We start from the raw sequence: 122,103 nt of genomic DNA, 5'->3' as shown, positions 1-122,103 counted from the left end.
CAGTAATTTAGGAAAATCTCAGAATTTTTTTTTCTCGTAGATGGCTGTTATTGCATATTTGAATATGGTTTTTAATTACAAATAACTTTTCATAATAAATTTTTTTGATATTTTGAAATATAAAGGTAGTTTGCTCTTGAGCGAAATTAATATTTTTTGACATACCTCGTATACTGTTGACAAAATTTGATATCTGATGATTGCACCTTAGGTTTTAGACTATGCAGAGCACTTTATAAAGAATGACTTTTTTTTCGTAAAATTGATATTAAAAAAGTTTCCCATATGGTGCAAAGTTACGCAGACACCCTGTAATATAATTTCAACGAAATAAATATACCTACTTAACAGTTACAATACAAAAAATTAACAATAATTACCAAAAATGAACCAAAACTTAACAATGCCAAATATTAAAAAATAAAAAAGAAAACAATATGAATCGTCCGGGATTTGAACCCGCAATCTCGCGATTTTTTTATCTCTGGTCCAATGCTCTACCAACAAGGCCATCAAGCCGCATGCAACTTACCTTTCAGATATACATAATTATACATCACGGTGACAAGTGAAATATAAAAATAGATGTTTTATTATTTTACGCCCAAGGAAGACAAATCCAAAGACACAAAATTATAATAAAAAACCTTTTAAACCACCTTTTTCAAATTGCGCAAGTTGTATTATTAATATTAATGTTAATAAATGAAATATAAATATTTTGACGTTTCACAATTTGACAATTCACTTTTAACTGCAGTGCCTTAAAAATTTTAAAGCACTAGTGCCTTAAAGTAGCATTTTTAACGCTCCTATGGAGTCCTAAAAATTGCATTTTTAACAAGTTTGTAGGAAAATATAATTAAAAACACTAATATATTCTTTCCACACCTTTTCTGGACTGATACATACATAAATTAAAACATTTTGAAGTATAACTTCAAAAATATAATATGAAAACTATTTAAAAAGGCAGTATAACTATTAACTAACCTTTGTTGTTTCTCTTCCCACAAATTTTCAAACGCAACAACCATACATAACCAAACCGTCCAAACCATAGCTGCGCTACAGCTGCCATATTGGATAATTTTTGACATGTCATTTGAACATCCAATCAGAACAAAGTTATAATGCGCATGCGCCGGGATCGTAGGTTTTAACATATAAAAATTCACCCTCATATCGCGCGTAAAGAAGTATAACTTCAATAATTCGAATTATATATTTCATAATTTGCGCCATAAATTAAAATGACTTACTGTTATTGTTCGAGATAAGTTTCAACGATTTTCATTATGAATTTCTATAAAACACCAGGAGACGCCGTGCATACCGGGATATCGGGCACCAGGTACCTCTTACAGCTTCTCCGACTCGATTTTCCTGTTCAGCGACCTCAAAAACCCCCTCTCCAAATCCTCCGAGTTGTGAAATTTTATTTTTTGAACACCTGAGAAGTACTTTGGAAAATGCATTTTTCTAAAGTTCTCCCGAACCGAATGCAAAAGGTTTCTTAACGATCCGTCTTTCTTTAAAAAAAGTTAAAGGTGTTAATGCTTAATTTTCTCGCCTAGGAGAATCAACAAGAAAAACTACAACAAGAAATTCGCGATGAGCGTGAGAAAATAAATAAAAATATTTCATTTGTAATACAATAGGGAACTTGCACATTTTTTTTATTAGATAATAATGTTCAGTTTTGTTTAAAAATGAGATTTCCAAAATTTCACGCTTCAAAAACTCGTAATAACTTAGAAATACATATTTAAAGTCTTCAGCGGTATAAAATAGTTCAAACGGCACGTGACGTCACATAGTTTTGCATTAGTTTTTATTATGGTTATATTTCGCTGTGTCTAGGTACACGCTAACGTGTACGCAAATAAAAAAGTTAGGTAGACGCGAATTAAACTTCATCAAGCCAGTGACGTCATTATTTAGCTTGCGCAGTTACTATTTTGGTACATGCTATTTTGATATGTTTAGTGTTTGTTTGATGGAAACATATTTGTTAAGGGAAGGGAAGCAGAACTATTCAGATGTTTCAAACTTAATTGTAATAAATCAATGTGTATATATAAAAGTATATATTTAGGTTAGCAAAATAATTATATGTATTTAGTTGACATGACATGTAGGTACAAAATATTGTTAAAATAATTTTTATACATAAGTGAATTATTATAATCAACTATTCTAAATGCAAAATAAGCCACAATTTAACTAAAAAAATTATTTTATTAACGTTTAGACGTCCAAATCGGATGTCATTGTCAAAATACAAAAATTAGTCAGATTAAATAAATTATTGGAAAAAATTTTTTACTAAGCAACAACATTTTTGTTTAATTTAATAATATTTTGTATTTTGACGACATCCGGTTTAGAAGTCGAAACGTTAATAAAATCAATTTTTTAGTTAAATTGTGGCTTAGTTCCCATTTAGAATAGTTGATTACAAAAATGCCACAAGGATAATAGCTTCAAAACAAGTTAATTATTATTGTGAAAGCTTTAGGTCTTCCTTTTATTTTAATCTTTTACGGTAATACTATTTCATTTATAACTAAAAAAATATGTAATAATTTATAGTCTCTTATATTTTGCGTACTGTTTTAAAATGTTTACGCACTCCGTAGTTAATTTAAAAACAAACACTAAACAAATAAAAAATAAGAAATCACTGACACTCTAACTTTTTTATTTGCGTACACGTTAGCGTATACCTAGACACAACCTTATATTTAGGTATATTCTTCTTCTCATTCTTTAGTTTATTGGCCTCCACCTACTTGGGTATTTGGCAAGCTCATCGTCGTGGAATAAGTCAAAAATATTTATATTCTAATGACATTTATCGTATGTCATTGTAATAATATATACCAGTTTGTTAAAATTGTAGTTTTATACTATTTTGAAGGAAAGAAACGAAGGTTTACTATTGAAAATAAAACCATTTTGTAAAAGTACAAATTTTCTATGAATAGGTCTAACGATCAAAAACACTTGTAACGTCACATAAATGTATTTTCTACTGACGTTTATAACGTCTAATTTAAAATTCTGTTTACTTTATTGGAAAAATGTAAATGTAAAACCAAGTGACGTCACGATGCGTTTTGGACCACCTGTTTGAATTTGAATTTTTAATCGTCTTTAGGGGCCAAACAAAACTTTTTTATCTTTGATACATGTTTTAAATTATGTTCTGTTGTGATTTATAACATTTTTTTCGAATTTAAAAATTTATGCAAGTTCCCTATTAATATAATAGCATTAAACAAAACAATTTAAAAAAACAAATTAAAAATATAATAAAAAAATACAAAAAAAATAAATATTTACAACCAAAACAGTGTATTATTTAGATATAATTGTAGTATGTTAGTTTGTTAGTAATTGTGAGTTAGAAGAACAAAAAATTCCTCTGATTGAAAAAAAAAATTGTTTGTTTTTAAAATATCAAAATGTCTGGTAATTGGCTCGTCCAAGGCCATCAAATTCACACAAAAAAAATAATACAAATGTTTACTCTATTGACACGAGGAATTGTGTCACTTTTATTGTATTCTAATATTACTTTTTGTTATACCTAATGAATATTTTAGTTATTGCTTATTCATGACTTTTATCTAAACATGTTTCTGTAATTTTGTCTCAACCACCATATCCACGAGAGTTGGTTTGGTTTCCTACAACATTTTCCTCTCCCTAAAACATGCAAAGGTGGAAATTTGCCACGATGGAGAAGATCAAAACAGCATCGCTAATTAGTGAGTAACATACGAAAGACAGTACTCACATATGCACACACGATACATTTGATTAATTAGACTTACACCAATTAGCTATAAAGGTTAAAATAAAACGAAAGTACACTAAGTGTAGAAATATAGTGAAGCCTCGATGCTAGCCAGGCATCTCGCAGCGATCGATATAATGTAAGGGTCATTAACCTAACAACGCGACGTTAGGAAATAATGATTCCAATTTGAGATGTTTAATTTTATCAAGTAGGAATGACCGGAATAAGATAGCCAGACAAGCTGGTTATGGTATATCGGGGCAGGGCCCACTTGTAAGTCCTTCAGACACTTAAACCTCCTACGGCGGGTCCATTGTATCACCCCTATCTTAACCCGGGAGTAGTCGCGCTCACTTCTGTAACGTGAATAGTCGCATGTTAGTTAGATTCTATCTCACAATACGAATTTACAACAAATTTTTATTTTATAGTATTTTTATTTACTTGTTATGTTAGATTTCTAACAATTATTAAAGCTAATTGGCTCTCCCCAAAGCCATAAATTCCACAAAAAGAAGAAGAAAAAAAATCCTACGCATTACTACACCCTTCCTCGAGGCACTTACTAAATTTTTTCAAAATTTTTTATCAAGTTATCGTGAAAAAGGATAAAATGTGAGATTCTATCTAACGGCGCGACTACTCGCGGGTTTAGGACCAGGTTCATAAGAACCTTCACAGAAAGCCACAAGTCTCTTAAAAGACAACTTCCTCACCTGGCTCGGCTGCATAGATGCCGATCCCAGGATCTACTATCTCCGATAGGCCAATGCCGGGCATTCTCAGAGGACATGGGTTTCCTCCTCCTCATTACATAGACGGCACCGTGAGCCATCCGCCAGTCCAAGCAGATGAAGGTGCCGTCGGAGTCTACAGTGGCCGGTGAGCATACTGACCACCAGGGAGCATCTTCTACGATCCAGAAGAAGCAGTTGGGCTGTAAGACTTTTGGATGGCCCCACTATGTGGAGCCTGGTCTGCCTCGTACCTCCACAACTGGCCCAGGAATCCTTGAATCTCCGCAGAAGAAGCTCCTTGAGACTACCCCGACCAGTACTGAAGGGCACTTCAATCACAGGTTCGGGTCCCACAGGCAGAGAGAATGAGCCTCGTCTTGCCAGGGCGCTAGTCCGTTCGTTACCTTCCACACCTGAGTGTCCCGGTACCCATACCAACCTAACCCTGTTGGTTAAACATAATCCAGAACCAGCTTAGAGCTGATCTTGGGTGCTTCTAACGACCATGGCGCTGCATGGCTGTCAGAGCAGATAGAGATGGTCCTGCCTGAGCAAGCCCTATCTGTAATCTCTTGAGCACATGCCAGGATCGCAAAGATCTCGGCCTAAAAGACTGATGCATGAGAGCCGAGAGCCTGGCTAGACTCGAATCCAACTTCACCACCATACACTCCAGTACCTGCCCGCTCGTCTGTTCTAGACCCATCTGCGAACCAGGTAAGCCCACTCCGACAGATTAGTGTAGGTTCTCGTTCTACCCACTCATCCCGGTCAGGAAATTGAACCAAGAAGGAGGATGAGAACTCAAATTGAGGGGACATCCATAGAAAGCACAGGGCAACACTAAATAGCCTGTCTCCAAATGCCACAATGGCTCATCCGCCTATTCGTTCCCAACCAGTATCCAGAGCAGTTGAGACGATAGGCTGCCATCATGGCTTCGTGCTCTACAATGAGATGTAAAGGAGGTAAATCCAGCAAAACCTCAAGAGCTGATGTGGGAGTGGTCCTCATGGCTCCTGAGATGCCAACCGCTGTAGATGAGCCAACTGGACCTTGACTGAAGACAGTCTAGCCCGGGGCCACCACACGATTGCCGCATACGTCAGTATAGGCTTTATCATTTATTGGTATAATCCAATGTAGAATTTTCGGCTGCAGACCCCATTTGGCTCCGAAAGCTCTTCTGCACGCCCAGTAAGCTGCAGCGACCTTCTTCAACTTAGAATCCAAATGTTCCTTCCATGTCAGTTTTAGAATCCAAATGTTCCTTCCATGTCAGTTTAGAATCCAGGATCACTCCTAGGTACTTCACTGACCTGGAAATCGATAATGTTTTGCCACAGAAGCTAAGATTTCTAATAGATCCGATGACCCTTCTCCGAGTAAACGGAACCACAGCAGTCTCAGGATTAACCCTGAGTGACTGCCCCCGACACCATTCTTCAACGAGCCCGAGAGCCATCTGAGCAACCTCGTGCACTGTTCCCGGAAAGTGCCTTTAATAAATAAAACCACGTCATTGGCGTAGGCTTGTGCATACATACCTTGTTCGGAAAGTCGCTAAAGAAGGCCGTCAACCACCAGGCACCACAGCAGGGAGGATAGAACTCCTCACGGAGGGCAACCACGAGATGCCGACACCCGAACGCAACAACCGTTCCGATACGCAGTTATCTGCCTCTGAGAAAGCAGGGCCCGGATCCCCCTGATAAAGTTTTGGCCAACACCATGCTTTTCTGCAGCATCACACATGGAGTCAAAAGTAGCGCAGCTAAAGGCGCCCTCAATATCCATAAAGATACCCAAGCTGTATTGCTTCCGATCTAGCACCCGTTCCACTCTGCAGACAAGGTGATGCAGGGCCGTCTCACAAGACTTCCCAGCCTGGTAGGCGTATTGACGTGTATGCAAAGGGTTGCCCCTAAGTGCTCCATCACGCATGAATCAATCCACTAGTCTCTCTAGAGCCTTTAGAAGAAAGGATGAAAGACTGATTGGCCGGAATGATTTAGCAAGCGTAAAATCAGTTTTACCCAGTTTAGGAATAAATACGACTCTATAGTCCTCCTCCAGGGCAAAGGAATATAGCCTATCGCAAGACAGGCCCTATATCCAGACCAGTGTAGGAGCAATAAGGTCCAAACCCTGCTGAAGCAAAACCGGTATAATTCTGTCCTCACCTGGTGAATTGAAGGGAGCGAAACCCATAACAGCCCAGCACACCTTCGTGTACGATACTACTTATATTCGGCATCTGGAAGTCCCCCTTTCGCAGGAGCCGCCGCGGCTAAGGGAGTATCATCGTCCAAATCCACGGAAAGTGAGCATCTAAGAGAGTCCTGAGGGCCTCCTCGTCAGTTGAAGATAGGCTTCCACTAGGCATAAGGACCTGATCGACCCCCGGGGTTGGATGTATGTTTGGAGAGGGCATGATGGACACCAGACAAGCACTCGAATACCAACTAGACGGAAGAAGAAGAGGAAGACCCGATAATAGCTGGAGAAGACCTAACAAGAGATTATGAAAGAATTGGCCTGAGATGAAGAGAAGTCAAACAGAGAGCGAGAAATAGAGAGGAATGGAAAAGGCTTTTAGAAGAAATCTCGAAAGAATAAAACAGAAGGAAGAGGATGTGCTGATCCAGCCATCTTTGATTTTTGGCTAAGAAACGCAAGAGCGCCCATTACTCCATAAGGAGGAAAGGCAATAGAGAGGGAGAGCATTTTATTAAGTAAATCTATTGGAGAAAGTTGAGATACACTAATATTCTCCTTGTATATCGCTCTCAAATAAAAAATTTCATCTATCAATTCTTCACTGGTGCCTTCTTTATAAAACTTACGAAATATATCAATTTTTTAGGTCATATTAAATCTAGCCAAGTATTAATTAAACGCTTTCTGCACATAAAGTGAAGAGCAAAAAAGAAAACGGGAAAATAACGTCTTTGGTCGCCCCGGGCTCTTTACATCTGGCCTTGATTGTAGATCTGTCGATCTGTTAACTCCGACGTTGAACTATTTCTTCAGAGGTAGACTGCCAGCTATCTCTCCATCTTTTTGGTGGTCGCCCCAGATGACGCTTGCCAGCTAGTTTTCCTTCTAGCGCAATTCTTGGTAGTCTATGCTCCTCCATTCTTTTTACATCGCTGAATCATTCTCTTCGTCTTTGCCTACCCCATCTTAATACATCTTGCACACCACATTGTTCCCCGATGGTGTTGTTTCGTATTTTATCCCTTCGTGTCTTCCCTGCAATTGCTCTTTGTGTCGTTCATTTCGGCTGTTCGTAGCATGCTTTGGTTTTATTGGTGTCTTCTATATCGATTCAATACCATTGGTCATAACAGATCTGATGCAAATTTTATAAATTCCAACTTTGCTGTCCATTCTCATATATGGGTTATTCCAGACACATCTCTCAAACATCCAGAAATGGCTGCAGCCTTGTTTATTTGTCCTCTTAGGTCTCTGGCTGGGTCATGATGACTTGATAAATCTACACCTAGATATTTGAACTGGTTTAGCTGTTCTATGGCTTTCCCCTCTACCACGAGCTTGCATCTACATAATTGTATCTTTCTCAATGGTAATGCATTTTGTTTTCTGCGTGGATATGTTCATGTTCAGACGTCGACATGCTTGGTAGAATCGATAAAGTTGTCTTTGTAGGTCATTCTCATCTCTGTAATCAGGGCTGCATCATCCGCATAGCACACTATTATACTGATTCTACTGTGACCGAGTCTGTATCCTAGTTGTAGCGATTTTACATCTTCTATTATTTCATTCATCAGCATATTGAATAGAAATGGGCTAAGGCTGTCTCCTTGCCTGATTCCCCCTGTTGTTGGCATGTTGGCCGTAGTGGTGTGGTTTGTTTTAATTTTTTGTCGTGTTATTATTGTTCATCTGTTTTATGACTCCTACAATGTTTGCCGTTATCCTTTTTTGCTTCATTTTCTGTTATTTATGTTTTCTTTTCTGCTTTATATGTCATTTACAAAAATAAGAGCTTATTTAAAGTTTTGTTATGAATTTTCTGCTAATGTATCAATTAGTCTAGAAGACAGCTAGATCATCTGGTCTTTTCAATTCTGATGCGTCCACCCAAGTTTTTTTTTATGTATTTTTGGCTGCTGATTACGAATTGCGAGGTTGGATTTCGATCCAGGTGTTCAAAAAATTGCAATAAACAATTTAATTGTTTATAAGGCTCTAGCTCGTAAACTAAAAGGTGAAAATGCGTTTACTTAACTTCTCGTTCACTGCCAGAGTCTTTTGTATGGTTTATTACGTTTAGGCAGGTCGATTTCAGGATATCTATTCAGGAATTTTTGAAACCTATCAGGTGTTGTAAAGAACGATGCCAGGAATAACTTATACTAAAATGTAACCAACAATTTTGTGAACTTTTCTATTTATGACGTTTTTCATTTGTTAAATTTGATATTTTTAAAGATTTTTAATTTTGCAGCTTAGGATATTCATTTCGAGTTCACCATTCTGACTTTACAACTTTTTTTATGTTTGAAATTGAAAGATCTTCTTTTTAAAGCCTTAAAAAATAAAAAGGTTATTTTTACAATAAATGATGCAATTGCAAAAAACCATTTTGGACCTTTCGCAGGTTGTTTTGCAATAACCAATTAAGGCCATCGTTACATAATTCGCAAATATTTTACGGCTATCCCTACTTTTTCTGTCTTTACACGGCAAATTACGTGTAGTAAAATTCACATGGTATGGATATGTAAACACTACTAGAATTTCATTCTATAGTCGGTTCGCTAAACTCAGACACAACTGGCTAGTGATTTTAGTAAGTAATTTTGCCAATTTGATAAAATTGGCAAAAAAATTACTAAATAGTTAATAATCACTAAATAGTTAGTAATTTTGCCAATTTTGGTAAAATTCGCCAAAAACAAAAAAATGACCTACTAAAATCACTAGCCAGTTGTGCCTGAGTTTAGCGAACCGACTATACTTGAAAATGTCATCATTAACTTAAAGAGATGCCAAGAGATGATTGTTAACAAAACACATTGATATAAAAATGAAAATTACGTACTTCCCACATAAAGAACAACATAAATACACGTTTTGCAACACCAGAGGCCAAAAATCAATCATAGACTATTACTAACAGAGCTTTCGCCCCATCACAGATACTAGATGTTAGAGCCCTAACCTCAGCTAACACTGGAACAGATCATAACTTGGTTTTATGTAAAATACAGATATAACGACCAATTAAAATAAAAAAATCCCCCACATACATCGAGAGATACAATATAGAATCAATGACCTCAGAGAGCACAAAAAGATTATATGAAAGCAGGCTGACAAGCAAATTGGAAAACATTAACATGCACAACTGTGAAGTAGAAGAATGCTGGAATGAAATCAAAAACTGCATCCAGCACACTGCTGAAGAGTCTATCGGCATAAGAAAAACAAACACCAGCGCAATAAGAAAAAACAAACCATAGTTTTGTCAAGAAGTCAAAGAACTCACAGAACAAAAGATAAAATGCTGTGTTACAAAAGCACTGGAACGCAGGAACAACGCGCCATCTATATAGAAACAAGAAACAGAATAAATTCGCGAATAAGAGCAATAAAAAGAGAGCATTGGATCAAGCTAACAAGTGACATGGATCACGACATCTATGGCGCACAGAGGAAAGTTTGGATAATGCTAAAAAATAGAAAAAAACCAGTAACTGAATTTGAACAGACAAAGGGGATACCAACTGAGACATGGGAAAATATTTCAGAGAACTCTACAAAAGTGAAGACGCCAATGACGAACACGATTACAATACAGAAGACAGGTATATCACTAAAGAAACTGAAGTAGAAGCGAGAATGAAGATCTTAAAGAATAGACTATCGCCAGCTACTGATGGAATACCGAACGAACTGCTGAAATACGGCGGTCAGAAACTCACTAATTGTCTCACAACATTGATTAACAAAATCTTAGACAGAACAGAGATACCACAAGATTGGCACACCAGTATCACAATACCGATTTTTAAGAAAGGACAAAGATCATGCCCGGACAACTACAGAGGAATAACTCTCTTAAATACGACAATGAAGTTATTCACAGGCATACTCAAGGATAAATTGGAATCACAGATAAAGAACAGAGAAGAACAGCAAGGATTCAGAAAAGACAGGTCGACGACGGATGCAATATTTGTCATGAAACAAGTGAAAGAGAAGTCGATAGAATATAACAAACCTTCATATATTTGCTTCGTAGACCTAAAGAAATCATTTGACAGAGTCAGACTTAGCGATATAATAAAGAAAATTAAGCAAAAAAGGATACCGACAAACATTGTTGAAGTCATAAAACAAATAAACAATAATAACACGACAAAAATTAAAACAAACGACACCACTACGGCCAACATACCAACACCAGGAGGAACCAGGCAGGGAAACAGCGTCAGTCCATTTCTATTCAATATGCTAATGGATGAAATAATAGAAGATGTGGAATCGCTACAACTAGGATACAGACGCGGCCACAGTAGAATCAGTACAGTATTTCTCATGATCATCTTTCAGTGCGTCACAGTTTTTCGATGTCTTTCTAACGCATTAAATTGTATGTGACAGAAAAAAGGCACGTCGGTGATTACATTTCGTCGGTGACATTTTTATAACATTTATTCTAGTTATTCTAGTTGTCGATAGATGGCGCCATAATAAAAAAATAATTTTTTTTAATTAGATAATAATATTACAAATATAATCTGTATAATTTATAAGACTATACAAATCAAAGAAAATACCATTTTATAAATGCAAGAATCACATTTGATTTGTTTTTATTCCAAATTGAAAATAAAATGTGACAACTGTCAGATTTAACTAAAATGTCATAAATGTGTATTATCACGGACTTACCCTTTTTCCTATCATTTGTTACGCACTGAAAAATGATCATGAAAAGGACAATATGTCAACATATCCACGCAGAAAACAAAATGCATTACCATGGCGAAAGACCCAATTAGATGCAAGCTAGTGGTAGAGGGGAAACCCATAGAACAGCTAAACCAGTTCAAATATCTAATAGGTGTAGAGTTATCAAGTTATCATGACCCAGCCAGAGACCTAAGAGGACAAATTAACAAGGCCACTGTCTTGTCCGGATGTTTGAGAGATGTGGTCTGGAATAACCCGTATATGAGAATGGACAGCAAAGTTAGAATTTATAAAACTTGCATCAGACCTGTTATGACCTATGGCATTGAATCAAGAGAAGACACCAATAAAACCAAAAGCATGCTACGAACAGCCGAAATGAAGACAGTAAGAGCAATAGCACGGAAGACAAGAAGATATAGAATACGAAACAACAGCATCAGGGAACAATGTGGCGTGCAAGATGTAGTCAGATGGGGCAGGTAAAGACGAAGAGAATGGTTCAGTTATGTAAAAAGAATGGAGGAGCACAGACTACCAAGAATTGCTCTAGAAGGAAAGTCAGCAGGCAAGCGTCCACCGGGGAGACCACCAAAAAGATGGAGAGATAGCTGGCAGTCTACCTCTCAAGAACTACTTCAACGTCGGAATTAACAGATTGACAGATCTACAACAAGTATAAGAAGAAGATATAAAAATGAAGTGCCTAGTTAACCAAATTGTACAAACGATTAATACCAGTTAGGTACGCTTTTTCATCATTCTTTTCAATCTTCTTAAGTGAAATTAAACTTATGCGTTATGGTCTACCAAAATGGATATGTTATACCAAAGTTCTCTAATTAGTATTTTTTGCCGATGCCCTACTGTTAACCATATTATATTAATACCAGAATTTGAACAAAGAAAAAAATGAAGGTAACAACATGCGGTGTTCCCAAGCGGTCACCTATCCAAGTACTAACTGCACCCGACACTGCTTGACTTCCTTGATCGGATGAGAACCGGTATATTCAGTGTGGTATCGCCGTTGCCGAAAATAAAAAACAGATTGATATCAAAATGAAGTAGGCAACCAAATTGTACAAACGATTAATGCCATAGTTATGCTTTTGCCTTCTCTTACATCTTCTTAAGTGAAATTAAACTAATGCGTTATGGTCTACTAAAATGGATATAAGATATATCAAAGTTCTCTAATTAGGATTTTTTGCCGATGTCCTACTGTTAATCTTATTATAATCATATCAGAAGTTAAACAAAGAAAAAATGAAGGCAACAACATGCGGTGTTCCCAAGCGGTCACTCTTCCAAATAATAACCGCACCCGACACTGCTTGACTTCGGTGATCGGATGAGAACTGTATAGTATATTCAGTATGGTATGGCCGTTGCCGATACTAATTGAAACAAATTTATATCAAAATAAAGTAGGTAACCAAATTGTACAAACGATTAATACCAGTTATGGTTTTTAAGCCTTCTTTTCCATCTTCTTAAGTGAAATTAAAATTATGCGTTATGGTCTACTAAAATGTATAAAAAATATACCAAAGTTCTTTAATTACGCTTTTTTTTTGCCGATTACCTAGTGTTAACCTTATTAATAGTCTAAGAGCTAGTGAACCCTCCGACTAACGGTCGTCCTGTAAGGCTAGAAATTTGTCTAGTGATAATTCATAGCACACCAAGGCTAAAATCCATGACCTGGCAGGCATCAGCCGTGCACGTGTATTTACCAAGTGAATCGAAAAGTGCAAATTTAGGGGGTAAAATAAACTTTCTCCTGTAAAGTTTAAATTTAAGTATGTGTTTGAGTAAGTCATTTAGAAGAAATGTGTACAATGACAGGCGATTTTGAAGAGCATAAGACCTTGCCAGGCGAGGGGAAAGATTAGGGATTTTTCCTAAAATTATCTTTTTTGCACCGAACAAAGTTTTTTTAGATTTTTTGAATCATTCTAAACAGAAAAGGTCTTTAGTGACTTTTCTCTTAGGTTAATAGTTTTTGTTATATAAGCGATTAAAAATTTTGAAAATTGCGAAATCGGCTATTTTTAACCCTAAATCGGACATTTAACTAAAAATTTCAATGTTGCCAAGGTAGGTAGATATCCTTTAATCATTGATTGATGAAATCCCGAAGAGTTTTTTGCAATACAATATAGAAAACCCCTTTGTTTTTTAATTGCTAATCAAGCGGGCGCGACACTGTAGTATAAGTGAGGACGTTTGAGTTTGCATAAATTCATTATCTCGAGAAAGGGCAAATTTCTCGAAAAGGGAAAGGGACAGACAGGTCGATTCTTATTATTAAATTAGGACTTTTTGGCATATATATAATATATATATATATATATATATATATATATATATATATATATATATATATATATATATATATATATATATAATACTCCCATATAGCACACAACGTCCGATGTACGTCCATATAACGTACATTTAAAGTCCAAACGTCCATGGACCAAAACTGGACTTACTATGTACGTACATTACGGGACGTCCATTGGACGTTTGATTTCAACGTACATTGGACATCCATTTGTGGTCCATGGATATTTTACACAAAACGCGACTATTATATTAAGTCCCAATACAAACTAAATGAGAATCTTCTTGACAACGTTGTCGCTCTTCGCGCTATCGGTCGTGAAAGGTAGTATTAGGCCGGTACTTTTATGTTAATTGTTGTGGAATACTGAAGGATGGTTTATTTATGATAATTCACAGAATGGCAAACGCGCTTGTAATATACAACAACGGTACTGACTCTAAAAATAGTTTGGAACAGAAACAGAACAGAGATTAAACCTCTTTTAATGTGCATGCTTCCTAGGGCGTCATTATCTGAATCTCGTCTTTATGAAAATACATCCTGTGATATATTTGTGATTTCTGTTTATCGTGCAAGTGCAGTCGTGCATTAATGAAGTTCCTAGTTCCTATAATAAAGTATATATTATAATGAAGTTATAGTAAAGAGTAATAAAAAAGGTCTTTTGTGTAATATTTTTAATAAGTATAAGTTTAGTATTATAAGGAACTATTTCCTATAAAGGCTTTTTGCTATGTATTCACAAAATTATGGATACTAGATTGCTTTCTGAAAAGTGCCCTACAAATGTCCATAAGACGTACATTGAATGTACATAAGATGTACACTGAAAGCTCCGATACAACGTACAATGTACGTTTGTAGCGGACGTTCTATGGACGTCCAATTTTGTGAACTCTGGACATTCGTTGGACGTCCATCGGATGTCCATTGTACCTTAGCGGGACGTCCATTGGACGTTCCAATGTACACAGATGTACGTCCATTGGATGTCCATAAAACGTACTTGTGCTATCTGGTCTAGTGACGTCATCCATCTGGGCGTGATGACGTAATCGATGATTTTTTTAAATGAGAGTAGGGGTTGTGCGATTGCTCATTTGAAAGGTTATTTAGTTCTCTATTCAGTAATATCAACTTTAACATAATTATTTATACAGGGTCTACAAAAAATTTTTTTTTTATTTTTGTCTAAATTAATTTAATAAATTTTTTTGTACACCCTGTATAAATAATTATGTTAATGTCTATATTACTGAATAGATAGTTAAATAACCTTTTAAATGAGCTACCACACAACCCCTACTCTCATTTAAAAAACCATCGATTACGTCATCACGCCCAGACGGATGACGTCACTAGTATTATATATATGCCAAAAAGTCCTAATTTAAGAATAAAAATCGACCTATCTGAGGATTCCTCTTTAAATTTGCCCATTCTCGAGATAATGAATTTATGCAAACTCAAACGTCCTCACTTATACTAGTGTCGCGCCCGCTTGATTAGCAATTAGAAAACAAAGGGGTTTTCGATATTGTATTGCAAAAAACTCTTCGGGATTTCATCAATCAATGTTTAAAGAATATTTACCTACCTTGGCAACATTGAAATTTTTAGTTAAATGTCCGATTTAGGGTTAAAAAAGGCCGATTTCGCAATTTTCAAAATTTTTAATCGCTTATATAACAAAAACTATTAACTTAAGAGAAAAATCACCAAAGTCCTTTTATGTTTGGAATGATTCAAAAAACCTAAAAAAAACTTTGTTCGATACAAAAAAAAATAATTTTAGGAAAAGCCCATATAATCTTTCCCCTCGCCTGGCAAGGTCTTATGCTCTTCAGAATCGCCTGTCATTGTACATATTTCTTCTAAATGACTTACTCAAACACATACTTAAATTTAAACTTTACAGGAGAAAGTTTATTTTACCCCCTAAATTTGCACTTTTAGATTCACCTGGTAGATACACGTGCACGGCTGATGCCTGCCAGGTCATGGTTTTTAGCCTTGGTGTGCTATGAATTATCACTAGACAAATTTCTAGCCTTACAGGACGACCGTTAGTCGGAGGGTTCACTAGCTCTTAGACTATAAAATAATATCTGAAGTTAATAAGTGAAATTAAGCTTATGCGTCATGGTCAAATAAAATGTATATACCAAAGTTCTTTAATTAGGATTTTTGCCGATGGCTCATTAACCTTATTAAAATAATATCAGAAGTTAAACAAAGAAAAAAAATGAAGGCAACAACATGCGGTGTTCCCAAGCGGTCACCTATCCAAGTACTAACTGCACTTGACACTGCTTGACTTCGGTGATCGGACGAGAACCGGTATATTCAGTGTGGTATGGCCGTTGCCGATTGTAAATGAAACAAATTGCTATAAAAATGAATTAGGTAACCAAATTGTACAAACGATTAATACCAGTTTTATGCTTTTTAAAAGAGGAAAGATAATATATTCTGCAATTAAGAGAAATAAAATTCAATATTAAATTAACATTTTATTTACAGTTTGTTTAAATAAACAGTAAAACACCCAAATTGAAGAGTACACTGACGGATGTAAAAAAATGAAACAAAGATAATATTTCATTATCTCAAACTAAAATATTCAAACGAGTAAAATACTGGTATATGACTTATTTACAGAAGTATTTCACTATTATAAATAAACGTATTTAACAAAACGACTCAACAACTTTTAAAATTGCTTGAATGAAAAAAAAAACAACGTAAATTTTGATAAAATGTTAAATTTAAATAGTTTCTATCTTTATAATAATATGCTTTATTGAACAGTTTAGCTGAGATATATAAAATTGATGACGTATCGAAGATTTTCTAAATAAAGTTCTTTAAATTTAATTATTCTACTTTATCACACTATTTATTTGACTGTTTTTGTTTCAATACAGCCTGCACACACTTCGCCATTGTTGGGGAGGCTCTACTGATTGCATCAGTCATGTAGTAATCTTTAAGCTCTTTAATCTTCACATCTACAGGTGAATTATGATCTACGTCTTTGTCTGTACTCTGTAAAAAATACAATCGATTAAAACATTCACAATATACAAAAAAGAACATTTCTAATAATTTTCACAAGGAAAATTAAATTAAAACAAAAGTTTACTAGAATTGAAGTACATTACTCCAAGAAATTAACGACCCCCTTAAAAATGGGTAATTTTTGATGTCTCGAATTTCCTAAACCTGTCGTCCAATTCAAGTGATTTTTTTTATTACCAGAGAACGGCAGTTCTCGCCAGTGGCGCACACCTAGACTCCCTACACGCGACACTATATATACACGAAATTTTCTATTGTCTAAATCTGACTGAATTGAAAATTAGGCCAACTCCCATCTTAAAGTTCAGGAAAAGACTCGCCCAATCATATGTCAACCATCCATTTTGGTCCAAGGATGTGGATTTTACGGCCCTTCCTATTTAGGGTCTGTTTTTCGTTCTCGTCACCAAAACTCCCAAAAACTTAATTTAACTCCGACTTTTACGGCTTCTAATAGAAGCGATCATTACCTTTCCAACGCATGTCTAATTTTGAAAATCGGTTATACCGTTCAAAAGTTACCGAGCTCAGAAATATGAGTCAATTTTTATTTAAAAAAGGGAAAATGTTTGTGGATATATATGTATGTATGTGTGTGGAAAAGTTAAACCGATCTGAATTTTTTTTTCTGTGTCTGAAGAGGGGGTTAGGGCCGATTCAGAACCGGTGTAGTTTGTGAGTTTTGACTACCCATAAGCCAGCTATAGGACTTGGTAGGTACAAAACGGCATATTTTTGGCGGTATATATCTTCGGTTCAAGAAGAGACAGGAGAACAGTAAATACACCAAATCAATAGCGTTGAGTTAAGATTTCAAATGGTGTCTAAGCTATCAGGATCAGACATACACACGGCTCAGTATAGCCGAAAAACAAAAACTAAACTTTGAAAATTTTGGTTTTTCGACAATTACTCAAAATTTCAACCTACGAATTACGCCAATAACTGAGGGTTTGTAGAAGGACTCTAGACGAATCTAACGGTGTATACCTTATATCCGGGAAAATTCGAATTTTTAAGTTATAGGCTTCATAAGTATGATCAAATCTATTTCTTATGGGAAAAACGGTTTTTCAAGCTCAATAATTCCTGTAATAGCTTCTGTTATCATACTTGACCTTAGATGCATAAGATACTACTTGATATTTGCGCCTACGCTCAACGTAAATTTAAAGAAACATACCCTAACTTGTTTCATTTAATTTGTATAAGTGGAATATAAAGCGTTTTTATAAAGCACACTTGTTCGGATTACATTCTAACTGCGATCGAACTTACAATACTCCATTTTGGCATCAATTTTTAACACTACTTATTTGACAGTTGCGGTGTTGACACTTAGATTTGTTTTTATTATTTACTAAAAATATTCGTTTTATTATATTTATTGTTTTTATTATTTAATTTAACGTAAGATTATAACTTAATTCTTCTTTCTGTTTTTATTTATATATTTTATTTATTTTATTATTATTTATTAATGTTTTTATTTATTTACATTTGTTTTGTTGTATAATTCACTTCCGCAACAATTATGCGATATATTTGATTTAAAATTAAATCAGGAATTTTTTGTAATTGGGCAACAATGACAACTTACATTTCTGACTTAGATAATGACGTGCAACGGTATTTATAATGTACGGACTATAAGACTTATTTCTTTCTAATTACGTGTGACACCTTGTTTAGGTAGTCTCAATAAAAAAATTACACTCAGCAACAAATGTAATATGAACAAATATTAAATCTATAGACTTACGTGAAGAATTCATAAACTACAAATTTTAAACAACTTTGAAATAAAAATTTAATTTCTCTGAAACCTTTCATAATATCTGGTTTTTATGGGCCAGTGGACGCTTAACACGCTAGTTGCCACCTATACTGCCGACTGGCAAATGTCATATCTCTATAGCCGAACGGAATATTAGGCGTATTATGTAAATAATCTTGGTTGTTTTTTTAAGTTTCAACCATCATACATATGACGTCAGTCTGCCCTGCGTTGTGTATTGTATTAGACCAGCACGGAAGTTATTAATTACAAGTAGTACCAGTACAAAAAGCTTTTTGGTAAAATTCACAAAAAATTGGAAAAGCCATGAAATAACTATCGATACAAACATGAGACTGGTAAGAAGTTAAGAAGAGAGAAGAGAAGAAAAGAGAAAGTCGAGGTAGATCTTCCACACGGTACACGGACCATATAGTCCAAGTAATGAAGCTTGAAATAGGACAAAATTTGCTTGAAAATTTGAGAATAAGTAGTGGATAGTCTAAGGATCAAAATCTATATCATGACAAAAGACGCTTTTACCATGAGGGTGGTTGCCACCCCATCTCGGGGGTGGAAAATTTTATTATATTTTGACCGCAAGAGTTGGTAAAAACATTCGTTATAAGCAAAAAACGTTCTATACAATTTTTTGATAAAATGAATAGTTTTCGATTTATTCTCTATTGAAAGTGTTAGTTTTATATCGAAAAAATCAATGTTTTTAATAAGTTTTCTGCTAATAACTCCAAAAGTTTTCGTTTTATCAAAAGAACATTACCTAACAAAAATGTACCTTTTGAAAAAATAAACAAAACCGTTTTTTAAAATTTACTTTAAGACCAATAGTAATCGAGATATACTTTATTATATGTGGGCTCTTCTTCGTCAAATGCTAAATATTGTAGTTTCAAAGTCAAAAGACAGGAAAACTATGTATTTTTCTAGGACAACTTGTTTAAACTAAGTTTAAGTACTTAAAAATATCTATCTCCAGAAATAAAAAAAATCTCTATCTAAAAAAATTAAGTGACTTATAATGAAAAGAATGTCAGTCCCTATTTTTTTCAGCAAAAAGTGATCGTAAACAACTCCCTAATCACCACCCTAATTAAAATTTGTCATTGACCTGATTTGGTTTTCTTGATTTATGTATTGTTAATAGGTTCTAGAAGTTTGATCGGCTTAGAATGATTAGTTTTAAAAAATGGAGTTAAAAGCAAATAACGAGTTTTTGTAGTTTGGTAAAAAATGCCCTTTTCTTCAGAATAGAAAGATTAACATCAGAGATACGAAAAAATATTTAAATATGAAATTGTAGCTTATTTAATTCCCAAGAACTTGGTTTGCAAAAAATTTTTTTTAAGGCAACAATTGAGTGAGCTATAGATAATAATATCATGCAAAAACCACCTTTACCAACCCTTTCAATGCCACTTCTTTTTGTGACTGAGAATTTTAAAAGGATTTAATATTAATAGCCTTATACATCTTCTAAAAACCTACAAAATTCTTTTTTAACGAACTCTCGAAGATAAAAAATAAAAAAGTTACGGTTAAAAAATCAATTTATTTTTTTGAAAAAAAAAAAGGAGAAATCCAATTGGAAGCATAATAATGTAAGTCAGCGGTGTTTTTAGTCATTGGCCTTATTTATTCTTCTTTATTTATGTATTATTAATAGATTCTAGAAGTTTGACTGGCTTAGAATGATTAGTTTTTAAAAAACTGAAGTTTAAAGCGAATAACGAATGTTTGCAATTTGGTAAAAAATGTCATATTTTTCAGAATAGAAAGATTAGCATCAGAGATACGTAAAAATTTTTAAATATGAAATTGTAGGTAACTTAATTCCCAAGAACTTGGTTTGATAAAATTTGTTCTACGGAAAAAATTGAGTGAATCGTAAATCGAGTATACCATCGAAAAACATTGATTTTTTAGATATAAAACAAACACTTTCGATAGCGAATAAATCAAAAACTATTAATTTTATCAAAAAAATGTATAGAACATTTTTTGCTTAGAATGAATGTTTTTATTAACTTTTGCGGTCAAAATATAATAAAAAATTTCTACTCCCGAGATGGGGTGGCAACCACCCCCGTGGTAAAAGCGCCTGTCGGCATCATATAGATTTTGATTCATGGACTATCCACTACTTGATTCTCAAATTTTCAAGCAAATTGATCCATTCTGTAAAAATTGCGAGGTGAAAAGCTTTGGTTCCTCGACTAATATTGTTGCTACTATTGGCGCCCCATTGTCAGAATGTGCTAGAATGACAGAATATAGAGAGACATGGAGGAACATTGAAAATCAGCTAATATCTACATATCACGATACCTGCATCAAGTTAAGGATTAAGAAGAAGAGTATCAGTTCCCAACTGCAAGAAGTACATGAATCAGCATTCAACAACTTATGGGAAAGTCTTCTCGTCCCCAAATATCACACTGTGTGTTAAATAACTTAAGATGCGAAGTTAACAAAATAGTATTTTTTCTACAGAACTAAAATATTAATAAGAGAAGAACTTCGTCAACTGTAATCAAAATTATGTTTTCAGAACGTATTCATCTTCGTTTATAATAAACACAGTAAATCAGGAAACTAAGAAGTCACAAAATTAATAAAACTTAACTACCTTACCTTAGCTAATTCTGCAGCTTGTTTAAAGTAATTAGCTTCTTCTGCATGCCCGTAACGGGTAAGGTGTGGTGCAACCTCATCTAGTCTATCCCTAATTTCACTTAAGTTATCGTATGGCAACTTAACTCCCAAAATTTCTGACAAAGCTCTTATTATCTTCCAGTCTTCTCTTGCCCTACCAGGTGGGGTAACAGCTACCAAAGTTTGTTGAGCTCTACCTTCCGTGTTTACGTAAGTGGCTTGTTTTTCGGTATAAGCAGCACCAGGCAAGATAGCGTCAGCTATGCCGGCTCCTTGATCACCGTGGTGGCCTAAAAAAATTAATTTTATTAAAATTAACTCTTGAAGAAACAAGTTTAAATTATAGAGATTATTTCATTCATAGAGATTCTGACCAATAGAAACCTACAAGAATAAAAATTACAGCGACTATTTTTTAATGATTTTAACTTCCAATCATATAGTAAGATTTTTCATCACGTGTTTAATTCTGTCCAATCAGATTATTATTTCATCGGTAATTTTCTACTGTAGAAAATTACAGTGAGCATTTTTTTAAGTAGATTATTTTTGTTTAATTTTAACCAGTTTCCTAGTTTTGACAACTGTCACATTTAAGAAAATATCCATAATATACTTTAAGTTCTGCATCTAATGTCAAATTGTCACGAGGAGAACACAAATAGGCACATTTAAGCGCTGATTTACTTCGGTAAGATTATTTCATGAATAAAACTGTGTTTATAAATAAATTATCTAATATCTTATTAATATCTTCATCTAAATATTTGCTAAACTGTGCTTCACTTCGACTAGTTGAAAAATGTGTGTCACATTAATTGGGAACAATGTCACTGGACTGTTTTTATTCACGAACTGTCAACCAACACTGATGGAATTGCCTGCAACATACAAGAGAGAGGTCCTAGAGAGACAGAGAATTTTTCAGGTAAAATTTGCTACAACTACCACCAGAGTTGCCATATGTGATTTTATAAATCCCCCTCTTAGAAACTGAAATTCCCTCAAGTTGAAGCTCAAATGACCCAAATTTAAATTTTTGCCGCATTTTAATAAATTCGTAGTCAAATGTAGAGAAAAGTAAACAAAAATTATACTACTTATCAACAGAGGGCCCTGGAAATAATTCATAAGTCCTATCTTCTTCGATTATATGAGATTATAATATACAGTTCTATGTGTACATTCGCAAATTTAATTTCCCATGACCCCTTAAAATTTTCCATAATTTTCACCCCAAAAAATCCCCCAACCATTTCTGCTTAGAGAAGTTCCCCTATACGCTTTCAAATTACCCCAAAATTGTGGGAAAATACCCCAATCTGGCAACCCTGACGTATCTGACTAGCACTGTCAATATGTTTGTTTACGAAAGATGGCGATTATCTTCCCTCCTTTACCTGTTTATCTTCTATCTCATCCTAAAGTCATTAAATTCGCTTCATGACGATTACATCAGTGTTGGCAGTTCGTTGGTTTTTATACAAAGACTTGAATTTTATTTGTAAGTATTAAAAAATAATCTTACGAACAGCACACGACAGTAAGAATAAATAAGACAATAATGCTTCATTTTTTCTCAAATTTGTTGTCATTGGGCAATAGCCACTCGATCCCTGCGGGCTCTCCTGTCTATTGCCAGACAACAAATTTTCGAAAAACTGTCGCATTATTGTCAATTTATTCTCACTCTCTTGTGATATTATTCCCGATAATTTTTGATAATTTCCCGTCGTCATGTATTTTACGCCAGATGCCCTTCGTTGCTACGCAAAAATACATTCAGTGATATTAATGGCAATTAATGTTTTACAACTTGTCACACAGAACAACAAGAAACAGGTTTAACCAATATTCAGGCGAAAATATCAAAAATATATTAGTTAAAATTATTTAAAAAGAAAGTTTTAGGAAAGGACGCCCGTCCTTTCCGAAAATGAATCGGCGAAATACAACAATAAATTTTGATATTAATAAACAACAAGAATCTCAAATTGAGTCTTCAAGAAAAACCTTTCTCTTTCCGCTATGTGCCAAATGCAAAGAACATAGTTAATTAGTATAATCATAATAGTGCGCATGCACCCACGTGATTCCCCACCAGTAAAATATGAGTGTGTGAATTGTACAAATATACAGGGTGAGTCATAAGAACTGTACATACTCCTACCACGTATGGAGGCCCCTATGGGGAATAACAAATGACCATTAAAAAGTGTCTGCTCCCATTGTTTAGTAATATACAGGGCGGGTTTACAACCCATATTTACAGAAATTTGTATTCGTCATAATTTTTGAACGGTAAGATCGATGTCTCTCTTATTTTGGTCGATTGTTACACTATTACCACCAAATCAACTGATTTATTAAAACTAGAAAAAAATCAGGTCCGGCTTAAAAAAATAGTTCCTTTTGGTCTTAGAAAAATTTACACCCTGTATATGGTTTTTGAAAACTCTAATAAGAATTTTACAAATTACACAAATAGGCAACTAAAATGGCATAGGTATTTATTTTTCTCCCCACAAGATTACTTAATTTTTTATAAAAAGATCAAATTTAACTATGAAATAAAAAGTTTGGTGAAATGAACCATAGATTTAAAAAAAATATTTTTTTTGCAAAATCTATTTTTGTAACAAATTTTTAATTCATACATATGTATTAATACTTCCACAGCTTGTGCTATACATTGTAAATAATAAAACCCCTTTAGCTAATTTCCAGAACTTCAAAAGGAAGAGGTTGTTTTGAATAATACTAAAACATCGCCCTGTATAATATTTGTTTAGTGATTCTTAGGTAGCGTCGCTTTATTGAATTCTCAGAGTTTTATTTCAAAAGGCAAAATACAGTAAATTTATTTTTTAAATTAACGAAAAGAAAATACATATTATTATGTAGAACATAAATAGAACAATTGTATACATAATACATAGACACATAAAAGAACTTAAGAAACAAATAAAACAATACAACAAATTTTTTTTGAGATTCTTAACAGATTTTCGAAATGAAATCCATCTTTGTCGGACCATCAACAGTCTAATAGACCTCCTGAGAGTTAAGGGATCATTTCTAATAATGTTACAAGAATCAATACTTTTATCAATTACTTAGTTCTTGTCGCGTATTGATATATTCCCTGTCGACTATACCCCACAGGGAATAGTCGACAGGGTTAAAATCAGGTGATTTAGGTGGTCATGCATGAGGCCCTCCGCGTCCTATCCACCTATTTCCATAAGTTACATGAAGATGTTGACGAACAGCAACTGAGAAATGTGGTGATGTCCCATCGTGCATAAAGTACATACCTCGGGCGGCTGCATTGGCAAGTAGATTCGGCAAACTATTTTGTAAAATATGATAATGCAAAAAAGTACAAACAGTGTAAGAAACACAAATAAATAATAACGATGGCGAACGAAAAGTCAAATTAGGTACACAAACAACGAAAATGCCAAATTATCATTTTTATACACATCCATAGTATTAATACATGGTGAGAAGGTAGTGATGCAAAAAACGATGGGAAAAATATTTCTTTTTGTTTTTGTTTAATTTAGGTTTATTTGTTTATGTCCTTCTTGACAAACAAATATTACACAGGATGTTGTTTTAGTATTATTCAAAACAACCTGTTCCTTTGAAAATTCTGGAAATTGGCTAAAAAGGTTGTATTATTTAAAACGTATAGCACAAGCAGTGGTAGTATTATTACTTATAAATTAAATATTTGTTCTAAAAAAATAATTTTTGTAATAAAAGTTAATTTTTTTAAATCTCTGGTTCACACCAAACTTTTAATTCATAGTCAAATTTGATTTTTTTATAAAAAAATTAAGTAATCGTGTGGGGAAAAAATAAATATGCCATGTTAATTACCTATTTGTCCAATTTGTAAAATTCTTATTAAAGTTTTCAAAAACCGTATACAGGGTGAAATTTTTTTCTAAGACTAAAACGAACTAATTTTTTAAAGCCGGACCTGATTTTTTTTAGTTCGAATAAATCAGTTGATTGGGCGGTAATTTATAAATTAAATATTTGTTCAAAAAAAATTAATTTTTGTAAAAAAAGTTAATTTTTTTAAATCTATGGTTCTTTGACCAAGCTTTTAATTCATAGTCAAATTTGATTTTTTTATAAAAAAATAAATAATTGTGTGGGGAAAAAATAAATACGCCGTTTTAATTGCCTATTTGTCTAATTTGTAAAATTCCTATTAGAGTTTTCAAAAACCGTATACAGGGTGAAATTTTTTCTAAGACCAAAAATAACTAATTTTTTAAAGCCGGACCTGATTTTTTTTCTAGTTTAAATTTTTAAATAAATCAGTTGATTGGATGGTAATATTGTAACGATTGACCAAAATAAGAGACACATCGATCTTACTGTTCAAAAATGATGACGAATACAAATTTATGTAAAAATTAACAACTCGCCCTGTATATTATTAAACAATGGGAGCAGACACTTTTTAATGATCATATGTTATTCCCCATAGATGCCTGCATACGAGGTAGGAGTATGTACAGTTCCTCATGACACCCTGTATATTAAAGAACAGCTGTAGTAATAAATTTTGAAATCAAATAAAGCAGCAGATTGTTCAAACTAGAAAATATGAAACAATAAAATACCTTACATAAGACACAAACGCTGGATCTACAAAACAACATTTAAAACGATCTGAATAGAAGGACTTGATCGCACAAAAACTTACTGTTGGGAAGTACTAAGATGAGAATTTTTCGAACAATATAGTACAATTAACAGGAATTTTAGTTTCGAAAAACGTACTTGTGATCGAAAATAACCAATTTTAAACGTTTTAAATCGTTTGTAATGTGAAAGTTGCCCCATCTTTATGGCCAAAACTCAAAATCGAAATTTCATGTTATAAGTTTTGAAGATTAGGCTCTAAAAATTGAAATTCCATAGCGACCAGTCTATGGAAGTGATAAATTTAATCGATCTCACGAGAAATGTAAAAATGGCAAAAATTGTATATTTACTTATTGAATTTTATTGTCGACTTGATACAAATTTTATTTAAAAAATTGATTTCGCTTGCGTAACTGACACCCAAAATCGTCGGTCGCTTCAAGCAGTGTTTCTGAGAGAACGGTTCATTTTACACAAACAGTGCTATTCTAATAACCATTTTTATACGGCGTACAGATTCTTGGGAAATCGATGATTCCTCCCGAGGTGGGTTTTTAGGTGGAAGCCTGGTGTATAGTCCAGAGAAATAAGATTTTTCTCGTGACACATCCCCCTCCAGGCCGAAAACAATTTTTTTTGAGTAGTATGGACATCTGTATTAATAACCTATATGTTTCCTGCAGCCGATTTTGATGATACACATAGTTATAAACAAATGAAGATCAAAAAACGGTAAATTTTCGCTTTTTTCGTCTATTACTAAAATGTGAAGCACGCTAAAAAATGTAAGAATAAGAACCTCATAAATCATATATCAAAAAACTTCAATATAGCGTTCGCTGAATATGTCTATCCTTATTTGTTACTTAGAAAATTGCAAAATAAGTCATAAATTTTGAGATTTTATAAATGTTCATAACTTATGTAAAAAATTAAGTTAGAACCTTCTTATTACACGTAATGCTGAGACATTTTATGCTTAAATTATATTTTAAATTTCAAAGCAATTGGTCAAATAGTTTAATAGTTATTTATGAAACAGTTCGTGAAGTATGCTTTTTGCGAACGCACGCGATTTTTAGAGCACGAGCGACAACGGAGCGAATGCTCTACATCGCGTAAGTTCGCAAAAAGTACTTCACGCACAGTTTCATACAATATTTTATCTACGATAAACAAATAAAAAAACTGTAACTCTTCGTCACTGGAATTCATTTCTATCCTACAATTTTTAGAACTTTGACATTAAAAAATCCTAACTACTTTCAAACCACAAAACTGTCAAAAATTTTGTTGTAAATCATTGGTCATATTGTCATCACCATGACAACGCGAAAGTTAAGGATATTTGATTATAAAAGTGTGCCAAAAAACCCATTGAAAGTGTGCGAAAAAGTAAATCCCATTTAAAATACATTGTTTCTTCACGCACACTTTAAACCCTTCACGCATTCCTATCTATAATGACAGTTTTCACAAACTAAAAACTTTGTTTATCTCATATTCATTTTTTTGCAACACTATAATCAAAAAATTAGGTGGTTACAGTAATACTTCGGACAGTTGAAAGAACATTTCGTCCTATTAGAGGTAAAACTCACTAACTACACTTTCCAGAAAGTGAAGAAAAATCGATTTAAAGGTACAAATAATTGCTTTTTAAATTCACCTGACTTGAACATTGGAATTTTTTTAATGGAACCTTAAAGAATAAATAAAAACAGATATTTTAAGCCATATTTCGTCACAGGAACTATGATACAATCAATATTAGATCAATTTTTGTATTTAATGAGTTTTTCCATGAACACAAATATTGGATATTGATATCCTATTAGAGGTAAAACTCACTAACTACACTTTTTACTTGATTAGTTTTTCCTTGAACACAATTATTGGATATTAAGAAGTTAATGAATTTGTCTTCATAAAATTTGGCTGACTTACAACCAACGAACTATCAAAAAGAACAGTCTATTATTTAAAAAATGAACAAAAGTTTCGTTCTTTGAAAATAAATGCAATTCTTTCGTCATTTATGACAGCCACAAAAGTCGCCTGCTTAATTGCAAAATAGATTATGTTACCTTTTATGTAAGCTATCACGGTTACAAAGAACCGAACAGATAATGCACACAAATATAATGTACAGTTTGTACAGTTTCAACAATACAATGTAACACACAAGTCGCCTGCTTAATCGCAAAATATATTGTTATCTAATGTATTGTTTGAAAGATCACTAAGTACAGATTCGGCATTCCAGATTGTAAGGAAAAATTCACTAAGTGCAATAATAAGTTTTATTGAGTTTTACCCTGAAACCAAAATTCACAATATTGCACTCCACATTGGAAGGAAAAATTCACTAAGTGCAATAATACGTTTTAATGAGTTTTGCCCTGAAACCGAAATTCACAATAATGCACTTAGTGAATTGTACCATAAATTATCTCAGCAATTAGAAGGGTTAGAGTCCCAGGTGACTTCTCCAGAGCTGGGCAGTACCGCATTGAGTTCAAATTGATGAAAATGTGAAAATCCCAAAAAAAAAAATGCACTTAGTGAGTTTTACCTCTAATAGGACGATTTATACTATTCACTTAATTAAAAAAAAATGACAAAAGTAATTTGAAACAATTAGAATAACTTTTTAACCGTTACCAGTAGAAAAAATATTTTTTCATACTTAGAAAGACTGAATTTTTATACAAATTTAGAAAGAAAAACAAATAATTGTCCTAGGACAATTAGGGACGAAGTTAGCCCCCCCTTTTTAATTCACATGTTGTTGCTAAATAATTTTGCAATACTTAGAATTATTTTTTGTCATTTTTTAAATTAAATTAATAGTATAAATATTCTTGTTTCATAAACTATCCAAAGTATTACTGTAACTTCGTCATTTTCTGACTTATAGTGTTGTAAAAAAATTAATTTGGGATAAACAAATTAAATAACTTTTAAACTATTTGACCAATTGCTTTGAAATTTAGGGTATGATTTAAGCACCAGAAATCTCAGCACTCTGTGTAATAAGCACAGCGAATAGCTGTGTAATAGACGAAAAAAGCGAAAATTTATCGTTTTTTGATCTTCATTTGTTTATAACTATGTATATCATCAAAATCGGCTGCAGGAAACATATAGGTTATAAATAGGTTATAATAGGTTATTTTACAGATTTAGCCATACGGCTCAACTAGGTTATTAATATTATTATTATTATTATTAACATTCAATAAGAGTAGAGGATTAGAACCCTATTATACTCTAAAAGCTAAACAAATTTTGGTACTTAGCTGTTTTACACTTAAGCTGAATTACATATAATTAAATAAAAAATTCAATTAATTATTATCGAGTCTATTCTTAAAACTATTTGTACTAGGAGCCAGAGCGACATAAGCTGGTAATGAATTCCAAGCATGAACAACCCTATTTGATAAAAAGTTTAACCTGATGTTGGTTCTGCAGAGTTCTCTTCTTAGCTTTCTGGGATGGCCTCTTAACCGCTCATCTGTATTTATTGTAAAGAAATTTCTGAGTGAAGAAGTTTCGTAATGAAATGAATTGAATGTTGTAATTAAGTCGCCTCTAAGTCTGCGGGCGGATAATGGAACTAAATCCATGATCTTTAAACGATCTTCATATGAGGGACGCACCAATGAATACGGGATCCGCGTTACTCGTCGCTGTACATTTTCCAGCATATTTACGTCACGCTGAAGAACCGGGCACCACACTGAATTAGCAAATTCTAATATAGGTCTCACATAAGTTTTATACAATTTTGCTAAGGTTCGACTGTCACAGGACGAAAAAACTTTACTAATAAGGTATACCATGCGATTGGCTTTATTACACTGTTGCAACGTTTGAGGAGTCCAGGACAATTGTGAGTTTATTAACACACCGAGATCAGAGTGACAATCGGTCTTTTTTAAAACGGTGCCGTTAATAAAATAATTAAACCGAGGGTTATTTTTGCCGACATGAAGAACGACACATTTTTCTATATTAAGCGGTAGCAACCAGTCCGTACACCATCGAGAAATGCTGTCCAAGTCTAAAATAGAGGTCTATTCTACTCAAAAAATTTGGTTTCGGCCTGGAGGGGTTGTGTCACCAACAGGATATTTTGTTTCCTTATTTCTCTGAACTAGTAAGAGTGACAATACTTTTTTCTTTGGCAAACTTTTTGAAGTCCCCAAAATTGACATTCTCAGCAAAATTCAGCTTGTTTGTGTAATTTTAGAGGTTCAGTGGCATTTTTGTCGCTGAGACTGGACTAATAGAAGACTACCACAAAATAAAAAAAATGTATAGAATAATAAATAAAGAAAGGTAATTATTATATGATGCAACGGAATTCGACTAAACTGGGTTTATTCTTCCTCCTCAACTTTTTTCATGCACCTCTTCAGCAAAGTATAAGTAATAGATTAATTAGTGTAAGGAAACTCAGTAGATCTTTTAGAGTAAATGTACAGAAAAAGTTTAAACTTCATATTTTAAACTTAGTTACAATCTTACAGGGTGAATTTTAACGGCGTACCAGATCAAAGCTATAATTTTCTAAAAGGAACATCCTGTATTTCATTCTAAATTTGAAATCTGCTTAACTTCCCATCACAACGATATAAAGTTGTAACCTGTTATAATGGGTATTTAAATAATATATTTATTAATATATTATATTTAAAATATAACAAATATTACATGCAGATAGTATTTTGATATTGTTACTGTTATAAATTAAAATATTTCACACTTCAGCTGTTTGTTGCAGCTGTTTGTTTTTACTTTCTCCTTACCTTGATAAATTACGAAGCAATCGTTTGGTAAGTCTGACTTATCAATGGCGCCGTTATCTGCTCCTAAAAGAAACAGTACTTTGACGTCTGCTTCTCGAATCTTATCAACACCGGGGGTGTAACCAATATCTAAAGCAGCAACCTATAAGGAAAAGAAAAATATACTAATGTTTATGATATATCACTAATAATTAAAAAAGAATTGTAAAGGCTATAGCGGGATAAGATGGCAAAATCTGCACTCGGCTGTATTCTTACTTGGTATTGGGCAATCGAAAGTACATATTTAAAATCGCCCCTTACCAAATTTTTAGCACCCTATGTGACCCCAGATGTCCCCTATCGTAAAAAGGTGTTTTTTGAAAAAAAATTTTTTGAGCGATCTGTTGCTTTAAAAAATGTGAAAAATTTTGTGAATGTATATTGTTATGCTCTAAAACATACTGATTTTTTTCAGATTTTTTGGATCAAAATTGAGCTTTGAAATTTTTTTTGAATTTTTCAGAAATTTTTAAGGTTATGTAGGTAATTTTTGGTTAGCTGAGAAATAATTATTTTTAGTGTATTTTTTTTCCATTCTTTTAAATGGCGAAGGTAGATTTGCCAATTTCTCGCCGGAAATTCCTCAAAATTCGAAATAATCCATTTTTTTGGTGTTCTCCCTCATATTTTTAGCGTTTACTGAGCGATCCTTTGCTTTAAAAATCTGCAAAAATTATGAACATACAATGATATGCCAAAAGCATACTGATTTTTTATTAAATTATCTTAAATTTTATTAAATTATACATAAAGATTTTTCAAATTAAAATTGAGGCCAGGAAAAATTTTTGAATTTTTCAAAAAAAATTTTGTTAGTTATGTAAGTCATTTTTGGCAAACTTCGAAATAATTATATTTTCGTGTATTTTTTTTTCGTTCTTTTGAATGGCTGGGTTAGATTTGCCATTTTTTCTCCCGAACTTCCTCACAATTCGAAAAAAAAAAAACACTTTTTTGATGTTTCCCCCTCCCCCAAAAAATGGGGTTTTTCGAATTTTGAGGAATTTCCGGCGAGAAAATGGCAAATCTGTTCCAGCCATTCAAAAGAATGGAAAATATACACAAAAAATTATTATTTCGCAGCTAGCCAAAAATTACCTATATAACCTAAAAATTTTTTGAAAAATTCAAAAATTTTTTGAAAAATTCAAAAATTTTTCCTGAAATAAATTTTGATCCAAAAAATCTGAAAAAAATCAGTATATTTTTGGGCATAACAGTATACATTCACAATTTTTTTTTTATTTTTTAAAACAACGGATCGCTCAAAAATTTTTTTTTTTCGAAAAAACACTTATTTTCCGATAGGGGACATATAGGGAGCTAAAAATTTGGTTAGAGGGGTTCTTAAATATGTACTTTCGATTGCCAAATCCCAAGTAAGAATCCAGCCGAGTACAGATTTTACAAAGCCTTTAACAAGCTAAAAGAAAAATACAAAGCCTTTCTAGGAAATAAGAAGATTTAATGAGTATATTTCGGACAAATCTGGGTACTACAACAGACACCATAAGACTTACTTAGACGTCTTTCTCTTTGCTTTTCAAAATTGTCTGAATCGATCGTGTTTTCATTTTGTGTCATATAATATCTTGTAGCTATAATGGCTTAAAAACCTGAGAGAATGATTTAACAGATCCTCTACATCCCTTTTCCGAGCTGCCATCAACAAAACTACTATGGCCAATTTGATAGCCAACGCTCGATAATCGAGCACAGCACATGAAGAAGAAGAAGTCATATATCTGTGGCGACACGCTTCAATTACTATTTTTTACTTACTAATTTTTCTTTCAAACTAAATAATACGTCCCATTTAAAATTCACATTCTTTCGGCTCATAATATCTATACGAATCCAGATGTTAATGGCCTGTTCAGTTTATGTATGGGAAACAAAAATTCCACATGTCAATAAATCACTTTTTAAATGCATTCGAACCGTTAACTTCTTAAAACCACATAATGACAAATTTATGTTTGTAGTTCAGTTTAGTCACAGCTGGCACCCCGGTCGGTCACAACCCCACACTCGCAAAGAATAACAAACCCTCTTTCGAGACATATTCACGCTCTTTTTACCGAAATAAATAAATATACATTAAGCGTCAAAATTAACGCACCACCTTAAAAATGGGACATTTTTGAAGCCCCGTATTTTCTAAACCTGTTGTCCGATTTTAGTGATTGTTTTAGTATGTTATATCTTTATTCTTTAAGAATATCTATGTAATAATATTGTTGCTAAACAGGTAAGTGTCATTGTATACCGGGTGTAACAATGATAGTTGTTTTTTCCTCAAAGTTCGGAACACCCTGTGGAACAGTGGCGGCTCGTGATTTTTACAATAGGGGAGGCTATACCTAACTGTAAAATATCTAGACAAATTTGCATTAGCAAAAAAATGCGCCAAAAAATGTAATTTAAGGCCCCGTTTTTTGACCATTTTTATTTACATTTCATAATATCATCCTAATTCATAATTTCATGATATCATATCATTTTAAAAACAGTTAGCCTAATTGTAAAAGTTTAATACCAAAGTTTGTGTCGTTTAGTTGTTAACAATTCCATCTATTTGTAAATAGATACCTATGCATATCAAAATAAATACAGATTTGAAGTTTTGCAGTCCATACATAATGAAGCTTCAAATTTTTTAAGATACTCAACTGAATTTTTTTAATTCTAAACGCGGCCTACTGCGAATTCAAAAACACGATAAATTACCGATATTTTGCTTTGAGTTAGAGATATCGGAAAAAGTTATTTGAGCAAGTTGTTCCAAATATTATTGTAACCTCACATACCAAATTTCATAACAAAATTCGCACTTTTAGATTTTTCATTATTTTTAGTCAGGACCCTAAAATTCGTTGTCCCGAGACGCACGCAACCACGCAACGGAGCCGAGAAGCTACTCTGCCTCCCTTGGTATATCTCCGGGCAGCGTGTGACGGCACCGTAGATGCCACTGTTAGGAGACCGGGTCTCCTTAAACCCCTGCTGCGCTGCACGGAGCATTAGCAACGGAGACTGCTGAGCTTCTCGGCTCCGTGCTTGCATCGCGGGTAACCCAGGGTCCTGCCTACAATAATATGTAATAAAACTGAGACGCGATCATGCGTTCTAATGCTAATGCTCCGTACGTATGGATAATTAGTGATAATATGGAATTTACACGTTGTATAATAGTGAGAGTGATTGTTGTTTTCGCGATTCATGATGTACACTGACAAAACAGTGTAGAGTGTGTAAAAAATTTATGGGGAGGCTGAGCCTCCCTTGCCTCCTCTGACGAGCCGCCACTGCTGTGGAATATTCTAGCGTATATAAAATATTGAAATTAAAATTCAACTATAGGCTTAGGCTTTCTTAACATTTTGCTTTTTAATTCATTCGCTTATGTTGCATAACAAAAATGTTAGGTACTTTAACAACTAGCAACGTGCTTCATCAATACAGGGCGTTTCTTAATAAGTGCGACAAACTTTAAGGGGTAATTCTTTATGAAAAATAATGACCGTTTGACTTATAAACATATGTCCGCAAATGCTTCGTTTTCGAGATACGGGATGTTGAATTTTTTCTTACAAACTGACAATTTATTTACTGCTTTAAAACCGGTTGAGATATGCAAATGAAATTTGGTAGGTTTAAGAGGTAGTCAGGGGAAATAAAAAGACGAATAATAATTGCAAACATGTGTTATCATAGTCTATCAAAGTACTTAGCTAACAAACGTCTGTCTCAAAAAACTCATATAAGGCTGTATAGAACATTGATAGTCCCCGTTCTCACATATGGATCAGAGGCATGGACGCTAACTAAAACAGATGAATCCGCTCTATCGATTTTTGAAAGAAAGGTGCTACGTAAGATATTCGGAGCGGTCTGTGAGAACGGAATATGGAGGCGTAGATATAACTTCGAACTGCAGAATATCTACAAGCATACGTTTGGTGGAAAATATATTATCACTATAATTAAGCGAAACCGCCTGCAGTGGGCAGGACATGTAGCCGGGGCCCCTGAATCGAACATGACAAAAAAGATTCTAACAGCGCAACTCGTGGGAATGAGAAGACGGGGTAGACCAAAGCTGAGGTGGATGGACGGGGTAACACAAGATACCGAGAAGATCAGAGTCGGCAACTGGAAAATGCAAGCAAGAGGCAGAACAGAATGGCGTAGAAAGCTTGAGAAGGTCGAGGCCCTCTAAGGGCTGTAGCACCAAGATGATGATGATGCTTGCGCATTTTTTGGCTGCAATTAAGAATTTTATATCCACCATTGGCGTGCATACGGGTCATACTACCCGGTCTTAATCCCCGTATGTACGTCAATGGTGAATACAAAATTCTTAATTGTATTCCAAAAAGTGCGTAATAACCACCTCTTAAAACTTACCAAATTTCATTTGCATATCTCAACCGGTTTTAGAGCAGTAAATAAATCGTCAGTTGTAAGAAAAAATTCAACATCCCGTATCTCGAAAAGGAAGCATTTGCATCCATATGTTTATAAATCAAACGGTCATTATTTTTCATGCAGAATTATCCCTTAAAGTTTGTCACACTTATTTAGAAACACCCTGTATTGATGAAGAACGTTACTAGTTGTTAAAGTACCTAACTTTTTTTATCACGCAACCTAAGCGAATCAATCAAAAAGCAAAATATTAAGAAACCCCAAGGCTACAGTTAAGTTTTAATTTCAATATTTTATATACGCTAGCTAGAATATTCCACAGGGTGTTCCGAACTTTGAGGAAAAAACACACTATCATTGTTACACCCGGTATACAATGACACTTACCTGTTTAGCAACAATATTATTACAGCGATATTCTTGAAGAATAAAGCTATAACATACTAAAAAAAAATCACTAAAATCGGACAACAGGTTTAGAAAATACGAGACTTCAAAATGTCCCATTTTTAAGGTGGTGCGTTAATTTTGACGCTTAGTGTATTATTGACAGACAGATTGTTCCTTTTACATTTATTTTAATTTCATTTATTTGTTTCCGTGGACAATAAGGTTATTACACGCAACTCAACCACACCACGGAACATATCCATCCAATCTTTGATAAGTTACATATACAACAGCTTAACACGTCGTACATATCGAGGACTTCAAAGGGACCATTTAAATTATTTCTATAGTGTGTTAGGTTTTCCAATCTTTGACTTTTAGAAACTGCTTGTTCCTTTGTACCGACTTCATTCATTTTCCAATGGTTAGGTAAAGAAAATGGTCAATACTCACAATCTTTTGTATGTTTATTGTTGTTAAATAATGGCTACCGGTTTCGGGACTTACATCCCGAAACTGTAATACGATCCGTATGCGCGACAATGGTGAATATAAAATTCTTAATTGTATGTCAAAAATGCGCTATAACTACGTCTTAAAACCCACCAAATTTAATTTGCATATCTCAACCGGTTTTAGAGTAATAAATAAATCGTTAGATTGTAAGAAAAATTTCAAAACCCCCTATCTCCGAAACGAAGCATTTACGGACATACATTTATAAAGCAAACTGTCATTATTTTTTCATGTACTAACTGTCCACTTGTGATAAAATCTCGAGATTAGTCTCAAAATGTTGTCCATTTGAGATCACTTTAGGTCTCGGGATCGGCATGGGAGAATTACTGGTGACTTTACAGAGGTGTCATCTTTTCAAACATATGATTGGGGGGGGGGGGGGGTAAGCAGTAGAAGAAGTTCTAATGGTGATGAAATTACTGTACGGTACTGTACTGTTTTACTTACAAATTGATACTGTAGTTATTTTGTTCTATGAGTAAGGAATCATTAGTATATATTATAAAGTTTATGATCCTAATAATTATTACAAATAAATCATTATAGTGAAAACCCCAACCCTATGAAATGACGCCCCTGTGACTTTAGTCACCAGTGATTCTCACCAGAGACCAAGACAATTCCGTGTCGACAAGAGAGTACACACAGCCGACACACAGCCCGCTGTATGTTGATGTCATCGCGCGTATCTATCTATCTATTGACCTTCATTTGCCCAAAGTTGAACTTAGCCCCCCCCCTTGTTTTTCTACTCTTCTCGGTTCAGTACTAATCCTGCCCATCTGGTCCCTGCGTATCTGTTTAGGTCATCCGACCATCTCATGTGTGGTCTGCCCCTTCCTTTCTTATGGTCCCTAGGTCTCCAGTGGGTTAAGCCAGTTAAGCTTTCGTAAATGAGTTGCAGTTGGAGGATACACATCAATTCAAAAATTTGATTGGAACACCTGCTGTGCAGTTTAGACTGCTTTTAGATTTAGCAAAATACCAGATTTACGAGAATATAAATTTAAATTGTGTAACTTCCTTGTACTTCGCTTGCATCATAATTATTAAATTTGATTGAAAACTGATCATACAAACTAATTTTTTCACGGGTCCTGTATAACTTGTGGTTAACATATTTCATAATAATTCTTTTTATTAGTAAAGAGAAATTAATTACAAAATTTTATCATCGCATCGGTCGAATGTCGCACGCTCATTTTTTATCAAGTCCAATATTTACTTTTTCACCAACCTGAGACTAGTCTCAGCTCTTCTGGTATAATATACAGAAGACTGGAGATTAGATCACGAGATCATAAATAAGCATTTCCACTTGTGACAAGCCCAGTCTCGGAGTGTGCTCTCAGACCCTTATGTACATTTGTGGCTCTCGAGACTATTTTGTCTCATATAGACACTTACCTTTAAAGTGTGCCATACTTATCTAAAAACTCCCTGTATTGATGAAAAACATGGCTAGTTGTTAAAGTACCCTACTTTTTAGGATATAAAAAATGATGGGACATTGCAATTATTGTTGTTCTGAAGCTATTTTCTTGTGGCATTTTTATAATCAAGTATATTCAAATGGGAAATAAGCCACAATTTTACCTAAAAATTGCAATTATTTTTAATGAAATTCACCAAAACAGTCGGCATGCAAGTTTACTTTACATTTGACTCTCAGATATACCGAGTTGGTTTTACATATTCTGCATCTACGTCCTAGACTCTAGACTATCATGCTCAACATCAATATTATGACCGATCTGGTCACTGGTCATATCTTACATGACTGTAAATTTTCTTTATAAGCACGACTCCATGGAGAATTTGATTGTGTTGAATCTGTGATTTCTTCTACTTCAGAATTTTGTACTGCCAATCTATTTTCATTCTGCAGTAGTGACGAGACCAGCGAGGAACGGAACTGTTTTGAGACATTTGGCTTTCATTAGCGATGCTGTAAATTCTCTATGATTTTACAATAGTAGTCAATTAGATTTAAAGAAAGGGGTCACCACCACTTCTTACTTGTTATGCGATTGTGGCATAATTATTTGCTACAGGTACAACAGAATTGTCGTTCCCGTCTCATTGTCGAAAGCGTGAACCAACTTGTCCCTGCTTTTTTTCCAATTACCTTACTGCTTTCTAATGGACATTCTGATATACGATTTTCTTGTACAGTGCAGGTAAAGGAAACGCCGTTTTCTTTAAGAATGTGAAAGAGAGCGTAAGTGCAGAAGAAATGATAAAAAAACACCCGATGTTCTGAAAGACTAGGCACCATAGAGAACAGGTCTATAATTGTGTATATAGGCTAAATTAATTTTTCTGTCCCTCAGGTTTGGCGTCACCATACGGTATAAATTGAAAAGGTATCCTTTAGCTTAGAACTGCACAAATACCATAATCTAAAACCTTACCGGACTGGTTTTCCGTTCATGAACATCTTTGCAGTGTCTCTCAAAATCAAGAACAATTTTTTGTTAGTCTACTGATAAATTGTGAGTAAAAATTTCAAATATTGTTCATTCATTCATTCATTCATTGTGAAAACAAAAAATTTATCATTTTTGTCCATTTAATTATTGTCGGAGAAATGGAAATTTCTTTCTTTGTTCCGGAATGTTTTGCAACTCATAGCATTTCTCACTAGTTCCACACTTTTATCTAGTTTCTTAGACCAATACATATCACAAGCTGGAAATGTATACGATACCCTTCTTCAAGTGCCATCTCAGCGACGGAGGTCGGCAATCATCATAGCTATTCGGACTAAAGAGAGAGCTGCTCTGGAAAGTTCATTTGATGTATTTGACGATATGATACCCAATAACTATTAAAATGCCGATAAACTTTTGCAGTTGAGAAACAGAAAATCGGAAATCTTATCGATTCTTATCTTGAGCATAATTCAGACTGTAATTTACTAGTTTATGCATTATAGTGTTATCAAAATATAAACAAAATACTTCAAAAGGTACTGTTCAAAATACTGTTTTAAATTTTATGTAGAACATTTTTGTGTAGAACATTGTTTACGCTAACGCATATTTTTAGAAATATTGACGAAAAACGTAAAAAAACTACTAATTTACCGAATGATCCCCCATCTCCCCGCAAACCGGACGCTCAAAATGGTGTAACTTTTTACTGAAAAATATGTGGACCATATAGAACAATTTGGTGTTGGAGGAAAACTTTTAGTTTGGATGTCTGGGTTAGGCCTTTTTTGGACCAATTATACTATACTACCTCCGCAACTTTTAGACAAGACGAAAACGGCGGGTTCGTTGGGAAAAATATTCCCATAAGATTTTTTTGCATAATCACATTCGTGAGACATCCTAGAATAAGGTTCAAGAAGTCGCCCACGTGAAAAGTGGTCCAAATTTTTTTTAACAATTTTTTTAATCAAATTGCAAAAATCAATAATTTTGCCACGGACAATTTTTTTGTAGATTTTTTGCACCATTCTGGATAAAAAAAGGTCTCTTATAATTTTTCTCTAAAGTTGATCGTTTTCGAGTTATAAGCAATTTAAAATAAAAAAAAAAAAAACGAAAAATGGTGATTTTCAAGGTTTAATAACTCGGTTAAGTTATTATTATGAAAGTCAGAAAGTGACTAAATCAAAGTTTAATGCCCCCCTACAAGATCCTGAAGAAATTTTTGTCAATATTTTATTACTAAGCTGTTATTTTTAAGTAATAATAATGAGCGCCATGCACGTGTTAGGCGGCCGAAAATGCTGAGTGCGAGAGAGATGCCATTCCGGCAGTCCACTTGTGCATCTTACTTGCACTCACATTTACAGCCGCGTCAATAAGATCTAACCGCCCATCATGTAGTGGAGGCTTTAAATTTTGATTTAGTCACTTTCTAACTTTCATAATAAAAAAGAATGTGTGTGTACTTTGTACGCACGTAAGACGTTATTCTTCTATTATATAATTTCAACGAAGTAAATATACTTAACAGGTTATTTGTATTTCATTTAAATATTAAACCAACTTTCTTATCTACCACTTTCAAAATTTTTTTATTAAAACAACCAAAAATCAAAAAAAAATATATGAATCGTCCAGGACTGAAACCCGCGACCTTCCGTGTGCTTCCGTTCTCTAACCCACCGCTCTACCAACTACGCCACGAACCTACTTTTAAGTGACACGTAAGTTTCGGATATAATTACACAACACGGTGACAAATAGACATATAAAAATGTTATACCTACATGATATTTTATTATCTTACTACAGAGAAAGACAAATCCAAAAATTATAATAAATAATACATTTACTAAAAACACTAATATATTCTTTTAATGACTTATTTGCGCTGATACATAATATACATACATACCTATCTTGAAAGATTAGCAACTAAACGCCATACTGTCTGTGTGCGCATGCGCGCAGATTTATAAAATTTTACTCTCAATCGCGCCAAAAGAAGAATAATTTCAATAATAATTTTTAACCGAGTTATTAAGTCTTAAAAAGGGTCATTTTCGCGTTTTTTAAATTTTAAATTGCTTATAACTCGAAAAAGATCAACTTTAGAGAAAAATTATAAGAGACCTTTTTTGTCCAGAATGGTCCAAAAAACCTAAAAAAATTTGTTCCGAGCCAAAAATATTGATTTTTGCAATTGGATTAAAAAAAATTGTTAAAAAAAATTGAACCACTTTTCACATGGGCGACTTCTTGAACCTTATTCTGGGACTTCACGAATGTGATTATGCAAAAAAATCTCATGGGAATATTTTTCCTAACGGCCCCGCCGTTTTCACCTTGTCTATTTGGAACCGTTCATTTTAGAAGGATTATGAATAGGACCTTTTTTATTTAAAATTTAAGGTAGAGCATTTTTGTATAGAAGGTTGTTCATGCTAAACCGCACAGTTTCAGAAATATTGACGAAAAACGTAAAAAACTACGAATTTACCGATTTCTCCCCCCCTCTCCCCCCACCCCCGATGCTCAAAATGGTGTGACTTTTTTCTGGACATTATGTGGACCATATAGAACAATTTGGTGTTGGAGGATAACTTTCACTTTGGATGTCTGGGTTATGCCATTATTTGGATCAATTGTATCATACTATAATATTAATTTTTATAAATACATGTTTAATTAAAGAATATTAATACAGAGAGGTTGATAAGAACATAAAGCAAATAATAAAGAAGGCCAAAGAATCATGGATTAAAGAACAATGTGTAGAAATGGAAGACTATGAAAGAAAGTATGACACATTCAATATACATAAAAAAGTAAAAGAACTTACAGGAACCCAAAGAAGACATCAAATAAGTTTGCTTAAGGACAAAGACGGAAATATTATTGTAGACTTAACAGAAAAAATTAATAGATGGAGTGAATACATAAGAGAATTGTTTGAGGACAACAGAAATAACATTGACAAGGTAAATGGTGAAACGGGACCTGAAATCCTAAAATGTGAAGTAGAAATGGCACTTAGAAATTCCAAAACTGGAAAGGCAAATGGACCCGATGAGGTTCCTACTGAATTACTAAAGCTCTTGAATGATGAATCAATAGGTATAATATTGCACTTATTTAACACAGTATACAATACTGGTATTATACCTCAAGAGTGGCTGCTGTCTACATTCGTTACACTGCCAAAGAAATCCAATGCAAAAGAATGTTCAGAACATCGAACAATATCTTTAATGAGCCATCTACTAAAGATATTTCTAAAAATCATCCACAACCGAGTTTATCAAAAGTTGGAGTCAGATATTAGTAATACACAGATGGGGTTCAGAAAAGGACTAGGTACTCGAGAAGCTCTCTTCGGTTTGAATGTTCTTACACAAAGATGCCTAGACGTTAATCAAGAAGTACATGCATGTTTTATCGATTTTGAAAAAGCGTTTGACAGAGTACGCCACGATAGGCTAAGAGACATTCTTGAAAGAAAAGACATAGATAATAAAGATCTGCGAATAATTCTCAACTTATATTGGAATCAGAAAGCTAACATCAAAATAGAAAACGAGATATCAAAAGCAATAGAAATACGTAGAGGAGTAAGACAGGGATGCATTTTGTAACCACTGCTATTTAATGTATATAGTGAAAGCATCTGTCAGGAAGCCCTTTTGCAAGCAAATGAAGGAATCGTAATCAATGGAGAGGTTGTAAATAATATTCGATACGCAGACGACACTGTACTAGTTGCAAGAACAGTAGAAGAATTACAACGATTACTTACAAACATAAATATTGCTTGCAACAATTATGGCATAAACATTAATATCAAAAAAACCAAGTATATGATCTTCAGTAAAATCATGACACAACCAGCACATATTAGTATAAACGGCATTCAAATTGAAAAAGTATCAAGTTATAAATACTTGGGAACTTTAATAAACGAAACTGGAGACCAAAACAATGAAATAAAAAGACGTATCGAAATTGCCAGGGCCACCTTCATAAAGATGAGAAAATTCTTCTGCAACAGAGATATAAGCATCCCTCTACGATTAAGAATGCTAAGTGGCTACGTATTTAACACGCTATTATACGGTGTAGAGGCCTGGACTCTCAAACAGAACAACATAAAAAATATTGAAAGTTTCGAGATGTGGTGCTACCGTCGAATGCTGAAGATAAGTTGGGTTGAAAGAATCACAAATCTTGAAGTAATACGAAGGATAGGAAGAGACCCAGAAATTTTATTAACGATAAAACGAAGAAAACTCGAGTATTTGGGTCACCTGATGAGAGGTCATAAATACACATTACTTCAAAATATAATGCAAGGAAAAATAGAAGGAAAACGGAATCCAGGCCGTAGAAGAATGTCGTGGATGCGGAATTTGAGAGAGTGGTTTGGCTGCACCACTAATGAACTTTTTAGGTCAGCTGTAAACAAAGTCAGGGTAGCCTTGATGATTTCCAATCTCCGATAGGAGTGGCACAAGAAGAAGAGAAGAAAGAATATTTTACCTGACTTGCAACTTTATGCAAAACATTCAAAACTTTCCAATCTTTGTTTCCACTGGCTGTACCAGCAGCCAATATTTGTGCTGCAGAAAGAATAGCAGCGCCATCTTTTCTTTCCAAAGTTTCTGATCCAATAATGATTAGGGGTCTTTTGGCAGCTTGCAACTTTTTGCTGAAAGGATGTTGTCCAGAAACAATTAGTTGTAGGATTTTAGGATCGTCGCCAAGATCTTCGTGTTCATAGGTTAGGTCGATTTTCGGTCCGATCGAAGCTACCTAAAAATAAAAAAAAAATATCAATGTGTAAGTTCACAATAAAATCTTGCTGTTTCAACCTTTTTTATCGGATATATTGGATATATTAGAAATATCTCTATTTAAACTGCAATTCATTGTTCGGGAATGGGAATTGAGTATATAGACTTGTTTGTTTTTTTTTTGTAAAATTCGTTTTCATGAGGAGTGAAATTGGGAGATTATTAGAAAAGTTTGACAGAATTTCGTTACAACTACAGAAAACTCCAGTGTTCGATGATTTATGCTTTTGTATATTTCTTTATTCACTCAAGAATATATATCGGATGTGAAGAAAACATGGGTAAAAAAAGAGAAGTTAACTGCTATTTTGAATGACATAGGTCTGGATGGATAATAGCCGGACTGTACTGGAACAGTCAGCTGACACTATACTTCGTTAGGTTTCCGAAAAAAGTTCCTACTATGAGACAAGTTCGACAAGGATGTATGCTCGGATGGAAGCTGTGGAAGATAGAACAGAAGGTATAAATGTCAACGGAGTATGTAGTCATCAACTTTGCTGATGAAAGTTAAAGTTTTGCTAGCAATGGATAAAGATGATTTACAGATACAGTAATACCCCGAACTTACGCGATAGGTGGGACCGAGCGATAATCGCGTAAGTCGAATTCACGTAAGTCGGGGTATAATTTCGTATATATGCATGTTTGGATGATATTATTACTCTTTCAAGTCTTCTTAGATATAGAACAAAAAATCCCTTCATAAAAGTAACAAACACCCACTCCATTAGACAAAACTATTCGCGGTGTGCAAGTACTTGGAAGGGAATTGAGAAACGATCGTGCGCGAATAGCGGAGAAATATTGCAACTTTCTTCAATAATTCATATTGTCAATTGAAATTGTCAAATTGATGTACATTTCATATCTACTGCCATTGAAAAGGAAAAATTATATGTTGTTCCATAATATTGATATGATATGCAATTATTATATAAAGGTAAATTTAATTAATTGTATTTTGCTTGCAGTACTGCATTTTAATAATTACTTTTATTTACTACATACAATTGTTTACGTTTTAATAACATAACCTGAATCTTATTTTTTCTTCTTATTATTTTTTTTTGGACTATGGCCTTGACAATTATCCAGTAACCAGGACTAATATAATTGGCCAATATAATTAAAAGTGCGAATAAAGTTGCAGAGCGTAGAAATAGGTGTTGCTTTGCCGAACTTGCACGGTCCCAATAGATAATAGATAAGAAATACCTAATACAAAATAAAATAGTTGATTCCGTGTGAAAAGTCCAAGCATGTATAATACATTGGATGAGCAATAGTGTGTGGGTGGTAATTATATCTCGTCGATAACTAAACGGTTTTAAAATCGCATATCAAATAACAAATCGACAAGATTTGAAAATCGCTTAACTCTGGGTTCGTGTAAGTCGGAGTAGTGTAAGTCGGGGTATTACTGTACTTATATCAGCGGTAAAAAACCATAGTAAACAAATGGGTTTGAACGTTAATACCAAATGCTGTTATTACGTTATTATGCCTTCAGCATTTTGCTACAGGGAATGGAAGAATTAACTCCCACTGAAACAGAAGAGTAAAAAACTAGAAGCTTTCTAGACATGGGCGGATTGCCCACAAATGGACGAATGAAGCAATTCTACAGTGTCTACACAAAGTAAGAGAGGTTCTGAATACTGAAAAATAAGAACATTGGAGTACTTTGTTCACGTTATGAGAAATCCTAAATATTATGCATTACCAGATGTAATTATTCAGGGAAAATAGAAATTAAACGTTGTTCAGGACCACGGTTCTTAGACATACTACGGTTGCCCAGATCGACGGTGGTGGGGAGACTTCAATTTTTGACTTTACGTCACAAGAATACAGAATCCCATATTTTTAAATGATTTTCGATCATTGAATGTGTGTTATTGTGTATATATGTGTAGTAGTTGTGTTATTATTAAATAATAAGACAAATAATACACATTTTATCTTATACCGGGTGGTGAATCGTAAAACCATAGGAAACTCAATGTAAAATTCTAAACTGTTGAATTCCTGCTTCCCTAATTATTTACATCAAAAGTCATGAGAAACTATTTGTAGAGGATTAAAATCTGTATTAAAAAAAAAGTTAAAATTGTTCTACGATTTAAACAGAGTCCAAAATTTTGAAAAAGATAATACATTTGCCACAGTAGGTATGTGTGTAAAAGTTAGGCCACACGTTACCATGATACTATAAATAACACGTTACTATTTAACTGACAGTGCTCACACCATTGACTGAATAAAAAGTCTTTATTATTAATACTTTCTCCGCAGCTGGGGGTATCTTGTGTAAAAATGTGAAAATAATAACTTCATTGTGACACATTATTGCACTGTATGTGGCCTAATTTTGATGATATCGCTATAAAATTGTATGTCCGAAAATGCCTCGTTTCTGAGAATCGAGATGTTGAAATATTTCTTACAAACTGACGATTTATTTATTGTCGTTGCACGATGTACACTGTTCGATATCTGCCTTTTATTTCTAAAAAAAAATGGTTTGACGAGTTTCAACTTGGTCGCACGTCGGTATTTTATAAGTCACGTCCAGGTACCCCGAAAACGGTTACCATAGAGGATAACGTGAAAAAAATCCACGATCTTGTATTGGCAGACCACCGATTGAACGTTCGCGAGATAGCGGGGAGAGTAGGCATCTCAAAAGTCATATTTTGCATAATATTTTGGTTTTAAGAAAGCTGTCGGCGCGAGGTGTGCCGCGTTTTCTAACTCCGGACAATAAGCGCAACCATAAGACCCTTTCAGAGCAGTGTCTGAAGCTGTTTAAGCATAATCTAAATGAATTTCTACGTTGTTTCATAACTTTCAACGAAATATGGTTCCACTTGTACACACCAGAGACTAAGGAACAGCCGATACTGTAGAAATTACCCAGCGCACGTGCTCCAAAGAGGGCGAAGACTGTCCGATCGACCGAAAAGGTGATGTCACCATTTTCTGGGATTCACAAGGTGTGATCTATATCAATTTCCTGGAAAAGGGCAAAACGATCACAGGGCTTTACTACCCGCATTATTGGGCCCATTTGACGTTAAATTGCAGAAAAATCAGACCCAAATCGGAAAGAAAAAAATACCTACTCTTCCACCATGACAATGCACTAGTTTACACCACCGCCGTCGCCATGGCCAAATTGGTCAAATTGGACTACGAACTGCTGTCCCATCCACGGTATTCTCCAGATTTGCCCTTGTACGACGTCTTTTGCTTCCAAACTTGAAAAAGTCACTTGCCCGGCAGAAATCCAAGTCGAATGAGGAGCTCACCACGGTTTTTTTAGACATACTACGGTTGCCCAGATCGACGGTGGTGGGGAGACTTCAATTTTTGACTTTACGTCACAAGAATACAGAATCCCATATTTTTAAATGATTTTCGATCATTGAATGTGTGTTATTGTGTATATATGTGTAGTAGTTGTGTTATTATTAAATAATAAGACAAATAATACACATTTTATCTTATACCGGGTGGTGAATCGTAAAACCATAGGAAACTCGATGTAAAATTCTAAACTGTTGAATTCCTGCTTCCCTAATTATTTTACATCAAAAGTCATGAGAAACTATTTGTAGAGGATTAAAATCTGTATTAAAAACAAAAGTTAAAATTGTTCTACGATTTAAACAGAGTCCAAAATTTTGAAAAAGATAATACATTTGCCACAGTAGGTATGTGTGTAAAAGTTAGGCCACACGTTACCATGATACTATAAATAACACGTTACTATTTAACTGACAGTGCTCACACCATTGACTGAATAAAAAGTCTTTATTATTAATACTTTCTCCGCAGCTGGGGGTATCTTGTGTAAAAATGTGAAAATAATAACTTCATTGTGACACATTATTGCACTGTATGTGGCCTAATTTTGGGCCGAAAAACGTATTTTTAAGCATTTTTACAAAATTTTGGAATATGTTTAATTCGTAGAACAATTTTAACAGTTGTTTTCAATACAGATTTTAATCCTCTACAAATAGTTTCTAATGTCTTTTGATGTAAAATAATTAGGGATGCAGGAATTCAATAGTTTAGAATTTTACATTGTTTCCTATGGCCCGTTTTCCAATTCACCACCCGGTATTTCCTAGTTTACTTTATATTTTTGTATTTGTAATTTTGGTGTTGTTTCCCGTAAAAACTTATTTTGAATTATTCATGAAAGTTGTACATCGTACCTATTGTAGGAGTTTAAATAAGAATATATATTTATAAGGTAGGTTAAAACGTTAAAATTCATTGTATTAACGTAATAATAATGTTGATGATATTTTAGAATGCCAGGTATAGGCTGTAGTGTGGCCAAATTTATTAGGTAGGTACCTATTATTTAAATTCTTACAATAAAATATACAAGTAGTAATTCTAATTGACATAATCCTAGCTGACCTCTAATAAAGGATAGTATGTATTCAATAGTTAATCTAGTATTAATGGAAATTCATCGACAAATTTTCAGTGCAGAATGGAGATTGAAGTCCTAGATTTCCCTAAATATTGCATTGATAAATATCAACGGTTTTCCATAATTAGGTATTATAATCCACTGTATCTTTATTTCTTAACTAACTTGACTATGTTCCATACATCAAAGACATATAAAAATCCATGGGAAGGAGCAAAATGCAAAATTTTGACGCACGTCAAAATTCTCAATGTGTTTTAAATGTATTCATTTTTTTTTTCGAATCCTGAGAAAACTAATACATATTTTTTAAAAATTTAAACGCAGAATGAACTACATTATTACCGAGGGTAGAAAGTCCCTGAAAACTTCTATAATGTTTATTTTAATAAGTTACAGGGCTGAAAATAAAAAAGATTTGTGATTTTTAATTGCAAATATTTCATTCAAAAGAAACTTTTTATTTACTCTGAGGTACTTTCGGCCCTCGGTAATAACGTAATCTTTCATTCTGCATTTAAATTTTTCTAAAATACTTATTAGTTTTCTCAGGATTCGAAAAAAATCATATTACGATTCAAATTACAGTATACTCGTGACGTAATCGCACCCTCAACGTTCATTGGTTAGTCGATCTGGGCAACCGCAGTAATGTCTAAGAACCGTGGTTCAGGACGATGAAAAACATCCTGGTTCAAGAGCCTCTGCAAGTAGTATGAAGTCAGCACCACGACACTATTTAAGTCCGCGGCAGACATCGTATATACATGGTGTTAGTAAATAAGTATGAAAAATTTTAAGGGCTAATTCTACATGAAAAATTAATGCCAGTTTGCTCTATAAACATATGTCCGCAAATGCTTAGTTTCGGAGATACGAGGTTTTGAAATTTTTATTTCAAACTGCCAATTTATTTATTGCTCTAAGACCAGTTGAGCTATGAAAATGAAATTTGGTGAGTTTTAAGATGTAGTTATTACGAATTTTATGACATACAATTAAGAATTTTGTATTCATCATTGGCGCGCCTACGGGCAATGGTCTGAATTATTTTAAAGAAAAAATAGTACGCCACTGAGATATTTCGAATTAGAAATTATTTTTAAATTCCACGTCTAATTTATGATAAAAAACCTTTCCTGCCTTTTTTTCATATGATGCACCGTTTTTATGCAGAAAAATAAAACATCTTGGCGCATATTTTTCATTTTTTAATACATCATCAAGAACTATCCAATATAATAATACTAAACTAGAACAATAACAGAAAATATTACTAATACCATTTCAACTAGGTGCAAAGCTGCAAGAAATGTTTAAAATGATCTCGTTTACAGGTAACAGAAGAATTTTACATTCATCATTGGCGCGCGTACGGGTAATGATCTGAATTTTTTGAAGAAAAAAATAGTACGCTACTGAGATATGTCAAACTAAAAATCATTTTTGAATTCCTCGTTCAATTGACGACAAAAAATCTTTCTTACCTTTTTTTCATATGCGGCGCCGTTTTTATGCAAAAAATTAAACATCTTAACGTTTACAAAGTATTTGAACTTAGTTTCTATGCATATGGAAACTATAGGCCATTCCACGAACATAAGCCTGTTTTGGATTACTTCGACAACGAATATTTTACTGTGCAATATAAGAAGTACGAAAGTAAATGGCGCTAATAATTATTCCAATAAACAACAATGTAATTTGCAATTTACTTTCGTCCTTCTTATTTTGCACAGTAAAATATTCGTTGTCGAAGTAATCCAAAACAGGCGTATGTTCGTGGAATGGCCCATACCTCAAATACTTGGTAAGCGTTAAGATGTTGTATTTTTTGTATAAAACGGCGCCTCGTATGAAAAAAAAGGAAAGAAAGATTTTATGTCGTAAATTGAACGAGGAATCCAAAAATGATTTTTAGTTTGACATATTTCAGTGGCGTACTATTTTTTTCTTCAAAAAATTTAGACCATTACCCGTACGCGCGCCAATGATGAATATAAAATTCTTCTGTTATCTGTAAAGAAGATCATTTTAAACATTTCTTGCAGCTTTGCACCTAGTTGAAATCTTATTAGTAATATTTTCTGTTATTGTTCTAGTTTAGTATTATTATATTGGATAGTTCTTGATGATGTATTAAGAAATTAAAAATACGCGCCAAGATGTTTTATTTTTCTGCATAAAAACGGTGCATCATATGAAAAAAAGGCAAGAGAGGTTTTTTATCATAAATTAGACGTGGAGTTTAAAAATAATTTTTAATTCGAAATATCACAGTGGCGTACTATTTTTTTCTTTAAAAAAATTCAGACCATTGCCCGTAGGCGCGCCAATGATGAATACAAAATTCTAAATTGTATGTCAAAAAATTTGTAATAACTACCTCCTAAAACTCAACAAATTTCATTTTCATAGCTCAACTGGTCTTAGAGCATTAAATAAATTGGCAGTTTGAAATAAAAATTTCAACACCCCGTATCTCCGAAACTAAGCATTTGCGGACATATGTTTATAGAGCAAACTGGTATTAATTTTTCATGTAGAATTAGCCCTTAAAAATTTTCATACTTATTTACTAACACCCTGTATACAAAGATCATGCGACTGGTCGTCAACATTCTTATACAACAAGGCACTTCAAGAAGAGGAAGAATATTTCTGGTAGTTAGCTGAGATTAAACGACTAGTAGAAAGTAAAAAAATATACTTACATTTAAATCGTTGTGAATAAATCCTTTCCTTAATCTGGCATTCAGAAGAGGAGCTTCAAACCTTGGGTTACTTCCAACCAATAATACCAAATCGGCTTCTTCAACACCAGCGATTTTGTTATTCAGCAAGTAGCTGGATCGAAGGTCGGTACCAGAACCGTCCAATGGAAAAGTATGTTCGGTACAGAGGTTTTCTGAACCAAGTCTATTTAAAAGATCTTTAAGAGCAACAAGAGCTTCAGCATCTGCTAATCCTCCAGCAATTGCTCCAATCTTGTTACCTGAAATAATCAAAAGTTAATTTATTTAAAAGGTTTTAAATAAAAGAACTAAGTAGACCAAGTAGATAGATGGAAAGAGCATTTTGAGGAGCACGCTTAGGGATAACGCAGATGAAATCGTCGATAACCCGCAGCATATAGACTTGCATATATCTTGCGAGGCCCCTTCCAAAGCGGAGATAATAACGGCTATCAAATCTCTGAGAAATAACAAGAGACCAGGACTGTAAAAAATGTGTATTTTTGGATGTGAGAGGTGGCATTCGGATTTTTGCAGATAAAGATAGGTGACACCTTCAGTAATAATAATTGACTTATGCTCCTTCTCAAATACGCCCGGAACATTAATAAAAAAATTTAAATATTTAAAAATTTCGAAAAACATCGACTTTTTTCTGCTTTCTTTGCTTATAACTTTAAAACGGTTCGTTTTGGAAGAAAGTCGTACAGAAATAAAATAAAGATATTTGAATTTTGTATGATATACGACTGGTCAAAAATGTCTTAAGGTATTACCTTTTCTGCAATATAGTAATAAATACAAAATAAGGGGGCAAAATACGCCTGTTGTTATCCAATGTTTCTTAACCACTTTGGTGGCATTTAGAACCTTAGTAATTCGCTTAGAAAATTCTTATAACTTACTTAAATGGTCTACCAAATTTCACTAAAATCGACCTAATAGATTTTGCATAATAAATTTGCAATGTAAATGTGTTTAAAAAAGTTCAAATTTTTTAAAATCTTTCTGAACAAAAAGTAGACCATTTAGAAGTTGGCTAATTTTTTTACATATAAAGAGGTGCTCTACCTATCTAATACACTTTACAGAATTAAAATCGGATTATTTAAGGGGCCTCAGCAATGTTTTAAAATTATAAACAAGTTTTTGGCTTTTAAACAAATAGCTTTGTTTAATAATAAAAAAATAAATTTTTAGCAACGCAAATAATTAAAACCGGCATAATTTGACTTAAACTTTCAAATGCTGTCAGCAAAATTGCTATTTTATTTTTTAATCAAAAGTCATTCTCGTTCAAAAATGGCAATTTTTAGATTTTTTGAATGTTCCACCAAGTTTATCTCGAAAACTATGCATCCTACGAAAAAACTTGTAAAAACATTTTTTGCTTAGAATGACCCAAAAAATACAAAAAAAAATGTTTTGTTTTGCGAAAAATCGCTGTTATGTGATTCCTCAAGTTCTTTGTTTATAACAATCTTATCGACATCCGGATCGACTGTTACCCAAAAAATTCGTGTTCTACGGGTCAAAATACATAAAGAAAACTTGGGTAAGTCCATCTGAATTAAGGAGGCCGTTGTACCCCTACTGGCGACAGGACTAATTTGTTTATAAGCCAAAAAATTGTTTATAACTTTAAAACATTGCTGAGGCTGCTTAAATAATCCCCGTAAAGTGCATTAGATAGGTGGAGTGCTTCTTTATATGTAAAAAAATTGACAAATCTTTGTATGTTCTAGTTTTTGTTGTGCAAGATTTTAAAAAATTTTAATTTTTTAAAAAAAGTTTAGATTGCAAAATTATTATGCAAAATCTAGTATACTACATTCGCTCTCGCGAGATTTTTTTTGACACATTCGGAATAGGAAACATACAACACAAAAATTCCTACCTCACACAATTAACTGCTAAAATCAACTCAAATCAACTTAATCTTTCATTAAAAAAAGAAGAATTATTAGGAATAGTGGGAGTGTCTACTAATCTCATACAATTTTGTGAAGTTTATTTCTACAAAATATTTTTATTTTGTACAATAAATAATTTTCTCTTTTGTTATCAATACATTATAATGGTGTAAATAAATATTTATTGATTGGTGTAAGGTTTATGTTATTTTATGTCTGTTTACTATTAATAATAATGGATATGAGCAGGTGCGTTGGTTTTGTAGTAATTTCCAGTCACTTCTGACAACTGAACTTTTCAAAAAAGAAATTACTAACGTCAGTGTCAAAATGAATGTCGATAGTTTTAGCACATTACAAACATTTTCTAAGCGAATCAGGAAGGTTCCAAGTATAACCTAAGTGATGGAAAAACATTGAATAAGGACAGGCTTGTTTTGCCCCCTTATTTTATATTTAGTGGTATTTTACAGCAAGGGTGTTAAATTAAGACATTTTTAACCAATCGTATCTGATAGAAAATTTAATTATCTTTGTTTTATTCCTATGCGACTTTGTTCCAAAATGAATCGTTTTAAATTTATAAGCACAGAAAGTAGAAAAAAAACGAAATTTTTTACATATTTTATTTTTTTTATTAATGTTCCGGGCATATTTGAGAAGGAACATAAATCAATTATTATTAACGAAGTTATCACCTAACTTTATCGGCAAAAATCTGAATGCCACCTCTCACATCCACCTAAAAACAGATCCTTACTGGTCTACAAGTCTCCGGGAATCGATAACATTGCTGCAGAAATACTTAAAACTGATCCGCATCTAACTGCTGAACTTTTGCTCCCCATAATCTGAGAGGTGTGGGAAACAAACCGAATTCCAGCGAGCTGGAAAAAGGGTAACATTATTAAGCTTCCAAAAGAGGGCAACCTCACACTGTGCAAAAATTGGAGAGGAATAACCTTGCTTACCGCTATTCGCAGTGTGCAAGTACTTGGAAGGGATACGCGAAACGATCGTGCGCGAATAGCGGAGAAATATTGCAGCCTTCTTAAATAATTCATATTTTCAATTGAAATTGTCAAATTGACGTACATTTCATACTTATTGTCATTTAAGAAGAAAAATTATATATTGCTCCACAGTATTGATATGATATGCAATTATTATATAAATGTAACTTTAATTATTGTATTTTGCTTGCAGTACTGCATTTTAATAACTAATTTTATTTACTACATACAATTGTTTACGTTTAAATAACATAACCTAAATCTTATTTTTTCTTCTTATTATTTTTTTTGGACTATGGCCTTGACAATTATCCAGTAACCAAGACCATATGATTGGCCAATATAATCAAAAGTGCGAATAAAAGTGCAGAGCGCAGAAATAGGTGTCGCTTTTCCAAACTTGCACGGTCTTTGGTCAGATTAATAAACAAGATTGAGTTTCGAGCTAATCAAGCAGGCTTTAGACCAGAATCCTCCTGCATTCTTCTTCTTTATGTACCATCTCCGCGACGAAGGTTGGCAATCATCATTTCTATTCTAAATTTTGACACTACAGCCCGAAAGAGTTCATTTGAGCTGCATCCAAACCATTCTCTGAGATTTCTCAGCCAGGACATTTTCCTTCTACCTATGCTTAGTGTTGGAAAATTCTCGAGAATTAAAAATCGGAGAATATTCTCGATAAGGAGAATTTTCTGAGAATGAACCACATGACGCACTTAAAAAGATGAGACCTCAGATTCAGAATCGATTTCTGTCATTAGCTCATCCTAGTCATCTACAATCTGCATTTCAACCTACTGATGCGTTGTGGGATATTGTTTTTCACGAGGGGCCTGCTCAGTCATGGATTGGTCTACGTCTAATAATTTTAAATTGTGAGCAATAAAAGTTACCTTACGAGCCCGTTCAGCAGTGAGCCGGTTTCTTTTAGAGGAGTGGATAAAAAAACCATAAGTACTGAAACTTCTTTCAGTCGCTGCACTGGATGAAGGCATGCTTAATATATCAACTACTATTTTAGTTAATTTTGTTCCGAAACATGGAGCTTTTCACCACATAATTAAGAGGAAACAGTAGCGATCAACAGGTAGCAAAAACGCGTTCCAAGATTGCGGCTGTAATTTTGAATATTTTTTCGAGATATTTGGCACACGTATTCGTAATATAATAAAGAATGGCGGTACAGAGCCCAATTTGAAAAATATATTATTATGTTGAAATTACTCTGTAATTAAATACAATATTAAAAAAACGAGCCTGCACCGCCATTAAGAACAAAAAAATACACTTTCTTCAAATAAACTTTTTTATCCGATGCCTAGATTTTGTGTCATTTTGGAACTACTAACGAAATAAAAAATTTCAGTAGTTCCAAAATGACACAAAATCTAGGCATCGGATAAAAAAGTTTATTTGAAGAAAGTGTATTTTTTTGTTTTACAGAAATACAGAGTAATTTCCACATATTAATATATTTTTCAAATTGGGCTCTGTACTGCCATTCTTTATTATATTAGGAATACGTGTGCCAAATATCTCGAAAAAATATTCAAAATTACAGCCGCAATCTTGGAACGCGTTTTCGCTACCTGTTGATCGCTACTGTTTCCTCTTAAGTCTAGTTTTTCAATTGATTTTAACGTATGATTTTACAAAAAACCCCTCCGTAGACCGATAAAGTGCGAAATCTGCAATTATTTCAGCCGACTCATCACCATATTTTAGAATAGAATAGAATAGAAATATGCTTTATTGTCACTGAAAATACAAATTTTATGGACAAAGCTTAATTAAAGTCAGAAAAAATAAATAATTAATATCTAACAATAACAATAACAAATACAATTTTCTGAAATTTGATAAATCGTCAATATAAAAAAATATACATAAATACAAAATATACGTTAATAAAGTAAAGAAAAAAAAAACAAAATCGATATATTGCAACAATTTATAGAAATTGCAAAGTGAATATACAAAAAAAGTAAACTATTTATAGACATAGGAACTAATAAGTTTAAGCTGCTGCATGTGACACCCAAATACAGATAAGTTTGGTTACTTGTACATTACTGTAATTTCTTAGTTAGTCATTAAGAAACTCTTCTACTGAATAATATGGTCTTTTAGATAGATGAGCTTTTGTCATTTTACGGAACTTGGGGAAAGATGTTGCAGATTTGAGTTGTAAAGGAAGATGGTTGTATAGTTTTTTTGCGGAATATAATATAGATTTCTTTACTAACTCAGAGGACGGGATCGGTAAATAGACATCAAAATTTGAATTTCTGGTGGAGTAGTCATGACGAGGCCTTGCTGGAAAGACATGCATGTGTTTACGAATTAAGCAAACAGTTTCTAAAATATATAAAGATGTAAGGGTTAAAATGCCGGGATCTTTGAAGTAACTTCTGCAATGTGTTGTTCTTCTGAGGCCAAACAGATACACCTTATTGCTCTTTTTTGTAATTTAAAAATAACATCTAATTGGGCAGCTGTACTAGAACCCCAAAAAGGAAGACCATATCGAAGATGAGACTCGAACAAAGAAAAATATGTTAGTTTAGAAGATGCTAAATTGAGTTCTTTCGAAACAGATCTTGCAGCATAGCAGGCTGAGGCGAATTTCTTACTTAACAAATCGATATGAAGGGACCATTTGAGGTTGCTGTCTAAAAAAATACCAAGAAATTTTACAGAATCAACGGTAGAGATCTGGCTGTTATTAACAAGCAGGGGTTGAAGAGCACTTTTATAGGATAATGCTACTGTCTTATCCACGTTAAAAGAGAGTAAATTAGAGTCAGACCAGGTTTTTATCGTAAGCAAATCAGAAGTTATAGTTGCATGAAGAGATGCAATAGTTGAGTTGCTCCAAGTGATACTGGTATCATCAGCAAAAAGAAAAATTTTTCCATCGATTTTTAAGTTAGTGATGTCATTTATAAAGATAATGAACAGTAGAGGACCCAATACTGAACCTTGTGGTACTCCACATACAATGTTTTTGAGACTAGAGTCAGTATCATTTGCTCTAACTAGTTGTTTCCTATTATTCAAGTAAGATTGGAACCAATTCAAAGAAATACCTCGAATCCCATAGAAATTTAGTTTTTTAATCAAAATGTCGTGATTTACACAATCAAAAGCTTTGGCATAGTCACAGAAAACAGTGGCAGTATAAAAATTATTGTTTAGTGCTTGGTAAACCTCATGAAGCACAGAAAACAAGGCATCAGTGGTACATTTATTAGTTAAAAAGCCGAACTGATTTTGGGATAAGATGTTGTTATCAATGAGAAAGGACATAAGACGGGTTTTTATGAGTCTCTCAATAATTTTTGAAAGTACCGGTAGTAAGGCAATAGGTCTATAGTTGCAAGCATTAGATTTTTCACCACCCTTATGAAGGGGAATAATAATGGCTATCTTTAGGCACTCTGGGAATTTGCATCTTTCAAAGGAATCATTAATTAGTGAGACGAGGATTTCCAACACATTTTCTGTGAGATTTGAGAAGATTTTTATGGATAGTCCATCAGTACTACAGGATGATTTGCTTTTGATACTATTGATAGTTTGGATCAGTTCAGATATATCGATTGGTCTTAAAAATAATGAATTCGAGAACACTCCTGAATTGGGGAGATAGGAAATTGGATCTTTTTGTGGAAAAATAGTAGAAGTTATATTTTTACTCACATTAACGAAATATTCGTTGGGATTTTCCGGGTCTGGAAGGGCAAATGTTTGAACTGCGTGAGTTCTATTTCGAAGATCGTTTATTATGGACCAAGTTTCTTTTGCAACACTTTTAGAGCTTTCCATACGATTTTGATAGGAGGCTTTTTTAGCTGATTTGATGAGTTTTAGATAGGTTACCCTGTACTTGGTGATATATTGAGTGACAGAGACGTTGGTAGCAAATTTCCTGATATACAATAGTGAGCGCATATTTTTGGCTGATATGCGGATACCTTTGGTAGCCCAGGGTTTGTGATGTTTTGGCTTAATTGAAATTAAAGGAAATGCCTTATTGAAGATAGAGACAAGCTTTTCTATAAAATCGTTGAAATTATAGTCCACGTCCGCAGAAGGAAAATGCCATTTAGAAGTTAAGCATAAATTTTGAAATTTATGAAAATTTCGAGCGGAGAAAATCCTACCTAAACGTCGGGTTTTCGAGGAGGGTTTGCTGAAGATGTTAAACTTCGTAAATACTGCTTCATGATCTGATAATCCCGCATTAATAATTGTAGAGCATACATCAAGGGATGAGAAATCTGAGACAATATAGTCAATTATGGTAGATGAAGTTTTTGTAATCCTTGTAGGAGAATTAACGTGCATTGAGAGACCATATGATTCAAATATGTTGACCAAGGACATTTGGGTAGCACAAGCAGCATCATAATTAATGTTGAAGTCCCCGCATAGAATTTTTCTGCTTCTATGAGGCAAGTCATCTAACAAATTTAGCAGGTTCTGAAAAAATAGTTCCACAGGGGAGTCAGGTGATCTATAGATGCAAATAGTGTAAAGATTAAGATTTTTATTATAAACTAGGGAAAACTCAAAGCAGGCTTCATTTAGCAGAAAGTCATATTTTGTAATCAGAGAAAAATCATTATTTCTAGAAAGAATTAGGGTGCCTCCATGAGCTGAACTTGGACGATCATACCTAGCAATTGTGGTATATTTTTCTACAAAAAAGGCTCGTTGACTTCAAGCCAGTGCTCTGTAACCGCAACTATCGGGGGAAATCCTAATTCTTCCAGAAACAAAAATAATTCGTCAGTTTTATTTCTTATAGAACGAATATTCATCAGAACCATACTAAAGTTGTCATCACTAAAATTATTCGAGGTTTCTAGTTCCTCAGAACACGTCGTGTTATTTAAAAATTTCGTCTTGGAGAGCTAGTAGAATAATAATTTCGGTGACATTCCCTTGATTTTTGTAGATGTATGATTCTTTCTGAACTTAGAAAGGACCTATAAGCAACAAGATCAGCTTCCACATCAGCTGGACCAATTCCATAGGCATCATTAAATTCTAGAAGAATTTTTCTTAGTTCCTCAGTCTTGGTAGGTAGTCCTTCGGAAGCCAAAAATAGTTTCACACTGGTGTTGGTATACCCATCACAAAATACTGAGGCAGGCTGGTCGTGTAGGAAAGCAAGATGTAGCTTAATTGCTTTTAATATATCCGGTTCCCTTAATCTTGCTAGAAGATATCGACTATTTGAGTTATTGGTTAATCTAACTCTTGGTGGTGTTAAAGGATCCAAATTTATGGATGGTTCCAAAGTATCTTTCTTAATGACATTAATTTGGGAACGGAACGGATCTTTAGATTTGCAAATTTCGATGGCCTGCTTGTCAGTAAGTATATTTGTGTTTTGAACTTCATTTTTGTTTTTACTTGGAATGGTAATTGGATTTTCCAAGCTAACTGGGCTTCTGATGTGCTTCGGTTTCATATTTGCCTCAGATGAAGTTGTTTGTTCGGAGCATGAGGATTCTGTAGACCATTTAATGTTTACACCAGGTGGCCAAATTTCCTTATTAAATAATAAGTCAATAGATGTTTTAGACTTAATACCTATTTTGAATGAGGACCCTGTTGTTGTGTTGGCATCTTTAAGAAGGGCATAACATCTTATATATTCCTTGATACCTAGTTTCTCTTTAATGTAGTGAACTACTTGAATAAGAGTGTAAATTGGGGTTAGGTTGCTAATAACGACAAAGTGGCATTTATCTTCTGCACTTTTTGATTTTGTGACTGGACTAGCTTCGAAATGTTGAGTGTCTTCGGTTTGAGTACTTGAAGTGGCATACACAATGTCTCTCTTCGATACATCTTTCTTCGTTGGTATAGCAGGTAGTTTATTTGAAAGATTACTCATTTGATTAGATATTTCACTTACGTTTGAAGAGAGCCTATATCTGCTAAACTCAGTTTCCTCAACTTTTTCTTCTCTGCTTAAATGAACACCATTCTAAATATTTGCACGTTAATATTGCACCAAAACAATAAATTAATATTGACACTGTAAACACCCTTGCTAGTGGTTCATGGGATTGGCAAAAACAATATACCTATATAATTTTTAAATTATAATAATTTGACCCGTATCTAGTTTATATTTTTGTTTCGGTTTTTGAAAATATACAAAATTTTTGCCGAGAATATTCGCTAGAGAATTTTCTGGCCGAGAATATTCTCTTCTAACATCACTACCTATGCTGGCCTTCTTTGAATATTTCATTGCATTATTAATTTTAGGAGTTCATATCTGTCACCACATGCTATATGACCCAAGTATTGAGGTTTTCTTATTTTGATGGAATCCAGTATCTCCCTGCTGTTCTCTAGTCTTCTTAGTACTTCTTCATTGGTTATTCTATCTGTCCAGGAGATTCTCAACATTCTTCGATATGCCCACATTTCAAATGCTACCAATCTAGTGAGATATTGTTTATTAAGAGTACATGTCTCCACGCCATACAAAAAAACAGAAAATACATAACGCTTTAGTATTCGTTTTCTAAGATTTAGGCTGAGGTCTCTACTACATAATATGTGTTTCATATTATTGAATGCACTTCTATTCTAATTCTGATTTCTTTGGTATAATCGTTTGTTTCATTAATGTTTGTCCCTAAATAGTTATAATTCTGAATACGCATAGACCACCTTAATACTGCGAGGGTAATAATGGAACAATCGGTTGAATGGAACACACACCTATACATGGTTTTTATTGATTTCGAACGTGCCTTTGACAGTTTATCTCATGTTGCTATATGGAAAAATTTAGAGCTACGAAACATCCCGTATAAAATATTCCATTATAAAGTCACTGTAAATTGAGGCGAAATGCAGCGTGACACGCAATGGGGCAAACAGTGACGAATTTGACGTGCTTATTGGAGTCAGACAGGGATACGTGCTTTCTCCGTTTCTTTTTAACATAGCTATATAGACTATGTTGTGCATTCAGCAAGTTCCACCCTGTTTGTATGTCTGGCGAGTATATGTACTACAAGGACAACGATCCGAATATTCCAGTCCAATGTCACGTCTGTTCTTCTCTACGAATGTGAAACTTGGAAAGTGACAAAAACCCTTACAGACAAACTGCAGGTCTTTGCTAACAAACATCTGCGAAGAATTGTTCGTATTTTCTGACCAAACACCACCACAAACAAACATCTACTACACCTGACTCAACAAAAAAGGGTAGAAACTGAAACTCCAGAAAGTGGGGTTGGATCAGTCTTTCTTCTTCTTAAAGTTCCCTCTCCTATCGGAGGTTGGATATCATAATGGCTATGGTCACTTTGTTGGCTGCTGCTCTGAACAGTTGTAATGAACTACAGTTAAGGCCATGGGTACATAATTCGCAAATATTTTACGGCTATCCCTACCTTTTCTGTCTTTACATGACAAATTACGTTTAGTAAAATTCACACTGCTATGGATATGTAAATATTACTATAATGTCATTCTACTTGACAATCTCATAATTAACTTAAAGAGATGGCTTTTGAATGTTCTTGGATAACTGTTATTTTTTGTATAAATGCAAATTAGTAATTCAGTTAATAAATGTGATGATTTTTTCACTAACTATGTATTCAGTGATTGTAATAATTTATATGTACCTACAACAAAAACTAATACTCGATCGAGAAAAGAGGAAAAGTGTTAAATTGATTTTTCAATAATATATTGTTACTATGGAACGCTTACAATTTTGAACATCTTTAACAACAAAATACTTGGATCACAGAATATATCTTGATGTATTCTCTGCTTCTATCTTCCATAAATGATACAAAATAAATAACTTTTTATAAAGTTCACGTCTTAAATCAATTATTTATCAAATACACTATACGCTGTGAGCTCGTACGTAGAGGGGATATTTACAAATACGCGAGCGCCAGTAGTGACAAGTCTGTAAACCTTTACCGGAAATTTGACATAAATGTCAAAGTGATTAATTCAAAATTAAAATTAAAAACATTAATTATAAACAATATTAGTTGGTCAAGGCTGTGGTATATACTTTTACCTTAAATATACTTACGTTTTAAATACTGAATTTAAGTTTTTTTAATGTTCCGTAATATGTAATTATAAATTAATATATTAATCTTAGCGCCATCTACACGATAATTGTGAAAGTATCCGAAGTAAGAAATTCATATTTTATCAATAGAACGTCAAAATGATTAGCAAAATCTTAAAAAAATCGATTACAATTTAATTACTTTTTTGCGTTGTAAATATTAAGCGATAACAATTAAATAATAAATTTAAAAATTACCGGTGAAAGTTGAATTAGTAATCCGCTAGGAGCGACACCAGCGAAGCTCAGAGCGTATATATCAATATTATTTAATCAACAACTCAAAATATTCCCGATTCATGTCAAATATTTCAAATTGTCACTGATTGTCAGTGTCTGACTGACAATATTCTATTCGACTGAGTGCGTTGTATGACAAAGATAGATTTGGAAAATATTACCACGAACATTGTGTTCATTTTTTTCGAATCCTGAAAAAACCAATAAATATTTTTGAAAAATCTAAACGCAGAATGAAAGACTAAATTATTACCGAGGGCCGAAAGTCCCTTAGATTAAATAAAAAGTTTATTTTGAATGAGATATTTGAAATTAAAAATATCACTAAATTTTCTCTTAGTTTTTCACCCCTGTAACTTATTAAAATAAACATTATAGAAGTTCTCAGAGACTTTCGGCCCTCGCTAATAACGTAATCTTTCATTCTGCGTTTAAATTTTTCAAAAATACTTATTAGTTTTCTCAGGATTCGAAAAAAATGAATCCCCATTTGAATAGCATTGCAGCCGAAAATACGTACCCATCCTCTTAAACCATTCTCTAAGGTTCCTCAGCCAGGAGATGCGTCTTCTTCCTATGCTTGTTCTTCCTTGGATCCTTCCTTACATAATAATTCTCAGCAACTTGTATTTTTCTCCTCTGGTAATGTGACCCAAATATTCCAGTGTTCTAGTTTTTATACTCTTCATAATTTCTAACTCCTTATTTAAACGTCGTAGCACTTCAACATTGGTAATCCTTTGAACCCACTGAATTTTCAATATTCTTCTCTAACACCACATTTCTAATGCTTCTATTCTTCTTATGTGTTGTCTCTTCAATGTCCAAGCTTCCATTCCGTATAGGAATATAGAAAATATGTAGCATCTTAGAGCCCTCAATCTGAGAGGCAACTGAAGGTCTTTGTTTGTAAGCAGTGTCTTCATTTTTATAAATGCTTGCCTTGCTGTTTCAGTCACACACTCCGAAACAATAGTTCCAGTATTACAAAGACTGCCCTAAAGTGGAATTCCCAAGGAAAAAGAAAAAGAGGTCGCCCAGCACAAACTTGGAGAAAATCCATCATGGACGAGATAAGAGGTCAAGAAAAGTGAAGGAGTTGGAATGAGGTGAAGGCCTTAGCGCAAAATAGAACCGGATAGCGCGATTTCACTGAAGCTCTATGCTCTACTTAGGAATTCAAGAACATTATATACAAATAAAAGTACAATTAAAATATTACTTTTTGCAGATACTGAAATGCTAGACTAAAATATTACATTTTCAGTGTATTTGTATCTTCTTCTACTTCCTCAGCGGATGACTAGAAAGACGTCGTTCACTTGAGGCTGACGATTTACCAAAGTAAGTTATGTGTCCGTGTCGATGGCGTCGAAAGACGTCATCCACTTGTGACTTAGAAAGCGAATCACGTCTTTCGACGTCATTCCGCAACGAAAGGGTTAATCCAATTACCTGACATTTATTGTAAGTCATACTTTCATCTATGTTTATTTCACTTCCCTCTATTTACACGTTAGTGATCCATAAAGTAAGTGAAAGATTTGGACTACAAGTAAACATATCAGAAACTAAATTTATGGTCATCAACAAAAATAAAATTAGACACGTCCAACTGCTTATCAAGAATACACCAGTGGACCGAGTAAAACAGTATACCTGTTACCGGCCAAACCCGATTTCAGGACAAACTAGTTTATCCTGATATAAAGACGCACACTTCAGGCCAAACTAGTTTATCCTAAAGTGTATGTTTTTATATCAGGATAAACTAGTTTAGCCTAGTCTAAACCAATTTAATCTAGTCGAAAGTAATTGATTACAGATTCGTTGTTGATTAAAACGTAAGTTTAGAAGACACTATTAAGAGTTGTAAGACTTTTAAGTATTTAGGGTAAATGATAAGCCGAAATGACACTTGTATGAAAGATACAGAAATGAAAATAGTACGGAGAAAACAAGCCACAAAAACACTCCATGGAGTGATATGGAAGAACACTCTAACTAAAGAAAACAAAAAAGGATTTTTCAGGGCATAGTGCTGAATATTACCCTACAAGAGCGGAAGAATGGCTAGTGACAACAATAATACGAAATAAAATACGAATCGTTGAATTGGAGTTAATGAGAAGGTGTCTACAAATTACCAGGTAGGATAGAATGAGAACAGAGGAAATATGAAACAGAATAGAAGTAGAATGCTCAATTACAAAAAAGTTGTGGTAGTAAAAGTAGAGCCCTGAAATGGTACGGGTATGTACAAAGAATACCGGAGCACAGGTGGCCGAAAAGATTACTGGACTGGGACCTGCGGAGGGGAAGACCTGCTGTGAGATGGAAAACTCACATAGGAAATGCTATGATAGATAGAGACCTCAGAAATGGCGACTGGGAGAATAGAGTGCTATGGAAGACGAAAACGGCAAACTCATAAAAGGAAAAAGCCAAGAAGAAGAAAGTAATTCAGCGAACTAGTACGGCTTAATATAAATAATAAATTGAATAAAATACTTTGTTCTTGGAAAAATATTCATTTTTATTAAAATTGTAATTATTCGTAACAAACAAAAAATAATATTGGTATAAAAAATATCAGGATAAACTAGCTTGGCCTGAAGTGTGTGTATTTATATCAGGATAAACGAGTTTGGCCTACGCGCGATAGGACAAACTAGTTTACCTAGGCCATAAGCCTAGGAAAAGAAAATTTGAAGCCTTCGAGATGTGGCTATACAGTCGAATCCTGAGGATATCATGGACGGACAAGATAACCAACGAGACAGTACTACGAAGAATGAGGAAGGAAAGAGAAGTGATGTATAAGATTAAAAGGAGAAAGTTAAAATATCTTCTAGAAATGACACATAATGAGAAACGGCACTAAATACAGATTACTGAAAATAATCCTTCAAGGCAAAGTAATCGGAAAGCGAGGAATTGGGAGGAGAAGAACATCATGGTTAAAGAACCTGAGGAAATCGCTCTCCACAACAACAACTAATCTATTTAAAGCATCAGTTAATAAAATAATTATAGCCAGAATGATCGACAATATTCGAAACAAATAGGCTCCAAAACAAGAATGGTTCATATAAATGAAATAAAAATAATGAGAATAAAAAAAGAACCCATACCTGCTTGTTTAATAGCTTTACAAACAGTCAACAAAGCTACTTCCCAATCAACTGGTTTCAGTTCACCTTGATTGTTTTTAACCATTGGTGTTACTAGCCTTTGTCTTTTTAAACCATCATAGGAGAATCTTGATTTATCAGCCAACCTATAAAGTTAAAAATCTGAATAAGTTTTAAAAATAAAATTTTAAATGTTTGTAATTTTAGTCGAAAATAAATTCCGAAAAAATTCAACTGTTCCTTTAAAGTAAACATAAATTGTATTGTTTAAATATTCTTATTTTTCTTATAACATAAAATATCATTATCAAATCGTATATCTCGTTCAAAAGTGTATTAATTCAAAAACGTTTATATTTCAGCATAGTCCTGTAGCCAGGGGGGGTACAACGGCATCCTTAATTCAGATGGACTTACCCAAGTTTTTCTTATGTATTTTGACCCGTAGAACACGAATTTTTTGGGTAACAGTTGATCCGGATGTCGATAAGATTGTTATAAACAAAGAACTTGAGAAATTACATAACAGCGAATTTTCGCAAAACGAAACATATTTTTTTTTGGATGATTCTCAGCAAAAAATGGTCTTACAAGTTTTTTCGTAGGATGCATAGTTTTCGAGGCAAACGCGGTTGAACTTTCAAAAAATCGAAAAAGTGCAATTTTTGAACCCGAATAACTTTTGATTAAAAAATAAAATAGCAATTCTGCTTACTGCATTTGAAAGTTCAAGTCAAATTCTATCGGTTTGGATTATTTGCATTGCTAAAAATTAAGTTTTTATTTGTTAAACAAAGCTACAAACGCATAGTGTTTCCCGTTCCGAATGCCTGCGGTTTAATGTACGTAATCTACGTAGAAATTGTCTGTATGCGCGCCTACTCGTTCGATTTCAAATGAGAAATGCATTGAAAACATCATTCAATCACTATGTGTTTATAGCTTTGTCTAACAATAAAAAAATTAATTTTTAGCAATGAAAATAATCAAAACCGATAGAATTTGACTTGAACTTTCAAATGCGGTAAGCAGAATTGCTATTTTATTTTTCAATCAAAAGTTATTCGGGTTAAAAAATTGCAATTTTTCGATTTTTTTAAAGTTTAACCGCGTTTATGTCGAAAACTATGCATCCTACGAAAAAACTTGTAAAAACATTTTTTGCTTAGAATGACCCAAAAAATACAAAAAAATGTTTTGTTTTGCGAAAAATCGCTGTTGTGATTCATCAAGTTCTTTGTTTATAAAAATTTTAGCGACATCCGGATCGACTGTTACCCAAAAAATTCGTGTTCTACGGGTCAAAATACATAAAAAAACTTGGGTAAGTCCACCTGAATTAAATAGGCCGTTGTACCCCCACTGGCGAGAGGACTACCAATGAAATACTTTATGCATCATCTTTTTCTACAGAAAACTGTTATACGTACGGTGACCATATGTACTTATTTAAGTAGGACAGTACTTATTTTTAAATATTGTCCTAATGTACTTTAAAACCTTTCTAAGGACACGCGAATGTACTTATTTTTTTCTAAAAAAAATGAGTAATTTTATCTTTTACTACTTTTAAACAAATTTCTTTGTATACTGTTCCAGGTATTGCAGCTTTTGTGTCTTGATGGTTTCCAATATTTTCATTCTTTTTTTGACTCTTCTCATGACTTCGTTGTTTGTTACAGGCTCGGTCCATGCTATCTTCAGGTACCTTCACCCACAGTTCAAATGCTTCCAACTTTTTAGTAGTCGACGATGACCATGCTTCTATCCCGTAAATCAGAGTCGAGAAAATATAACACCTTGCCAGCCTAACTCTCAAGTCTAAATTATTTCAGTTCTCTTGCACAAACTACCTTTCTCATTTTATTGAAGTTGGTTCTTGCCTTCTCTATTCGAACTTTGATTTCTTTGGAGTAATCGTTTATGTGATTAATTATTGTGCCAAGATAGTTGTAGTTTTCAACTTGTTCTAAAGTTTTACCTTTAGTTGTCAGGCTTTTATCATTATTTTGGGTTTTTGATATCCTCATAAATTTAGTTTTCTTGATGTTTACTGATAATCCATATTGTTCTCCATACTCAACTATCTTGTTCATTAGCTTTTGGAGGTCTTGGAGATTGTCCGCTATTATGATAGTGTCGTCCTCATCTCTAATGTTGTTAATTGGCGTTCTATTTAGGTACCTTTATTCCTGCTGTTTTTCCCTCAAGTACTTTTTTCATAATTTCTTCAGAGTATGCATTTAATAGTAGTAGTGACAATACACACCCCTGTCGCACTCCTTTTAATTTCGAACTCTTCTGATATGTGTTCGTTAATGCATATGTGTGCCTGCTGTTTATAATATAGATTTGTTATAATTCAAAGGTCATTGTATTGTAATTGTTTTGCTTTGAGGACGTCCATTAGCTCTTTGTGGCCGACTTTATCGAAAGCCTTGTTGTAATCTATGAAACAGACGTACATATCCTGGTTCACATGCATCTCTGGATTAGTAGTGTAAATCCAAAGTGAGTTTCTTCAATATCCATATCAAGTGTTTGGTAAATACGTTTATGAATGATCTATAAAAATATATTAAGTGTGTGAGACATCAGGCTTATGGTGCGGTGGTCGTACACAAAACTTCACTGCACAAGTGAAACATTTTTACACAAAATGTGTAACCTACCTAGAAAACTGGAGTACAAATTTTCATGAATTTAAACTATTCAAAAGCATAGATCTAAAACGGGCTCCACACTCTGGGCGAAGTTACTTCGCCAAAGTTGACCGAAGTCCGAAGTACCCTCTCTACACACTCGTTCTACTTCGCGAGGAAGTGCGATACCGACAAAGATCCCTTTGACCAGACCGTCAGAGACTGTAAGTAGAACGAAGTGAGGCAAAGTTACACAAGGTGGCCGTCTACACTCTCGTACTTGTTGAACCTCGATCGACTTTGGCGAGAGTGTGGAGCTCGCATAAGAAGTGAAATAACATGGAACGATGTTTATTATTCTCTCGAAGCTTTTAAATTGTATATCAAGGCAACCATGTTAAACGAAAATTAACTCTTTGACGAACTGGGAATTTTGAAAGACGTGGCTACAAGTGAAAAAATTTCTGAGTGGAACAGAGAAGAAAAAAATAGTCAGGATCCATGGCTTAAAGTTTTTAAGTGTGTAGATCAATTCAAACTGAAAAAGTTACAAATATTCTGCGAATTTCGCGGCTATCGAGAAACGCGGCTATCGAGCGTTTATTTTCTGTAATAAATAATTATTAATGGACGTCGGAAAAATCGCAAATGTCCATATCCACTCTCAAGGCAGCGATGCTGGTGTACGCAAATTTTGATGAAACTTGTATGAAATGTTTCATTTACTTCAGTTGAAGCCGGACCTTCTTAAACTAATTTTAAGTTCAGAAAAATATGAATGATGCAAAAAACCGGAAGAAGATGAGGCTCTTCCAGGTCCCTCATCTAAAAACTCTTAATTACAGGCTTGTAACTTTTTCAAAGTTAATGTAATGTGTTATGTTTAGTTTAATTGATATAATTTTTTATCTTTAGCTACATAGTTTATTTATTTTTAATGCCAAAAAGTTATATTTGTCCAATAACAAGATACATTTTGCGTTTTTAATATATTTTTGTTTTTTGTACTTTTTTTTCTTTAAAAAGATATGGTCACCGTAGTTATACGGCAACTTAAAAAATACTTCGGTAGATGGAGTGAAACGACGTCATAATTAACACGTTCCCTGCGGGACGAGGTCTATTTGGCACCGACAAAGTTCTTCGTATACGGCGGAATCAATGTTTATAAGACTTCAAATATGTCGGTACGAGATCTAAAAGACCTTGTCAAAAACTTTCTCATCTGGCGGTTCGGGGCACATATGACCCCGAAGAGGTTGTAATGTGTTTTAAAAATGAAACAATTTTACCTTAGTTTCAAAAAAAAATTCACGAAATGTGCTTGAAATGTTGATTCCAAATTATACTATAATTAATCAAAAATCAGATGTTTGATAAAGGGTTAGAATAATTGGCATTTACTGTATTTCTATTTATTTTTAAGTTTTGAGTAAAACTAAAACATATTTACAAAATCTTACCATTCTTCATTAATCTCTTCGTTCACTCTAGGTACAATTCTCATTACTTCTCCAGTTCTGGTTGATACAATAATATTAGAACCAACGGCATCCAAAACATCAATTGAATCGACTTTTCTAATTTCCCAAGGTCTAGCTGTGAAACTGTATGGTTTACTAGTTAAAGCACCCACTGGGCATAAATCGATGACATTACCAGATAGCTCAGACATAAATAATTTCTCAACATAAGTACCAACTTGCATATCGTTGCCTCTGCCAGTTGTACCTGTAAAAAACCAATCTTTATGAAAAGTATCTACATATTTTTTTGTAACACAGTTAAATATACTGCGGGGCATAAGTTAGGGATATAGAAAATTATGCTAATTTTCATAGTTGATTTTTTGGTGAACAGATGAACTGATTCTGCTAAATTTTTTTTAATCTTTCAGATTTTTCTTTGGTATTTACGCACTTTGGCAACTGTTTACTCAAACTTCTTTTTGAAGTTATACTTCTTTAGGCGCGATTGACAGTAAAATTTCATAATACTGCGCGCATGCGCACACATACAGTATGGCGTTTAGTTGCTAAATCTTTCAAGTTATGTATAAATATATCAGTGCAAGAAAAGGTGTGAAAAGAATATATTAGTGTTTTTAGTAAATTACACACACCGGCAAAATTAGCCGAACACCTTAAAAATGGGACATGTTTGATGTCTCGAATTTCCTAAACCACTGGTCCGATTTGAGTGATTCTTTTAGTATGTTATAGCCTTATTATTTAAGAATATCGTAGTAATGATATTGTTGCTAGACAGGTAAATGTCATTTTATACCGGGTGTACCAATCATACTGTGTTTTTTTCTTAAAGTTTGGAACACCCTGTGGAATATTCTAGCATATGTAAAATATTAAAATTAATACTCGATTGTAGACTGAGGCTTTCTTAACATTTTTCTTTTTGATTCATTTACTTATCTGAGTAATAAAAAAGCTATGTGCGTTAACAACTATCCATGTTTTTCATCAATAAATCCTCATAGTAGGGGAGGAAAGTATACTAAATTTGCAGTTACTCGAGCGTTATGGGGACGTATTGGATTGTGAAGAGAATGTACTAAAATCAAAAAAAGGTTAAGTTTTCCATAAAGTGGGGGACGTTTCACTTTTTAATTTAATTTTCCATTTGAAACAATCATTTTTCTCCGACTATAGCGCTATATATACATAATTCGAAAAAATGTGTCGAATAAAAGTTGCTTATTTTTACGTAAAGAATCCAAATCTACAATAAAAATTGGGGGCTTCTATTTAAGATTTTAAATTAAATCCCCCACCCCACCTCCGTGGGGGCTCGTGACACCCCACGGAGAGGGGTGGGGGTAAATTAAAAATTTTAAATACGAACCCTGCGATATTTCGCGAAATGAACATCAGATCGTAAAACTGCAAAATACACATATTCAATATTTTTCAAAAATCTACCGAATGGCACCACACAAGACCCCACACGGAGGTAGGGTTAAAATCTTAAATAGGAGCCCCCAATTTTTATTGCAGATTTGGATCCTTGACGTAAAAACAAGCAACTTTTATTCGCAACATTTTTTCCAATTATGGATAAATGTCGCTATAATCGGAAAAAACGATTAGTGGAAATGAAAAATTAAATTAAAAAATGGAGAGTCCCACACTTTATGGAAAAATTAACTTAACTTTTTTGGTTTTAGGACCTACTCTTACACAATCCAATAGGTCCCTATAACGCTGGAGTAACTGCAAATTTAGCATGCTTTCCTCCCCTACTATGAGGATTTATTAATAAAAAAATGGCTAGTTGTTAAAGCACATAACTTTTTTATTTTGCACATAAACAAATGATTGAAAAAATAAAATGTTAAGAAAGCCTAAGTCTACAATCTAGTATCAATTTTAATATTTTACATATTTATGCTAGAATATTCCACAGGGTGTTCCGAACTTTAAGAAAGAACACAGTATGATTGTAACACCCGGTATAAAATGACATTTACCTGTCTAGCAACAATATTAATACACCAATATTCTTAACTAATAAGGCTATAACATACTAAAAGAATCACTCAAATCGGACAACAGGTTTAGGAAATTCGAGACATCAAACATGTCCCATTTTTAAGGTGTTCGGCTAATTTTGCCGGTGTGTGTATTTATTACAATTTTGTGTCTTTGGATTTGTCTTCCTCAGGAGTAGGATGAGTATTATTAAAAAATTTTATTGTATATTTATTATAATTCACCTTGTCTGTTTGTTACCGTGAATTGGCATTAGGTACGTCCGAACCGATACACACAGTCCTCGTAGCGTATTTGGTATAGCATTCGACTAGAGATCGAGAGGTCTTGAGTTCGAATCCGGAGCAATCCTATACTTTTTTTTTTATTTTTTTGAAAGCGGTAAGCAAAAAATTAGTTTGGTGTTTAAAAAAAATTAAAACAAACTGTTAAAGTATATTTATTTTTAAGAAATCATATAATAGAAGTATAACTTCCTACGTGCGTACAAAGTATACACACATTCGCTTTGTACTTATACCGGGTGAAAGAAAAGAAATGTTTTTCTTATGTTAAGTTTGATACACCCTGTAGGGAGGACAAGATACAAGTGTGAGTATACATCGAAATCGTATTATAGTCTTATGTTTTGTGAACATTGTGTTTTTTATAAATTTTATTGTTTAATTAAAACTGAAACAAAAGTTTGAGACACCTTGTAAGGAGGAAATGGTACAATGGTACATCTAAATAATGTAGTCTCATATTTTGCGAACGTTTTATGTTTTTAGTTTCTCTGATATCTTTAATAACAAAGAAACTACAGTCGGAAAATGAAAGAATACCCATGAACGATCACATCAATCACTTATTTTGTATTTGCTATCTTTTTCTATAGCAAACATTTGTTATTTATAGAAAAAGACAGCAAATACCAAATAAGTGATTGATGTGATCGTTCATGGGTATTCTTTTATTTTTCCGACTGTAGACGGTTTTACTCTATATGTCTTATCATACACTATGATGAAATTATTTCATAATATCATAGTGCAAGGTTTTCAAAGAAAGAAAATCTGCTGCCGCGATGTACCTTTCGCTATTTAAAGAGCCTCCACGTAGACACCAAATTCGTACTTACTCTCAAGTAACTTCCACCTCTAAACATCACAGAGCCTCCATTAAACAATCTCGCCTCTATTATGTTGCATTGTGCATACTGCTCACATGGTCGACAAATAACTCTTAAGGTGTCGACCAGAATTCTTAACGTTATAGGCCTTCTCGTTTTTAAAGAATTGTTAACTGTTTTTTTATTGTTAATTTAGTTTTGTTTCAGTTAAAACACGTCATGCTAAAGAATAAAAAATATCAGTTTTCATTCATTTTCTTTGTTACTAAAGATATCAGGGACATTCAAAAATCAAAATGTTCACAAAACATAAGAGTACAATACCATTTCGATGAATATCCATACTTATACCTCGTCCTCCCTACAGGATGTCTCAAACTTAACATAAGAAAAACATTTTTTTTCTTCCACCCGGTATAAGTTCAAAACAGAAGTTTGAGTAAACCTTTGCCAACTGTGTAAATACCAAAGAAAAATCTAAAATAATAATTAGTGGAATGCGTTAATCTGTTCAAGAAAAAATCAACTCTGATAATGATCATACTTTTTAGGTGATGCATAACTTCTGAAACTATGTGTAGTACAATGAATGTATGCTTAAAAAAAATACTTGATTTAAAAAAAAACCTATTTATTTATAAAATATCATTTTTCACAATTTTTCTCCATCGTGATTTTTAATGAACATAACGTAAAAGAAGGAAAACATAATACGTTGTGAAATAAAAAGATATGAAACTAGTAGACGTGTAAAGTTATCGATAGGAACCTATAAATTTACATTACATACATATTTTATACAATTCTCCTGTCACAGACATCTAAAGGTGGAAAACTATGTAACGTAATGTAAATTTACAGCTTCTTATCAATAATTTTACAACTCTACTAGTTTTATCTCTTTTTATTTCACAACATATTTTATGTTTTCCATCTGTTACGTTATTTTGACAGTTATTAGCTCGCTCATCACTGTATACACAATATAGAGTAGACCATAAGTCTGAAAACGCCACTTTTTGATGTCGAAGTCAGCAGCAAAAAGGCGCTGGCTTGTCGCTAGTATTGGCGTTTGCTGTGGTTTTGATCGACTTCTTTTTGTAGCTAACAGCAGCGACAAAATGTAGTCTGTACCAGCAAATTAACTACGAATTCGAACGAAGAAACATGCTTTTGTTGCTCCTTCAAAAGCCCAGACAAAGAAGGAAACAACGTAAATTTTTGGTGTATCCCATTGTCAAAGACTGTTCAAAGTTTGTACAGTTTCGTAGATTGTATAGCAAACCACGCAATTATCCTGAGAAGTATTTCCATTATTTTCTGTTGCTATATGAATCACTTCTGTAATAACAAATTGCAGGTTCAGCCTGAACAGCAGCATTGAAAGTGTCTGTGTCGAACGGACGTGTCCATTTTTGTTAACACACACTGCTTTCAAAAGCAACAAACACGCTTGTACTTTTTGTCGCTGCTACCAGCAGCGTTTCAAAGTGATTTCGTGTGAAAAGAGAATCGCTACAATTATTGAGAAGTCAGCCGACGGAAGAGGCGACAACTGACGACAGAAGTTGTAGTGTAGTCTAGAAAACGCCCGTATGAAAAGGAAATGCGTTTTGCTTTGTTGTTAAATGACGCCTTCAAGTAGCGACAGACAACCACTTTTTGCTGCCGACTTCGACTACAAAAAGTGGTTCATCTGTAAGCGGCCTTAAATGGAAGGTCAGAGTTATACAAAAAGAGGAATACACCTATTCTGTATGGAAATTTCAGATTTAATAGTGTTGCCAGATTTACCATCTTTCTGATATCATTAGTCAGTTTGATTTTTTAGGAGTATTCCTGCTTTTGTGCAATTCGGATCAACAATTTAACAAAAAAATTAGGCGATTCCATAATTTTCGTCCACTTACTACTGATCCATTTGAAAATGAGGATCACATGGATTTTTAATACAGATACAGTAGAACCCCGATTATCCGTGCTCCTCGGGACCGGACATTGGCACGGATAATTGAAATGCACGGATAATCCAAACATTTATTTCTCATATAAATACATATGTACATATGTACCTACCATACATGCATATGTACCTACCATAAAAAGATAACAGACAAAATAAATCTTTCATTATGAGTCTCCTTCTCGGCGTATAGGGTTCAAGTCGAGTGATTTACGGTGACGCTACTTTGATAAAACCTCAAAAATGCAATTTGAGTTAAAGAAAGTCATAGCACGGATAATCCGCAGCCCGGATAATCCGCACACGGATAATCGGGGTTCTACTGTACATTGAAAAAATATGTTTCAGCTGGGAAAAAAAAATCATGTGATTTTGGTTTTACTCCTGTCCACACAACTGAATACAGTGATCACATAAAGGTTGGAGTACTTAAATTAATTTTTCCGTAAATGGGCAATTATGGAAATAAATCCCGAAACAGGTCAATTTTTATTTTTAAATTACGATTTTTTGGCCTATATCATACCTAATAGTGAAGTCATCAATTTGGGCATGATGACGTAATCAATGATTTTTTTTAATGTGAATAGGGATCGTGTGATAGCTCATTTGAAAAGTTATTCAATTCTCTATTCAGTAATATAAACCTGAATATAATTATTCATACAGGGTATCCACAAAAAAAATTAATTAAATTGATTTATTTATTTATTTATACTGCACATTTACAGCAATGATGCCAATTATAAACACACAGTTGGTCAATACAAAGAAATAAGAACATACAATTTATACAATACAATAAAATAAATACACTGTAAAATAATAAATAAGGGTATCACAGTTTATGTAACATACTACTCTTTTTCATATTATATAGGTCAAGGTCTTCACTCACGTTAAAATCGTTCATTGCCATTAATCAGTTTGCCATGGGGGAGTTTGCGTACTCTGGAGTTATTTTAAATAAAGTGTGTCTAAATCTAAGTCTTTGGTCTGGTACATTAAAATTTATAAATGAAGGAATCGTAGGAGAATCTATGATTTGATGAACTATATTAAATATGAAAATGATTTGGGCATTTCTACGTCATTCGCTCAATAACACAGTGTCAAAGATTATGAAGAGAAATTAATTGACACAAACAGAAGAATGTATGTAATTTATTTAATTCAAAATACATTTTACTACTGTCAGAAAGCAGAAAAAATCTTGATTTACTTTTGCATAGCTTTTCGCTTAAATTAAATGTTCAAACTGCCAAGAGGCGGGTGGGTGGCAGCTTGAAGATTGAATTACGGTGAAAAGCAATGTTTATTTGTGTAATAAACATTTTTTCTGTTTTCTGACAGCAGTAAAATGTATTTTGAATTGAATCAATTACATACATTCTTCTTTTTGTGTCAATTAATGGAATTTAAAAAAATATTTTTGGACACTGTGCAGGTATACATAATTATGTTAATGTTTATATTACTGAATAGACAATTAAATAACCTTTCAAATAAGATATCACACGACCCCTATTCTTATTTAAAAAAAAATCATTGATTACGTCATCACGCCCAGATGGATTACGTCACTAGTAAGAAATATAGTCCAAAAATCCTAATCTAAAAATAAAAATCGACCTGTTTCTGGATTTCTTTAAAAAATCGCCCATTCACGAAAAAATGAATTTATTCCAACCTTTATGTGCTCACTGTATAATAAAAACATGCATAACCCTAACCTAACCAATTCAGGAAACATTTTAAACAAATCTAATTTTTCAACCTACCCAAATCGTCAACGCCTGCAATTTCAGAAGCAAATCTAATACATCTGGTACAGTGAATACATCTTGTCATAATAGTTTTGACCAATGGTCCAATATCTTTGTCTTCTACAGCCCTTTTCCCAGAAAAGTCTATATCAGTAAATCTTGAACGGTCTGAACCAAATGCCATACTCTGATCTTGTAAATCACATTCACCACCCTGGTCACAAATTGGGCAATCAAGAGGGTGGTTCACTAATAGGAATTCCATAATACCTTCTCTGGCTTTTTTGGTCATTTCAGAGTCTGTTTTAATTCTCCACCCTGGAAATAGAAATTAATATTTACTAATCTATTTAAGTAAACTACGAAAAAAAGATGATGTAGTCATTCAGGTCTATAGACTGCTTAATCTTTGTTTACATATGTATATATTTGTGCATCTATCTCCCTATTATTCAGAGCTAACCAAAATAGAAAAAACATGGGTGTTGGTGAGCAAAATGACTGTATGCAATGTCACTTTTAAATAGTTAGATGTGTGAAAACCCATCAAGGCAAACAAAATGTAAAAACTGTAATAAGGCTGGTGCTAACATATGGCTCCAAATCCTGAACACTGACATGGTATGGTATAGTGAATAATTGCTAAATAGGATGTTTCAAACATACTCGTAATGTGCTGTACAAAATACATGGAGTAATAAGTGAAAATAGCATAAGGCATAAATGATACAATTTTGAACTGGACAAACTCTATAAGGAACTAAGGATAGATACAGTAATAGTGGTAAAGATAAACTGCATAAGACAGATTGGCCATGTGATAATAATGAACCCTGGAAACATCAGAATATTTATATTCAAAAACCCAGTAGGAAGTATAACTACAGGAAGACCTAGACTAAGACATCTGAATAACGTGGAAGAGGAGAACAGTTGGCATTATCAAAGGCATTTCATAAGGAAGTACGAAACAACATCCTAAAACAGGCCAAAGCCCACAAAGAGCTGTAGAGCAGTGATGATGATAATCATGTGTAAAAATTAAGAGAAAAAAACTTTTGTGAAGTCTCGTAGGACATTGGAAAAAATTTGTACTCCCATCCATCCAATGGCACTACAGCCCAAATCGAGCCTTGGCCTCCTTCAATAAGCTTCTCCAATCATTTCGATTTACCGCTGTTCTTTTCCATGAACGTGTTCCCAGAAAGTTCCTGGCATCCTCATCGACTTCGTCTTCCCATCTCTTTTTAGGTCTTCCAACAGGTCTTCTTCCCTGCATTCTTGCATTCAGCAGTTTTCTGGGGATTCTACTCTCGTGCATGCGGACCACGTGCCCTGCCCACCGTAATCTCTGCAGTTTAGTGTGTTGTGCTAGAGTTGGTTCGCTATATTGCTCGTATATTTCTCTATTATACCTAATTCGCCAGTTGTTATTTTCACTTATTGGGCCCAGTATCCTACGTAATACTTTTCTTTCAAACACATCTAATGCATTGGCAGATTTTTGTGTCACCACCCATGTTTCGCAGCCATAACTTACTATGGGCCTGATTATTGTTTTATATACCCAGAGTTTTGTTTTCCGGTGTACGTCTCGCGATTTGAATATGTGGCCCATTGCAAAATAGGCTTTATTTGCCAGCACAAGCCTTCTATTTATTTCCGGTTCTTCTTCATTGCTTGCAACCAGATCCATTCCTAGGTACGTGAATCTATTCACATGTTCTATATCGTCAATAAAGTGTTGTTGCGCCGGTCTATTTGATCTGGTTTGTATGAGTAGTTTTGTTTTATTTGTGTTTATTGCTAGCCCTACTGCTTCTGCACTCTGTTTCAACTCAACGTAGGTTTCTTCCGCTGCATTCATTGTTCTGCTCATTATGTTTATATCATCCGCGTATGCTGCTAATTGGGTAGATTTGTTTGTAAGTATGTTATTTCCGCTTACCGTCAACCGTCTAATTACATATTCAAGAACAAGATTAAAAAGCGTTGGAGCCAGTCCGTCGCCTTGTGCGCAAAAAAAATTTGTACTAATATCACAAAAGTGAAAATTGATTATATAGAAAGAGAACATGTTATGGATAAAGTAGAAGATTTAATAATAAATATGGTGGACAATATGGCGTTTTTCAACAAAACAGACAAAACAAAGACAAAATACCAACTCATGTTAAGTTGAATAAAATAAATACCCAACTTTTGAAAATGAACACTGACATGTTTTGAAATAGTTAGAGTTTTGTTTTTCTGGTCATACTTAAAAGCAGTAACATCAAAGGGTTTCAGAGTATTTTCAAACTCAAGTCTGTTTAGTGGAAACGATCATGTTATGTTTATTATTGTTGCCTAACTATTCTGAATACCGATTTTGTACCAAATTCATTGTTGTTTTAGCTCGCAGAATTTCCCTAAATCACTCATATGTTTTAGTGAAACTTAATAGTCTGAAGGTAACAAACTTTACAAAGAGTAGTGGAGTAATGAAAAAAAAAAAAAATGAATAAAATATGAATAAATAATAGATGCCTCTCGGGAAAATTGAAACTAGTGGAACCCAAAGGATGACAACTATAAAAATATTATTAAACAAATTAATTCTTATAAAGAAATTAGCCAATTGTGTGACACCAACTGGCATACAAATTGAAAGAAAAATTAAAACATAATTTCCCAATATCAATGTGAAAGAAGGAACTATAAAAAAAATGAGGAAATCTGGTACAAGACAGCATTTTACACCAAAGTAGTTTGGTTATAATGTAATGTTTTATGTGTTTTCTTCTCTAAATATGCTGGTCAGTTATTGAAGAAAAAACTTTGCACCTGGTTGCACCAACAAATCCTAAGCTGCAGCTTAGCCCAGCTCAGCTTATAGATAGGGCCTCCTTAAATTTCACTTACATCGCACCGTAATTTAAGATTCTAACCTAAGCACATTTTAACTGAGATGAAGGTTAAGATGCAATCCACGTGGCAATCCATTGTGGCAAGCTGAAAATTGATCTAAGACTCAATGGTGCAATGCATATGTTTCGTAAGTTGAGCTTAAGGCATGGCATAAGCTTAAGATCTGTTGGTGCAAAACAAACAAAATGTAGTTCTCCTGATGGAAATAAGAGTTTTGGTTTTCATTTTTTTACCATTATAAAGTTTTTTAATGGTTTAAAGACACAAGAATGAATAAACTATAAACCAAAACAAGAAAATAACTGTTTTATTACTTTTATATCAAACCTCATACAGTCGGAAAAATGAAAGAATACCCATGAACGAACATATAAAACACGCTGTATTTTCCTATCACCGTGTCACACAAAAAATTGGATAGCGCAAGGACATGTAATAATTATTGTTACATGTACTTGCACTGGACAATTTTCTTTGTGACACGGTGACAGGAAAATACAGCGTGTTTTATATGTTTGTTCATGGGTATTCTTTCATTTTTCCGACTGTATTTCCAATATATATTGTTGTTGTCTCGTATTAACACGTTCAGTGCCCATGACACAGGAGTAGCATCACAAAAGTTTTATCAAAGGTACCAATTCTACATAAGTGGCATCAGTAGTACTGTGTTACTAAATGAACAATTTAAGTATGTGGTACCAGCCAAGTGGTGCTTGTTCAAGATGAGCACCGAACATATTAATAGAAAAATAAATAACAAAAGCGCGAGTGTCACAAATGATTCTACATCTGTGACACATCAGTGTATTCCCTCCCTTTAACTGTTGTTTATAATACAACTAGTTATACAATAAAGCCTGCACTTTGTGATCATTTTTCAGCTAATCTGATTTATATATTAAAGATACCTGTAAAAATAATGCACTCAAAAAGTAAATCACTGAATATGAAAGTAAAATACCGATTCAAAAATTACTTCTATACCTTTCATCACAGGCATGGCACAGGCTGCTACTGGTTTAGGAGATTTTTCAACTTCAACCAGACACATCCTACAGTTCCCTGCAACTGCTAATCGTTCGTGATAGCAAAACCTAGGAATTTCAATTCCAATCATAGCTGCAGCTTGCAGGACTGTTGTACCTGGTTCAACCATCACTGGTTTATCATCTATGAATACTTCTATTTTTTCAGGTTTTTTTACTTCGCCACTTTGACATCTTGTGGCAACAAATAAATGTTTTGGGCTAGCTTTAGCCCCGCTAAGGACTTTTGAAACCGTGAAACGCAGCATACCTAAAATGTAAGTTACTTAAATTACATAATATATCCTTTCAAAACATGTATTTTAAACCTCTTATTTACTAAACATATGGTATTTGTAACAAAGGGAATATCACATATTATCTGTAATGGAACTAATAAAGATACCTTAGTGTTTAAAATTTAAACAAATATTCAATATTAGGAAGAAAATGACATGATATCCACTATAAGGGTTAGAAATTTGACATTTCACCAAGATGCCAAGATTAAAAACTAGATGACAGATGATGACAGTTAACGACAGTAGACAGTTTAAAAGTAACATATCCAGGTGTATAGTCCGTACAATATAGATACCGTTGTACGTCATTATCTACGTCAAACATCTAGGTTGATATTGGCGGCTCGTGATTTTTACAAATGGGCATAGCCACCTTTACTTTACAAGCCATGAAGAGAAAAAGGCAACGTCGCAATTGATGACGTCCGTAGTCTGACTTTCGGACTACCGCTTTCGAAACTACGATTTTAAAGTACAAATTCTGGTAAAATTTATAGTATTTTTTGAGTCGAACAAGAAAATATTATTAATTGGAAGTTTGTACAAAATAATATTAAAAGTAATTCCTTGTAAGTAACGTTTATTATATAAAAAAAAACCAACAACAAGAATATAAACGGGATTAATTTTTTTTCGAATCCTAAGAAAACTAATAAGTATTTTTCAAAAGTTTAAACGCAGAGTGAAAGATTACATTAGGACCAAGGGCCCAAAGTCCCTGAAAACTTCTATGTTTATTTTAATAAGTTACAGGGGTGAAAAACTAAGAAAATTTAGTGTGACTTTTAGTTTCAAATATGTCATTAAAAAAAACTTTTTATTCATTCTAAGGGACTTTCAGCTCTCAGTAATAAAGTAATCTTTTATTTTGCGTTTAAATTTTTCAAAAATACTTATTAGTTTTCTCAGAATTCGAAAAAAATGATTACATTTAAAATACAGGCGTCAAAATTTTGCGTTTTGTTCCTTTCCCCTTAAAGTTTGTCGCACTTATTTAGATAGAAACACCCTGAATTGATAAAGAACAAATCTAGTTGTTAAACATAAGCGAATTAATCAAAAAAACAGAATTTTAAGAAAACCGGAGTCTATAGTTGGGTTTTAATTTCAGTATTTTATAAATGCCCGGTACAGCATAAAAATTTAACTGGTTAGCAACAATATTATTACAGCGGTATTGTTAAAGAATTAGGCTATGACATATTAAAAAAATCACTTAAATCTGCCAACAGGTTTATTAAATATAAGACATTAAAAATGACAAAATTTTTAAGTGGACGGATTTCTATATGCACGCAAGTTTATATAAAAATATATTATATTGAACTAAAATCATCTTAATAACATACCTTTTAATGTTCTTTATAATTTGGAGCACGAAGTATTGTAAAATATTTCAGTTTCTCTGTAAATACAGTGAAAATTATTTAAAAACAAATGAGAACTATCAGAATTAATCGGTCTACCAATAGATGTTGCCAAGTTTCAACTTCATGGCTTGTTAAGTAAAGGTGGCTATAGGTTTGTTCCAACATGAACTTTTGGACGGTCCAGAAACCGTCACGAAACTACTTGTACCGTTTGTTGTGCGAATGTTCGTAATTGTATCGCCCAGTTATCGTCCCATGACGGTAATCATATATTTGTCATTTTTATTGGTGACAGCTTGTGTGCTTTTAGTCGATCAAAGGCTCAAAAACTTTAAAGAATTAAGTCCTAGTGCGCAAGTCAGTCCAACCAGCACATTATGCATTTGCCCGATTACTGAAATTATCATCACGAAACCGTCACCGAAAGATCACAATTCTTGTTGGAACAGTGGGAAGGACGATCCGATGACGATCATATTTTTGTTGGAACGGATTTTGTTTACTGCGCAGGAGCATTACCGTTTCGTGACGGTTCTCGGTTGTGTTGGAACAAACCTTTGAAATGGGTGAGTTCACCAGACCAGTGCGCTATGTCAGCGCTTTGAAACTGTTTAAGATTTTTCCGGTGAACGTCATGTCAATTTAGGCTAAACTTCAACGTGTTGACGAAGCGGTCGCCATTTTATTCAACGTAGTATTTGTATCGCTTCAATATTGAACGTGTTTAAGAAATATGTTGTAATGGCGCGCTGATTTGAAAATATTTACTTTTACAATGGTTTTAATTATAAAGTAATTGAAACTTAGGAGATACATAATTGTATACCCAGATAGCACAAGTACGTTTTATGGACATCCAATGGACGTGCATCTGTGTACATTGGAACGTCCAATGGACGTTCCGCTAAGGTACAATGGACATCCGATGGACGTCCAACGAACGTCCAGAGTTCACAAAATTGGACGTCCATAGAACGTCCGCTACAAACGTACAGTGTACGTTGTTGAAGCTTTCAGTGTACATCTTATGTACATTCAATGTACATCTGATGTACATTCAATGTACGTCTTATGGACATTTTTGTAGGGCACATTTCAGAAAGCAATCTATAGTGTCCATAATGTTTTGAATACATACATAGCAAAAAGCATTTAGGTATAGGAAATAGTTCCTATAATACTAAACTTATACTTTAAAATATTACACAAAATACCTTTTTTATTTCTCTTTATAATAACTTTATTATGTATACTTTATTATAGGAACTTCATTAATGCACGACTGCACTTGCACGATAAACAGCAAACACAAAGATATCACGACAGGATGTATTATATTGTATGTAAGAACTTAATAAAGACAAAATTCAGATAATGGCGCCCTATGAAACATGCACATTAAAAGAGGTTTATTCATAGATAAAGAATATATATGGGTTTATTTCTGTTCTGTTCTGAGTGTTCTGTTTCCTTCCAAACATTATTTCTTAGAACTTGAGTCAGTACGGTTGTATATTGCAAGCGGGTTTGCCATTCTGTGAATTATCATAAATAAATCCTCCTTCAGTTCTTCAGTATTCCACAACAATTAACAGGGATAATCCCCTAAAAGTACCTGCCTAATACTACCTTTTACGACCGATAGCGTGAAGAGCGACAACGTTGTCAAGAAGATTCTCATTTAGTTTGGCGGGAAATTTAAGTTACAAAATGCACATTTAAGATTTAAATTGGCAGTGTCTAATTATTGTAAGTTCTATAATTACCGATGAGCGATGTAGCTCCTTTATTCTGAAAAAGTTTACCATCGTTTTATCATCATCTAATATTATATAGGTTTAATTAAAATAATTTTAGTGGTTCAGTGTATTCTACTAATAATATTGCTTTGATTAAAACAAGAAGCTATATATATATATATATATATATATATATATATATATATATATATATATATATATATATATATATTTGTACAAATATTTTATATATATATATATATATATATATATATGTAAAATATTATACGGGAAATAAATATTCTACCTTCGTCTGCGCTGCCATCTTGGGAACGTTTTCGCTGTCTACAGCTCATCAGCCAAGCTCTCAGAACAGACGAAGATGTAGAATATTTCCTCCGTATACCCGAGGCCGTAAGACAGCCATGCAGTCCTTATGGGACTAGCGCAATCTGAGTTAGTTAGAAGCAACCTACCTTGCTCGTTTCGGTACGAAACCGATCTGTGTCTCTACTTTGAGGCCACGAGATGTCACCTGGTATTTATTGAAAAATACCTACGGCGTCAAACAAGCAGCAAATAATCGCAACTTTATACTTTTTAAAAAGTATGAAAATAATATGTAAAATATTATACGGGAAATAAATATTCTACCTTCGTCTGTGCTGCCATCTTGGGAACGTTTTCGCTGTCTACAGCTCATCAGCCAAGCTCTCAGAACAGACGAAGATGTAGAATATTTCCTCCGTATACCCGAGGCCGTAAGACAGCCATGCAGTCCTTATGGGACTAGCGCAATCTGAGTTAGTTAGAAGCAACCTACCTTGCTCGTTTCGGTACGAAACCGATCTGTGCCTCTACTTTGAGCCCACGAGATGTCACCTGGTATTTATTGAAAAATACCTACGGCGTCAAACAAGCAGGAAATAATCGCAACTTTCTACTTTTTAAAAAGTATGAAAATAATATGTAAAATATTATACGGGAAATAAATATTCTACCTTCGTCTGTGCTGCCATCTTGGGAACGTTTTCGCTGTCTACAGCTCATCAGCCAAGCTCTCAGAACAGACGAAGATGTAGAATATTTCCTCCGTATATCGTAGTAATAATAAAAAAGTTATCGTATGTGTAATAAATAAAAACGAAGTTCAGTATCAATAAATTTGAAAAAAATTTAGAAAATATTTTTTTCCAATTAGAAGCATGTAATTGCATATTTGACCTTAGTTTCTATTTCCAAACAACTTTTCATAATAAGAATTTTCGATATTGAGAGAAATAAAGGTACTTTACTCTTGAACGAGGTTTATATTTTTTGACTTACCTCGTATAATATTGACAAAATTTGATATCTGATGATTGAATCTTAGGTTTTAGAGCATGCAGAACTTTTTATAAAGAATAACTTTTTTTCGTAAAATGAATAACAAAAAAGTTTCCCATATGTTTCCAACTTAAGTAGACACGCTGTATATATAGCCATGGCGTAATGGACGTACATAGTACGTCCAGTTTTGGTCCATGGACGTTTGGACTTTAAATGTACGTTATATGGACGTCCATCGGACGTTGTGTGCTATATATGGGTACGCTCACGAAATTGTAAATCTGTGTATTGAGGAACAATATTTTCAACGTAATTCATATTTCTCGTGACAATTATTATTTCCAAGTCCAGTACAGCCAGCAGCACTAAAAATTATTTCTTGTTCATGTCATTATCAAACAACAATAAAGGTAGTATTATTGTCCATTTTTGAATTAAATTTGTGTAAGACACGTCCAAGTTATCGTTGAACGATAGCACAATATAAAAATAAACAAAAACGACGAATCTCGTTTTAGGTTAAGTTCATAATTCATAAAACATGCGGGAACATAAAACAAAACCAACTATGAAAGTGTCAAACGGAAAAAATACCATTCACCAGACTGAACGTAGTTTAAAAGCGCTTAAACACAGCTGTTCAGTTGAAACTTAAACTGATTATTTCTGGTGAACGCAGCCAATAGGGGAGGCTATACCTAACTGTAAAATATCTAGACAAATTTGCACTAGTAAAAATAATCCGCCAAAAAAATCTAATTTAAGGCCCCATTTTTTAACCATTTTTTATTTACATTTTATAATATCTTCATAATTCATAATTTCATAATTATCATATCATTTTACAAATAGTTAGTCTAATTGTAAAAGTGTATTACCAAAGATTGTGTCGTTTATTTGTTAACAATTCTATCTCTGTAAGTAGACATGCATATCAAAATAAATACAGATTTGAAGTTTTGCAGTCCAAACAGGTTAAAGGTTCACATTTTTTAAGATACTCAACTGAATTTTTTTAATTCTAAAAGCGGCCTACTGCGAATCCAAAAACACGGTAAATTACGATATTTTGCTTTGCATTACAGATATCGGAAAAAATTATTTGAACAAGTTGTTCCAAATATTATTCTAATCCCACATACCAAATTTCATCGCAGAATTCGCACTTTTAGTTTTTTCATTATTTGTAGTCAGGATCCTAAAATCGGAGAGGAGGCTGCTGGCCGATCTCCGGGCAGCGTGTGCGTTAAGCGATAATGCTGCTCTAAGGAGACCGGGTCTCCTTAAATGCTGCTGGGCTGCACGGAGCATTAGCAAGTGAGATATTCCGGCCAGCAGCCTCCGCTCCAATTTTAGGATCTTGACTACAAAATAATGAAAAAACTAAAAGTGCGAATTTTGTGATGAAATCTGGTATGTGGGGTTAGAGTTAGAACATTATTTGGAACAACTTGTTCAAATAACTTTTTCCGATATTTCGAACGCGAAGCAAAATAGCAAAGTAAACAGAACAGTGTAGCACGTGTCAAAAATTTATGGGGAGGCTAAGCCTCCCTTATCTCCTCTGACCAGCCGCCACTGTAAGCGTTAGCTGTCAGACGACACCGCTGGAAGTCGCTGTGAACAAAAAATTCTTGAATTTATTTCGGCGGTATATGAACCTTTAACTCCCTTCGACGGACACTCTCAACAACGGACGCGGACAGTAAATGAAAAAAATTAACGTTTTTTCCACATATTTTACAATATAAAACTACATTTTTTATTATTTCAAATCAATACAGATGCCCACGACATGTGATATTTGATACTGTTCACGTTATCAGCACTACAGTTTTATTACTTGTAAGTAATAAAAATGTATTGTATGTGTCCACCAGGAACTTATTAAATTGTGTTTTGCTTTTGACTGGAATAAATATTCAAGAATTGTAACCGAAATATCTGATTAAGCATCTTCAATAGACCTTGTATTTTTATGAGTGATTTTTTCCTACCTAAGAATTGTATTTTCGGATTAAATTTCTCAATAAACTTTGGGTCTACCTTTAAACATGTAAATAATATGTATTTAAGGTAATTGCAACAATTTTAGTTTTTGAAAGGCTTTGAAAGAAAGCTTTTGAAAAGGAAGTTTTTAAGTTTGAAAGAAAAAAATCTATTTGTTTCATTATGGGGAGACGCATAAGTGTTAGACCATAGACCATAACTGTGAGACCTTTGTTAGACAGTTAACAGAAAACTCGAATTGGAAAACCTCAAGCCAGTGAAATTTTGAAACATAAAAGTGATTTAATTTAATCCGTTTTCTGAGAGGGGAACCTAGAAGCCAAAAGAAACCTAGGAACCGATACCGAACATTAGACCGATAATAATAATTATAATCGGTCTAATGTAGCACCTTCGGTTATTATTGTTTTCGTTTGGTTTTGTAAAGTGACGTCTGAAAATATTCCTGTTTCTGGTAAAATTATTCAAGAAAAGGCATTAGAAGTTATAAAACGGAACTAAGTGTTGATATGAAATCTTCTTGTAGATGGCTCGAGAAATTTTGTAAGCGACAAAATATATCCTTCAAATCTGTATTTGGCGATAAGCAACGATTAGTGGTTTCTAATTGAAAGGAAAAACGGCTCACGCTTATAGGTTTGTTCCAACATGAACTTTTGGATCGATATATAATCGGCTATAATCGATTTCCTCGATATTAAGTCATAATTATTGATAGGTTTGTTCTAGCATCAGTTTCAAACGGTTTGAAACCAACAGCGAATAGTGGACCAGTGCGAGTAGAGGGGATAGCACTGGTGACTGTATTATGTTCTCTCACTGATCAACTGTTTGCTGACGGTTTCTGACTAGTTTGACTGTTTGCTAGAACAAACCTGATGTTAAAACATCGATGCTTTGTTCGCAATAATCGATGAACATCACTGTCATCAAGTCTCTTGATTCAAGTGTCACCACTGTCACCAGTCAGCCAGTCACCAGTACCAGTCACCAGTGACCAGTCGACCATCGACCAGTCGTGTGACCAGCAGTGTTACCAGATCTCCTGTTTTAGCAGGAGATCTACTGTTTTCATACTTCTCCTCCTGTTCTCCTGTTTTCAATCTCAAATCTTCTGTTATATTTTCCACTATAATATCCTATGTTGTTATTACATTTGATATAATATTTGGTACAATTAGAGATTATTTAGCATTATCAGACAACAAGTTTAAACATTTGTGAAACCTGACTTTAAGTTTTGTTCGTGGGGACAGTCTATGAGTGGTTTCCGACTGATTCGCATGCGCAGTTCCGTTTTCAAGCGCTTGAAAACGGAACTGCGCATGCGAATCAGTCAGAAACCAGTCATGGACCAACTTGTTTAACTTTGTATAAACAAACATTAAGTTGAAGAACAGAAGACTACCGATTTGATTTAATAAGTAGTTATTTATGATATAATCAGTGGCGGCTCGTGACCTCACTATGAGGGTAGGCGACTATATGTATCCACAAATTCTATTTTTTTCTAACTTCATCATTATATATAACTTATTAGATAAAGAAATATGTCTAGCTAAAGCACTGTCAATAGTTTGATTATTTTTTTCTAGCCGTTTTTAAAACTTAAGCAATTGTTTAAATTTTCTTTCGAAGATTCATGTTTTTTGACACCAGCTGATAAATTTTTCAAATCTGAATATCCCTGACTCATCCAAACATTATTTTGCTTCAAATTTGAGAGCAACAGACAAGGCCAACAAATAAGTGAATTTTTAAAATAATTTCCGCTTAACAATTTATGGTTTTCATACCATATTGTTTTAAACGATCTCGAAAATGGTCGATTGTCTTTCTTCTTATCTGTTGATAAAATTTTTAAATTTGGTAAAGGTCGACCCATTGAAATAATTTCTAATCTTTCTTGTTTATAGCGCCTTGAAAAAGGCGTCTCAATCAAACTGCAGATTATATCGTGTAAAATATGTATTTTATTTTAATATGGGCGGTTTCACCAACGACAAATATGTAGTAGTTTAGGTATTAGATGAATAAAAATATTCGACCAATAAAACTAACACACCTACATTTCACCAACGTCAAATATGACTTATTTTATTTGTCGAAGAGATACTCTTCGAATAAATTGATAAGCTAACCTCGCTTTAAATTTTATATATATATATATATATATATATGTGCATTTGCTACCCATACACCTCCGATTGCTACATTCTTAGTTCGAGTGTGCCTCCGATTTTACGAGTTCGCCTCCGAAATCGGAGGCGAACACGTACAGTCATGTTTCTTGTGCATTTATTTGTTAACACGTCTGTATAAGGCGTTTGCCAATTTTTTAAGTAGAGGTAAAATCGAGTCATTAACGTCTATCGATATACATTTTAGTTCGCCGTATCTGGCGTCAGAGGCGCAGCTTGTTACACGCGTATACTCTGTCGTTAGCCGAAGGTAGTGGGCGCCTCCGATATATACGCTATGTCCACCGGTTCACTTCGCCTCTTAGTAGTGGCAACATCGCAATCATTTAATCGCATAATGTAGTCGGAACCTGATACACAATAATTATGAATAGCTAGATATAAGACACTGCAACGCTAATATTTGTATTTTCTCACCTTAATAGAAAATTTTATGCAAGTTTGCATTTGACTAAATTCGTATAATTTCGGGGTAATCTTAAATTTATCAGATCCTAAGTAGGTATCTATCTTTATCTATTTATAAAATAGGGCCCGTGATTTAAATTAGAAAGTCTAAAAGGACAAAATTTAACTTTCTTTTCGCGTACATGTCCTTTAATAGTAATAACACTTAATAGTGATGTAATTATTATGAGTCATACTTTTCTTGTACTAAACGTACCATACAATAATTGTTTTATGTTTTATTAACACTGTCGTTATTCTTATTCCTTTATTTTGATGTTAATCAAACTCGATACTGAAACACAGCTTTTAATGTAAATAATATGAAAAGGAATTAAACAAAAAGTAACCTCAACTACACCAAATTTAAAAAATTAAAGTATTTGTTAATTCTAATACTAACAAACATCGTCATAATCGGAATATCGGGGAATTCCCCTAAGCAAAAGAGGCTCAGTCGATACTATTTCATGTATTTGTTTTGTAGTTAGTAAGTAAAAGTGCTTTATTATAACTGCAAATAGTGTAGACGTCATCATTAAACGTGAATGTTTATAAGTAATAGAAGCCGAACAACAGTGCAGTACATAATAAAAAAATAGAAACAGGAAACCAGCGTGGCAAATAAATTTTAAGCTAGAAATACGAAAAAGTTAACTATAAGCAAGGAACGATGGATTTCTATAAAAAATAAAAAATGATACAAGAATTAATGCACTAAAGCGTACTATTGAAGTACAAACTTGCTGAAACAAGATTGTTCATCCTGAAAACATCCGACGGATATTACGAAAGAATACTTTCATGGTAGGTATAATAAGCTCGGAAGTAACCTTACATTAGTCAAAATAACAGAAAAATTAAAATGCAAAAATTGAAACATGTGCTTTTTCTTGACGAGAGCAAATTTTACCATAATATTATATTGAAAACAAATTTAAATAAAAGCGTCTAGAAGTTAGGTATTATAGATAGTTTTGTCTTCTACATTGATAACAATTCAAAGCATTCCGCACAAATTGTTAAACAATGGCTATTATATAATTTAGCGTAGGTAATTCAAACACCGACAAAATCATCTGACTTAAATGCAATTAATAATTTATTTCCTAATTTAGTTTTCCTTATTGAGTTCAGATCCGTTAACATGATATTCACAATAATAATAATAAAAGAAGATATTAATATAAAATATTAATATAAAAGATAGAAAATACATATATTAATATAAAAGATAAAAGATAGAAGATATATAGAAGATATTAATATAAAATATAAGACATTAATATAAAAATGCTCTTCTAGAAGAATGAAGTAAAATTAATCCTAAATATTGAAACAAATTAGTGAAATCAATAATTGATCCAAACAGGCTTAAAACTGTCGTAGCTCAAAGGAACTACTGTTATATTGTGGTAATATAATATTATTATATTATATTATGTATTAATATTATAATAAAGTGGAGATTGACGATTTTTATTGAGAGCATTAGTATTAACAAATACACAATTTTTTAAAAATTGCTGTGGTTGGAAGACTTTTGTTTAATTTATTTAATATTATTTACATATGTTAAAAGTTGTATTACCACATTGAGTTTATTAATTTAAATTTTAATTTTTTATATACAGTGCGCTGGAATAAGTGTTACACCCTTATTAACTTATTTATTTTTAGCACATAAGCAAAACGCTCGAACAGGTCGATTTTTAAAGTAGTCATAGTATATTATAGCATCAATGTTTCGAACTTTACGCGATCCCTCTTCAAGTGACAGGCATAACTTTGACTTTTCTAAATAGGAAAGAACATCATGTGATACATCATTTAAAAGCTTTTGAAATGCTGATTACAAAATTGTATACGTTACTCCTGTTTGAGAGCGTAGGCGCAAAATTTCGATCAAATTCTATTTAAACTCATTTATTTTTTTCGAATTCTGAGGAAACTATTAAGTATTTTTGAAAAGATCAAACGCAGAATTATTACGGAGGGCTGAAAGTCCCTTAGACTAAACAGTTTTTTTGAATAATATATTTGAAATTAAAAATCAGACAAAATTTTCTCTTCTTTTCACCCCTGTGAATTATTAAAATAAACATTACAGAAGTTCTTAGGGAAACCCTCGATATTTTAAAAAAAGACTTATTAGTTTTCTCAGGATTCGAAAAAAATGAATGCAATTGAAAATAATTCGACCGACATTTTGCGCCTACGCTCTCAAATAGGATTAAAGTATTATATATTTTTGTAATCAGTATTTCAAATGCTTTTAAATGACGTGTCACATGATGTACTTGCCCATTTAAAAAACTCGGAGTTATGCCGATCACCTGAAGAGGAGTCGCGTAAAGTTCGAAACACTGATGCTATAGTATACTATGCTTATTTTAAAAATCGACCTGTCCGAGCGTTTTGCTTATGTGCTAAAAATAAATAAGTTAATAAGGGGGGGTAACACTTATTCCAGCGCACTGTATACAGGGTGAGTCACCACTAACGGGACGGAAGATTACAGCGAAATGGTAAAAGATTTGAAAATTTTTTTAAATTAATAGTTTGTAAGTTGATAAAAGCTACATTTTAAAAGTATTTTGGAATATACAGGGTGCGCCAATAAATGGCGGCGTATAAAAGATATATTTTTTCTTATGGAACACCCTGTATTTTATTGCATTTTTTAATTGTCCGCAAAAAATAAGGTATAGTTCCATAAGGCTTCCCTATACCTGTGTACAGAGTGTTCTGAGTTATGCTGACTTGTCTTAAAATGTAAAGTTTTAAAAGAAGGCTTATTCTCAAGTTATTTAAGAAATTATAAAAATACTACTTTTACATCTAAATAGTTTGATATTGGTTAAATGTATTCCATGATTAATTATTACACATTTGTCTACAGGGTGTTCAAAATTTACAGTTCCATTATTGGACTATTCAATGTGTCATATGATGCTTATTTTAAATGGAACACCATGTATATTAATAAACAATTATACTAAACAAATTTACCTCTTTCGAATGGTATATGGATGTCCTATACCTAAGTGTCATAGTTTTTGCGTAATTTACAAATATTTAAATTCTTTATCTGTAAATCGATTTTAAAACAAAAGATGAAGTTAATTAATGTCATTGTATGACATTGTCATTTTATGACAATACGGTCTGGTAATAATCTTATAATTAATGCATCCCATGATTGATTATTACACATTTATTTACAGGGTGTTCAAAATTTACAGTTACAGAACACCATGGATATTAATCGCTTATGTAATAGGTACACATTCAAAATGTTTATACAACAAGCGATTTTAAATGATTTGTTTACATTATTTACATAGCTGGTGCTATAGAAGCAAAAACGTTCGAAATTCTTAATTTCATAAAAATATCATCTGAGGTAGTAGGGTAGGAAGTGTAGCATTTACAATATTTTTAATATAACCCCATTTAAAAAAATTCATCTTGGTCAATCCTGGTGACCTAGGTGGACAAATATATGGACCGAATCTATCTATCCATTTATTTCTAAATTTCATGTTAAGGTTGTTCTTAACATAACGTCAGAAATAAGCAGCAGCTCCGTCCAATTGGAGCCACATGTTTGTTCGCACGCTAAGTGGAAGGTTTTAAGAAGGATCCAAAAAACTTATTTTAAGAAATTTAAAAAAGTTGCTCCATTCAGATTTTCGTCAACAAAATATGGGTCGATAACGTACTCGCTCAGAATACTGCCCCAAACATTAACACTTCATCGGTGTTGGCGATCAACAGTAAAATGTTTGTTTCCTGTATCATAATAAAGTGAAAGCTATGTGTATTAACTAGACGATTATCATGAAAAGTAGGTAGATTCGTCTGTACACAATAAATTCTTAAAAAAATCAGGATCTTCTCCAAATTCTAAAGTCTAAAAACGAAAAGTTAAACGTTCCTGTTTTGTGTAATGCTGTTGTAGTTGAGTTTTATACGGATGATAGTGGTTTTTCTTATATATTGTACATACACTCGTTTGACTGATTTCCAATCGACCCGAAATTTTTCTCGTACTAGTATTTGGGTTTTCCGTAACAGAAAGCAGTACATCAAGTTCGTTAACGTCATCAAAAATAAACGGTTTATTTTTATTTAACTTTTCGTATCTATGCAACATTACCATTAGCATAGAATCTATCGAGAAATCTCTTAAAAACGTCCTTTTTGTGTGTCTTCTATCAGGATACTTTTAAGCGTAAACTTTAGAAGCTAAGAGACAATTTTAAAAATATTCCCCAATGCAAAGTAGCATGTCTACTCTTTCATAGATAGCGTGATTATTCATTTTTAGGAACAATTAAATTTGAATGTAATTGGCCCGGCCAAAGCCATTTTTAAGTAAAAAAAAAATTGAATTTCATACACGGATGTTTATAGTTTTGATAATTACCAAACCAGACTGTCATAAACTGACAATGTCATACAATGACATTAATTAACTACATTTTTTGTTTTAAAATCGATTTACAGATTAAGAATTTAAATAATTGTAAATTACGCAAAAACTATGACACCTAGGTATAGGACATCCATATACCATTCGAAAGAGGTAAATTTGTTTAGTATATTTATTTATTAATATACATGGTGTTCCATTTAAAATAAGAATCATATGACACATTGAATACTCCAATAATGAAACTGTAAATTTTGAACACCCTGTAGACAAATGTATAATAATTAATCATGGAATACATTCAACCATTATCCAACTATTTAGATGTAAAAGTAATGTTTTGATAATTTCTTAAATAATTTGAGAATAAGCCTTTTTTTTAAACTTCACATTTTAAGAAAAGTCAACATAACTCAGAACACTCTGAACATAGGTATAGGGAAACCTTATGAAACTATACCTTATTTTTTGCGGATAATTAAAAAATGCAATAAAATACAGGGTGTTCCATAAGAAAAAATATAACTTTGATACGCCGCCATTTATTGGTGCACCCTGCATATTCCAAAATAATTTTAAAATGTAGATTTTATCAACTTACAAACTATTCGATTTAAATTTTTCTCAAATCTTTTACCATTTCGCTGTAATCTTCCGTTCCGTTAGTGGTGACTCACCCTGTATAATAATGTAATATTTTTTGCAATAAACATATTTCAAACGAATGACCATATTTACCGTGAGCCACTGTATAAGTTGAACAATAATATATAAGTTAAAAAATAAAAAAATATGAAAAGAAAATTTTTTAAGAAACGCTTTTCTTTAGTTACGAGTGACTAAAATTAAAAATCCTATAAAAAAATCAACTAAAAAGCAAAAAATAAACAAAAATTGAAAAATCTAACACATTCGTCAAAGAAAAGCGTGGAGCGTGTTCATCGAATAAACAGTTTTCGCCCCACGCTTATCTTTAACGAATGTGTTAGATTTTTTCAATTTTTGTTTATTTTTTGCTTTTTAGTTGATTTTTTTATAATATTTTTAATTTTAGTCACTCGATTAGCTTGCTAATCACCGAAAAAAGGTCGTACTACTCGGGAAACCACCGGGCGAAAGCGATTACGCATTAATAATTTTTATCAATACCAATACCATTAAAAAATAACAGAGAAGGTAAAATACAACAAAAAGTTGCGAAGATTATAAAGAGAAACCGAAGGTACCTAATAAAAAGGCAGAAAGACTAAAAGAGGGGGTGCAAATAAATTATAAACTAGAAATACGAAAAAGTTAAGTATAAGTATGGATCATATGTCGCAATCGCGATAATTAAACGATAAATTTGGCAACATCTACAGAGTTGGGCCCGCACTTGCAACATCATATAAAATATGCAAATGAGGCCATAGAGTACGTTCAGTGTATGGAGGCAAACACGAACTACACAAATAAAATAACTGTATAAAATTAGGTTAATAAATGTTTACCCCTCTTTCTTTGCCTTTATATTATACATCAAAATAAGGTTAATGATGCATTATATGTGCACATACTACCTTTAGTTTTGGTGGAGCGATGGACGTCTGTTGTATGTGCGGAGGCAAAAAGGATACAAATGCACATATATATATATATATATATATATATATATATATATATATATATATATATATATATATATATATATATATATATATATATATATATATATATATATAATCAAACGTAACAAAGAACATTCGTGATTTTAACTTTAAATTATTAAAATTGTATTGAAACACAATAAAAATAAAATATATATAATCGACTGATAAATTTTTTTCCACCAATAACTAAGTATTCACAGATTTATCTGTTATTGGTGAATTATTACTAACATAAATTAAAATATCCTTTAATAGACTAATCTTAAATTTGCCTGTTTATTTATTATTAACTTTTCATAAACAAATTTAAATTGTCCTACCTATTTTTATTGAATACTTAGGTAACCTACTAACAGCCCAAATAAAAAAACAATTTAAAATAGTTTCACAACACACAAGAGAATCAACGGAGATGTGAGCGATTTTGTTATGCTGAAGGCCTGTAGGCTCCAAAATCTGATGCCTAACTTCCTAAAAAATTCGTGGAAATTATGGCCCAGTACCGCCAGAAGTTAAGGGCTTTAGCTGGCGTAAAGAGCGAGATGGCACATCAATTCTGTTGCATCGTTGTTCTATTCTAGGCGACGTTTAAAAGTGCCTTACAAGAATCTTAATACTACTACTACCAGGGGCGTACAATAATTACAATTTCGGAGAGAAATTAAAAAGTAATTTTTTTATTGTAGGTATTGTGTCAAAATTTAACAATTGTGAAATAAATAATTTATATTATTGTACATTTGAAGAGGTTAGGCGGCGCCTACCTTGCCTACCCCGACGGGCCGCCCCTGTGATATAAGTGTTAAAAGTACACGTTTAAGGCACGCATGTGAAAGTTTGCAGAATGAGCGACAGCGAGTTCTGTAATTCACATGAGTGCCTTTAAAATATACCTTTTAACACGCACAGCATACAATATTTTTTCTACAAACGTAATTACAGGACAATATCTACAAAAACTTTTACTTGAACTTGACTGACATTCCATTTCTATATTTTTTTGACATTACATCAAAATTGCCTATACCCCAATACGATCAATACGAATTGCAGTGCCATAAAAATTTTAAAGCACTAGTGCCTTACAGTAGCATTTTTAACGTACGTATGGAGTGCTAAAAATTGCATTTTTAACACGGTTGAAGAAAAAATATTTTAATATACCTAGGTACTCTACAGGGACCCGGAGCGTACCGCTGAAGACAGAAAACCGAACCGAAACCGATATTTTTTAGTGGACCAGAACCGAAACTGAACCCTTATTTGATATTAAATATAATTTTTGGAACCGAACCGTAACACTTAATTTTTCAAACGGTTTTATCGTTTTTTTTTTCGGTTTTGTTGCTTAAAATATATTGTTATTTTTGTTTTTGTTATAAGTTATTGCAAACAATTTTGTAGTGTTTTCTACTTTTGTTAATAAAAAAATTTCAAGATGTTTTATTATTTTTAAAATCAACTCAAAAACCATAAAAAACTATGTTATAATCATTTCTTCTTTTAATTCTGGTCAACAAATGTTTCTGAAGTTGTAGAGGAAAATATTTTTTTTTTTGTATTTCAGAATATTGTCAAATATTTTATTTAACTAAATTGATGCCGTTTTAGCAAATTCTAAAATAATAAAATTATTAATCTATCCATTTAATTAATTAATCTTTCTCAACCAAACTCATCTTTTGTCTCCGGAGGAATTTTTAATAGTCAACATTATTTAAAAAACTCAGTTGGAGTAAAATCACAATGCAGAGGAATTAAATTCAACAATAAGTTTAGTTTTAGAAGTAGTTCTCAATATTATAAATAATATAAAACATAGAAACAATTTTAATGTATCAGAGTCAGAAATAGTTCAATTAATTAGTAATCATGTAAACCAACCCTTGTCTTCAAATTCGCAGACATCACAAATATGAATATGCTGCAATGGAATTGTCGTTCAGCAGTAGCTAATAAAGTAAATTTACAATATCTGCTATATCAAAATCAAATTTCCATAGCATTACTCTCAGAAACCTGGTTTAAATCAAAATACTATTATAATTTTAAAGGTTATAATTGCTTTAGATCAGAGCGTGCAGACGGGTATGGTGGAACTGCCATTTTATTAAAATCAAACATAAGATGTGAAGAAATAAATCTTAAAAATAGACATCCTTTCACTCATAAATGTATTTCAGTTCAAATTTTTCGAAACAAAAATCCTATTACTATTGTTTCAGTATACATTGAACCAAAAACCCAGATATCTGAAAGACAATGGTTGGAATTCTTTACAGATATTCCTAAACCTTTTATTATTGGTGGCGATTTTAATGCCCACAGTATCGCATGGGGTTGTGAAATTGAAGACAACTATGGTAAAAAAACTTTTAGAAAGTATTGATCATTGTAATTTGATATGTCTGAATGATGGGTCGCCCACATTAGCAACTAGTAACAGTCCATCTGCTATTGACTTAACATTTTGTACTCAAGAAATTTCAAATTTTTTAACGTGGAGTGTCTTACAAGATCTTCATGGATCCAATCATCTTCCGATTATCATAAACATTGAAACAGATAATACAACTTCATTTCCAACTGAAAACTTTCACAAGATCTAGAATCTTAACAAGGCCGATTGGGACTTATACACCTCTGTACTAGAAGCTGAAAATTCTCCCGGTAATTATCAACAGTTAATAGCAAACATCAATAAAGCAGCCAATTTAGCAATACCGAAGTTTTCATCTAACGTCATACATAAGAGACAAATTTCAAACCAATGGTGGTGCGAAAGTTGTAAAACTGCTGCTGATAACCTTAAAATTGCATACGGAAAATATAAACAAAACCCTACAAGGAATAATTTATTTGAATTTAAGAGACTTGATGCTGTCGCAAAAAACTCTTCAAGCAAAAGAAAAAACAGAATTGGATAGAGTACTGCGAAAGCCTTAATTCCAAAACAAAAATCAGTGAAGTATGGAAGAAAGTAAACGCCTTTAAAAACCGCAAACAGTCCAACAAGTTTCCAATAAATCAAAATTCAAGCTGGCTAGATGAATTTCATAATAAAATATCTCCTCAGTGGGTACCTTCCCAATATTTTCCAGAATACAGTGAAACAGTTTCAAGGGATAAGTTGGGCTTAGAACAACCATTTAAATTGTGGGAGTTAGATCGAGTACTTAGTCAACAAAATAGCAGTGCTCCAGGTAAAGACAATATTTCATATTCCATGATATACCATATACCACTTCACTATAAACTATTATTACATATTTTTAATGAAATTTGGAATGATACGTCACAAATTCCAGAGAGTGGGAGGGAATATATTCTAATACCTATTAAAAAACCTGGAAAACCAGAAAATTCTTATAGTTCATATAGACCAATATCCCTAGCTTCTTGCTTCCTAAAGACGTTAGAAAGATTAATAAAAAATAGAATTGAACACTGGTTAGAGCAAGAAGATATTTTCCCAAAATCTCAGTATGGATTTCGAAAATCAAAATCAACTCAAGATGCGATAACTTCCTTAGTCTCATCTATACTAATAAACTTTACTGATAATGCTTATACTATGGCTGCTTTTCTAGATGTCTCTTCTGCATTCGATACCGTTAATTTGGACATTATGTATAAAAAACTAGTAGACATTGGTTTTCCCATCAACTTAGCTAGATTTCTGAGGACACTGTACACTAATAGATGGACGGTTTTAAAAATCAACAATTCCATCTCCACTCCACGTCTTACAAATATAGGACTACCACAGGGTAGCATATTAAGTCCAATGTTATATATTTTATATAATATTGATTTAGAAAATTGTATTAATAGCACAACAAAGTTTATTCAATATGATGATGATGTAGTAGTTTACACATCCCACAAATCATTGGATATATGTAAAAATAATTTTAATGTCTCAGTTAAGGCTGTTCTTAATCACTATCAAAATATTGGTTTAGCAATATCAGAATCTAAAACAGAAATTTGCATTTTCTCCAGAAATCGTCAAATTCCACAAGGTCATTTGGCAGTAGGTCAAATTCAATATCCTATTAAAAATTGTATAAAATATCTCGGTACTTATTTAGATAGAAAACTTCTATGGAAGGATCACATGCATCATATCATAAAAAAGTCTGAAAATGCAATGAATATTTTAAGAGCCTTTTGTAGAACTAATTGGGTTGCCGATCCAAATATAGCACTTTTATTTTACCGTACTATGATTCGTCCTATTTTCGATTACAGTTGTCATCTGTATGGAACTGCTGCAAACATACATTTGAATAAATTAGAAATACAAAAAATAAATGTCTTCGACTTTGTCTTGGATATTTGAAGTCTACACCCGTTAATATAATGGAAGTTGAGGCGATAGAACCACCCCTGGAATTTCGACGACAGTTTTTAAGTGATAAATTTATAACTAGAACCATAGGAAAAAATACAAACTATCTGCAGGATATACATAAGTTATCAATTTTAGATCTAACTCATAAATATTGGACAAAGAAAAAATGTCCCCTTCTTGTAGATAGTTACTTGAAAATATCTCAATACCGAAGTACTTTCTATACTTATGAAAATCAAGTTTCACCTATGTATTCCCATGTATTAGAAGAAATTTTCTCAAAACAAATTAATACTTTTTTTTGGATATTAATTTAAATCCAGCCGTTTTTCAATCATTTATACTTCATAAATGGCTACATTATCAGTTTTACTATACAGATGGATCCAAAGTACAAAACAAAGTAGGATGTGCAATAATCAATATTCAAAGTGGATTTAAAAAATTATTCAAATTGCCTTGTGAATCATCGATATACACCGCTGAAATGATAGCGATACGTTTTGCTTTAAGACACATATTTAGTAACGAACCCTATAGCTGCATAATATTTACAGACAGTAAGAGTGTCGTTGATAGACTAACTAACGTACATAAGTCCCAACAACTCAATCATATAGAACTGGAAATTATGACTCTTTATAATAAAATTGCAAATTTAGGAAAAAACATCATTATATCATGGATAAAGGGACACGCAGGCATTAGGGGTAACGAAATAGTAGACAGGCTAGCCAAATCCGCCCTAGAAATAGGCGAAGAACTTTCCATGAACTTACTACCCATTTCGGATATTGATATTATTAGTAGACGACACCAAAAAGAAAATTGGCAAAGGTATTATCGAAACACGAGAACTGGTAGTAATTACAGACAAACAAATGCAGCCTGAAATTCCCATTAAAAGATGGTTTCATTCTGTATCAAATCGCCATTTCATAAGAGTTATAAATAGATTGAGATGTAATCATGCTCTTACCCCCCTTCATATGTACAGTTTGGGTCTCACAGAGTCACCTAACTGTGAGTGTGGAAACGAAGGTGATCTACTACATATTCTCCTCGAATGTTCACATCAATCAGTAAATATAAACAAATTTTATGATAATCTTAATATATTAAAAATTCCACTTCCCGTCTACCTGAACAATGTGATATTTTCTGAAGATATTAATATATTAAAAACAATTTACGAACATATCAAAAACTGTAAATATAGATTGTAGCAATAAAATTTACCCTGTATTTAAGAAATTTTGTTAAAACAAAGCAGGCATGTTTGTTAAAACAAAACAAACATGTTTGTTTTGTTGTTATTTTTTTTTAAACTCTGTAGATTTAAGTAATTATTGTATATTATAGTTGAAAAAAGAAAAGAACAAAAAAAGAGAAAAAGAAAAGCAAAAAAAACAGAAAAAGCAAAAACAGCAAAAAAAAAGAAAACAAACTAAGAAGATGTAAACCTCCGCGAGGTTGAATCGGGTTTACGTCTTAACGTAGTAAAAAACAACAATTTATAAAAAATAACAATAAAAAAAATAAAAAAAATAATAAAAAAAACAAATTAACAATACAAAAAAAATACAACAAAAAATACAAAAAAAAAATAAAAATTTACAAAAAAAATGAACAACCAAAACAGAGTATTATTTAGATAATAATTGTAGATAATAATGTTAGTTTGTTATGTATTTAGAGTTAGAAATACAGAAAAAATTCCTCTGATTGAAAAATCAAATTTGTTTGTTTTTAAAATAACAAAATGTCTGGCTAATTGGCTCGGCCAAGGCCATCAAATTCACACAAAAAAATAATCTATCCATTGTTAACTTTTGCACCTGATCAGTGGTCACTAATTGATAATCGGTGATAAATCTTTGGAATTGGTTGTGATGGCAAAATATAATTTTAATAATGTCAAAAGTTATTAGATTATGTAATGACGTACAGAGATATAAATGAATTGAGCCCAAGCGGCGATTTTTGCAGTTACTCGAGCGCGTCAGAAAATCACATGGGGAGAAACCTTATACCTACTCTGTAAATGTACCCCTACCATATATTGGATCTAAATACAGGGGAGTTCGTTAAGGGGATCCGAAAAAAAATCTACCCTACTGAGAATAACTCGAAATTATTGTCAGATTAAGATAAGGTAAGTTAAGTACATGCAGAACGTACAGTGTATATTTAAAAAATCTGACGGTTTGAGCGGGGCGTAAGGAAATGGGTAAGTCACAAAGCTTCACAAGAAAAAAGCGAATATTACGAGAAATAAACGTCAGATCGAAAAACTAAAAATTACGTGTAATAAAAATTCGATGTTTTTCAAAAATTTATATAAATAAATATTTATATAAATATCGAATGATACCAAACACGACCCCCCCCCAGGAGATGAGTGGGGGATAAATTTAAAATTTTAAATAGGAACCCCGCGAAATGAACATCAGATCTAAAAAGTGCAAAATACACGTATTCAATATTTTGACACCAAACACGACCCCCCACGGAGATGGTGGGGAGTTACTTTAAAATTTTAAATAGAAGTCCCCATTTTTTATTGCAGATTTGGATTTCTTACATAAAAATAAGTAACTTTTATTCGAGATATTTTTTCGAATTATGGATAGATGGCGCTATAATCGGAAAAACAATTGTTGGAAATGGACAACTAAATTAAAAAATGGAAAGCCCCACTTAAATAGAAAACTTTACTTAATTTTTTTTTGGTTTTAGAACCTAATCTTCACAACCCAATATAGGTCCCCACATCGCTCGAGTAACTGCAAATTTAGCATACTTTCCCCCCTATTATATCTTACATAAAAAAATTTTATATAAAGAAATTACACCATATAATTACTTTTTTATCAGACTGTGAAATTGAAAAATTTGAAGGAACCGAAAAAAACCATTTGGACCGAAAAAATTGGTCAGAACCGAATCGAAATATTTTAACAAAACCGGAACCACATTTGAGAGTACACACTGGAGAAAAAGCTAACAAGTGTAAAATTTGTTTTAAGGAGTTTGCTACAAAAAGTGAGTTAACTGCACACGCGAGAACTTCACACTGAAGAAAATCCTTACTTACAAGTGTGAAATTTGTTTTAAACAGTTTACTCATTCAAATGGTTTGAAGAACCACTTCACAGTGCACACTGGAGAAAAGCCTTACAAGTGTGAAACATGTTTTAAGTCGTTTAGTAGAGCAGAGGATTTGAAAAAACATTTGAGAGTGCATACTGGAGAAAAACCGTATAACTGTGAAATTTGTTTAAAATAGTTTACTGCAGCAAATAGTTTAAAAACACATTGGAGACTACACACTGGAGAAAAACCTCACAAGTGTGAAATTTGTCTTAAGCAGTTTGCTGTGGCAAATCGTTTGAAAATACAATTGAGAGTGCACACTGGAGAAAAACCTCACAATTGTGAAATTTGTTTAAAGCAGTTTATTGCAGCAAGAAATTTGAAAGTACATTTGAGAGTGCATAGTGGAGAAAAGCCTAACAAGTGTTAAGTTTGTTTTAAGCAGTTCACTACAGGAAGTCATTTGAAAAGACATTTGAGACTGCACACTGGAGTAAAACCTTACAAGTGTGAAATTTGTTTTAAGCAATTTACCCAAGCAAGTAGCGTTGACTGATAAATTATACTGGAAGATACGAAACTAAATGAGCGTTTATGTACGACACCAGTGGTTTTAGAAATAGATGGCGTTAGCAGCTTTCTAGGTACGAGATTGAATTTACCTGAGACAACGATGAGACGTATTCAGGTAGCTTTGGTTATCGGAATTTGAGTTCTTATTCAACGATAACAGTGGCAATCTTTAAAATAATTATTGGAGTGTACCTATGTATTACTTTCTAAACTCGTTTTTAAATTAGAAAGAATTTGTAGTTGTAATTTGTCTTCTAATTTGAATTCTTGAAACAAATCATTGAATATTCTAAAGTTTATTTAATAATTTTATATAATATATACAGGGTGAGGCAAATAAAGGGCCTATTAGAAATATCTCGAGAACTAAAGGCAACAGAATCATGAAAATTTGAATTAAGGGGTTTTGAAGAGTCATCTATTTAATGAAAATATTTTCATCTATTTGCTACTTCCGGTTATACCGGAAGTTGCTTATACCTTCGTTTTTTTTAAATGGGACACCCTGTATATTTTTACATTTTTGGATTCTCTTCGATGTCACCTTTCTTAAAATATGAGGTTTTGTAATGTTATACAGGGTATTTTAAAAGATAATTACGTTTTTTTATTAATTTCGTAGCAACATTCACACCCTGTCGAATTGTAGTAGTTTGACATCTAAAACTCTACTTACGTTCAAATGACTTTTAATATAGTCTACTATTGTTAAGAGTCATTAGTATAGCTAAATTTTTCATTTTAGTATACAGGGTTGGTCGAAACTCGGAATGAGTATTTTCTGAGTTTTCTTAAATGGAACACCCTGTATTTTAGTATTGTAATAAAATGACATTTTATGGTATTTTTTTATTTCTTAAGCATTCCCTATACCTAACTGCTTTAATTTGAGCTTAATTGTTAATCGCACCAACAATATTAACTACGTAGGTATTTTCATAGCTAAACCATAATTGGTAATTGTAAGGATCAGTCTGGATTAATATGTATTTATTTTTGAAAAATTATTTGTGATTGAATTTTTTCACGGCCAACCTAATAAAATTTTACGTATTTTTGTTGCAATTAATGTTTAGCTTGAATCACCAATAACTCACAAATTAAAGCAATTAGGTATAGGGAATACTTATAAAATAAAAAAGTACCATGAAATATCATTTCATTACAATACTAAAATACAGGGTGTTCCGTTTAAGAAAACTCAGAAAATATTCATTTCGAGTTTCGACTAACCCTGTATACTAAAATTTCAAAATTAGCTATACTAATGATTCTTAACAATAATAAACTATATAAAAAATCACTTGAACGTAAGCAGAGTTTTTAATGTCAAACTATTACAATTCTACAGGGTGTGAATATTGCTACGAAATTAATAAAAAGACGTAAATATTTTTTAAAATACCCTGTGTAATATTACAAAACCTCATATTTTAAGAAAGAAGATATTAACGAGAATCCAAAAATGTAAAAATATACAGGGTGTTCCATTTAAAAAAACGAAGTTATAAGCAACTTCCGGTATAACCGGACGTTGCAAAGAGATGAAAATATTTTCATTTAATAGATCATCCTTCAAAACTCCTTCAGTCAAAATTTTCATGATTCTGTTGCCTTTAGTTCTCGAGATATTTCTAATAGGCCAGTTATCTGCCTCACCCTATATAATAATATAATTTATTTAATAAAAAAAATTATTTAACGAGAAAAATACTCACTGGGTGATTTTAGATATTGTACATTTCTTATTTGCCTCATAATCTCGATAAAAAATTAGGTAGTTATTTTCGTTAATTACAGTCTCTTATGATGATTGTATATTTTGTTTGGAGATATTGCAACCGTATTTACTTAAATAAAATTGACTTAGTTACCCGCTCAGCCACTTTAAACTCTTCGAGAGAAAAATGGTAAGGACTCGTAAATTGTTGCAATCGCGATTTCCTACAATTTCTTCTAAGTTTTTTCGTGCGGTCGATATTTTCCGAGTTAGGGGGAAAATAGTGACTAAGTATAATTATTGAATTATTTATTATTAACTTTACTTCTGGGGTATTGGTGCCGTGTATTTCTGCGTAGGCGTCCACCGTGCATTGTACTGTCAGGTGAGATATTAGATACATTCACGATTACATTATTCTATTAAGAGTAATTTCATTAATATCATTTGGCGAATATTACCCAGCCATGACATCTTTTTCTAGACCTCTCTTACCCTCTATGTTTCCTTCGAGTACCAGTTGCCGACAAGTATATCGTTCTCCTCGCAATATTTCCCTAAGTATGTCCATGATATTTTAAGCATTCGGTGCAGGTACCTCATTTCAAATACTTCAAGTTTGTTAGTGGAGCTGGCCTTTATTATCCATGCTTTCATCCGTTTGAGCTGACAGTTTGTATATTGTCTTACCAAGATAGACGATTATCCAGTTTTATTCCCAAGAAGCTAATCAATTCTAAATAATTTATTGTAAACTCTTTAGGAACTACTTATTAACTTTTGCTCTCAGAACGAATTTCGAATAAACAATACGTTCTTCAGACACAAAGATCAACAAAAATATACATTCAAAAATACAAGAGCACACAGATCCGATATTGATTATATATTGACAAACAGAAACATCCATCATTCTCAAGTACCAGACATAAGATGTTTAAGTGCAGCTAATATCGGAAGTGATCACAACCTAGTACTTGGAAAAATCGGAACACATCTTCAAAAAAAAAACAGGAAAAAAGACCCTATTGAATGTGAGACAAGAATAAAGGTAGAACAGCTACAAGACTTGTCAACACGAGATCTATACCATAAAAGACTGCAAAAAGTACTGAACGAAAACTACATAACACTAGATGAAGACATAGAAGAAAGGTTGAGGAAGATTAGAGATAATATCAAAATGGCAGCAATGGACGCACTTGGAGAACGCAAGATAAGTAAACATATACGAAAGAAAAGGAGAACACCATGGATCTGTGAAGAAATAAAAATAAAATGCCAAGAAAAAAAGAAAATCTAGCTAGAATACAAATTCAAAAGAACGAGACAAACATATGAAAGCAGAACATTGGTAAGCATTTTCAAAAGAGATGGAGCACGACTTATACGGGATGCAAAAGGAAATTTGGAAAATGATAAGAGGTCAAACAGCAGAGATGAAGGAATTGATAGAAGTAAAACATATTGATACAAATACATAGACGACTTACCTAGAAAACCTGTACCAAACAGCTAATCATGAAGAACTGGAAAACCAGGATTAGAATCGGATGAGCAAACAGGAATTAAAGAGGAAGATATAACGAACGCCTTAAAACAGATGAAAAATCGAAACGCACCAGGGAAAGATGGAATAGCTAATGAACTTTTAAAATATGGAGGAGAGAGGCTTCACAAAGAACTGAATATCCTGATAAGTAAAATAATAAATACAGGAAGAATTCCAGAAGAATGGAGTACCACTCAGATCTTAGCGTTATTTAAGAAAAGTGATAGGGCAGACCCCAGTAATTATAGAGGGATAAATTTACGGAGCACTATTTATACTGAAACTCACAACAAAAATACTGATGAAGAAAATAATGGCGAGCATAAATATATCGGTTGAACAACAAGGATTTAGAAGTGGAAGATCATAACGATGCAGTTTTTGTGATAAGACAAATAGCAGAGAAATCATTAGAATATAACAAGCGGGGGTTTTTCTGTTTTATATACCTAGAGAAAGCGTTTGATAGAATACAATTAAAAGATATGATACACCTACTATATGACAAAAATTTACCACTGGATATTATAAAACTGATAGAAAACATTTATGTACGAAATAAAATAAAAATGAAAGTCAATGGAATAATAACAGAACCCATATAGAAGCAAACACAGGAATTAATCAAGGAGATTCACTAAGCCCTCTACTGTTTAACATAACGCTGGATGCAATAATAAAACAAGTGAAGAAAAAAAATGGGCGATAAAGAGATAAAAAATACTCTGTTACGCTGATGACACCGTGGTAGTAGCAGAGTGCGAAGACGACCTACAAAGATTACTGCACGAATTCAACATTAACGCAAAAGAAATGAATATGAAAATAGCCCAAAAAACAAAAAGCTTAGTAATATCCAAAGAACCAATAAGATGCAAATTGGACTTAGACAATAAAAGTAAATACCTGGGAATTAATCTATCAGCCGACAATAATATCGAAGAAGAGGTTAAAGACTAATAATTAAAACCAGTAGAACGGCCGGATGCCTAAACGACACAATTTGGAAAAACAAACACCTTAGAGTGGAAACAAAGGACCGAATATATAAGTCATTTGACTGAAGTTATTAGACCAGTTATGACTTACACTGCCGAAACAGGACCAGATGCAAGCAAAATACAGAGACGTCTGGAGACCAACGAAATGAAGATCTTAAGAAGGATTGCTGGAAAAGGACTACAGGACAGGGTAAGAAGTGAGGAAATCAGATGCATATGTGATGTAGACAATATAAATACCTGGGTAAAGAATAGAAAAGAAGAGTGGAATCAACACATAAGCAGGATGTCTGAATCAAGGATAGTAAGAATAGCCAGGGACAAGTCACCGTTAGGCCGAAGAAGTATAGGACGCCCAAGGAAAAGAGGGGGAACGACAATTTAGGGACAGAATGAAAGGCACCGTTGAAGAAAAACAGGCAGTACTGCCTACATAAAAGAAAAAGTAGAAGAAGAAATTCTTTAGGTAGATTTTTGGTAGTATAATGTGCTTCTGTGGAGTTTTACTGAAGATTATTGTTTCCGTTTTGGTGGGAGAAAATTCTAGGCCAGTAGTGTTTGACCAATTCTCTAATTTCTAAATGACTAGTGGGTTAAGTGATTTAGCGATGTCATTGATGGCAATAAGGAAAAGTGCAACGAGTAGACCATTGAGGAATGTCGTTTAATTGGATTTTTCAGTCTAAAAGAACGTTGTCTATTCGAATAAGTTTCGTCTATATAGGAAATTACTAATAAATTTTATATTTCCTGGAATTGACCAACTTAATAGAATTCTTATATCTAATCCCCAAATGGCACGCGTTATAAAATATAATAAAAGATAGCCATAAGCCAAACATACTTGATCACATCCAAATGACCCATGAATTACAGATTCAATATCCACTAGGTTGTCTAATGTAGATGTGGACTTTCTAAATCCACTTTGTATAAGGCTAGGTAGCTATAATATCAATAAGTGTAATACTATCTAGTATCTATCAAGTGGATAAACTGACTAATTGTAGCAAGTTTTGTTCTATTGAGTTTTTTCACTAAGCTAATACTTTTCGAGTTATTTGCGAGTGAATATGTTCATTTTTAACCAAAAAAAACACGTCTTTAGACTGTTTTAAGCAAATAACACAATAAGTAAGTATTTTATCGAAAAAAGTATTTCAATAAAAATATAGTTTATAAAAAATTAAAAAAAATGTCTGTATAAAGTCTTTATACTCAGTAGAAGCAGAGTTGTAGCTAATGAAAAGTAAGTTCTTATTCGTCAAATTCCAAATCGAAAATTTTAACGTGAAATAACCAAAAAATGAATCACATTTCTGGGAAAACTCATCGCAACTTTTTAAAGTGTTTAATAAAGCTTTGTTTTTGTTTTTAAAAAAGTTTCTAGCATTAAAGTAAGCACGTTACGCTGAAAATAAAGTTGGTCCTTTTTTGAAAAAGATAGCTTTAAAAAAGCGTGAAAATCACCCTCTAAAAGGGAACTTGCATAAAATTTTTATTTCGAAAGAGATGCTATAAATTTGGTATAAATCACAGCAGAACACGATTTAAAAAGAAAAAAAAGTTGTTTGTGTTTTTCGTTTGGCCCCTCAAGACGAATAAAATCAAATTATTATTACCGCTTCACAAGTGACTTTACTTATGTATTGTTTATAATATGATCTGTAAGTTTTATCGTAAATTTAGTTTTACAGTATTTTTTTTTATTAAAAAAAAATTCCTTTTTTTTTAAATAACTTTCTAATTATCAGTGATACGAAATATCCCAAAGTGTAAAGGTTTTGCTTTTCTAAATATTTTGTTTTTCTGTAATACAAAAATTGGTTAAGATATGGCTGTTCGAAATATGCATACTCGTGATTAGTGACTCATTGAAGCCCTTTTAACTACAGCCTTTCAAAAATAAGCATTTTGAACCGATGAAACTTACAGATCCTCTATAAGCATACATACGCAAAGTAACTTATGAAGCGCTACTGATTATTTCATTTGAGATGCTAATTAGGAGGTGATTTTTAAATTTTTTTTACAAAAAAAGGGGATCAACTTTATTTTGTGCGCAACTTGTTTACTTCTGATACTAGAAACTCAAAAAAAATAAAGCTGTTTTTAAACTTTTTAAAAAAGTTATGATGAGTTTTCCCCGAAAAGTTCTTAATTTTTTGGTTATTTCATGTAGAAATATTCTATTTTGAATTGACAAATAACAAGAACCTACTTTTCATTAGCTACAACTCTGCTTTTACTGGATCTACGACTTTATATGTCATATTTATATAAAACATTTTTTTCACTTTTTGATAAGCTGTATTTTTGCTATGAATGTTTTTTTGGTGAAATACTTCCTTTTTAAGTTATTTGCGAAAATCCGTCTAAAAACGTACTATTTTTTGAGAAATGAATATATTCACTCGCAAATAACTCGAAAAGTTACTAGTTTTACTTGTGAGGTCAAGACTAGTGAAAAAAACTCTATAGTCAATTTATATTTTCAACATTTTTGCAGAAACAAAAGCAAAAAAAAAAAATAATACATATTAATATGATAGTGACTGCTGCGTTAAAATTTTGAATACGGGCCACGTAAAATAACCGCATGTTCTTGGCTAGCTCCTTGAGTAGGGAGAATTTTACACTTCCCTCAAAGGCTAGTTCCAACAAATTTAAGCTAGGCGCGCCACTATACGGGGAGGTTTTAAAGACAACAAAATAATGCATAGGCTTTCGTATCTTTCCGTATTTATCAATCAACGCAAGTAGTTTAAAAACACATTTGAGAGTACACACTGGAGAAAAAGCTCACAAGTGTAAAATTTGTTTTAAGGAGTTTGCTACAAAAAGTGAGTTAACTGCACACGTGAGAACTTCACACTGAAGAAAATCCTTACTTACAAGTGTGAAATTTGTTTTAAACAGTTTACTCACTCAAATGGTTTGAAGAACCACTTGACAGTGCACACTGGAGAAAAGCCTCACAAGTGTGAAATTTGTTTTAAGGAGTTTGCTAGAAAAAGTGATTTAATTCAACATAATATGAGAGTTCACACTTGAGAAAAGCATTACAGTGTGAAATTTGTTGTAAGCAGTTTTCTCAACTAGGTAACATTAAACAAGATAGATCGCATGCTGGAGGAAAACCTTATAAGTGTGAAATTTGTTTCAAGCATTTTGTTCATGCATGTTCTTTAAAAAATCATATGAGAGTGCACACTGAAGAAAGGGCATTTTAGGGGACGTACTGGATAGGCGAAAAAATAAAGTATGTGTATGTACTCAAAATGCCTAAACTTTTAACCTTTTTAACTCTTAACCGGAGATGTGCCGTCTGACAGACTGTAGCTATAGTGCTAAACTACAACGGCGTCACCAGGATGATCCTAAGGGAGGTAGTTACAACTACTGGAGGGTCGCCGGGGATATGGAATAGTCATGGTGTTAAGCTTATAGAGCTCAAAGTACATCCCAATGAGATCCGAAAATGGAACACGCGCGAGCTTATTAAGAGTCTGCAGTAGCGCGTCATCAAAACGGAAAACGCGTTCCAAGATTAATTTTGAATATTTTGTCGAAATATTTGGCACATATATTCGTAATATAGTAAAGAATGGCGGTACAGAGCCCAATTTGAGAAATATGTGGATATTACTCTATAACTAACCTATAATATTAAAAAAACGAGCCTGTACCGCCATTAAGAAGAACAAAAAATACGCTTTCTTCAAATGAACTTTTTTATCCCATGCCTAGATTTTGTGTCATATTGGAACTATGTACTAAAATTTTTTATCTCTAACAAGAAATCGAACATATTATAACTAAATATTAACTGATTAGTCAACATAGAGAAAGTGTCACTGTTATTTTGACAAACCTGCGTCAGATTTCTGTTCTGTTATCTGTATCGATGTCTGTTCAGTGCAGTAGTGTATTATTTTAAGAATTCGTTAGTCTTGATCCATATGGAGGTAGTGTTTATTTTATAATTAATTTATTATACAGAGTGTGTCAGCCAAATGGAATAAATTCAATAGTTCAAATAATAATTGTTTTTTTTTGAAAAATGCTCAGATATGTCGATTAGTATTTATTTATTTATTTTCTAATATTTACAAGATAATAAAAAATAAAATTATGTCTGTAATGTGGAATAAACTTAATAGTTCAAATAATAATTGTTTTTTTTTTGAAAAATGCTCGGACCTGTCGATTAGTATTTCAAATCGATATTTTTACATACCATAATAATGTATACAGGGCGTCCCAATTTAGAGATTTAATGGTATTTTTTATTATCTTGTAAATGGTAAAGAATTAAAATTTTATATTTTGCAGTTATGTATAACTTTACACACCCTACCAAAATAGGTATCAAAATGATAGTGTTGCCATTTAAGAAAATCAATGATGACGTCCTATCTCTAAATTGGGACACCCTGTATACATTATTATTGTATGAAAAAAATTTCCATTTGAAATATTAAACGACAGGCTTAAGCATTAAAAAAACAATTAGTATTTGAATTATTGAATTTATTCCATTTGGCTGACACACAGTGTATTTTTGTGTAATAGAACTAAGTTGTTGGACTATTTGAAAAAATAGATGATTGTTAATTAATTGTGAGTTTTACTTATAGGTAAGTATATTTACGTAAAAATATTTTGAATTCTAATGCGAGTATATAAAGTTTTAGGAGGATTTTTTATTCTAAAAATTATTATCAATAGTTTAAAAAAATTGGAAAAGTTCATTTAAAGCTATATTAAAAAAAAGGGTTGAAACTAGTTAGAGTGCTTTCGGCACTCTATGAACTAAATAAAATAAGACGGCTCTTGTTCTTGTTTCGCTTCACAACGAAATGATTATTTATTATTGTTTTTAAATACCTATGTTAACATAAAATTTTCACCCTTTTTGGTTTATTTTTATAAATATTTCTTCTTCTTCTTTAAGGTCCGTCTCCTAATCGGAGGTTGGATATCATCATCACTATCTTTACTGTATCTACCGCTGATCTAAAGAGTTCTGTAGAACTGCATTTAAACCAGTCCCTTAAATTCTTCAACCATGATACTCTCCTTCTTCCTATACTCCTTCCGCCTCTAACGGCCGCTTTCACAAAGTAAAGTTAACTTGTGGTTAAGAGATAACCTCAAAATTACCCCAAAATATGCGTTTCAGTTTCATAATTGTTACCCTTCTGGGTATACCCATAAGGGTAACCCACTCCAACCTCGTTAAAAATTCTGTGAGTTGACCTGAAACTAAAACGCATATTTTGGGGTAACCTCTGGTTATCTCTTAACCACAAGTTAACTTTACTTTGTGAAACCGGCCGTTATCTTTCCCTCATTACGTGTCCCAGATATTGCAACTTTCTTATTTTTGTTGTGTTTATTATTTCGCATTCTTTACCGATTTCTCGCAATACTTCCGTGTTCGTTTTCTTCTGTGTCTGTGTCCATGCTATTCTAAGCATCATTCTATAACACCACATTTCAAATGACTAGCTTATTTATACTTATGTGTTCTTGCTTTAATGTCCAGCTTTCAAGTCCATATTGCAGTATCGAGAACACGTAGCATCTTAAAGCTCTTACTCTCAGTTACTCAGTTCTAAGCTAAGGTCTTTGTTGCAGAGAACTGTTTTCATTTTTACAAACGCATTTCTTGCTATTTCTATCCTGGTCCTTATTTCTGTTGTTTGATAATTTTTTTCTGAAATCCAGGTTTCTAGGTATTTGTATTTATCAACCCTTTCTATCGGTACATTTCCAAAATGTATGCTTGTTTGTATGTTTGTTTTCTTAGTTATTATCATGTATTTGGTCTTTTTTATATTCATTTATAGTCCATATATTCTTCACAGAAACTGTTTGTTTTGTTTAGTAGTAGTTGGAGTTATTCAGCAGAACTTGCCATAATCACGGTGTCATCTGCATATCTTCTGTTGTTAATACATCTTCCGTTAATTATTATTCCTTCACTTTGAGTGATTATAAATATTGATTTATAAATATTTATTTACTAATAATAAAACTGTTTTCTATTGCTTCCATTTAGCGCGACTATGAGTATTATGTCAAAATATTGATCTTAAATAATGTCAAATATTGCCACTGTTGTCAAAGTTTCGCAGAACTTTCGAAAAAGGGTGGTATGATACTATCTCCCGAAGTTATATTGATGACGCGCTACTGTAGTCTCTTAAGGAAGCAGGAAGAAGAAGATGCACTAGAAATAAACAGACCACGACACTTCAATGTTATGAGGCAGTGGCGTACTGAGCATGGTTCCGCGGGTTCCACGGAACCAGGGTCCGGGCCCCGCAGGGGCCCTCTCTAACGCGCTTTTGGCTTCTTTTGTTTCTAATTTGATGGGTACATTTTGAACTACACAAGTACACACTAGGAAATGTAATTGCTTAATAAATTTTAATTTTTGTGTAGGTAGGTACTTAAAATAAAAACGAAGAATACCTATCTATCAAAAAATTTGAAAACAAAATTTATTAAGAAACATAAAGGGAACTGGATAAGTCCGGAATTAAATGAACTAATTTTAAGCATCTTTTTTTCTATACCTTTTTTTTACCACCTAAGCCATTAGGCGTCCATGAAGTCAATAGATACTTTTCGAGTTATTTGCGAGTGAAAATATTTATTTTTCAACAAAAAAAACCACGTTATAGGCGGTTTTTCGCAAATAACTCAAAAATTAGTATTTTATCAAAAAAAATATTAGCAAATATATATAGCTTATAACAAAGTGAAAAAAATGGTGGACGTATAAAGTCTGTAGACGGAGTAAAAGCAGAGTTGAAACTAATGAAAAGTGGGTTCTTACTAGTCAAATTTCAAATCGAATATTTCAACGTGAAATAACCAAACAATCAAGCACTTTTAGGAAAAAACTCAACTTTTTTAAAGTATTTAAAAAAAGCTTTATTTTTGTTTTTTTTTTAAGTTTCTAGCATCAAAAGTAAGTAAGTTATTGTAAGATCAAAAGAATGTTGGTCCATTTTTTTTGTTGGTAAAAAAATCGTGAAAATCACTCCCAATTAGCATTCGAAATGAAATTAATCGTTATCGCTTCACAATTACTTTACTTATTTATTGTTTATAAGATTTGTGAGATTCATTGTAGTACGTTATTTAAAGGTAAAATATTGCAAAACCTCTAAATGTTAAAGAACCGCTTGGATTGACATGAAATTTGGCAAACACATAGCTAACAAGTCAAAGAAAAAAAGTTATATTGTGCCGATGTGTACTTTTGCAATAGGGGTAAGTTTCACGTTTCACCCCGTTTTGGGGGTGAAAAATATATGTTCAAAATAAGTCCGAAAATGAATAAAATGATTTAGTTCTTAGCAACTTTTGTTCTATACAGTTTTTTCACCAAGTTAATACTTTTTGAGTTATTTGCGAGTGAATATGTTAATTTTTCTACAAAATAACCACGTTTTCAGACGGTTTTTCGCAAATAACTCAAAAAGTAATTATTTGGTCGAAAAAAAATTCTCATCAAAAATAAAGCACGTAAAACAGTGAAAAACATGGTGTATATAGGGTGAGGCAGATAACTGGCCTATTAGAAATATCTCGAGAACTAAAGGCAACAGAATCATGAAAATTGGAATAAAGTTGCTTATAACTTCGTTTTTTTAAAATTTTTTAATATTTTTACATTTTTGGATTCTCTTCGATGTCTTCTTTCTTAAAATATGAGGTTTTGTAATATTATACAGGGTATTTTAAAAGATAATTACGTTTTTTTTATTAATTTCGTAGAAAAATTCACACCCTGTAGAATTGTAGTAGTTTGACATGTAAAACTCTACTTACGTTCAAATGATTTTTAATATACTCTACTATTGTTAAGAATCATTAGTATAGCTAAATGTTTAATTTTAGTATACAGGGTTGGTCGAAACTCGGAATGAGTATTTTCTGAGTTTTCTTAAATAGCACACCCTGTATTTTTGTATTGTAATGAATTGATATTTTATGGTACTTTTTTATTTCTTAAGAATTCCCTATACCTAACTGCTTTAATTTGTGAGTTATTGGTGATTCAAGCTAAATATTAATTGCAACAAAAAATACGTAAAGTTTTATTAGGTTGGCCGTGAAAATACTCAATCCCAAATAATTTTTCAGAAATAAATACATATTATTCCAGACTGGTCCTTAAAATTACCAATAATGGTTTAGCTATCAAAATACCTACGTAGGTAGTTAAGATTGTTGGTGCGATTAACAATTAAGCACAAATTAAAGCAGTTAGGTATAGGGAATGCTTAAGAAATAAAAAAGTACCATAAAATATTTCATTACAATACTAAAATACAGGGTGTTCCATTTAAGAAAACTCAGAAAATACTCATTCCGAGTTTCGACCAACCCTGTATACTAAAATTAAAAATTTAGCTATACTAATGATTCTTAACAATAGTAGAGTATATTAAAAATTATTTGAACGTAAGTAGAGTTTTAGATGTCAAACTACTACAATTCTACAGGGTGTTAATTTTGCTACGAAATTAATAAAAAACTTAATTATCTTTTAAAATACCCTGTATAATATTACAAAACCTCATATTTTAAGAAAGAAGACATCAAAGAGAATCCTAAAATGTAAAAATATACAGGGTGTCCCATTTAAAAAAACGAAGTTATAAGCAACTTCCGGTATAGCAAGAGATGAAAATATTTTCATTTAATAGATCATCCTTCAAAACCCCTTTATTCCAATTTTCATGATTCTGTTGCCTTTTGTTCTCGAGATATTTCTAATAGGCCCTTTATTTGCCTCACCCTGTATATTAGATCACTATAACTAGTAGAGGCAGAGTCATAGCTAATGAAAAATAAGTTCATAGTCGTCAAATTCCAAATCGAATATTTTAACGTGCCATAACCAAAAAACGAAGCACTTTCTTGGGGAAAACTTATTTTAACTTTTTTAAAGTGTTTAAAAAATGCTTATTTTTGTTTTAAAAAAAAATTTTTAGCATCAAAAGTAAACAAGCAACGCTCAAAATAAAGTTGGTCCCTTTTTTTTTGGTAAGAAATCGGGAAAATCACCCCCTAATTAGCATTTCAAATGAACTTGTTACCCAGTGGCGACGCGTGACTTTTTCTAAAGTGTTACCAAAACCAGATATTAAATATATACCAGATATATTATATATTATCTATATATATATATAAGGAGGAGAAAATAATTGGGTAACCAGCTGAATATGGACAAAGTGTACTCTTTTTACTTATTCCAATATATTTCGCCCATTTTCATGGGCATCATCAGGGAAAGCTACAATGTTGGTTATTAGGTAGGTACATAAGATGAATTAGCAGTATACTTACTAAGTGAGGATTGTTGTCACGATGTTTTAAAAGAAGCAAATATAAATAAAATGATAAAAAACTAAAATACAGAAATAACATATCACAAAAGTCCATAATTTAAAATATACATGATGATAGATAAAATTTATATATTGACACAATGAATTGAAAATACTGGATACACGTCTCATTCGTTTACCTGATAATAAAATAGTCATTGATTGGTATAGGAAACCAATGAGCTCAGGAAGATACCTTAACTATATGTCGTATCATAAATATTCCATGAAGGTAAATTTGGTAAAACAAATGAAGAATAGAGTGATTCTTATATCGGACAAATTGTTTCATAAAAAAAACCTCGACATCCTGTACAACCTATTTATTGAAAACTCTTATCCACAAGCATTAATCAAGAAAATCCTCTTTAACACCACATCTATTAATACAGTAATAATCCAAGAAGACAATAACTTAAATCATCACACTACATCCCAAGGACACCCTAAATTTGCTACATTACCTTACATCAAAGAAATTACTCCAGCTTTAACCAGAATACTTAAGAATGTGACCGATATCAAAATTTCAAATAAAACAGTTCTAACCATCAGAAAAGTGTTCTCAAAATTGAAGGATAAACATCCAAAAGAATTGACAACAAACGTAATCTACAGTATCCCATGTGCAGATTGTGACAGAGAATATATCGGACAAAGTTCAAGATCGATAAAAGATCGAATTACTTCCCACAAAAGTGACAGTAGACTATATCCAGAAAGATGCACTCTTGCTACACATGTAAATGACAATAACCATACCATGGACTATAATTCATTTAAAATTTTAGATATAGAAAAAATTATACTAAAAGAATCTTTCTGGAGATGGCTTTTATAGCACAATGTGATAATTGCATCAACAAAAAATCAGACATTAATCACCTGAGTGAAATATACTCTTATTTACTATTCTTAGACAAAAATAAAAATAATCAAAATTTAACAGGTTTAGCTAATATCTCTCACTTAAATAATTAATAATATTGATTGCTGATAACCTATTTTAACTGTTTAACTTAATACGATAATGACCAAAAAAAATTTGACTGACAATTAACATAAAAGTAAATAAATAATGTCAGACCTTGTTTTCAATTCATTGTGTCAATATATAAATTTTATCTATCATCATGTATATTTTAAATTATGGACTTTTGTGATATGTTATTTCTGTATTTTAGTTTTTTATCATTTTATTTATATTTGCTTCTTTTAAAACATCGTGACAACAATTCTCACTTAGTAAGTATACTGCTAATTCATCTTATGTACCTACCTAATAACCAACATTGTAGCTTTCCCTGATGATGCCCATGAAAATGGGCGAAATATATTGGAATAAGTAAAAAGAGTACACTTTGTCCATATTCAGCTGGTTACCCAATTATTTTCTCCTCCTTAAATTATATATATATATATATATATATATATATAAAACAGATGAAATAGAGAATGTGGAAAAATCCCCTTACGAACAATTCACACATCCACCATTTCGTAAGGGGATTTTTCCACATTCTCTATTTCATCTGTTTGATTTCGTACGAGTGGTCGTCAAACCATTAACCTTGGATCTTTTGATCATTGAGTGTGTTTCAAGGATCTACATCTCATGTTTTTAAACATATATATATATATATATATATATATATATATATATATAATGTATTTTATAAATATTTTTATATATACAGTGTTCCCATACATCAAAGTTTGTTCGACTAGACACCGTGAATTTTCAGCTTGCTATTAATCAACTTTTTTTTTGGTACGCGCGATCCAGGTCTATTATAAAAATAGATGAAATAAAATTAAAAAATTAAAAATTTAAGAAATTATATAAAGTATCTACAAACTAAAAACACTATTTGTTGTTTTTAGGTAAAATATGTATTATATCACCTTTATACTTGATTAAAAAATCCAAATTGTATAATTAGTATACTAATTAGTACATTCATTTGTCATTTTTAGCCTAAAATATTAAATAATTTTTATTTTATTGATTATACACTACAATGTACTGTATAATCAATATTATTATATGTCATATTATAATAATGTTGTTGTTAATTAATATATTTCGACAAGTAATTAAAATCGATTAATATGATTTATATAGGACAAAAAGGTATAGATATATTATCTGTATAATAAGCAAGTACAGTTACAAGTTATAAACTAATAATTAATAATGCATATTATGCAATAATCGAATCCAAAGGGCCGGTACGGTTAACTAACCGGAGTTTAATCGAGAAAATACCGGCCCTAAGAATAACAGACTTCATAAATGGAATTATAATTATTACCTATAATTATAATAATAATTAAAATTGCATTTATTAAGTCTGATATTCTTACGGTCGGTATTCTCTGTCCCGATAGACACCGGCCCTACCTAGCGTCACCAAATTAAAATTTGGTAACACCAATACGCGGTTTCAGAGCCATCGTCCCCGCAAAATTTTCAGAGACGATCCAGTCAAAGATCCTACTATCGTTGCCACTCACAGAAGTGGTAAACGGCGCGGCGCACGGTAAGGGCACAGTATAATAAATATGGAACCTCTTTATACTGTGGTAAGGGCGTATTATATATAATAACGTGCAACCGATTTTACATAAACTCGCTGATATTTTCGTGCGTCTAGTTGGCTATTTTACTGAATTAGGTAGATACTATTAACAAATATTTCTATTTTTAAAAAATATAAATGGAATTATTTCATAGTAGTCATAAAATATTTATTTACCAAATTTTAACTGTTACCAATGGTAACAATGGTTACATGGACGCTTCGCCAGTGTTGTTACCACTTCACAAGTTTTTTACTAGCGTATATATTTATCATATGATCTGAAAGTTTCATCGGTTCAAAGTTCTTATTTTTGAAAGAGCTGTAGTTAAAAGGGCTTGAACGAGTCACTAATCACGAGTGTATGCAAATTTAGAAACACCGAATCTTAACCAATTTTTGTCTTACAGAAAAACAAAAAAATAAAAAATATTCAGGAAAGTAAAGCCCACTTTTTTTTTATTGTTACACAAGTAAACAAGTTATTTTGCAAAAAAAAAATTTTTTTTCAAAATTAAAATTTTTAAAAATTTTACTTTAAAACTAGATTTTTTCAAAAATAAGCACTTTGAATCGATGAAACTTACAGATCATATAAACACAACATAAGTAAAGTGAAGCGTAATGATTAATTTCATTTAAGTTACTAGTTGGGGGGCGATCTTCCTGATTTTTTTTGTCAAAACAAAAGGGACCAACTTTATTTTGAGCGTAACTTGCTTACATTTGATGCTAGAAATTTTTTTTATAAAAACAGAAATAAAGCTTTTTTTTAAACACTTTAAAAAAGTTGTAATGTGTTTTCCCCAAGAATGCTTCATTGTTTGGATATTTCACATTGAATTATTCTATTTGAAATTTTTCGAATATGAATCTATTTTTCATTAGCTATAACCCTGCTTTTGCTAGGTATAGAGACCTAATATATACACCGTTTTTTTCACTTTTTTATTGGCTATAGTTTTGCTAAGAATATTGTTTTCGACAAAATGCTTACGTTTTGAGTTATTTGTGACAAACCGTCTAAAAACGTGGTTATTTTGTTGAAAAATTAACATATTCACTTGCAAATAACTCAAAAAGTATTGATTTGGTGAAAAAACTCTATAGAACAAAAGTTGCTTAAAATTAGTCAGTATATCCATTTCGAGACTTATCTTGGACATAAATCTTTTCACCCCCGAGATGGGGTGAAACTTAACTTCAGGGCAAAAGCACACATCGGCACCATATCACTTTTTTTCTTTGACATGTTAGCTATGTGTATGCAAAATTTCATGTCAATCCAAGCGGTTCTTTAAAATTTAGAGCAAAAACCGTGAAAGAATGTACTATTGGTACAAAGTGCTTATTTTTGAAAAGACTGTAGTTAAATGGGCTTAAACGAGTCACTAATCACGAGTGTATGCAAATTTTGAACAGCCATATGTTAACCCATTGTTGTCCTCAGGAAAACAAAAAGTCTGAAATAGTCTTCTTCTTCTTATACTTGTTGTAGATCTGTCGATCTGTTAATTCCGACGTTGAAGTATTTCTTGAGAGGTAGACTGCCAGCTATCTCTCCATCTTTTTGGTGGTCTCCCCGGTGGACGCTTGCCTGCTGGTTTTCCTTCTAGCGCAATTCTTGGTAGTCCATGCTCCTCCATTCTTTTTACATGACTGAATCATTCTCTTCGTCTTTGCCTGCCCCATCTGACTACATCTTGCACGCCACATTGTTCCCTGATGATGTTGTTTCGTATTCTATCTCTTCTTGTCTTCCCTGCTATTGCTCTTATAGTGTCTTCATTTCGGCTGTTTGTAGCATGCTTTTGGTTTTATTTGTGTCTTCTCTTGATTCAATGCCATAGGTCATAACAGGTCTGATGCAAGTTTTATAAATTCTAACTTTGCTGTCCGTTCTCATATATGGGTTATTCCAGACCACATCTCTCAAACATCCGGACAAGACAGAGGCCTTGTTAATTTGTCCTCTTGTGTCTCAGGCTGGGTCATGATAACTTGATAACTCTACGCCTAGATATTTAAACTGGTTTAGCTGTTCTATGGGTTTCCCCTCTACCACTAGCTTGCATCTAATTGGGTCTTTCGCAATGGTAATGCATTTTCTTTTCTGCGTGGATATGTTCATGTTGAGTCGTCGACATGTTTGATAGAATCGATAAAGTTGTCTTTGTAGGTCATCCTCGTCCTCTGCAATCAGGGCTGCGT

General features: G+C 32.8%; 1 protein-coding gene and 3 pseudogenes across 1 annotated transcript; all 4 read right to left on the bottom strand.

Moving 5' to 3' along the window:
• Positions 1 to 12,415: 12,415 nt before the first annotated feature.
• Positions 12,416 to 12,534, bottom strand: LOC126889164 (5S ribosomal RNA; annotated as a pseudogene).
• A 238-nt stretch (positions 12,535 to 12,772) lies between these two features.
• Positions 12,773 to 12,895, bottom strand: LOC126889168 (5S ribosomal RNA; annotated as a pseudogene).
• A 3,209-nt stretch (positions 12,896 to 16,104) lies between these two features.
• On the bottom strand, positions 16,105 to 16,223 carry LOC126889158 (5S ribosomal RNA; annotated as a pseudogene).
• Positions 16,224 to 16,355: 132 nt separating this feature from the next.
• On the bottom strand, positions 16,356 to 80,657 carry LOC126887837 (NADH-ubiquinone oxidoreductase 75 kDa subunit, mitochondrial). Its single transcript, XM_050655722.1, has 10 exons — positions 80,517 to 80,657; positions 80,070 to 80,381; positions 76,188 to 76,490; positions 69,290 to 69,557; positions 65,185 to 65,330; positions 50,718 to 50,998; positions 43,234 to 43,506; positions 30,875 to 31,016; positions 21,366 to 21,676; positions 16,356 to 16,903 (listed from the first exon to the last, which is right to left on the bottom strand). Exons 2-10 carry the CDS (start codon positions 80,377 to 80,379, stop codon positions 16,751 to 16,753), a joined length of 2,187 nt encoding a protein of 728 aa, XP_050511679.1. The 5' UTR covers positions 80,380 to 80,381; positions 80,517 to 80,657; the 3' UTR covers positions 16,356 to 16,750.
• Positions 80,658 to 122,103: the final 41,446 nt, after the last annotated feature.

Source organism: Diabrotica virgifera, chromosome 7 (genome assembly GCF_917563875.1).
Source record: "Diabrotica virgifera virgifera chromosome 7, PGI_DIABVI_V3a".
Lineage (NCBI taxonomy): Eukaryota > Metazoa > Arthropoda > Insecta > Coleoptera > Chrysomelidae > Diabrotica > Diabrotica virgifera.
Note: the sequence above shows the minus strand (reverse complement) of the source record. Positions and strands in the feature narration are given on the sequence as shown.

Bases quoted from the DNA above. Each gene is read 5' to 3' on its own strand.
- LOC126887837 (XM_050655722.1), bottom strand. From the start codon at position 80,379: ATGCTGCGTTTCACGGTTTCAAAAGTCCTTAGCGGGGCTAAAGCTAGC. The intron at 31,017-43,233 runs GTAAAATATTCT...TTTTCCTTATAG, and splicing joins TGCATAAAGTTGCAAGTCAG to GTTGCTGCTTTAGATATTGG. The intron at 21,677-30,874 runs GTAAGGAGAAAG...TAATTTTTTTAG, and splicing joins TTGCTTCGTAATTTATCAAG to GCCACCACGGTGATCAAGGA.